The 123,072-nt window shown below is 41.7% G+C and overlaps 3 protein-coding genes and 2 long non-coding RNA genes across 5 annotated transcripts; 2 read left to right on the forward strand and 3 right to left on the reverse strand.

Moving 5' to 3' along the window:
* Positions 1 to 218: 218 nt before the first annotated feature.
* On the reverse strand, positions 219 to 7,750 carry LOC146689459 (uncharacterized). The gene is made up of 2 exons (XR_014916024.1): positions 7,014 to 7,750; positions 219 to 3,693 (listed from the first exon to the last, which is right to left on the reverse strand). It is a non-coding gene; the product is annotated as an uncharacterized LOC146689459 (long non-coding RNA).
* A 9,980-nt stretch (positions 7,751 to 17,730) lies between these two features.
* itfg2 (integrin alpha FG-GAP repeat containing 2) lies at positions 17,731 to 28,703 on the reverse strand. The gene is made up of 12 exons (XM_085436978.1): positions 27,507 to 28,703; positions 26,691 to 26,786; positions 26,575 to 26,616; positions 26,306 to 26,483; positions 26,090 to 26,229; positions 25,131 to 25,279; positions 24,951 to 25,045; positions 24,485 to 24,538; positions 24,169 to 24,260; positions 23,455 to 23,572; positions 21,740 to 21,913; positions 17,731 to 17,881 (listed from the first exon to the last, which is right to left on the reverse strand). Exons 1-12 carry the CDS (start codon positions 27,600 to 27,602, stop codon positions 17,814 to 17,816), a joined length of 1,302 nt encoding a protein of 433 aa, XP_085293104.1. The 5' UTR covers positions 27,603 to 28,703; the 3' UTR covers positions 17,731 to 17,813.
* A 432-nt stretch (positions 28,704 to 29,135) lies between these two features.
* ascl1a (achaete-scute family bHLH transcription factor 1a) lies at positions 29,136 to 31,684 on the forward strand. The gene is made up of 2 exons (XM_085436979.1): positions 29,136 to 30,763; positions 30,854 to 31,684. Exon 1 carries the CDS (start codon positions 29,746 to 29,748, stop codon positions 30,745 to 30,747), a length of 1,002 nt encoding a protein of 333 aa, XP_085293105.1. The 5' UTR covers positions 29,136 to 29,745; the 3' UTR covers positions 30,748 to 30,763; positions 30,854 to 31,684.
* Positions 31,685 to 33,438: 1,754 nt separating this feature from the next.
* On the reverse strand, positions 33,439 to 99,966 carry LOC146689462 (uncharacterized). The gene is made up of 15 exons (XM_085436175.1): positions 99,817 to 99,966; positions 94,924 to 94,989; positions 88,350 to 88,536; positions 84,244 to 84,678; positions 83,066 to 83,572; positions 77,852 to 77,998; positions 71,773 to 71,952; positions 68,239 to 68,315; positions 66,298 to 66,403; positions 59,722 to 59,946; positions 45,464 to 45,534; positions 44,148 to 44,258; positions 43,947 to 44,044; positions 39,028 to 39,097; positions 33,439 to 35,813 (listed from the first exon to the last, which is right to left on the reverse strand). The coding sequence occupies exons 1-15, from the start codon at positions 99,964 to 99,966 to the stop codon at positions 35,562 to 35,564; spliced, it is 2,682 nt and encodes an 893-aa protein (XP_085292301.1). The 3' UTR covers positions 33,439 to 35,561.
* LOC146689463 (uncharacterized) lies at positions 41,703 to 43,590 on the forward strand. Its single transcript, XR_014916001.1, has 2 exons — positions 41,703 to 42,299; positions 43,068 to 43,590. It is a non-coding gene; the product is annotated as an uncharacterized LOC146689463 (long non-coding RNA).
* Positions 99,967 to 123,072: the final 23,106 nt, after the last annotated feature.

Here is a 123,072-nt window from a genome sequence, read left to right on the forward strand (position 1 = left end):
TACCTGTCCTTGTTTAAATTATGAAAGAAGTTATTATGCCTGAGAATCTCTAGAATGTCGAATACTTTCCACTAAACAGTTGTCTTCTACTTTGGTTAGTTTTTTTAACAACCATTTAAAAAACATATTTTGCTTTTGTTTTATTTGTTGGGTCTGTGTTTCCACAAACCCCGCTAATTCTAGAGACTTATTCATCATGAAGAAAACAAGACAGTCGATCGATCCATTACTTGCACAAGGGAGGCCTCGTCTGTGTCCAGCACGACAAAGAACCCCAAAATGGTGGCCTCCTCTCGCTGCCTTTTATTTACAAACTTCAAACAATAGTTTACAAAGCACCTCCCCTTGCAACCCCCCTTTGGTTACAAAGACAAGGCACTGTATGTAAATGTATACACTGAGTGTGTGTGTGTGTGTGTGAGAATGTGTGTGTGTGTGTGTGTGTGTGTGTGTTATGTGAGAATGTGTGTGTGAGACCTCCTGCTGACCAAAGGGTCATAAACCCAGGAAGCTTACATCAAAAGAAACAGATCTTTCAGATAGGATGTATCTACAATAAAACCTCCCCCAGCACAGAGTGGCTGGAGAGGTGGTCAGAATCAAAGGAATGGCTTTGATCCTACTGCTTAAACTAAGACTGTACAAATTTAAGAAACCCAATGGCAACATTCAACAATTAGACTTAACATTTCCCTCCTTTTTGTCATTGTTCTTAAATTTCAACTTATGCACCCTTTGTTCAGACAGTGTCAGTGTAGATTTCATTCATGCACAGTAAACTACATCCTGTACATAAGCAAATCAATGTCAACAGTTCAAAAACAGGAATTAATATTTTCAAAAGAAGATGCCACCAAGGACCAGACGGTAACCAAGCTATCCAGCCTTGTGGCGGATCTACTCCTGTCGTGCAATACATTATGTATTTCTTCAAGTAAACAACTGAATGTCAAAGGTCAAACAAGAAGAATCATCATTCTCAAAAATCATGTGTCACTACAATCCAACTGTATATAGACATAGGTATTTAAATGCATCAGTTGACTTTATTGTTTGTCCATGTGGCTCTCAGCTAACTTCAAAGCTGCAGCAAGTCAACACCCTTCTTTATGACTCCTATCAACCCCCCAAATCTTCTCACTGTAGGCATCCTATGGGGGTTAGAGTCAACTTGTGAATTATCTGCATTTACAACTCTTCTCCTGTCCTGTTGTCACCGCAGAAAAAGCTTTGTAAAGGAAATTGGATCAAGGTGTTTTGATCTTCTTGGCTCAAAACCTCAAGTGTTCATGATGTAAATGTAGACAAAAGGCTTCTCTGTTTACATCCTTCTTGCAGAAGACAAAAGAATAGGTGATGTTGCCATGTTCCATGGTTAATCTCCAACTTGGGCTAATCCATTGTCCTTCATACACATAGGCATTTGGCCTGTTTCCAGTTCGTTTAACTGTATAATGTCCTGCAACAAGTCATATTCTTTGAGTCAGACGAGCAGGTCTGTCTCACCAGAGCAGTTCACCTTCCCAGCTACTGGTGAATCAACCTTCCATTCAGGTTCAGAGCAGTTGAAAAGTTGGCAGTGTTCCTGGATGTGTTGCTAAAGCAACCAAACAAACTGTCTCGCTCCAAGTGATGCTATAGGCCACAGTCCAGAAGAATGTGTAGCCAGTGGCATCACAAGCATAACCATTGGTCTCGTTCTTTATGTGAGCGGTTGTGTTCTTAAACTGCCACCAGTAGTTGTTGAAAACCCATGCTGGTACTGGGTGTGGTTTGCTCTGTTCCAGTGCGCTCCCTGTCATCCCACTCAGGGTCCACAGGCACAAGAAGATGCACAGCACATTCCCAGCCATTCTGATGAGTACCTGTGGCTCAGTTGGTTTCTTCACCGGATTGAGACGAGGGGCCCTGGAGGCTCCCCCCCCCCCTTTGTTCCCGGTCTTCCTGCCACTTACTCCGAGCTGGCCTGGATGTGTGTCACCTTCTTGCAGTGCGCTTGATATATCCAAGTGTTCCTTCCGGCAATCTTCACTGCTGTGGTCGTCGTCAGCAGCACCCGATATGGACCTTCCCACCATGGACTGGACCAGCACTTCCTCTCCATGGCCTTATCATCATCCAATCTCCAGACTTCAGGCTCTGCTCCTGCGAAGAAACAGAATCATCTGGCAGATCATTTGTTCTCATGACTACTTTACTTTTAAACATTTTCAAGCATCTAATCTGCTAATATGCTCTCTCTTCTGCTTTTCTATCATCACTACAGAAGACTGGAACTCTAACTCTAACTCTAAATCCTCTAACATGTGTAATCTCAAAGAGTCAGACCATTCTCTGTTGGAGTAATCCTCGTGTACTTATTCTATACAGTCTAACCATGTCCTGCCTGTCTTCCTAAATCCTAACTTTACTGTTCCATTAGTTCTCTCTGCAAAAAAGTTTTTTTTTTTAAAAGTATTTAATAATCCTAGAGTGAGTATAACGACTGCTCATCTCCCTCCTGTTTGAGACATGGTATAGCCAATGGCTCAAAATAGCAGCAGTCTTATACAAATTATTAGGCAGTACTGGTTTATCACACAGATAAAAAAAATCATCCTGCAAGCTTGCTCCCTCTGTAAGTCACAACTATTGTCCTGCAGTAGGTGAGTGGGCCTGCATGTCTGCTAATGCTGTATTGATAAAAGGTTAACACCATGTTTAACTAAAGCTGCCTCTTTTGCGATCTTATCTGCAAAAACTTTCCCTAATGCAACCGGATCTTTCCCTCACATGTGTGCTGCACATTTACAAACGGCAATTCCACTGGTTAATAACGCTGCCTCCAGCAGATTTTGCAAGAGTTTGGTGTGTTCTGCAGGTTTCCCTGTAGAGGTTGTCACACCTCATCTCACTCACTGCACTACAAAGAAATGTACAGTAGCAAATGTATACTACCTATCAGTGTATATTGTCTCTCTACAGCTTTACACGCTTCTGTTAAAGCTAGCATCTCTGCTGCTCAAGCAAATATGAAACATGCTAGTTGTCCTACATAGATAACTCTCTCTCACTGTCAGCTACAGTAAAACGTGTTCTAGTCTGTCCCTCTGCTGTTGTAAAACTCAAATCATCAACAAACCAAACCTTTCCCTCAACGAGTGGCACATCTATTAAGTCATCCCTCAGCTTACACTTCTTCTCCTCGCGCTCTCTACTCTCATGAGAAGTGCCCTCCTCCGTTGGCAAAAAGGGTTTGGCAGATTCAGAATTCTGCACCACTTTATGGTAATATGTGTGGTTGTGAGAGTAACAGTAACATTAAAGACAAGTGTCTTGTAGGTGACAGAAATGTAAGTTTAGTCTGCAATAGTAAACATCTACCTCGTGTGGAACTAACAGTGTCAAAGGGTGAAATAAACTATTGAAACATTGTACAGCTTAAGCTGCTGCACATACTGGTCTCACGCATGGAGGTAAAGCACGAGCAACTAGAGCTAATCTTTTAGGATAGTAAGTTACTGGCTTCACTTGTGGAAAAAGTGCTGTTAGTTATTTTACAGTCACCTGGCATTTGTGCTGTTCACAGAACCACAAGTCCATCGCTGGACCTCCTCTGCGCTATCACTTTTTGGAGCTTGGCACGCTCCCTCAGGTTCCATTTTGTGGGCGATCCTCTCAGTCACTCCTTCTCATCATGGCACCTCATGACATCTACAAATTGAAAAAATGACACTCCTCTCGCCACACGGCTTTCGCCATGTGTCAACTCCCCAATGAGACATGTACAAGAGTGTTGCACAGTCTCCCTAAAACAATCTCCAGGGTTTGTCCCTTGGAGCAGCTTCACTCCAAGCTGTAACCCTGTGTAAGAACATTAATCAGCACTTAAATATTCAGCTTGTTTAACTCCCAGCTCCTGTATCACAGAAGACAAAGTCTTAAATTTAAACAACTTCACATTTGCAACCAACTGTAGATCATAAGAGTAATAAAGTATTCAGCATCACAGAGACAAGTATCATTGCGGGTTTATTCTAAACTCATTAAACTTCTACTTTTTCCCATAATTTATTCCAAATTATTTAACATCTCAACGTCATTCCACATTATAATCAGTGAACTTCACTTATAGGCCATCAAAGCCTCATCTGAACATGGATGCACCACTTGCATAGGTTTAATACTTGTAAATAAACAGCTAATCACACAAATCACTGCAACAATAATAGTAAACATTGTTTAATATTAATTCTGGACCCCACCTCTTGACGCATGGACACTTCTCATGCGTCAACTCACCAAACCTGGATCCCTGTCTTAAAAACTGGCTCCACCAGGAGCCTGCATACACAAAATCTGGAATAAAATCAAACTTCACACGTATAAACAATTATATCAAAAAAGTAATACGCATTCAGCATCAGCAAGACAAGTGTCATGTGCAGGTTTTCTCAAATCATTAAATCCCTATTGTTACCATAATTCGCCTCAAACATGGATCATCCCATGTGCTCAGTTAACATTAATGTAATCGGTGACTTCTCTTAAGCAAAGTCACTCCACTCATATATTTATTATGGGTCCAAAAGTGGCCAGCAAATGAGCCCATAATAAACTATTCCATAAATATCGTAATCTCTTATTTGTTTTACTCATGTCACTTGTCCACTTCTGCTGAATGCTACATGCACTCTTAAAGAAAACAAAACCTGTAATAAAGAAACAAACATCCACCAGTTGTTCTGCTAAAAACCACATCATCAAATCACATGAAAAACTGCAATGCTGTAAGAAAAAATGCAAATGTTAGCGCTGCGCAGGTGTGTACACACTTTCTCACAGTAACTTCTGTGAGTACCACAAGCCCATGAATAACACACCTCTGATAGATTCACAAACATAAAAATGGCATTTAAAAGGTTAAACCATCACGCAACCTCAGATGTTACTATCATCTTTCTGCTCCTGTAACAGAGACACACACAGAGATACATCCACACCTTTGTCAAGTGGGGGTTGACTTCACACAATGGTGTTAAGTCAGTCAGTCAGTTCCCCATTTATTTTAAAATTCTTACTCATTCACTCAGTGATTCCTTCTTTTGCTAATTGTGGAAATTATCGTCGCATTCGTTTCCACGCTCAGCAAAACAACATCATTTCAAAAAGAAAAATAATTTAGACTGGATTTCCTCGTTGAATCCTTTTGGACAGGAACTTGTTTCCTGATTGTCCCAAATAAGAGCCCATTTTAATTTTGGAGAAGCTCACTTTGCAACAGTTTTCTCGACGACGCTTCGGTTCTAATCGTGCAGATCTGCTCAAACAGAGATCATCAAACAAAACTTTCAGTGCACCATGAAAGTAACAAAATAAAAGAAAGAAAATAAAAGAAATCAAAGAAAATAATGGAAAGAAAGGCCTTGTTTAAGTCATGACACGTGTTCTTCATGCCAGGGGGATAAATCGTAACAACCCAATTGGCAGGTTCAACTTTAGTAATAAAGACAATCAAACAGCCAGTTTAATCTCAAACATTCATCCAATCAGCCATACACACAACATACAGCATAACCCTGTTGTCTTAGCACATAATCAGTTTTAGTTCTCATGTAACTAAATGTGTGCCATGGTAAAACTTCTTCACACACCAGAAACTCACAATCAGCTCACTCAACTCACTCATTTAAGACCTCTCATCAGCATTCTGTTTCCTCCTCTATGATGCAACCATCTGTCCTCCTATAATATTCAGTCCACTAGTCTATGTATCACTTTCATCTTACTAGTGACTTGGACAAGATGACAAACAGAATCTCATGCTTAAGATGCTGTCTGGTCTCATGAGTATCATTGTATGTGTATATGCATGTGGGGTTAGTATGGTTAATGCATTTTCAGTATGTTTTTGTGTTCTTCTCTCATCACACTTCCATTATTCTCATCACTGCTTAAAACAACACACATCTCTCTCTGTTTTTTTTTCTTTAACTGTACTTTTCTCCAAAACAGAAAATAGCATTACAGCTGTTTCAGACTGAGAAACACCAAACACTCTTCGTGCTATCATTCATCCACACAACTATTTTATTTCTTTTTGTCCACTGGGCAGGTGACCTGCAGAATCACGTCTGCCCCAGCTGGATACCTTTCACACACACCATGACGTCAGACACTCTCACACTCGCGGAATTGATCAGGAGAAAAACTTTCTTCATCTTTTCTGTCTCCTCTCTTGCCTAGTCTGTCTTGGACTCAATGCTGCTCCTAATATGCCTCTAATCTCTCCTCCACTTCTGCTCTCTCACGCTCTTCTCTGACTCTACTTTCTGCTAACATTCTTGCTTCTCTCCTCTTCTGAACCTGCTCCAGCCACAACTTAGCAATTGCTAACTGCAATTCCTTCCTCTGCTTCGCTTTACCTGTTTTACCTGCTACACTTACAGATATTCTTTCTACCAGCATTTTACACTTAACTTCCACTAATGTCCCTTCAAATCCACATTTCTTACACCAACAACCTACATACTGCGTGCTGCCTGGTAAAACTTTCTGCATAAATTTTACATCTCCTTCTAAGGCAGACTTACACATTTTATTCTCCATTACAAGACAACAATCAGCCACACTCACGCAGACCACGTCTGGCCCGCACACACACACAACATAGGCCTATCGCTTGCGTCTGCACGCACAGCTAGCGCTCTCTGTTGAAAACTCTCCAACGCCCCAAATGGCGGAGATTCCGGACTCTGAACCTAGGTTCTCTCCACGCCCCAAATGGCGGAGAACTCTCTACGCCCCAAACGGCGGAGAAGCCTGCGTCTCTCTCACGCGGCTAGCGCGCTCCCGGACTCACGTTTAACGCACAGCCCGTAGCCGCTCTCTATTGTTTTGGGTCCACGTGCGCTCTCGTGACCAGCGCTCCCCGGGACTCAAACGTTTCACGCAGAATCACGGTGACGCGTTTCTAGGATCCCACATTCATTCACGCGGTTATAGAGACGCTCTCTAAGGCCTTCTGTACTCACTGTTTGTTTACGTTCATGGGAAGAGTCTCTGGATCCCGTCAATCGTCATCCATCCCGAGGGGAGGTCAGGCGCAAACTTCCCGGCCTGGTGGCAAGCCAAAAACACCAGGGCTTTACGTCAATCATCCCAGACGTTGCGGTGGCGTCCTCTCCCTCTCCTCGGTGGATGCAATGTGTTAGGCTCCGACTCCGAAGGACCAAATAAATGTTGGGTCTGTGTTTCCACAAACCCCGCTAATTCTAGAGACTTATTCATCATGAAGAAAACAAGACAGTCGATCGATCCATTACTTGCGCAAGGGAGGCCTCGTCTGTGTCCAGCACGACAAAGAACCCCAAAATGGTGGCCTCCTCTCGCTGCCTTTTATTGACAAACTTCAAACAATAGTTTACAAAGCACCTCCCCTTGCAACCCCCCTTTGGTTACAAAGACAAGGCACTGTATGTAAATGTATACACTGAGTGTGTGTGTGAGAATGTGTGTGTGTGTGTGTGTGTTATGTGAGAATGTGTGTGTGAGACCTCCTGCTGACCAAAGGGTCATAAACCCAGGAAGCTTACATCAAAAGAAACAGATCTTTCAGATAGGATGTATCTACAATAAAACCTCCCCCAGCACAGAGTGGCTGGAGAGGTGGTCAGAATCAAAGGAATGGCTTTGATCCTACTGCTTAAACTAAGACTGTACAAATTTAAGAAACCCAATGGCAACATTCAACAATTAGACTTAACATTATTTTTTACTGCAATTCCTGTAGAGTAGCTTTTATAGTGTTAATTCAGTATGTGCTACAAAATAAAAGCCTTTCCTTTACATTAGGTTTGTGGGCATTTTATTTTGAATTGTTCCAATCATGGCACTTCAAAGGAACAGCGCATCACAGGAACAGCCTGTGATGTCACAGTGCACATTCTACTGGAAAACCCTATAAATAGGGGAGACGTTCAACCGACTTTAGTGGATCTCAGATGGCAGAAACACAAAGCAACCTGGTTGTTAAAACAAAGACAAGGCGGACGCAGAGAAACGCACACGCACACGCTGACGCATCTACAATGGCAGAAGCAAAAATAGAAATGGTCATCACACCAAAACCTGAGGTTGATAAAGCCGCACAACCAAATACTAAAAAGTCTCCTGTGGCACAACCACCAAAGGAAACGGTTGTGAAACCAAAGAAACAAAAAATGCAAAAACAGAAAAGAGTGGCTGAAGAACCAAGAAGAGCAATTACTCGGGCATATGCCCGGGCTCTTCTTGAAGCTCAAAACAGCACGGCTGATGGAGCAAACCCAAAAAATGAAGAAATGCTCCCCATTTCAAATGCAAAGGAGGACATGGAGAGAGAGAGAAATGGGAAGAACCCCAGCAGGCCAAACCCTGTGCCTAATGGAGGGACTTGGGAATATCAACCCATTCCCACATTTAGACCCCCGTTTAATCCCTGGCACGAGATTGCTGCTCTCAGACACCAACTGGAAGCCTCCCAATACCATCAGAACGACCTTTACGGTAAAATGGTAGGTGCAAACAAGAGGGCCTCTTATCACCAGCTTCAGGTGAACAAACTTCGTGAAGAAATTCACGAGAACGAGCAAAATCACGAGGAAACGATCAAAGGCCTCATAGAGCAGCTGGAAGAGGCTTCTAGTAATAAGCCCTATGACATCAGTGAGACAGACACTCTCGTGAGTGACAATGAAGCTATGGTCATATTGGATGAGGTGATTGCTACCCTGCAGGACCAAATCAGCCACCCTACCACAGAGCAGTGTGTGGAGTCTGCCACTCCAACCACAGAGGCTTCACACACTGACTCTGTAGGACTGAAGTCCTCTAAGGAGGCTGAATTTGAGCTCAAATGTAGGATTCAGCAAGAGCAGATTGAGATGCTCCAGAAACAGCTCCTAGCAGCTCAAAATCAGCTTGAAGAGCAGGCCGTTAAACATAGGCAGGAGCAGGAGACACTCAACCTGGAAATCAGTGACCTGAAATCCCAGCTCTGCCCCAACAAGGCCCTTCATGATTTGAAGCTAGAGTCTCTGGAGCCAGAGCTGAAAGGGGCCAAAGCTTCCTCACTTAAAATCCCACAGCAGCACAAAGAACAAAATTCCACTGCTGCAAATGAAATGCACAAATTTGAGCTTCCGAAAGAAAACGAGACTGGAGAACAGGACAAGATGGAAAAAGAGGACTCACTGCCATCCACTGCAAGGTCTCTGCAGGAGCCTCAGAAAGAAAAAGACACCACAGAACAACAGAAGATAGAAAAAGAAGAGTCAGCTGCATTTTCTGTACAGGAATCTTTGCAAAGTGTACAAGACAAACAGAAAATGCTCAATGTCAAGGTGGCTGAACTCAAGACTGAAGTCAAGAGCCTGCCAGAGATTCCGCCAAGTAAGAAGAAGAACAAGAAGAAGCGGAACTGTGCGCGTCCCCAATTTCACATAATTGGTGTCAACATCAAGTCCTAAAAATCATATTTATATACAACTAAATTGTCAGTGAACATTTGAACCCCTCTTGGTCAAGACAGAAGGCCACCCCTTCCTGAGCCCGGTTCTGTCAGAGGTTTCTCCCTATTAAGAGGGAGTTTTTCCTCTCCACTGTCGCCAAGTGCTTGCTCATAGGGGATTTGGGGGCTTTTTTTTAACACCAACCACTGAAAAGTTCACTGACATCAAATTTAAGACTCAGCAAATATGGAAATGGATCATTCGTCATCAAGTGAGGAATCATCCATTTAAAACATGTTTGCTGAGTCATATTTAGTTGTATATAAATATGATTTCTGTCACACTAAGGCCAATCACAGACTAATTTGGACAATTGGTAAAAAATAAATAAATTGAAAAAATTGAAAAAAAGTAGTTGTGTCATTGTTTCGTGTAGATTTCAAATAACATGCCATTTTATGTCAACATATTTCTGTTACATTTGTAGTGCTCGTGGTTTTATATTCTTATGATCCTGTTTGTTTGATGAGTATATCCTTCTGCCTTACTTCACATATTTACTGCTGCTTGGCTAGCTTTAGTCATGCTAGCATCAGCACGGGTAGAAACAGATACACATCAGAGACATCACATGTAGCTTGTGTTTATGTTCAGAGTGACATCTGATTTAAAAGCAGGCAGCAAAGCACTGAGCAGCATATCAGTCAGCACAGAAAACAAATGCCATAAATGTCATCAATTAGGCTGGAATAATTTGTTTCTAGTGGCTTCTATTGTAAGTGCTTTACATTTCAGCATGGCATCCTGTATGTGTCCTACACTGAGGACACTTGAAACTGGTCATTTTCTTAGAATGGAGCTAAAGATAAAAACAAAACAAAACAAAACTTTCATAAGAAATCTTTATTCTGCAGTAAGGGACATTAAAAACCTAATAATGTTATCATTAAAAATATTAAAATGTGAAGTAAGAGCAAAATGTATGTTTGATACATTCAGTCATTTCATTTCAGTAGGTAAATAGTGTAAAACATATTTGCTTATATAGGAAATATCTGTTACACAGAGTGGTGATAGCATGACTCGTTCAAGGTAACAGTGAATGAGCAACAACTGGACTTAAATACATAAATAGCCCTTTTTGAACTAGAAGTCATAGTCATACATTTCATTCACACCCAAATGCATTGGGGACAATCGAAGGTTCAGTATCTTGCCCTTTGACGTGTGGACTGAAGCACTGATTAGTACACATAGCCACAGCTGCCCAACATAAATGATTCCATGTTGGTTAAAGACCAAATCAATCAGCTGCATATACACTGCAAAAACTCAAACTCTTATCAAGTATATTTGTCTTGTTTCTAGTCAAAATTTCTCATCACACTTAAAATACGAGAAATCAGCTACAGAGTAACATTTCAGTGAGATATAGGAACTTGTGAAAAAGTCTTGAAAACATATTGTTTTATTTTATTGTTTTATTTTTTGTACCTTTTAACATTTCACAAAGTAAACTTGTTTTGTATTATGAACACATGTTTTTGTTGGCTGGTTAGAGTTGCATGGATCGCAGATTTATCTGTTTTTTGTGAATATAAGCTGCTGACTGGTGAGCAGAATTTTCAGCTTGGTACGTTAGTGTTCATCAGTTAATCATAAAACATATTTAGTGCTTATAACAAATATATTATGCTAAATAAAGACAGATTTTTCCACAATGTATATGATAGTAAGAGTTAGTAAACCTCTATTAAAGTCTCCCTCTGCAGTCTGTTGTTTCTTAGATTCAGCATTGAAACTGAATTTAAAACCAAACATAGATGACACTCTGTCGCCTCATCAACCACCAAGATCTCACTGCCTACAGACATTCAGTAACTCTCATTGGATAATGTTAATAAATATCTTTCACTAAATATGAACGTTTTCTACCTGTCCTTGTTTAAATTATGAAAGAAATTATTATGCCTGAGAATCTCTAGAATGTCGAATACTTTCCACTAAACAGTTGTCTTCTACTTTGGTTAGTTTTTTTAACAACCATTTAAAAAACATATTTTGCTTTTGTTTTATTTTTTACTGCAATTCCTGTAGAGTAGCTTTTATAGTGTTAATTCAGTATGTGCTACAAAATAAAAGCCTTTCCTTTACATTAGGTTTGTGGGCATTTTATTTTGAATTGTTCCAATCATGGCACTTCAAAGGAACAGCGCATCACAGGAACAGCCTGTGATGTCACAGTGCACATTCTACTGGAAAACCCTATAAATAGGGGAGACGTTCAACCGACTTTAGTGGATCTCAGATGGCAGAAACACAAAGCAACCTGGTTGTTAAAACAAAGACAAGGCGGACGCAGAGAAACGCAGACGCACACGCTGACGCATCTACAATGGCAGAAGCAAAAATAGAAATGGTCATCACACCAAAACCTGAGGTTGATAAAGCCGCACAACCAAATACTAAAAAGTCTCCTGTGGCACAACCACCAAAGGAAACGGTTGTGAAACCAAAGAAACAAAAAATGCAAAAACAGAAAAGAGTGGCTGAAGAACCAAGAAGAGCAATTACTCGGGCATATGCCCGGGCTCTTCTTGAAGCTCAAAACAGCACGGCTGATGGAGCAAACCCAAAAAATGAAGAAATGCTCCCCATTTCAAATGCAAAGGAGGACATGGAGAGAGAGAGAAATGGGAAGAACCCCAGCAGGCCAAACCCTGTGCCTAATGGAGGGACTTGGGAATATCAACCCATTCCCACATTTAGACCCCCGTTTAATCCCTGGCACGAGATTGCTGCTCTCAGACACCAACTGGAAGCCTCCCAATACCATCAGAACGACCTTTACGGTAAAATGGTAGGTGCAAACAAGAGGGCCTCTTATCACCAGCTTCAGGTGAACAAACTTCGTGAAGAAATTCACGAGAACGAGCAAAATCACGAGGAAACGATCAAAGGCCTCATAGAGCAGCTGGAAGAGGCTTCTAGTAATAAGCCCTATGACATCAGTGAGACAGACACTCTCGTGAGTGACAATGAAGCTATGGTCATATTGGATGAGGTGATTGCTACCCTGCAGGACCAAATCAGCCACCCTACCACAGAGCAGTGTGTGGAGTCTGCCACTCCAACCACAGAGGCTTCACACACTGACTCTGTAGGACTGAAGTCCTCTAAGGAGGCTGAATTTGAGCTCAAATGTAGGATTCAGCAAGAGCAGATTGAGATGCTCCAGAAACAGCTCCTAGCAGCTCAAAATCAGCTTGAAGAGCAGGCCGTTAAACATAGGCAGGAGCAGGAGACACTCAACCTGGAAATCAGTGACCTGAAATCCCAGCTCTGCCCCAACAAGGCCCTTCATGATTTGAAGCTAGAGTCTCTGGAGCCAGAGCTGAAAGGGGCCAAAGCTTCCTCACTTAAAATCCCACAGCAGCACAAAGAACAAAATTCCACTGCTGCAAATGAAATGCACAAATTTGAGCTTCCGAAAGAAAACGAGACTGGAGAACAGGACAAGATGGAAAAAGAGGACTCACTGCCATCCACTGCAAGGTCTCTGCAGGAGCCTCAGAAAGAAAAAGACACCACAGAACAACAGAAGATAGAAAAAGAAGAGTCAGCTGCATTTTCTGTACAGGAATCTTTGCAAAGTGTACAAGACAAACAGAAAATGCTCAATGTCAAGGTGGCTGAACTCAAGACTGAAGTCAAGAGCCTGCCAGAGATTCCGCCAAGTAAGAAGAAGAACAAGAAGAAGCGGAACTGTGCGCGTCCCCAATTTCACATAATTGGTGTCAACATCAAGTCCTAAAAATCATATTTATATACAACTAAATTGTCAGTGAACATTTGAACCCCTCTTGGTCAAGACAGAAGGCCACCCCTTCCTGAGCCCGGTTCTGTCAGAGGTTTCTCCCTATTAAGAGGGAGTTTTTCCTCTCCACTGTCGCCAAGTGCTTGCTCATAGGGGATTTGGGGGCTTTTTTTTAACACCAACCACTGAAAAGTTCACTGACATCAAATTTAAGACTCAGCAAATATGGAAATGGATCATTCGTCATCAAGTGAGGAATCATCCATTTAAAACATGTTTGCTGAGTCATATTTAGTTGTATATAAATATGATTTCTGTCACACTAAGGCCAATCACAGACTAATTTGGACAATTGGTAAAAAATAAATAAATTGAAAAAATTGAAAAAAAGTAGTTGTGTCATTGTTTCGTGTAGATTTCAAATAACATGCCATTTTATGTCAACATATTTCTGTTACATTTGTAGTGCTCGTGGTTTTATATTCTTATGATCCTGTTTGTTTGATGAGTATATCCTTCTGCCTTGCTTCACATATTTACTGCTGCTTGGCTAGCTTTAGTCATGCTAGCATCAGCACGGGTAGAAACAGATACACATCAGAGACATCACATGTAGCTTGTGTTTATGTTCAGAGTGACACCTGATTTAAAAGCAGGCAGCAAAGCACTGAGCAGCATATCAGTCAGCACAGAAAACAAATGCCATAAATGTCATCAATTAGGCTGGAATAGTTTGTTTCTAGTGGCTTCTATCAGAGGTGTGGACTCGAGTCACATGACTTGGACTCGAGTCAGACTCGAGTCATTAATTTTATGACTTTAGACTTGACTTGAAAAAATGTTGTAAGACTTGTGACTTGACTTGGACTTTTACACCAATGACCTGGGACTTGAATTGGACTTGAACCGGTTTACTTGAAAAGACTTGATATTTCACCCCAAATATAAAATGTAACATGCATATAGAGATTGAAAATGTGATGTCATTCTGGGGTAGAACCACAAAGGATTCTGGGAACTCGTGGCAAGAGGTACTAGCGCACGCAGGCTTTTAATTGAAATCAGTTATACAGCGATAAAAAGAAACACAAAAAATGGCAAGAAGCTGTTGTATTATTAACTGCAATAGCCGGTCACATGACAGCCACGGGAAGCCGACGGGTAAAGAAATCGGTTGTTATCGGATTACGTCGTTGAAGAGAAATTGTTCGAGCCATGTTTCCGAAGTAACAAAGACGCGACGGATGGCCTGGATCGCAGCCATTCAAAGACCAAATATAACGTCCCAGAACACTCCAGCTCACATGTTAGTCTGCTCCAAGCATTTCCACAAAGGTCAGTCTGCTGTTGTAGTTAATGCGTCATTTTCATAACATAATTGGTGATATAGGTTACAAGCAAGTCTGACGCTGAACAGAAATGGTCGCGCTATGCTCCTTTGTTTATTGTGCATAAATAGTGAATTGTCCTGACACAATATTGTGTTTCGCTTCTGTTATTATGGTACATTGACAAAAACATACTTTTATTCACAGGATAAAACAGTTGTTTTGTATCACTAATTGCCCAGTACGATTACAGCATACAGTATTATTGTCACTGCTACATTTCTGTAACGCGTACCAGAAATTATTTCCACTACTAATTAATTACCGTTGAGCTCAAAGGTTATATTAATAAACGGTTAAGGAATGTGTATTTATGACGACGATTTGTGAGACTGGTAAACTTATGATACGTACGATGGTCTTTCGTTCTACACGGTGCATTTCAAGGTCCTGCACCCATCCGTCGGTAAACTGTACCTGGACTTGTTGCAGTGACCGGAAGTTACTAAACTTCATGAGTGTATGCACTCACTCCAAGAACCGTATGATTATAAATATGCATATAAATATGCTACGATGAGATAGCTGACTTCATCTAACTAGCAAATGTTGTCCAGGCTACGTTGGTGATGCAGTTTTTTTTAATATGTATGATATTTTTGTCATGCGATTTTAAAGCCGGTCCTACAAGCACATCCAAGAATAACATGCAGCTTATCTCAGAACTGTCGGTGAAAATTATTCTTGGAGCTAGGTTTAATTGAGCTGCATTTTAAAGAGGTGCAATTTCACAATTTGTGTATATTTTCCAAGTTCACTATTTTGTCATGTGTTGAGAAAAACACAGATTTAAAAATTACATGGTCTAATATTTACATTTAGCATAACTGCAACATTCTTTTTTCGTTTTTTTTTAAAGACTCGAAAGGACTTGAAATTCAAAATTTCAGACTTGTGACTTTACTTGGACTTTTACACCAGTGACTTGAGACTCAACTCTGACTTGCCTGACATTACTTGAGACTTGACTTGAGACTTGAGGATAAAGACTTGAGACTTACTTGAGACTTGCAAAACAATGACTTGGTCCCACCTCTGCCTTTAAGCTATCAAATAGAGATGCAGCACAAAAACAATTTGCTTGTCGTGCATCACTTTGTTGCTTGTGGATAGTCTTGGTTGTGATTTTTTAAGATAACCATCTGATATAAGTACCACACACTTCACATTGCTAATAGTTATTTTGCCTATAATCACTACAATTTTATGAAACTGATTGCTTTGTGGTCATTTTCAGGTTCACCAAAAACCCAGTGACACGTTTTGACTTCCTGAAACATTTCTCCTCTATTCAGCCTGGAATTCAGGAAATTTGTGCAAGAGTCTGCTGCTCTGCTTTCAAACTCACACACACAATGTGGAAATAGCAGTCCTTATCAGTAATTAGCTGGAAAAGATCTGGGAACCCATGCACTCAAGACTCTCATTCTAGTAGAGCCAATAGATATATACACAACTGGTCAACAGCAATCAAGCTACATTTAAGAGCTAGCATTGTTTGGTCCGTGTTGAAGTCCTTATTCTCATCATCTGTGAGCTAACAGCTCCTCTGGGGCAGGCGCTAAGTGAGGCTGCTGCATTAGTGGTTTTATCATTGATTTGTTGGTTCGCTGATGCAGAAGAGGTGTTTGTTTCCAGTAATCCAGATTAGAGCAAACAAACTCTCTGTAAACTGTCATATCCATGGTTTACCATCGTCAACCTCTTTGGGCTTAGTGCTTACCCAAAGAAATGATGGCAAAATTATCCATCTTCTTGATCACTCGTCTCATTTAGGGTTGCAGCTAAACGGGAGAGGTGGGATTCACCGAGGACTGGTCACTTGGCTGACAGAGAAGCAGACAACCACACTCTCATCTCCAGAGTTGTTATATCTCCAGACCACAGGAGGAAAACAACTAAAGTATAGAATATTAATTTTACTGCAGTGAGACTTGCTTCTGCAGACAATTTTTTTTAAATGTAAAAATAAATAAATAATAAGTTCAATTCCCTTCAGCATTTTTGGGATTGACTAAAATCTTAGTAAAGCCCACAAAGAATACATCATCCTACAAACAATTAGAGAACAGATTATGCATTTCTGTGTCCCACATTGCTATAATTGCCTCCAAACTTGCCACCAGAATGATCCACTGGGCTGTTTTGCACTTTCCTTTATATGCGTGATCATTTCTTTTCCTTTTTAAAAAAATAAAAAAAAATTCAAATTTTATTTCAAAATGTAAAATATCTTTCACCTCATCAACTTTTTCCACTGAAGGAGTTTTATCTTTAGCTGAAGCTAATGCAGACAATCACGTGATTAAGAGTGGATTAAGAAGAAATTATAACTGCTGGATTTTTCTTAGATGGGATGCAAACAAAACAAGACTAAGAAAAAGTTCATGGACTTGGTCCTCAAAGGAAAGCCTTCTTTTTGTAAGTCTCTAAAGGGCAGGAGAGATAAGAGGCTACCAGGACACCTGAGCCACATGCTCATCTTATTAATATTGCATGGGAAAGACAGAGGCAGTCGACACAGGTGGTAATAGGATCCTCCCATTGGGAACAGTGGGAGATTCCCCCAGTCCTTCCCATCATCACTTCAACACTACTAACTCACTGCTAGTCAAATGTAAGTAATCGTGTTATGCATAATCAGAAGCGCTTCATGTCTGAGATGATACACTGGATAGGAGAATTTTCTCAGACACTACAGGGAATGAATAATAGGAAGGCACTGCTGTTTGATTGGGGAGCTCTTTTCAGCCGCTTGTCACCGCTGACTGACGGCCACATAAAGCTTCTGCTAATCCCCCGCCCTCCCCTCGCTCCCAGATTCACATAGTCACCGGTGAAAACAGCAGGTTAAACAGTGCAGCATTTCCCCTGCATTATGTCTCATTGCTCTCATCCTCTGCCCACCTTGTTAAAAGCAACCTGGGCGGACAGAATACCAATGACAGAGGCAGCGTGCAGGTCTGAGATAACAGCCAGTGGCGAGCCGATCAGAAACCCAAACCCCAACATCTATCTGTTGGGGAGCGCGAGTAACAAGAGCAGCAGCACAGAAGACGGTCTGTCAGTGTTTATTTACAGAGTATTTACAGTCAGGGGGAAAACAGAGAAGGCAGCGTGGTGATGCATGTCACCGAGCTACGTTTGCGCATCCTTGTAGAGAACATCTGCCACCAGGGCTCGCACTGCGGCCGGATCATCAGCATCTGTGGAGGCGAAACACAATGTGACGGTTACCGCTGAAACCGGAGTACTGACATTAGGGCTGCCACAAACGATTATTTTGATAGTCGACTAGTCACCGATTATTTTTGATTAGTCGACTAATCAGATCATCATCCATTGGACGTACAGCGTACAGCTTATTGCACCAGCAGCATCTGGTCTTATATAACTATCATTAGCTTACAGCTTGAAGTGTTTGTGCTAACTAAAAATAAAGACAAGATGGTAGTTTATTAATTTTTAATGAAATTTGCAGATTGTTTCGGTGAAGTTTAATAAACTCCTTGCTTTCTAAAATATAACAGGACACCGGAGTATATTATCCAGCGTCTCAAACTTCTGATGATCAGCTGTCTGCTTGAAGTTTATTTAGCTGTGCAAAAACTATAACTTTAATCTTAGCCAAACCGATTTACTCAGGAACAAATAAAATACTAAAGAAAGCCAAACAATAACATTTTAAGTTATCTAAGTGACTTATATATCATGTTTAACCTGAGTAGCGAAAGACAGTGGTGGGTTTGAAAACGATTTGCCGGGAGTCCGGTGTTCTCACGGCTCTAGTTAGCCTTGCCCCCGCCTAGCTAACGAGCTAGTGGGTAACAGACGTCTCCGAAAACGTCGGAGAGCTTTTGAAAATATGTGGTGTCTTGATAAACTGAGCAGATATTTGAGGTTTACACAGCTACATTCTCGCCTGAAAATATGTTAAACGTTTATTTTGTGACCCAGAAAGAATAATAAGAGTAAAGTTAAAACTAACTAGCTGCCGCCATTGTTGACAACTGCGCTATGAATTCTGGGACACAGCTTCTTCTTCTTCGGGGTTTAACGGCAGCTGGCATCCTTGTACATGCAGTGCTGCCATCTTCTGTTTCAGTCCGTTATTACACCCTTAAATCCTACTACTCATTCCTGCGTCCTTTGTGATCTTACAAAGCTTCAAACGATGCGTCGACTATTAAATTAGTCGTCGACGATTTTAATAGTCGACATAATCGTGACTAGTCGACTAATCGTGGCAGCCCTAACTGACATGTGACCAGATTAACATGACTTCACAGGAAATGACTCCACAAACGTTCACGGTGCATTCGGGCACGGTCTGATAGGCACCGTGTCAGATTACACAATTAGGAAAGCCATACATTATGGCCGTGACTGATGACATGTTGGAGATCGACCAATCACAGCTCGCAGCCTTTCACAGCCTGTTGATGTCACCGGGATTAAACAGGAATTTACACAAACAAAGGCGCAGATCATATCGACTCATATCGACTGTTTCAAGCTCAAATGGAAAAGATGTTAGCTTGCATCTTCTATTGGGTAATCGTAAGAAGTCTTACATAGGGGAAAAAGGCTAACCCCCCCCCCCCCTAAATTTCAGCCTTTTTGTGGAAGTAATAATCAATCATCGTGCAATTTACATTCATAATGCAAATATTTTAGTTTATACTCAAGAATATTTGCTTTAAACCTTTAGTTTATTATTTGGCAGACTTTCAAATATAAACCTACTAATCAAACCAGCACATTATTATTTTTTGAGACATTAAGATGCTAAATTGCATTTGTTTTCCTAAACAGAAGAATTAGTTTTAAGTGGTTGATTATTATTTATTCCTGATTCATTTCTGACTTCTCCAAGAAGTATTACATTTGTTAAGTAGTTTTGCATTTGGCTAGAGTCAGTGTTACAGCACAGTCTCAAGAGTCTAAACAGTCTTTACAGGGCCGTAGAAGGCCTTAACACATCAGCAGGACAGGTAGCTGCTCCTTTGTGCAACAAAGAATAGGATGAGCACTGCCAGAGCTACAATATAACCTCCACGAGGCCACAAGTGTGAATGTCTGAGCAAACAATCAGTGGGCCCTGTGCTCGCTGCCCGGCACCATTGAGCCCGATTGGCATTTGCCATCGAATACCAGTATAGATGTAAATACTTGGGAGAACAAGGAGACGAGACTAAGATCTTCTGCACTTTTTAAAATGATCCTTAATATTTTCCAGTGTGTAATGCTTCCAGTATTTCTTTTACACATAGGATATGAAGGTGAAGTCATAGCATTGAATTTGAGTGCAGGATTTTAAGCTGCAGTGCTCTAAATTGGTACAAATCATTATTCCAATTGTCCTCTCACATACTTTCTGTGATCTCAATTCCCTCTCTCAGGTCTGTCCCAGTTTAGGATCACTAATCCCGCAACACCCACTGAAAATTTACACAGCATGCTTTTAAATGTCAGAGTACTCAACATTTTTAATACAGTTGTTTACATAGTCTGTTATCTGTCTCCAGAAGAAAAAATACCCTTCATATTGAATCCAGGCTGTTAACTGGGGTGAAAGTAGATGCTATTTCAGCTTTCCCTCCAATGCGTTGCACTGCCCTCCAGGCCTCGATTGCGAAAGAAATAGAAATCAGATTTGAAAGAGGTCTTAAGCATCCACTCATTGTATTTACTTCAGATCACTTATGTTGGTTCCCTGTAGGCCGACGACTTTGTTGTTGGTTGCGCATCATTGAAAAGGTCCTGGAAACGGTCACACCACATCGTAAAAGGGATTTTTTTAAAATCCCAGTGAATCTTTAAGAGACGGCACTGTGCTGAGGTATTCTGTGTGTGACTATCAGACACTATTGTTGGGAACATCTGCCCCTAAATTTCAGAACCTTCTGGGAAACAGCTGCAGATTAAGTGAGTTAATACATCAGTGAGCAGCTATATTTAGTCCTGAACTACACACTGGATAAATATGACTTTTTGTGGACATAAACGCCTAACTTCACAGTCAGCCTCCCACCTTCATCTCTACTTTGATGTCAGGTATGCGCCGCTTACCTTGCACCGCTCAGCAAACATCGCTGACACTTTACAAGCTGATGTTTGAACTCGTCCGTCACAAATTTGAAAATGCCCACGTAGGAGCAGCTGATTTAGAAACCTTCCCCTCTTTGTGATGGAGAACTGGCAAACTCATAATCAGCGCTTGGCTAAAGGGAGCTTATTATGGTGAAAAAGCAGCAGGGGAGCGCCTCAGAGCTGCTGCTGACATTTCAAGGAGGTCAGGGTGAGGCAGCTAAAACCATCGACACCTAGAGAACAGTTTACCTTCTTTTCCTTCAAACTACTGGAAATTGTAGATGGCAGATGGACAGCAACGATTAAACAACAGATAAGGAAGACGACTGGAAGCGTAAGCAGGACCACAGTCATTTACTTCTCCCCACATTTACAGTTGCACCGTGACTGTGTACTCTGCACCAACTTGAGGCCTCTAATGGAGAACACTGGGCAGAAAAAAACTCAGATGCATACATCGCAGCGACACGCAGTTCATTTTAACCACATACACTGTAGATGGTAACTGTTCTTTAATTTCAGCTATATTTGCATGTAAAGCGAGCAGTCAAAGGGAAAGGCTGGGTAATAAACAACCAGTTTTTATAATACAGCCAGAAGCAGCTAAAGTGTGTGCCTGCAGGAGGAGAGCATAAACTGACACTACAGCGACGTGTAGAAAAAGCCACAAGACTTGAATTAACACTCAATTAATACCCAACGTTACATCTAACCAGTTTACAATATCCTAGTTATATTTGTTTGGTGATCAATAGGAATTCTTGCAGAGACTGTGCTGCAAACTGTTTCTTTAAAGAAGAGTAAGAACTTGCTGGCAGGGCCTCGTTAGTTGTAAAGTCTGTCATGGTGGGGTCATTTTCTTCCTTCCTCCTCATCAGTATTCAGATCAGAGCCCCAGTTGGGCTCTTATTCGCCCTCAAACTGAGGAGGTGTGTGCTTGACTCCGAACGCTGAGCTGCCGACGTACTTACCGACTCCCAGCATCTTCAGGTGGCTTTTAAAGCCGGGCTTTTCCTCCAGCACTCGCAGCAGGTTGGTGGATTCCATGCGCTCCAGCTCCACCTTCCAGTAGATGTAGATTTTGTGGTTGAAGCTGACATAGACGAGGCAGGGCCCGTTTTTGCCCTCCTTACATGTGTACTGACCTGCAACCAGAGAAAACCTGAGAATCTTACACACAGTTTTTACTCAACAGGTGGTGGCAGTGATATGAGGGACCGTGCTTTGTGAATACAAATAAACAAATCAGCAATCCTCCGCTGCCGGGCTACTGTAGCCTCCACACAACACAACAAGTCTGATCTGTCTGAGGAGCTGAGAGCAGAGGGGAGTGAGGCCTGAACACCTCATTTAAACTCAGCAGGTGGAAAGCAGCAAAAATGGCTGGAATCAGAGATCTCAGGCGTCTTTTGTCTCTTTCTTTAATCCACTTAAAACCACACATGTCACACTAGGCGCCTCAGATTAACTGTCCAAACACTGCAGAGAGATCTGACAGCACAGATAAGAAAGACAGAGAGAGGAGAGGAGGAAAAGCTCAAAGCAAGGCGAGGCTAAAGTTCTATGCTGCCATCTGGTGGAGCAGGTTTGAAATTCCACCTTTGTTTGAGGTTACAAACACCTGGACTAAGGTAAGAAATCAGGTTGTAGAGAGCACGAAAACTGCAGTGAGGCCACGGGAGTGAAAATATATGAAAAGTCCAGAGGATTTTCACATCTTGTTTGAACTGTTAGTGTAATAAATATCCTCGTCACTTAGCTACAAAAATGATTTTCCACTAACCTGCAAAATGTAATGTAACATGTGGGAAAGCTGAGATATACTGATGACAATGCAGTCATTTTCTAAAGGGTTCAGTCATTTAATTTGAGAACCTTCAGTTTTCTGGTTATTATTAAGGGTGTGGGGTAAAGAGCTGTCCTTCACCTGAGCTCACAGTTTTAGCTTGTTATCTCTGGCCCAGTACGCACATGTTTGTGGCCCATGAACTAAAAGGAGTTTGAAGCTAGAGCCTGGGAGGAGTTGTAGCTGAGGTGTTGTCAAACATTTAGGTACCTTAACCTCAAATCCAGAAGTGTAAAGCAGATCATTTCCTGCTGAGAGAGGAAAACAGTGGAAAATATTCCAAACACCTTCTCCTCAAACAGTCAGAACCTCAAGTGAAAAATGGTTTCATCTGCATTAATCTGGAGCTGTGTGGACAGCCTGAGGGAAATATCTGTGTCTTCAGCTGCTGAAAGCTCCGCTGCGAGAGGCTCAGAGACACATTAAGCAGAATCAACAGATTTATGGATGTTCAGCAACTCCGCTAATCCAGAGGATTAGAAGACTCCAGGTGGATTTACCTGCAAAAATGTGTAAACGATTTACAGAGCACAGATCTGAGCATACACATGTCTGTTTATCATTTATTCTCTTTGCCTTAAGCTCACCATCAATACTGAGCTGAGTGAGTTAACGTGAAAGCCAAAAACGCCCCAGCGGCTTGTTTTTAAGTGTGTCACATTCAACAGTGAGCTGAAAGTCGCATTATAAGTTGGACAAAGCTGCAGATTTAGATCTACTGTTGGAAAGGTCCGAGTGGCGCGTCGTCGCATTAGCCGAAAATTTGACGAGTGTCTGTGACCGTCACAGAAAAACGACGGCGGAGCAAAAACAAGGAGGAGGTGGTGTGACGTCCCTCACCTGCACAGAAGGCGTTGACGTTCTCGTCGAACTGGAACCTCACCACGGTCCGATTGTGGTCGATGATGTAGGTTTGACCGTCCCAAGCACACGCCACCACCTCCTCTCTGCCGTCCCCCTGGAAGAAGACACAAACACAGACGCGCACAGGGTTGCTGCGTAGCTGAGCGCATACACAAAGGCAAACGCACATTTCTGAATTAATTCAGCATGTAATCGAGTAGAAACAGTTGTCTGGTAAAAGTTTTTAAGTGAGCAGGGTAAAGGGTAAAAATCTGAATTTGGTCGGATATTGTTCTTGCTGTGGTGGCTTAATGGAGATCAAACTGGTATAGTATAAACTAAAGTGACTAACTTGAAATACCCATGAGTGCCGAGAAGAACAGAGAGACTTTCTCGACAGCGGCTGCATGACTGCAATGTCACGTGTAGCCTACACGGGGGGTTTTATTTTGAAAACTAAATGGCTTCTCTGTGCTGTTGTTACGTCTGACTTCCTGCCGGCTTTATCTGCATTTTAAGTTAAATGTTAGTTAAATGAGTCCCATCAGCTCCAACAATTTCTAATAACACACGTAAGAACATTAAAAACAGACGAGTTAGCAAAACATCTGTTTTTCACTGGAAACTAAAAAAACAAAAACAAACAAAAGGTTTATATTTTTGTTAAAAGTTGAAAGCGTCCACGAGTGTCGGCCTGTCGCAGAGACTCACTGTGACGTCGAGCTTCTGCAGGGCAAACAGCTGATGATCCACCTGCACCGACCACAACAACTGCTCCGAACTGTTCATCAGCTTCAGCGTCCCTGTGACACGGGGAGGCAGAAAACAGGTCGGCCTTAAAAATGGTCAAAAATAAATCAACACGGCTAAAAACTGCTGTTGTGTACAGACTGTCACTGTCATATGCATTTTAGCCAACAAATTAAAAAACTCTTTCTCCTGCTTAACCAGCTTGTTCTAGTTGATAGAAAAGCACAGACTTCTCCACAGAGATGTGAATTTTAAGTGTTTAAAATTCCCATCCTACCATCTAAAGTACAGAGAGCAAACAGTCCACACGTTGACGACTCTTCCTTGGATCCTGTAAAAAAAAAACAAAAAAACACACACACACAAAAAAACTGAATTCTTCTATTAATATGCAATCAGCCATTTTTTTGTGAGTTTTTTTAAAACCATATCAAACGCACTTTTATATGTTTTTACTGTCACACCGATCGCAGTATGAAAGGAAATCATTTGCATCATCTGTGTTTCTGCATCTCAGCAGGATGATGAGAAGAGGAGACTTAAAGAAATTGTACAATTACAACACACCTAAAGAAACCCACTGAGACGAGACTCAGCTGCAGTTTAAAAGTGTCTCCAGGTGAGCGACAGGGCCCGGGTTTACCTGCAGACGCCCTCTGTCCCCACATTATTTACCTCATCAGCGACCCAGTAAACAAGCGTAGGTGCGAGTGTAAAACGAGCCGGCTGGTAAGAGCGTCTACCTTTGCTAATGCTGCCGATGAGGTGAGTGGAAACGTTCTTGTTGTGTATCCGCCCGGTGGTCAGATGGAGAACTACGTCTCTGGAGGGCCCCTCGCTGTGAGGAGGGAAATCACGCTAAATTAATCCAGTCCATCAATCAATTTAACCGACACTCACATTATAATGGAGGAGGCGTCTACCTCCCAGGCGTGGTGGGGGTGTCGTCGCCAGAGTCGGAGGAGTCCTGTTGCGTCCAGGAGCAGAGCAGGATGGCGTAGCCGCAGCCTGGCTGAGACACCATCAGCTCAGGTAACCCCTCTGGACCCGGGTTCACTGACAGACTGTCCACCTGCAGAACAGCCAATACCTGATTATTTATTCAGCTAGGTCTCATCTATGGAGGGCCTTGAGTGCCCAAACGCCCTTTTCCATCAGTACCTACTAAGGTCAGCTCGCCATGGTTTTATGGGTTTTCTGTCTAATGGAATAATAGTTTGTAATGATTGTGAAGGCACATGTTTGAAATGTTTGAAATAAAAATGAACTGAACTGAACTGAACGTTTTCACAGTGGTAATACGAAATAATGTCACGTCTACACAGGCGGAGGTACCGCTCATTGGGGTGGACTACGCTAAAATAATTTGGTAAAATGCTGCCACCTAGTGGTGAAAGTTTTCATTAAAGTTTGCTGAGAAAATATAAAGTAGTTTATTTATAAGGTGCACCTTACTGGCACTAGACTGCACCCTCTTTTGCGTTCAGAAGTGCTTTAATTCTTTGTGGAACAGATTTAAAAAGGTCCTGGAAACATTCCTCAGAGATTTTGGTCCATACTGACATGATAACATCACACAGTCGCTGCAGATTTGTTGGCTGCACATCCATGACGCAAATCTCCCTCTGCACCACATCCCAAAGGTGCTCTATTGTACTGAGATCTGATGACAGCCTGTGAAGTACAGAGTACATGAGGAGATGTGTGCACTGTGATCCAAGGGATAGATGTGGTCTGGAACAACACTCGGGTAGACCGTGGGGTTTAAATGATGCTCAGTTTGTACAAAGGGGTCCAGAGTGTGCCCAGAAAATACCCCCCCCCCGCATCAAATCAAGTTTAGTGATTTCACATGCTGGTAAGAAACAACACCTGAGCTCACCTGTCCCTCCAGAAGCCATTTCTTCAACAGAATCAGCTGACCAGGCCCTGCATCAGAGCTGTCAGACGGCTCCTCCCAGCGAAAGGCTCGCACCACTCGGTCTGTGTATCCCACCACCAGCTCGCAGCGCCCATCTCCATCTGCAGACACGCACACGCTGCACTCAAAAATCACAAAAATCCACATTTATCACAGAAGAATTTAGCGAGAATTTACCAATATCACTGATGAGGATGACTTTGGTGTTGGCGGGAATGTGCTGGGTGAGGAAGGGCTTCTGGTCATCAGGTGACTGAAACTCGTGCTGGCTGGATGAGTCTGCCTTGCTCGCGGCAGCAGCTGTGAGGTCAAAGAGGTGAAACCAGCCCTCTGCGCCCACGGCAACCACGAAGTTCTGACACAGAAAAAATAAAAATAAAAACACGCCGTCACATCAAATCCTAAACCTTCAGACAATATGCAGCTTCTGACTTCTCTGTTCTCACCTTTCCTTTGTTGCACACATCTCCAACAGCAACGCAGGTCAGCTGGGAAAGCACAACACACCACATGAGCCACAGATCACATGACACAAAAGGATTTTTCTAGCACCTGCACTGACCATGCCCACGCAGGACCTTGTGATCCAAGGTTTGGAGTCATCGTTCTTGTAAACAAGCAGCTTTCCGTTGGTGTCTCCTACGACCAGCTCGTTCAGCTGCAGAGAAGGGAGACAGCCGTGTTAGTGGAGCAGTTGAACAATCAGGTAACACAGGTCATAAATTTTTTTTTTTTACTCTTCTTGATCAAGACAAATTCTAAACTGAGAAGCTAAAAAGTCATTAATTGTGAGACAAAACATCATTATATTTTGCTAGGAAAATGGGGAATAGATGTGTTTGTGTTTGGAATCACTGTCATGCTGATAAACAGAGCCACTGCCAATCAGATGTTTTCCAGGTAATTTGGCACACATCAGCAATAGTGGATCAAAATGTGAGTTCTCTAACACGACACTGGCTGAAACCCTAAGTTGTCATGTGCAGACACAGCACTGATTCATCCCTTTAGTGTGGTGCCTTTTTAATTGTTTTTTCAGTCAGGTAAAAATGAAAAAGATCAGGAAGCAAACAGCACTCAACTGAAAATAAGTTAAAAAGCAGCCAGTGTCCGAACAACCAAGGAGAACTTGAAAAAAAGTACCAGAATTTCTTCCTCTTTGGAAGCAAGATGGAGAAAGAAATGAGCGGTGACTCAAGACTTATTATAATAAGAACAGACTGCAAAAAGTCTAGTTATCAAACCATAAATAAATACATTACTAAATATATTTAGAATTTAATTTAAACATTTAAAAGTCTGCATTCAAGAGGTCCGAGAAGACAAAACAAACATTAACGATAACAATAATAAACAAAAGTTAGCTTAGCTTCCGTACCGAATCGTTGTCTGCGTCTCCCAGACAGATGGCGTGAGGAAACAGAGTCCCTGTGAAGTCTAAGCTAACCCGGTGCACATAGTTCAGAGAGCGCATAGCTGATAGTCTTTGTATTCCCTTTACGGCCGCTGATTTACCGATACTGCTCTGGCTACCTCATTCACGCGCTCACCGCCTCCTCCTAGTAAACAAAACCACGTGACCTAATATCTACGGGATCGTAGCAGAGACATAAAAGGTGATCCGCAAACCAAAGCACTGATCTGCCTGGACGTGTTCCTGTTTCCATATATATATTTTATTAGTAGTAGTAAAAACATGTACGCACATGTGTATGTTTGAAGAAAGAGAGCTTTTAAAACTGAGCTAGTTTACGTACGCTGTGAAATACTGACACCTGGCGGTCAATGAGCGTAAGTGCATACTTTCAAATAGTTTGATTTTCGTTCTTGCCTCTGTTCTTTCTTTGCTGGACCCCCATAACAGCAAAGAAAATTACATTATGTACCCAGACCATGCACCTGGTGATCTATTGAATCTTCCCCAAGTTGGTGAAAAAGTAAATCTCATCGTTATCTTATTAATTTAAACATTTTGCAAACAAACACGATATTAAAACATATTAAAGCGTGAAAAGCACCAAAACGAACACTCAAAGTGAAGAAAACTAGCTATTAAACATAAACATAAGCTAAAATTAGAAAAAAAAAGTTATTTAAACTTGCAGATGTTATTAGATCATAGTCCACATATTATTTATTAATGCAATTTGCACTTCTCTCTTACACAGTGTCAGTCCTTTTAACTAAATTCGGGTTTGTTTGTTTTTTTTATTTTAACATTGTTGCTTATTTAACACAAGAATTTCTCTTGTGGAATCTATCTATCTATCAATCTGAAACAGGGCAGGATGGGAGGATTTACTTCTCGGTGATAACGTCCACTGCTGTCCTCTAGAGGGCGCCCGTTAATTACAACTTTACCTGTAAAGCAATAAACGACGCAGGCGTGAGGGAGTTAAATCAGTGTGAAGCCAAACATTCTAGAAGAGAAGAGAAGCTCCACTGCAGAAGAGTTATTTTTAACTTTGTCAGCCATAATTATAATTCAGTTTAAAAAAACAAACAAACAAAAAACAATAAATGATATGATACTATGATGAATTACATTTATTTTTGTAGAGATGAAGTGTTTATCGGTCTTTCTGGGTGACTGAGCCTGCCACAAAACAAACTGAGAGATAATCCCTCGCATCCCCCCCGCCCCGCACACACACCAACACCAAAGAAAAGAGGGAAAAATACAGAAAGTGGTTAAAGAGGGAACTCGGGTAGACAGATGTCATATTAATTATTACACCCAGCTTTGAGTGGAAGGCCCCTCGAGTAAAGTGAGTGCCCTCCCAGCCTCTGGACGACGAGCAGCAGCGGAGAGAGAGAGAGAGAGAGAGAGAGAGTCCTCACAAAACGATAATTGGACTGTGGAAGCCCGCTAACAGCGTGGATATATGTTTCAGAAAGATCAGGCAGGGCGGAGGGGCGCAGGGGGGACGCTAAATAGGACCCACGCCTCTTTTCTAAACTCTCCGGCTGGGCTTTGAAGGAGAAAGTGGAGGTGGTGTGTGTGTGTGTGTGTGTGTGTGTGTGTGTGTGTGTGTGTGTGTGTGTGTGTGTGTGTGCCTGAATGTGAATGCCACAGAAAATTTGAACTATTTATGGCAATCCCCTCTAAAGGCGCGCATGCACGGGTGCCCAGAATAAGGGGGAAGAGAAAAGAGTGCGCGCACACACACGCAAGAAGTTCACCCGCAAAAACTGAACCCCAAAACAATCCTAATTCTGTTTAGTGCGCAAAGTTGTGCGTGCATGCGCAAAGACGCGAGAGAGCGTGTTGGAGTTTGTGCGTGTTTTCTTGTTATGCACCTCTCAGTCCCGCATAGAGAGTCCAGTTACGCGCACAGACCGAGGATTTGCGCCTCCTCGTTCCGCTTGTGCGGCCGATGAGGCGCGCAAAGTGGAAAATTTTACAAAGTCCCGCAAACGAGCGGCTGTGTGTAAAGAAATGGCACAGACAGGGACCAGAATCAGGATCGGGCAGAGAGAACGTCGCACACTTCACTTTGTGAATAGATTTTATGCACAGTTTGTGTTTTCTCTCGCTCCTCTGTATTTTAGCTGACCTGTAAAAAACAAAAACAAAAAACAAACCCAAAACAAAACGCGTGACTGTCCACCTGGAAATGCATCAGACTGAGTTCGGTGTGGACTTCTATGAGTCTGTTTCACCTTCTCGTAAAAAACCCCTCTCCTCTCACTGTTTGTTTAGTGCTTCAAGTGGCACGCGTCAGGCGCGCGGCGCACCGGTACCGGGGCAGGAGCCCAAGGTGTATCCACGCGACCGGAGGGCGTGGCCAGCCCCTCAGCCACCCGTGTTGAAAAGCAGTGGCGTCTTTCTCCGAGAGCTCAGAGCAGCTTTGAGGAGCGCGAGGCAGCATCAGCGGAGCTGCGACTGCCCTCCAATAGTAGCACCCCCCCCCCCCTCCACATTGGAGCAAGTGCGCGACCAGCGGCCACAGCACGTGAACGGCACGAGCGGGACGCGCTCCCGGAATCTCTGCGATTCTTTAAAACTTCTGTTTTTTTCCCCACACGCGGGTAGGGACCTCACGACCAAAATGGAAATTAACGCGAGTCAGCAGCAGCAGCTGATGCCGCCCGCGTGCTTCTTCTCCACGCAGAGCGTCCAGCTGAGCGCGAGCGGCAGCGGGAAGTCCGCGAGCAAGCAACCGAAGCGCCCGCGCTCCTCCTCCCCGGAGCTGCTGCGCTGCAAGCGGCGGTTGAACTTCGCGGGTTTCGGCTACAGCCTGCCACAGCAGCAGCCGCACGCGGTGGCGCGCAGGAACGAGCGCGAGCGCAACCGCGTGAAGCTGGTCAACAACGGCTTCGCCACGCTGCGGGAGCACGTGCCAAACGGCGCCGCCAACAAGAAGATGAGCAAAGTGGAGACACTGCGCTCCGCCGTGGAGTACATCCGCGCGCTGCAGCAGCTGCTGGACGAGCACGACGCCGTGAGCGCGGCGTTCCAGGCGGGCGTGCTGTCGCCCGGCATGTCGCAGGGATACTCCGCGGACATGAACTCCATGGCAGGCTCCCCCGTGTCCTCCTACTCATCCGACGAGGGCTCCTATGACCCCCTAAGTCCGGAGGAGCAGGAGCTGCTGGACTTCACAAACTGGTTCTGAAGAGCATCCGTGCGAGGTAAGCGCACACGTCACCGCGCTCGTTCCAGGCACCATCGTCATTTAACTCCCGACAAACCTAACTTCCCGTTTCTCCTCCTCCTCGCAGAAATATGGATCAGCTCACTTTATTGCTCTCCTGGGCTTGGGATGGTCCCGAGGAGGAGAAGAACAAGATGGTCCTCCCCGGTCCACCTGACAGTCTCAGCAGGGTCCCGGAGCCTTAACTGAACATCAGGCCGGAGATCAGCGCCAAAGGATTAAAGGAAGACGGGTCTCCCACATGCAGCGTGGGAATCCAAACTTTCTGTGTGTCCCCTTGATAAAAAAAACAAAAACAAAAACAAAACAAAAACAAAAGAAAATGACCCTAAAGCGATTCACGCTCTCAGCACATTAAAAACTCTTCTATGCCAACCCCATCACAGTAGCACCAACTCTCTCTCAGACGCTGACTTCAGAAAAATGCTTCCAAGTCACGGATTTATTCTATAAAATTCTATATCAAACGCTCTTTTTTTTTAAGATATATTAAGATATTTTTGTATGTAAGAGATTTATAGATGTTTTGTACACATCCTTTTGTATATATTTTGTCTATATATTTGCGAAGTCGCTTCTATACCTCCTGCCTATGTAGACGTGTAGTCTATTATTCTCTGGCTGTTGTGTTCACGAGGTTCCAGAGGGAGTTTGATACTCCGATGTTTTATCCTATAGCACCGATGTGTCTTATTTAATAGCAGAACCACGTTATTGCATTATGTCATGTCACAATGATCAAAAACTTATGCAGCTATTGTCCAAACAGAGTGCAATAGCCACGCATTGTCTCTTTATACTGCCAGCTCTATATCCTCTCCACATAAGCGGAAGATAAGAAGTCTTATAACCATATTTTCTACACTCTAGTCTAAAAATAAAACGAGATGCTACTGAATTACTGTTCATGTCTTAATTTTAAAGTGTGTGTGTGTGGTGGTGTGTGTGTGTCGGGGGGGGGGGGGGGGGGGGACGACGACGACTGGGTACAGTTTTCCTTGTGTGGCCATTAAAACCAACATGAGTAGATGGAATACGTGGAGATAAAAGGGGAAGAACGCACGTTTTACGCACGATGCATTTTCTCTTTTCTTGTTTGAAGCTGAGCGCAGAGTGGCTCAACTAATTCTGTAGCCGCAGGTCTTTTACTAGAGAACTCTCACACCGCTATCTCTTTCTCCTTGGTAATACCAGCCAGCACCTTCAACCCAACAGACGCATTTTTTCACACTCGCAAAACATGCGTAAAACGCCACTTTGTCTCCATTTTAAAAACACACACATACACCTCCTCCACCACATTGATGTCGTGAAAAATAAAAATACTGCTGTGATATTTCTCTTAACAACATGACCTTAAAATGAACACACCTCTGCAGTTAATGAACCCTCGAGTGAGCTTTTCAAGCTAGTCTTCCTTAGCGTCTGTGCGCACGAAGCGGCTGGAAGGTGGATCGCCCAAGTTGTAGGATTACAATGACACTATTTCCCCCAATTCAACTCACACCGAGAAATATAATTCAAGTAAACAGGAGGCTTTAAAATTTGCAGATGGAGGGCATGACGTGAGATTGTGAACTAGAGCTCTGAGGTTTCTGCACAACTGAGTTTGACAGGTAGGGCGGAGGCTGCAGCCGGACGCGTGTCTGGTTTAATGAGTGAATGGGGTCTGAATGGTGGTCGAGTGGAGACACGGAGCTGAATTGGCTGATGGCGTGTGCCTCCTGACAGCAGCATGCCGCTGAACACACAACCACCACCTGGGAGGGGAAAAACATCCGTCAGAGTGTGGGGTTCAACATGTTGGTGTTAATGTGGGTGTTTATGCAGAAATGGCGTTAAATACATAAATAAGACACGTTTTAGTGAAATTCTTTGGAAAAACTCGTGTTTATTGTAAATATGAGCGCACAAAGGAGAGTTCGTGGACCACCAGAGGGCCTGAGAGAGAGGCAGAGGGTCCTCCTGGCTCATTCAAAAACACAAGTTATTAGAAAACTGTCTGAGTTTAGCATTAACTTGCAGACACTTCATTGTTTGTACAATAATTAATAAACAATTATAATATCTATTCACTTAATCTATTTATTAGAAGCACAGAAACAAACAGGTTTCCCCACCTCAAACACTGCCGGGCGAGGACCTGCAACACTTCAGATCAAACAGATGATACCTCTAAATTCTGTATATATTTTCTGATGTGAGTAAAATTTTCTGCCAGCTTGGAATAACTTTAAACCCGAATAAAACTTTTCCATCAGAATAGCACACGAGAAAGGTTTGATCCCACTCTTGTATGTGCAAATACATCTCTAATTTCCTCACCTCTTTCAATTTACTTCAAGACCTTTTATTTTGAAAGGCATCTTGAACTTCAATAAAAATGAGATGTGATTTTTTTTTTTAAGTTTTCAAATTTAACTTTAATTCAGTGTCTAAAAAAGTGAAGTAAGAGGCACGGCAGCCTCCAGCCAAGCACCATCACAGTTTAACAAGTAAACAATTATGATGACTGGATTAAAATAAAACATAAAACAAATAAATAAAAAAGACCTCCAACACACAACCAACAGTGAGAGGTCCCCAGACTTTGTCATGGGGCTCAGCAGTGGGGGGAAAGCCACACAGTGGTACTTTATGACTCAAGGAACCTATGGAGTGAGGAACTTTGTTTCTCTAAAGATAAAATCAATGTTTTGGATTGTTTTAAAAATATAAAACGACAACTTATGGCAAGTAGGGCAAGCCCAGAGAGTGTACACAAAATACATGTTTATTATTATAGACTGTAAATAAAAGATGCATTTAACCTTATAGATTCTATATAAAAGATGCATTTAGGCTTATGGACTTGTTGAGTGTTTTAAAACCAATCTATATGGATCTGAGCTCACTGACTAATGACCCAGTCACATGATGAACTATACTAACAACCTTCTGGAATCTGAGGAGGACCAAAATTACAAAATGAAAATCAAGTTGTTTTAAGTAAGACAAAACAAGTGACTGAGCCCAGGAAGTCCACAGGAAAGTGTTTATTAGAGTGAAGGGATGGATGCTGAAAGTTAATGTTTACTTTTTTATCATTTAGCTGTATTTATTTAGCAGGAACAATGGACAGTACATAATACAAAGCTACTTTCCTCCTGTAGTCTCTGGTAAGAAGACCCTAAGCTCACCTGCAGCCACATTTTCAAACTAGATGGAGTTCAAAACATGCATCTAAAGAGTCACAATAAAAGCAGTTTTGACTGTTTTCTCTGGTGACATAGAGCTTACAAAGGTTTGCTGCCTGTCACAGCTCATTATGTTTCCCTCAGCGGCAGTCTGTCAAGCGTGCACAAGCGGCAGGAGAGCGCGGCCATATCTAATTGGCAAAGCTTAGGCAAAACAAAGGCTCAAACCACATCAGTTGAGTATCTTAGCGAACATCATTCATCAGTGTTGATTAAGTTGGACTGAACTGGACGGTAGCCAATAGCTCTGCTGCGCTGCTGCATTTTTCTCAAATGTTTTTGTGTCTTTTTTTTTTTTTAATAAACTCCACAACAATGAACACTTGTTACATGAATCAGAGCGTCAGACTCTGAAACTACAGCAGCCACAGAAGATTTCAGGACCACAGACAGCACTTTACTGCTCTGTGACGTGATCCACATGCCTCAGAGAAACGACAGAGGCTGGAAACAGAACATACTCAGCACACGTGTGACGTAAAGGACATGCGCACAGGAAGAGACCAGCAGCAATGTGACCACCTGAGACTGTGCGATGCCAATAAAATTCAGCTACTCGTACAGATGAGAGATGGAGTGGGAAGTGCAGAGTAAATTCATTTCTATTTTCAGGGAATTGAAATGACTGCTAAAGGGAGCGCAGTGCAAACAAAGTGTAAAATGTAACGTGGATATAAACACACACACACACACATGCTGCAGAGCGTTTACATTATTAATGCAGAAAAAAATAAAGGAGACAATAAAAATCTGACTCCTTGACAGAAGATAACTGATGGTTTCACAACTGTATTTCCATGGTTTATTCATTAATTGAACTATAAAAGGTCAAAAACATTTTGGCTTCCAAAATCTTGACTCTTGTTTATATTCAAAGTATTCATATGGAAATATGTGTTTACACAGCTGTCGAGGAGAGAGATTGTTTGAACATTACCCCACAGAAGTCCCTAAGGGATCGTCAGTCTAATGATCGACTTATCTTTTATCAGTGTGTCATAAACATCCAGTGTAATTTCTGTTCTGGTGGCTTTTATCACCAAGGCTTCTGTTATTTTTTTAATGTCCAACAACAAACACTTGTCTCTGATAGTCTGTTAAATTATTAAAAATCCTGTATTCATAGTTTTTATCATTAGAATGTGAAAGCATTCTTTCAGCGAGTTCGTCTTTAAGATCTAAATATCTAATTGCATAAATATTAGTGCTTATTTATATATATACATTTTATGAAACCCAAACTAATGCTGAATGTCTAATTTAGAGCAATTTAAAATGAAAGAAATAAGTTTCAGGTGCAGCGGAGATAGCAAGGTATAATGGTTTCTTCCACTCTAAACTCAGTCTTGCTGGTTGTTACCAGCAAATTTAAAGGTTGAAGCTAGAAGTGAAATGTAACAAAGTTGCATAATTTAAAAGAAATACTTTGTATCTCCACTACAAATGTCCTTTTTAAAATCATTTTTCTGTTTGTCACATGTCGTCTTTTCATACAAGCAGACGTGGCTCAGCTGAGATGTCATCCACAGAGTGCTGAGGTCAAAGGTTGCTGGAGTCATCAAAAGGGTTGGAAATCACCGACTTGTGAATGAGCATGAAGAGGGGCAGGTAGGCCAAGAAGTCCAGCAGGTCCAGAGGAGGAATGTGCTGCAGCTCCAGTCTGACGGCCACCTCCTGATCCAGGTGGATGCCCCCGGCCTTCAGCTCCAGCAGCAGCTGCTCTGCGCTGATGAAGCCCTTCTGAGCACCCGCATCGCCCTGCTGGTCCTCCAGGAGGAACAGGAAAAGTTGCTGCAGGAGTTAATAACAATCATAGTTTTTGACATGACCTCAAACATGGAAAACTGGCTCTGGTCTTGCTCTTTGAACCACTTCAATTCAATTCAATTCAATTCAATTCAATTCAATTCAATTCAATTCAATTCAATTCAATTTTATTTATATGGGCAGCACGGTGGCACGGTGGTTAGCACTGTTGCCGCACAGCAAGAAGTTCCTGAGTTCAATTCCACCATCAGGCCGGGGTCTTTCTGTGTGGAGTTTGCATGTTCTCCCCGTGTTTGCGTGGGTTCTCTCCGGGTACTCCGGCTTCCTCCCACCGTCCAAAGACATGCAGCTTGTGGGGATAGGTTAATTGATTAATCCAAATTGTCACTAGGTGTGACTGTGCGAGTGAATGTGAGTGTGAATGGTTGTCTGTCCCTGTGTGTTAGCCCTGCGACAGACTGGCGACCTGTCCAGGGTGTACCCCGCCTTTCGCCCTATGACAGCTGGGATAGGCTCCAGCGCCCCCCGCGACCCTGAAAAGGATAAGCGGAAGCGAATGGATGGATGGATGGATAGATAGCGCCAAATCACAACAAAAGTCGCCTCAAGGCGCTTCATAGGTACAGAGAAAAACCCAACAATCATATGACCCCCTATAAGCAAGCACTTTGGCGACAGTGGGAAGGAAAAACTCCCTTTTAACAGGAAGAAACCTCCGGCAGAACCAGGCTCAGGGAGGGGCGGCCATCTGCTGCGACCGTTTGGGGTGAGAGAAGGAAGACAGGTTAAAAGACATGCTGTGGAAGAGAGACAGAGGTTAATAACAGATATGATTCAATGCAGAGAGGTCTGTTAATACATAGTGAGTGAGAAAGGTGACTGGAAAGGAAAAACTCAATGCATCATGGGAATCCCCCGGCAGCCTACGTCTATTGCAGCATAACTAAGGGAGGATTCAGGGTCACCTGGTCCAGCCCTAACTATATGCTTTAGCAAAAAGGAAAGTTTTAAGCTTAATCTTAAAAGTAGAGATAGTGTCTGTCTCCCGAATCCAAACTGGAAGCTGGTTCCACAGAAGAGGGGCCTGAAAACTGAAGGCTCTCCCTCCCATTCTACTTTTAAATACTCTAGGAACAACAAGTAGGCCTGCAGAACAAGAGCGAAGTACTCTAATAGGGTGATATGGTACTACAAGGTCATTGAGATAAGATGGGGCCTGATTATTTAAGACCTTGTATGTGAGGAGCAGGATTTTGAATTCAATTCTGGATTTAACAGGAAGCCAATGAAGGGAAGCCAAAACAGGAGAAATATGCTCTCTCTTTCTAGTCCCTGTCAGTACTCTTGCTGCAGCATTTTGGATTAGCTGAAGGCTTTTCAGTGAGTTTTTTGGACATCCTGATAATAATGAATTACAATAGTCCAGCCTGGAAGTAATAAATGCATGAACTAGTTTCTCAGCATCACTCTGAGACAGGATATTTCTAACTTTAGAGATGTTGCGCAAATGGAAGAAAGCAGTCTTACATATTTGTTTAATATGTGCGATGAAGGACATGTCCTGGTCAAAAATGACTCCAAGGTTCCTCACAGCGTTACTGGAGGCCAAGGTAATGCCATCCAGAGTAAGAATCTGGTTAGATACCATATTTCTAGGCTTTTCAGGGCCGAGTACAATAACCTCAGTTTTATCTGAATTAAGAAGCAGAAAGTTAGCGGCCATCCAGGTCTTTATGTCTTTAGGACATTCCTGCAGTTTAACTAATTGGTGTGTGTTATCTGGCTTCATGGACAGATAGAGCTGGGTGTCATCTGCATAGCAGTGAAAATGTATGCTATGTCTTCTAATGATGCTGCCTAAGGGAAGCATGTATAATGTAAACAGAATTGGTCCTAGCACTGAACCCTGTGGAACTCCATAATTAATCTCAGTGTGTGAAGAGGACTCTCCATTTACATGCACAAATTGGAGTCTATTAGATAGATATGATACAAACCACTGCAGCGTAGTACCTGTAATACCTACAGCATGTTCTAATCGTTCTAATAGGATATTATGGTCGACAGTATCGAATGCTACACTAAGGTCTAGCAGGACAAGCACAGAGATGAGTCCACTGTCCGAGGCCATAAGAAGATCATTTGTAACCTTCACTAAAGCTGTTTCTGTGCTGTGATGAACTCTGAAACCTGACTGAAACTCTTCAAATAAACCATTCCTCTGCAGATGATCTGTTAGCTGTTTGACAACTACTCTTTCAAGGATTTTTGATATGAAAGGAAGGTTGGAGATTGGCCTATAATTAGCTAAGACTGCTGGGTCTAGAGATGGCTTTTTGAGTAAAGGTTTAACTACAGCCAGTCTGGCTCAGTGGCTCTTCTCTCGCTGGCTATTTGGGTTCTGGCAGAGCTTCGCAGAATGCCCAAGTAAATTTCTGCTGTTTTACAGAGTACACTTGTGTGTTGTTATTGTGTGTGTGCTCTTTAGGGAAGCCTCAGATTACCACAGGCTGTTTCTAGTCTTTTTTGAGTGCACCTGTTTGCACAGTTAATGCAGTCAAGGTACTAATTGTCAGACGCGGAGGCGGAGTAGGGGTGGGAGGGTTATAATCCCTCTGGCAAACACCCATTGCTGCTGCCCCCCCCCCAACTTCTCCAGTTAACAACCCTATCCCTAACAGCTCTGTAATTACGAAGCCTCCCCTACCTGGCCAGGGGCTCAGTTTCCAAACCCATGGCTGCAGGCTTTCATGTTCCTCCTGCCTTTCTATTGCTCAGTACTTCCTTCTGTGACTGAGTACTGGGCCAGCTGGTAGATCCATCCTGGTCCATCTAAGATGAGCCGTGTGTCTCAGGCTGATTACAGGGCTGGGCGGAGTGGACGGCATGTTCACTGCTGGGCACTTTAATGAGATTAAGGCTGTGCTAATCTATGAAAAGGGAAAGGCACCCCTCTCTTTCTCTCCCTGACTTGCTTCCCTCATTTCTATGCATGAGGGGTGAGTGCCTCTCATAAAAAAAGCTTGCTGTATAAAGGATGCCTTGGAATTACTCTTCAAAGTGTTTGCCAGCATTTATTTCATTATAATTATACCAGCGAGGCCATGAAAAGAGGCGGGGACGGCTTGTGTGGAATAAATGTGACTAATGTGTGAGTTAATCTGATGTTGCATTGAGGGCACATCATGAAAACAAACTCCAGAGTGTAAACATGAGGCAAAGGAAGCTTTCACTGCACCTTAGCTTTGAAGAGTCTCACTTCCAAGGATCGGAAGTCCATGCTGCTGATTAGCGATCGCATAAACTCGCTGAAAGGAAAAAGCAAAAATAAGAACATGAGCTGAAAACTTTTCAAGGTTTAATTCTACCTGTAGAGAAGTCACATCCAGAATATCTTCACTTTTAAACTCATGTTTCCAAGTCCAAAGTGAGATTACCCCGATGATGTAATCAGGGTATTTTTCAGGCTTTGGGAAACTCCCGAAAGAGAGGAGCTACGTTTATATCTTTATAAAGCTATAAAGTGAAATCACAACGGATCTGAGAGCTGCTTTGAAATAAGGCTTTACTGCCAGTCAGATAAATTCACAATTAAAATGTGATTTCTTAAACGTTACTTGTCTTAAAAGTAGTGCAGTACGTTACTTAATTACTCACCGGAAAAAGTAATTGTTGCATTACTTTGGCATTATTCTATAACATGACCTGAAATACATTGCTACACAATTACCAGCTAACAACATAAACCTGAGGCTACAGTCCCACATACTGACATAAATCCCTATCCTAATGAGGACACACAAGATCCAATGCAAAGCTGGAAACGAGCCCAAAGAGCCACAGTGATTCTAGCCGGTTCCAGAGAACAGGAGCTGGCGAACACTCAGTGTTGAGTAAATGTAACACGAGTAACAACACAATTAACTGTAATGTAATTAATGAAGTTAGTACAATTTAGCTACATTACTACTGACAAATGTAATGTGATTACAGTAACATATTAGTTTGGAATGTGTTACACCCAGCACCGGTTACAACACTGCAGATCATTAAAACAAGATTTACACCCATGAGCGCAAAAGTAACAATCCCAGAAATGTTTGTAATGTTCAATGCCTAACGTGCGCTGTTTGTGTGTATAGAATTGTTTATTATTCTTTTTAAATAAGAGGGGAAAAAACACAAGTAGTTTACTGGCCTAAAGATTAAAAACATAAAAAAGACCCTAAATAATCCCATACACAATACAAGCTACCAAACTGTATGACACACACTTATACAACGTGTGGATGCACATCATTTAGTTCATAGAACATCTGCTTTTTTTTTTTAGAGCTATTTATAACCTTATTTTCATTTTTTAAATTTATTGTTTAAATGCATTTATTTATTTGTTTGTCAAGTCATTTGTATTTCTGCAGCCCAAACTCACATGTAAAGGTTTCATGGTTTTCAGAGACACATGTTTAACTGTTTAACATCGAGTGTATAATATCTGATACATGAGGTTTATTTTGGCATTATTTCAGCCCAGCGTCAGACTGGCGACCTGTCCAGAGTGTACCCCACCTCTCGCCCTGTGGTAGCTGGGATGGACTCCAAACCCCCCCCCCCCGATTCTGATAAGGTTTAGAGAATGGATGGATGGATGACAGTTATTTCATGGTTCAGGCTTTACAGAGTTAAAAAGAGACACATAAAAAAACTCCCTAATGTTTTGAAACAGATAAAAACAACATATTATTTTAAAATTTGGAAAATTCCTACATCTAACCAAACCGAATAGTGTCTGAAATATGTTTTTCCAACAGAGCTTATTTTTTGCAATAACTGAAAAAAAAAAGAAGAAATATGATCAACTTTTTGCAGAGGAAACCAGATTAGGGTTAAGTTTATTTACACATTTCCAGTTTGTATAGTTTTGCTATTTGATTGCAAACCTGTTCTGATTTCATAATACAGACACAAAGTGGCTCCATGAGCCTCCATAGCACGCTGCACTAATTCTTTTATTGACTAAGTCATGAAGTGTAAAAGAAGAGAGCAGCTGGCCTTTAAGGACAAACGGGATTGTTGTGAATACAAATAATTGTGGTCATGTAATTGCTCCAAAAATAGGAAAAACTTTGGCGGCATTTTTTGGCGGGTTTGTCCTGTGCGACGTCGTGTTTACAGGAGACGTGATGGTAAAATGTTCTGAGTCCATTGTGGTTGTTCACAGTAGCCAAACAATGCGTGGGCAAACGGGGACACCCCGCCACAGTAACGGATAAAACTGCTCTGGTTTTGAGTCCGTGTGGAGGTTTGGGGAGGGGTGTCAGCGACCGGACGCACACTCTGCAGCAATGTGACAAGTCGCAGACCGGCACAATCTAGGTCTGCTCGGATAATTAGAGGGAGACTGGTCCGATTATGTGGGCACAGGCCTCTCCTGTCCAGCGTGTGGCACAGCGACGGCCGTCCCTTCTCTAACGAGCGCCCAGTGTTAATGAGCCCCTCCTCGCCGAGCGCTCAATGGCCTGTTAGACCAAAGAATGGCTGAGCACCAGGCCATCGAGTGCAGTGCACGCCTGAGTGCTCCCAGCTCCATGATTGGCCCTTGTCCTCCAACCACGGTGCAGGCAGGGGCTTGATGGGGATGAAGAGAGACAGGGCAGCTAATGATTATTAATTGCACTTGGTTTGCAGTAAAAGAGTCCAAATGCTGGTGCGCTAAGGACACTGGCGTGATAATGGCTCGCGTAAATGAGGGGCGAGGGGACCGATGATGGACTGCAGGGAGGATAATAGCAGCCTAACCCATTTTCTTTTGTCGGACCTCCTCCGGCACCCCGCTGTGGCCAGCACAGCAGACTTCTCGCTTGCGTAATACTCCCCAAATTTTGGCGGTCCCCTCGCTGGGGAGCTGGCGAAGCAGGAGGTGAAGGGATGCAAACATATCCTGACCTAGTTCGACTTGACAGAGTTGAGGGTTGTTTTGGGATATTCTGAGCAGGCTGACGGGTGATGGGAAACTCTATCAGACAGTTTACGTAGTGGGGAGATCGTCAGCGTGAGCTTCCAGCGAAAGCACGAGGATGAGCCGGCTCCGCTCGATGCCGTTCGGGAATTCTGCATGGTAATGTGCTTCCCGTCAGACCACGTGATGCTGCCTGAGGGAATGTGGCGCTGTGTGAGGTGGACTTGTGAGGAAGCACAATGCCACACAGGGACAGATGGCCTGAGTCAAGGGCCAAAACAGGAGAGCACAGAGAGGGTGAGAGGGAGGCAAAAAGAGAGCCGGAGAGACGAGAGACACGAGAGGGGAGGACAGTTAAAGATGAAAAGAAAAGAGGAGAGCAAACGGGGGAGGAGGGTGTAATTACTGTGCCGTTAAACTGCAAGAAACATCTATGAACATGAGGGAGCCGCCTCCTCTAAGCCCTTCATGATCAGAAAGGCTGATTGTGTAACTACTGTTGCAGCTCATTTCGAAGCTAGGATTACAGACAACAGGATTAAGTGAAACAGGTAAGAGGATCAGCTGAGTTCAGTTGGGATGAGACGGCAGAAGGATGCTATTGTTTTCTCCTTGTTTAGGAGGTGGCGATAGGAGCGCTGATCTCCTCTCTTCTTATCATTTAAATTGCAGAAAGGAGTTCTGTGAAAAGAGGTTTAATATGGACATTCATTATCATTACTATAATTGCCTCTATAGAGCGCAGACACCCTGGGCTTTCTGTGCCAGCGAGGCAGCCAGTCTACAGGCCTCCTCTAATGCACCACACAAAGGGGCTGGCCGTAAATCAGAGGACCCGTGACCCTGGCCCCGTACTCGCTGAGAGGGAGCTCTCACTCTGGGGTGAAGGTTTTGGGTGCAGGCCTTGACCTTCGGGGACCTCTGGTGCTGGCTTGGCTCCACACTCTCCTGTGTGTAGGAAGCTATAGAGCCCGGGGCAGCGAGAGATCGCTGTGTGTGGGAATCTGCGACATATGGGGCACAATGCAGAGACACAAGGACGCGGAGGCCGAGCGCCGCCCGAGCAGGGTTCAGGGTTCGGTTATTTTCACGATCTGTTCGCCTGCTAATTCTTTTTTCTCCCGTTTACGCCGTGAAAAGTGAGAAAGGAGTGAAAACACCTGATATCTTTTTGGCTAAAAACACAGACACACAGCGAGCAGCCCCTGGATTGTAGAGCGTTTGATATGAGGAGAATTTTTTTGTTTTGTTTTGTTTCAGGGTTGTTTTAAATAAATTAATTAATAAATTGTTGAATTTTTTTCATGTATTAATTGCAGACCAGCTCCACAGTGGAGCTCTTTAGGAACGGGAGAAGCACGAAAAAACATCAGAGATCCAAAAAGCAGCATGAGAAGCCCAGAAAGTGTCTGAAGTGGACACCTTCAAGCACCAACAACAGCACACGTGAGAGTAACACACAGAACGGTCGTTTGTGACACAGTAGTCGACGGTCCATGTAGGCAACGACCCCAGAGTGAGTGTATGAAGACCCCTCTTACAAGAAAAGAGCCAAAGCTTGAGTTTCGAAAGCTAAAACCAGTTGAGCAGACTTGCTTCACGGCCACAGTGCAGTCAGTGTTTCCTGTGATGCACTCATTGGTCATCTTTGTAATAAAACCTAAAGACTAAAAGAAAGAGTAGCGTGTGCCTTCATTAGCACAGGGATTTGTGTCACGGTGTGGCTGTAATGTTAGTTTTATACTGTTTATTTGGTAATTATATAACTTTTACTCTCTTTAAGGAGGCAATGCATTACTTTTTTAAAGTAATACAACACAGCTCTTTAAATAAAGTTTTTAACTCTTTTACAGCTTTTGCATCATTTTTCTAGCTGTTTTCTTCCAAATTAATGGATATATATGATATCTAACTTTTTCATGGTAAGATAAGTTTGAATTAAGTCAAATTCTGGTGACTATTCAACATTGGTTTCAGCCCTTAAGGGCAAAGTGCACAGTTATCACATCCAGACTCGAAACCTTGACCTCTAAAGTCGTATAAAACATTTCTAAAAAGGTAAAGTGGATCAAAGAGAGTCCCACACACGATGGCAAAATCACTGGAACAAACTTGCATACACAGTCTTATTCTTATTTATGGGAGGTCAGCGACTCCTCCTCCGGCTTCTCTGAGGGGTGTGTTAGTTGGTCACTTACTCCATGGATGCAATTTTCTGTGCCAGGCTTGCAATTACAGCAAACAGCCTCAGGTCCACGAGCCCATCTGTCACTCTGAAGTCCACCATCTCCAGGATCTGAAAAATAAGAAAGAAAAGAAATCCAAAAAGCAAACCCATGCAACTGTTAAAGCGTCGTGAATGTGTGATGTGAGCGTGTGCAGGCAAAGCGAAGACCCACCCTGTAGACGTAGATCTCTTCCTCTTCGGAAAGCAGCTCAGGAGGGATGATGTTTTTAAGAGCGAGGAGGACCTGCAGACAGGAGATGTAGCCATCACCGTCACTGTCCTCCTGCAAAAGAAGACTGCCATTACCATCTTTAACTTAAAGGATTAAACAGGGAAAAATGCTGGGTACTATATAAAGAAACAACAGAAAGTTGTGATAGATGATTAAAATCTGTAGCTTGACCTTTACTTTCTTTATTATGTTTGGAAATAAATCCATCCAGTTTGAGGATGATTGGATTAACTGATTAATTAAAAGCCAACTAATTGTCAACCTTACTACCATCAGTGGGAAAAATTACATTATTACTAAAAGGAAGTTCAACAAATTACAGTGAAAGAAAGAGAATATACTAAAGAATAAAGGTGAATATAAAACCTGAATCACGCAGGACTAGAGGAAAACGTGTATTCCCCAACTAGTTGGAGAGTGGTTGCTCGAGGTTACACCACCAGATTTGTTGGTAGCAGATTGCCTCTAGTTTGCATGAATGATGCCAACTTGTCGTCTTTTCAGTAGTGAAACTTCAAAACGCAAACTGGAAACAGAAACATTTTGCCTTCAAACTAAAAACTGCGCTTTTTAAAACATGTTGGTTGTGGCGGTAAGGTAGAACTTTTAGTTTGAAGGGAAAAAGACTCCAGGTTGCCTCATACTTTTTCACATTTCACTACTGCTTGGCGAGTAGTTGTCAACTGTTTGCAGACAAGTCGCCGTTTTCCATGCTAACCACCAAAGCAATCACTAGCATAGAAGGCTTTTGGTGCTTTCACCTAGTAACAACCAGCAAAATCCAGCAACCACTCGGCAACCAGTTGCAGAGCATAGTGGTTAAAGTGGAAAAAACGATAAATATTTTACAAAAAAGCAAAACAAAAACTCAAAACTTGAGATTTAAAGTCTTTTCTTTTGACTTTTCGTTTCGACCCTTGGAAATATTGTAGGAATCCAACCAAGGTGTGAATTATCACATTAATTAACTAGCAGAATCTTTTCTTAAGGCTGAAATCTGTTTCAACCTTCTTTTAATACTCATTGGTTTTCTTTGTTGACTGTGATTGTGAACTGGAAAAAAGTGATTTTTCTTAAATTCTTAAATTCTGAGATAAACATTTTTACAGTTTTCCTAAATTTTGCAAGCCATTGCTACTGTTAGGAGAAAAAAAGTCTGTATTTCTGGGAGGGAGAGCAGCAAATTACAGTGAGTGAAACAGAATATCCTAAAAGAAAAAGGGGAATATAAAGGGTTTAAATCCCTTTTCACTTACTGCTTCAAAAGCCCTTTTGTACTCGGCCAGCTTCTCCTGACTGAAAATGCAGTACTTTGCCAAAAAGTCGACTGGAAAGAGAAGAAACCAAAGGCAAAAGTTGAGAGCTAGGGGAAGCCATGTTAACTGTACTCTTAGACATACTAAATTTCAGACGGTGAATTCATCATCTTTATGTGTGATAGTCAAAAGAAACATGCAGCTCGAGTAACAACGTCAGGCTTCTCACGGTGTGTGCATGTGTGTGTGTGCAGAGTGGATTAGGGCAATATTTCTCTCCTCTGGTCGCACCGGGGTCAGGGAGGGGGGACAATACGGGGCGAGAGGTTCACAGGACGTCCAGTTGACCAAGATCGGGGAGGAGGGAGCGAAGGAGGGGAGGAAGGGGGTCAGAGTGGCACTTGGCTGCTGGGTCTTTATATGAAGACAGAAAGTGAGATGAATAGATGCAGCGGTCAAGGCCTCGAAATGAACGGCACTGCTGTGGTTGAATAGGGAAAAGGTTTTTCCTGAGTTTGAGTATATTAGAGGGAAATATTAGCATTTGTATTAAATCATTTCTACTTAGGAAAAACACTAACCCTAGGGGTTCGGTGAGTCGGTCTCAGGGGTTCGGCAGAACCTCCGCCGTGACATGCACGGCTCATTTTGTACACCAGTAAAAAACATATCTATGTCTTGAATTTGAAAAAAATCACATTTTATTTTTCACTAAAGAGGGGTTCAGTGAATGCGCATATGAAACTGGTGGGCTTCAGTACCCCCAACAAGGTTAAGAACCACTGGCCTAGACTCACCACTTTTCTGAGGTTTCTGTGATAGCAAACTTTTCTGCTTTCTATTTTTAAATTTCTTCTATTTTAAGGACTTAAAAACAAAACAAAAAAAAAACACTGTTTCCAGATGTGTTCGAAGATCAAAGGCATAACATTTAACTCTGGTGATGTCAACTTGTGTTGTTTACAACTTCAGTTCTATTTCTTCATTTTAAAAAATGAATCGCTTTAACAAAATTCTCTGGCCTACATACTGAACTTAGACAGAAACAAAGTTTCGACCCTCGCTCTAGTGTCAACCCAATAACGATATGCTTCCCTGTACTGACGGCAGTTTGTCCACATGTGGGTCTACTGGGAGGCAGGTTTCCATGCAAACTCTACAGTGGAACTACACGGAGCTTTTCAGCTTTTCAGAGGCTCAGCTGTTTTTATATATTGACTTTAGTATATTTAATGAAGCCAGACAAAATGTTACCTTCAGGTTTTTTGAGTTATAGACCATCGGACTGCATTGTTGTGGCAACAAAGTCTTTTCTGATAACTTGCTGTGCATTTTTTTTGGCACATTTGGGGTAAATGTCCCAGCTGTTTGATCACCATATGGAATTGGTGGCTGGTCAAAACAACTTCTGGCATATGAACGGTCTTCTTTTTATTTTAAAACCAGGCTAATCTTCTAGGCATCACTTTTGGCCTTCTAGAAGAGTTTTTAAAAAAAACATGTATTTTTTTATGGGGCATTAATTAAACTGTCGATTTACAAGTTTCCCAAGATACCAAGTATATCAAGCTGGAGTTTATTTACAAGATGTACAAAAAAAATTCTTTTTAGGAGTTGATTTTGAAAAAAGAGAAAGTTGTAGCTTGTGAGTGAGAATCATTATTATAACAATGTAAAGCAAAGGAAAACAGAAGGGAGATAAGCATGCCAGCAGATTACAATACAGTACTTTTGCATGCAAAAAAGCAAAGTACAGAAACAGTATCTGCTAAATTCAATTCTATATTGTTTTAAATGATGTTTTTATGCCGCTTTCATGTAAACTCCTTTTAAACATACTCTATTAGGAGAAAAACATGAGCTTATTTCCCTGATTCAGTGCAAAAATCCCAAATGTAAAAGCGATGATTACACGAGGGGCACAAACTGAGACAAATCGCACCCATGAATATTTCAGCAGGCAAATTTGTTAGGGAGAGCGACTCCGTATAAAAAGCGAGAAGGGGGGTTAGAAAACGGGGCTTTTAAGCTGCTGCCACTTCAATTTAGGAGATGCGAATGAGTCTACTGAATAATGGATCTATTCATTGGTGTGAAGAAGAAAGAGAAGCAACAGAGTTGATATCAGTCTGGACTTAAACCTCTGGACCTCTGGGGTTTCTCTCCAATGGCAGGGGGGCCTGTTTGAATCTGCCATTTATCAGCTTAGGCCTAATCAAAACCAGGCCTCCTCTTTTCACATGCTAAATGTTACATTCGCATCCAGTCAACTTGACTTGTTAAAGCTTGATTAATCAAAAAAAGCAAGGCGGCCTGCCTTCTTCGCATCTGTTTGCAAATATCTGCGATGAGACGAGGGTGCGGGACGAGGATCTGGAGGGACACATGCGTGCAGCCGCAGCTCGGCCTGCAGCGGGCCCGGGCGGGGATTTAAAGGCTTTCCTCATCCTCCTCGGTGGCTGCATCAGTGCACCGGTCAATCTGCTGAAGTGAACTGGCACCTTGTGTGACACAGTGAATGGATCCTCCTCCTCTTTTTTCTGAGGAGGCTGAGGTTCACTGACCATCTGGAGGAGAGTGAGCAGCTGACCTGTGCTGACGTCTGTGAGTCCACAATGACAATATGAGGTTACACACACACACACGCACACACACACTGATACCGCTAATAATAAAAACCATCCAGGCGTATATAAGGTGCATTTTTAAAATAATTTTTCCGATCATTTACTCAGGCAGGATCTTTTTTCTTTTTTTTAATTTTTGCACTCCATTAGACTTTATATTTTGAGACTTCACCCCAGAAATATATGACAACACAGCTAATACAGGAAGCCACAATCTACATTAAAAAAAAAACTCCACTGAATACTTCCCCCCCCCCCCCCTCTTTTTAGCAAAGGAAATTACGGCTAAAGTACGTAAAACAAAACTCGCTACATCTATGCAGAAGAGCATCTCTGAAAGCACAACCCTGAAGCAGACGGGCTCCAGCAGCAGAAGACCACGCCAGGTGCTATTCCTCTACAGGCTACAATTCACACGCTCTCAGAAGATGGGAAACATTGCCTGGTCTAATGATACGCGTTAAGCTACAAACATGCTTGCATTCTTAAAACTTAAACTTAAAACAATATGGCACATTTGTGCACAAATATTCAAGCATGTTAACCGATACTCTAAATCTGAGACATTAAATTGATGAAGTTTTGCTACTGAAACTCTGCTATATCCCATGATGTTAATGCATCTGAAGTTTTATGTAACAAAGCAAGATTTTGGTCTTAGATCAAGACCTGTTGTTATTAACAACAGTATATTATATATACGTTTTGCCTCATAAACATATATTAATGTTACAATATAAAAGCTAAATAAATGAATAAATCACTTGATTCTGATGGTGTCAGGTAGGAACTTTTCTCAGCTTTCACCAGAGCCAATGGTTCACATGAATGAAATCTGGGGCCAAACTGTCCTCTAAGTACTGCTTCCGGATGAAAACTGCACTTTATTTTCCACTTGTTTCTGTGAAACACGCTGAATGAGGCTTGTTCTGAGAGTTAAAGCCGTTTGCTGGGGCTTCACCTTCAACATCAGCCTCGCCTTCTCTTTCAGCTGCTGTTTGCAGCGCTCAGGCTCACAGTGCAGTGGTGCTGGAGGAGGTTGGGGGGTCCCCGGCTGAGAAGAGCGTACTGTCAGGGAATCAGGCTGGACAAAAGGTGCAGTGGAGTGAGAGATTGAGGGAGGAAGCGAGGCTGGGTGGAGGAGCGGGACAAAGCCGAGGCAGTAAAGCCTCCTGCCTGATAGCCTTATCTGATTCTACTCCAGCGCTCGATGGCTTTTTTTTCACCCTGCCTTTAAAGCGCACAGGTTGTGCCTTTGGTGTGAAGCCTAGCAGAAAATGTTAATCAAGAGAGGGACTGTGTGGAGAAAGGCGAGAGAAAGGGGAGAGTCACTCTGTTGAGGCCATAATCTGTAATGAGACCGAGGCGATTCAGTTGCAATTGAAAGAGGAAGAATGGGGCCATGATGATGATGATGAGCAGGGAGGTTCACTCTTTTACCGGCGTTTGTTTTTCTGTTTTGTTTCTTTTCTCTCGTGGAGTCAGTGCTCTTGCACCGGCACAGAGCCGCAGGTCACAGCTCATTTAATACACACCCTCGGACATTGTTTCCAACGTCTGCAGCTGACAGATGAAAAATACTTCTGACTGCTCCACTGACCGTTATCAGTCTGTGTATGATTTATATTTCCCTCTATGGCAAATATTGATGCTGTTTCTAGTAATCACAGCTCTGAATAACGGCTGATGCAACCCTCATTAATTATTCGCTTGTTTCTTGCAGTCTGTAGTAAATACAGAGGTTGTCTTAGTGCTGTGGAAAACAAAGCAGGAAGTGGACAATGCGTGTGCCGCACTCGGTAGTGAAACGTTTCACTCGCACGTGCAACTAGAAGTAGATGGACTGTAATGAAGGAAACAAACATGTAATAAATAAAGTCACCATGACCAAGTCATGCCCAGCAGCATCTGTTTCATGGTGGATTTAAAGCCCTGCCTCTTTGCTGCGACCAAGAAAGTGAATCCAGGTGGAGTGAAAGAAGAGTTTACGACATCTTTTTAATCATGTTTGTTATCAAAAGCTTTGAGCTAAGCCAATAAAAGTTAATTATCTGACCTCCTCTTCAAAACGTTAAAACCACCGGAGGTTTGTTTTAAATAGGCACAAAGCACCTGAATCAACAACAACAACAAAAAAATAAATACGTGTTTGTATGCAGATAAACTGCTTCTCTAGTTCCCTTAGCTCTTTATATTTGGCAGGTTTCTGATAAATCCTACTGCAGGCTGGCAGCAGCAGGGCCATGAATGTTAACCTCCTAAGACCCAAACTCTTTCATGGCATGTATTTTTAATTTCTTTTTGCTATTTGGGCCAATTGGGACCTGATGAATGTAAAAACAAAGAATGACATGATTTTTTTTTTTTTTTTTACCTGATTTTTGTTTCTGATAAAAATAAGAGCCACACATAAGGACATTCTCTTTAAATTTTGATAGAAAAGTGGCAGTATAATGTCCTCTTTAGTGGATATCAGGCCCTTGTAGAGCAAAATTTAGTATTTTGGTCTAGACAACCCAAAATGTGATGTCCACACATGTGAACGCCAGGTCCTAAGATGTTAAAGATTTTAGTTACCAATTACTCTGCATATTAACACTGTTAATAAACCATTAATAAAGCTACTTTCAGCAGCTCCTATATTCATTTGATTTAGCTGTGTTTTGCCCTTCCTGAGTCTCAATATCTGCTATTAATAACTTCTGCTCTTAAGGTTACCAGTCCTTTATAATTTAACCACCAAAGTATTTTAAATTAACGCTTTGGTGGAATTTGTGCTCGATAATGGGTTTAATTCGTTTCCCCACAAATTCTAAGCTAGTTACCTTTTTCCCCTTAGCTTTCACTTGTTGAATAGAAACAGCAAAACGGTCCGGTCTTGTAACTGAACAGCATACTAGAGACACAAATGTAAAATCAGACAAATCTGCAAAACGTTACCACGTGACCCCTGGATTAAAAACATAGTTTTTCTATGGTAATTTGAGTATATTTAATGAAATAAATGAAAGAATGACAAGCCCTCAAAGTGCATGGGGGAGGGTTGAAATATCCCCCCCTCAACTCTGAGCATGTAACAGGATATATCATAGTTTCAGCAGGAAAACTACACTTGGTTAAAGTGTGTGCTGTATTTACAAAAAAAATTCCGGTAAGTTTTAGGGTTAAGCATAAAAATGTGCTTTTCTGGGAGTAAAAGTGAAATATGTGAAAACAGATCATCACACCCAGTTCTGACTGTTTTAATGCCTTAAGTTTAAAATACAGCCCACATTCAATTTGTGCATACCTACACAAAAACACCTCTGTAAAACAATGTAAGGCTGTGATGTATAACACACGGGCACACAGAGGGGTTCATTGTGTTTGTAACGTGTCCACTTGTTTGTTGCTCTCTTTCCCGCTTAATCCCAGACTTTTGTTTCTGCTCATCATCACACTGTATGCTGTGATCCATAATTCCTTCAACAAAGGTCACATTGAGCAGCAGAGAGGAGGTGACCTCGTTTTTAACAGCAGGAAGATGTCAGGGTGAAACATGCCCCACATATACGGGACTAAAATATGTGATTAAGAGCGCAGATTTAGAACAAAGTGCGTTCATACAGAAGCAGATAAACATGTTTTGACAGGATAAAATCTATGAGAAATGGGTCCTTAAAAATGAGATGATTCTGTAAAAGTGATGAGACCCTATGTGTTAAGCAGGTGAGAGGAGCTTTGAGCGTGTCATTACACAATAATATTGAATATATAGAATATAGATGAGGTGGCGATGTCAGCCTCCACATGATACACCAGCAGGAGGTGCAGTCTATACTGAACACATAGAGTCAAATGTATGAGTAAGTTGTGCAACAGCAATAACGTTCCCCCTGTACCTGTACATTTTTCATGAAACCTACCTGAGTTCAGAGTTACAACAGACAACTCATGCATATTTAACTCAGCCTGCAAAGGATTAATATTAAAGAATAAACAGCTAACCTGTTATCTTTGTACTCACAAATTCAATGCATGTCACATTACGCATTAAATTAATTACATTTATTAGTTGATATTAAATCCACAAAATACAAACTGCAGGTGTAGACACGAGGGAACAGCACAGGAGATCACATCGGGAGTAAAGGGGGAACATCGCAGGTACATTTTTGGTGGTTCAGAGTCTTTTTGAGGTGGTTCTGTGTCTCCTTATGTCAGTTCAAAGCCTACATCACATTTAGAAATGGCCTAATAGAATATATTGTTTAAGAGGAACTGTAGCCCACCATTCACTCACAGTCCAGAAAGACTAAATTACAACAAGAAACTAAGTTACAGGCAGGCAATTGTATCACTGGATACATGGAAAACATTTATGGAGCTTAAAAACACCTTCAGAATGCCGACTTGTTTTCTATACTAGCAGGTAAATAAGGAGCTTAGAAAACAGAAAACAAGAAGTGAGGTGTAATTTTGTCATATCAGTGACTGTGGTGAAAGACTACATTATAATCATAATTGTTGCAAACATGGGAAATGCAAGAACTTTAAATGCAACAGTTTTTTTTAAAGGTCACCAGTGTTCAAAACACAGTGTAGCAGAGTTAGGTACTACCGTGCTAAAACAGGTGACGGCACAGCAGCATTATCCTTAAGCCTCTGTTGTTTCTACATGGACTCATGACTCCACCCCTCACTTTCTCCAAAAAGACTGTGTTTGTGTGTGTGTTGAAGGGGGGGTTAAAGCTCTGGTAGGAAAACAAACAAAGACGCACGTAGCGGCCACACTCCTGATTCTGGCTGCACGCCATCGGCCTCACCACAAACCACAACTTACGCTTTCCACATGCACACACGCCTACGACCAATCAGCTCCTGCCGCAGATCCTCCTGATATGCTCCCAAGAGTCCAAATCATCTGCTTTGCTGCAATACCTGATCTCCAGAGATAACCTTACAAAGACAAATCATTTGCTATTATTGCCCTGCCGCTCCTTGACATTGTGCCATTAATAAGGCCATTGTCGAGGGCACTCTCTGTTTGGACACCATATAATAGACGCTTTGACAGATTTACTTTGCTCTCTCCCTTCTTTTTTTTCTCTCTTATGAATACAGCGGGCATATTCCACGCTCCTGCTCATCAATAGACAAGCTGTTTGTTTGCCTAGTCATTCTGGACTGATGGTAAATACATAGAGGTATGCCACACCAAAGGCTGAACAAACAGGGCTTACATAAAAGCACTGTACCTGAACGCACACTATGGACATCCCCCTGCAAACACGTAACTATTTCTATGACCTCTTGTTACCTGCTCTTTAAGCAACTGGTCTTTCTTGTTCACTTTCTCTTTAATTCACTGTTTGGAGCCAACAATTAGACATCAACCCACAGGTAGAAAGCAGTAATGTGGGCTGGTGGTGGTGGTGTTACTGGGTGGGGTCAAAGTGAGGCTGGTTTCAAGGCTGGCAGGTGTTCCATATCAACAATGGCATTCATCAGAGACCCACAGGGTCCCTTCCACCACAGCCAGCCGCTGGCTAACAGGCACGCTTTAGCAACACAAAGGAAACCACAACTACTTGACATCCGCTTGGGTTGTCCATTGGAGATAGAGGTGAATGGAGCCCAAAGTGGCTTTTAGAAGTCCAGAAACTCATTAGCACTACAACTTTGTCAGCTAGACTCTTTGACACAGTTCAAATCACAGCTGAAAACCTCAGTTTTCATCTGAATATCAGCTATAACCTTCCTGTCTTGTTGTTTTGTGTTGCAAGGTAATTCTGAGTGTAAATAGTTTTTTATTTTTGAGAAAGTAAATATTTCTCATTAATTTCAATCCATTTCTACATATGTTGTTTTATATTTGTTCATTTGAAACAGTTTTAGGAAATGGAGTTCAAGGCTTTCAGTACCCACGGTGAATTGGAATTGACATGAACCCTGAAGTGGAGGCCTTTAAAAGGTCTCTTAGGGTCCTTATCATTAGTGAGAAGAGAGTTACTGGTCCATCTACGTTCATACAAGCGGTGTTTAATGCCCAAAAGAATGACATCATAAATACAAGCAGTGAAAAGGAGGTTCTTCTCAGTCAGGAGTCCCTCTTTTTGACCCCCTTCCTCACCTCCTCCCTCTCATTCTCAGGTGTGACATGATGGAGTAAGTAATGGGAAAGGTTATCCTGTTCTTATTTAAGGGAGGTTGGAAACGAAGCCTGTCTCTTAGATCAGACAGCTGCTACATGCTAAGCTTGTATGTTTTGATAGACTTCTGAGTATATATCCTTTGTGTTTCCTGTTCTCATAGTTTTAATTAATTTTTAGTTTTTAACTGGTTTAGGGAGGAAATTTTTTTTGGCTTATTTGCATTACGTCATTTTGTTTCTTTTGCGCCTCTTGTAGCTTAGTTTATGTTTGCTTTCAAGTAAAAATAATATGAATCTGGGGTGTGGCATCCTCTTTCTGCATGCTGTGGTCACAGAGCTTAGATGAGTTTTTCTTTACCTGCTCGTGTCCATAACAATAAGGTCATTTACCCAGGCATGGCATGCCCAGAAAGTACACACAGTACTTTTCAAAAGCAGGAGGTCCTTTCCAAAGCTTTCGGGGAATCAGGAGCCATAATAGCTTATTTCAGGAAAAAAAAAAAGATTCTCTTTAGTAGAGTCCCAGCATAAAAAAGGGCACATGAAGCATATGAAGCACTATTTAGGTGCCACTTATTCTATAAAAAGGGGGCACAGAAGATCAAAGGTGAAAAAGGTTTTACTTTTTTTTTCTGTTGTGTAAGAAACCAACAGCTCATCACATAAAATCTTCTCTTTGTGCCTGTGTACATACTGTCTCTGCTTTGACTCATCTCTGCAGAATGACTCCAGACACGAGGCGCATGGCAGCGATTGCTGACTGATGACAACCTGGAGTGTCACGGGACTGAATGGACAAAAACATTACAGGTGTAGGGGTGGGGGTGGATTTTGGGAATCCTTTGGCAAGGGCTCGGTGCCGAACAAAACAACAACAATTATGTCCTTTTTAGAGACTAAAGTATTGTTTGTAAAAACATGTCACAAAAGGCCAGAGACCGGTAACTGGAACTGAACCCAAGCGCAGTACCCAGAGCAGAGGCAGAGAAAAGGTTTTAACAGAGTTTTATTGATCAACACAAGGATAATATGTAGTAGTGACAAACGGTACAGGATTTGGGTGGTGTGGCAATGTGGCTGGGGCAAAACAAAGGGGCAGGACTGAGAAGGAAACTGGAGCGGGAACAGTCACATTTGCAGGTGAGAGATGGATGTGTTGAAGGAGAGGCGGCGTAGGTCCGGGTGAGTTTGATGATGTGGATGTGGCTGAGCTGAGATCCTTGTGGTTCCAAGACTGAGGGACTGCAGGAGGGCAGGCAGGTGAGGCAAGGAGTGAATCCCAGGAAACGGAGAGGAAAATCCAAAGTCCAAAAGGCTGTGCGGTTTAAAGCCGTGGAGTGTCTGGGAGCAGCAGGGTAGTCGATGAACTGGTGGAGAAGAGATGTCAGCACAGCGCTTAAATCTCCCAGCCTAATTAGCTCAGTCAGCTCCAGGTGGTAGAGGGTGTGGTGGCCCTGCCCATGGGCGGAGACCAGGGAAGTTCAAGAACCTAGTGGAAGTTTCCAGCCACTCACCCAGACCATGATAAAACAGTTTCAAATCTTGCAGAATTAACTAAATACATCAATGCGATGTGTTTCCAAAACATTTGTGTGTTGTATCGAAGAGATATCAGCTCAACATAAAAAACTGCTGGGCAGTGCTTCTGTGTATTACCGGTTCATACCACAAGATGGTGCAGTGTTTAGTTTAACCCTTATTTAACCAGTCGAGTCATTAAAGCTTTGAAATTTTATACTACGGTTCGGAGCCGCGGACCTGTTTTATATATGCGTGAATATATACAAGATCGCTGCAAAAAGTGCAGCCTTACCTAATGTCCACCCTACTGTTACTCATTTTATATTAAGATTTAAAAATCTAGTTGGTATTGGTATGGCGAGTAACCTTCAGTAATAGTAATAAATTACAAAGTAATAGTACCTTCATGTAGTTGTAAAAAAGCATGATAATATAATAGGTAATCCAAAGTATTGAGAATACGTTACTGTCATTGAGTAACGTAACGGAATACGTTACAGAATAAATTTTGGGGCATGTATTCTGTCATCTGTAGTGGAATATATTTTAAAAGTAACCTTCCCAACACTGTCTGTATATTTATAAATCTATATATATCAGAAGTTAAACATTCAAAACTACCTCCTCATTGTCCCTGGTGATAACATTTTATATTAATACTGCAGAAGCTAATTACAAAACAGCACTTGAAATAACAGCCATAAATAGCTCTATTTCCCATCATGTAGATTGAACTTGACCTGAAATGAGCTGTTCATTGTTGTCCTAACATCTCATTGAGCACACATAAACTCATTTCTGTTTCTTCAGTGGCCACTTAAAGCTGCCTAACAGCTGTGTGTACAACCACTGCATTTGGATACCATTAAAGCTTGAAGTTATGAAGTGTGGCACCTAGACTGATGGGTGTGCAGGTGCAGGGAGCTGTAGCTACCTGCTAGCTGCCTCCCATTGGACCAAAAGGGTTAATGGGTGATGTCCTAGTGGTTACATCCATCTTTTATATACAGTTAAGTTGGAGGTGCAATAAAGCTGGTGTCTGGTATTTTGCTCGTTTGTGTTGTTGTGTTTGCACATCTCTGTTGCTTGTGGGGCTCGCACACAAGAATTTCACTCGCATGTGCTGTGCCAGTGTGCCTGCACATGTGATGTGACAATAAAAGTGATTTGATTTGATTTGGTAAGCATTTTGGCATTCCTCCGATCGTGTCATTTCACTGTTTGTTAACATGTTGAAGTTGTTTTTGCGGCCATTTGCATTGTAAATTCTATACACCTTGTAAAGCGTTTTCAGTCTGAACTGAAAAATAAACACAGACAGACATCAGCCTGGTTGAAAATGTTAAGTGTTATTCTTAACTGTTAGCAATTAGCAATATTTGAAGGCTTAATCTGTCTGTCTGCCAACCCTCTTCTTTGCCTCACTTCATAGACGATGCATAAAAAACACAAACGCATTTACCAACACTCCTCTCGACTCCAAAAATTTACCCTCAATTACAGCACTTGATTTTTACAATTGCCTTTTTTCTGCAAGCAGGAGTTTTAGCCAGGAGTTCTCGAGTTTCCCTCAAGTGCCTAATTTCTGGCATCCGAGCCTTTGTAAGAGCGCTGGGGACAGCAGCTCCGACAATAAGCATCTACACCTAAGGTCAAGACTGAAGGGGCTGGCCCTCTGCGGAGGTCAGTCAGGTCAGAGTTGGCATGTGAGTGTTGGCACCCATGAATAGGACTGATTGGACAGGTTTGTTCAGAGAGTAATCAAGCAGGATGGAGAACCCAGCAGCTGGCCTCGCTACTTTGCAGAAAGGTTATTACTAATGGAAAGCCTTTGTGTTGTTACAGGAGTGTGCACTGTGGTTACTGTGTGTGTGTGTGTGTGTGTGTGTGTGTGTGTGTGTGTGTGTGTGTGTGTGTGTGTGTGTGTGTGTGTGTGTGTGTGTCTACTGTCACTGTTTATTTTTGACCGGAGCATGACATCTGTTTTCAGAGAGATGCTCCTAAAACACACTGTGAACTGGATTTTCTCATTACCTCATTATCAAACAATAAACGGGTGTCAGGGCTTGGTGGATACAAAAATTGAGGGAAAAGAGAGTGACTATTGACTGATTGCTATGCCCTAACCACAGACTGCTTTCTCAGATTCTGCCTCAGACCATTTATTTCAAACCCTCTCCACTCTCTCACTATATTCCACTCTTGCAATCTAATAAGGCTAAATATAAATCTCAAAAACAAATGATAACATTCAAAATACCTTTGCTCAACTAAATACTAAACCCCAAATTTCACTCAGTCGATCCACCAATGTCTGTAGCATCAGATGCTTTATGAATGTGCCCTTGTGGTCAATTAGACTAGGAAAGAATGGTAAATGGTCTGTATTTGTATAGCGCTTTACTTGGTCCTAAGGACCCCAAAGCACTTTACACTATACACAATCATCCACCCATTCACACACACATTCACACACTGGTGATGGCAAGCTACATTGTAGCCACAGCCGCCCTAGGGCGCACTGACAGAGGCGAGGCTGCCGGACACTGGCACCACCGGGCCCTCTGACCACCACCAGTAGGCAACGGGTGAAGTGTCTCGCCCAAGGACACAACGACCGAGACTGTCGGAGCCGGGGCTCGAACCGGCAACCTTCCGATTACAAGACGAATGCCCAGGTTTTTAAAGCTAGATTTATCACATTTACTATATTTAAATATACTAACACTTATACACTTATTTGCTAACAATAGAAAGCACAAATGCTCTGGATTCTGTAACACTAGTGAGATAATCCCATTAAAAGTTCTCTAGAAAGCATCGCATGCACACCTGTCAATCAAATTAGCCCCACTCCAACATAACACCTCGATTACATCCAAACAGGTGATTAAAAAAAGTGAATGGTGTAACTGTGTGTATTGTGAATGTAAGCCCAACACGGGGCAATGGCTGGAAGTGAGCAATAGCTATAAACCTATGTGCAGTACATCATTTGATATTTTATATTTGGACTATGTTAAGCTTCACTGTCCCTTTTAAATAAATAAAGAATTATAAAATGCTAAAATTAAAGGACTTCCTGTCCACAGAGACCAAACCTGTTGTTGTACCAGGCTGTGAATGTGTTGTTTTAATACAGTTTTTAAAAGTAATTCTAATAAAAAAAATGTACGTACATTAATAAAGTAACAAGACTCTCAAGGGGTGAAAAAAAAAAACCCTTGAGATTTTTCTCTCCATATTATGAACGTCAAATAAATCCAGTTAGTTTTGAAATCTTTTGTCTTCTGTAAAAAAAATAGACTCCTTGTATTGATGCAACATGAAGGATTCTTTCATTATTTTTCAGGTTTAGAAAAACAGTTTTGGTTAGAATTAACACAAAATTATTAGCATTGAAATTTTAATTAACACTGAAATATGTTGAAATTATGAAGGCACTCAGTGACTGTGCTTGTGTGATTGGCTGCTGTGTTTTCTCTCCTGGCTCATTTTTGTATTTTTGTCTGCCAAGGGTCCTTTTGTTTTCTCGTGTTTGTCCTTGTGTGTGGCTTGTATCTGTATGTCTGTGAACTCCCTCTGGTTCATTCTTGTAACTGTGGCCCCTCATTAAGTACTGTTAAGGGAGTAGGTCCCCTCCTCCCTTAAAGTTAAGGGAGGGGACCTAATTTTCCAAACGATTATTTCAAGTGCTTATGGTGAGAAAAACGGTCTTCTTCAAGGTTTTATTTACATTTGATGATATCATAAACACCGCCCCCATTTTGGTCAAAGACAGAGCGTGACACCGTAGAGATTGCCGATGTTTTGAAATATTACAGAGGTCGTGGTGGGGAAAGAAGCTGTTCCCTGAGGGTGTTTTTTCATTAAGATGCCATCGCCACAGAGATTTATAAGACTCACATGGAAAAATCTCTGCCAGGACACAACCTAAAGATACTTTAACCATTCTGAGATTTTTTTTATAAACTCACAATCTTCGAAGTTTGAGTGGCCTTTGCTGCTTTTGCTTTGTCGAGGCGTTTCGTCCTGCAGTTTGGAAAGCACGTTCAGCACCTTTGCTTTCCTCTCCTCCATCTTGCTTTCCTTATCCTCGAGACTCCCAGGCCTTCTCCCTCCAGCCGGGGACTCAGCTTGGTCCCTCCATCCTGGATAATTGGATTCCTCCTCATCTGGGCCCCCTTCGCCTGTGTGGGAACCTGGAGTGAAGGCATACAACATGAAATATACATTTAAAAAGAAAGACCTGGCTCTACCATGCTTACTCTCTACATTTTAACCCTTTAAACATCACAGTGCTGCAAAAGAAACACATTTGTATTCATGATTCTCGAGGAAGGAGCCACTTAGAAGAAAGCACTAAAACCCATTTCCAGGCTGTTAATAGCTAACACTAATTCTCATCAAATTGTTTTTTCGAATGCTGCAGTCACATCTCCTTCAGTCCTTTCAGTGCCGCACTAAAGAGCCAGACTTAAACAGCCATCTATTTTGTCACTGACCAGCCAATTACGAGTCCCATTATCTCCAAATACAAAGTCCACAGAATACACTTCTTGGTGTAGAAGCGTAGAGACAAAGAGCGCCATCAATGCAGACTTGAGCTTAAAGGAGCCTCAAATTGTCTTTTGCGACAGTTTCCATTAGAGTTTCAGACTCTTTTCTTCGTGCTACTTTTGCAAACACGAGTGTTTCTTGTGTTAGCACATGAGCGAAAATTCAAAATGTGATACATCAGGAGACGGGTCCATTCATTAAGAGGAGAAAGCTCGACCGGTCGAGTAGATGATGGACATTGGATTCAATAAGCCTCACGAACGTGGTGGTGGCGAGCGTTCATTTATCCTGCGTGCAGAGGTCAGCAGCTCAGATTGATGTAGCCATGTCTCATTTGACAGGCTGTCTTCCACCACAGTGCACACAATCACACGCCTCCATGTCCTTCTGAAGCCCCAATGTCATCAAAACGGGTGAAAGACGGAGAAATGTATTCATCTTCAGAGCAAAAAATTTATCATTCTGTTTCATATGCAACAAAAAACTTCAACAGTGACACGATGACAAATGAGATGAGAAGCAACACGATTTCAAAAGGAAAACAAAAGCTTTGGTTAAAATTCATTTTATCAATCATCTTGATTCATTAATTAAGAAATGACAAATTTGACTCAAAACTTTATACAGCCCTCATAAGAACAAAAGAAACATCAAAACAGACATGATTAACCAGACTCATCTGTTTTCCTCTGCCTAAAATCAATAATTCATTTCTTATTTAGTGTTTATGGTCAACTCCAAACATCTTCCATCGCTCTCCTTTAAAGTCCAGGGCCCATATTCCCAGTTTCCCAGTCTTTCCTGTCTCTGGTCGCCATGCCACTGCAAATCACTTTCAGTGTGGATGGCGCCTTACTTAAGGGAGTCAAAGCATTAAATAAAACTTTATCTTTAATTTTACTAGCCATGAAATGGCTAATTACAAAGAAAATTACATTCCCCTTAGCAAATAGACTCTGGGCATCAAAACAGCTCAGCTGCATAGGCAGGAAAACTATGTAACATATGCTGCCTGGGAGAAGGCCTGTGTTTGAGCCCCAAATCATTCCCAGAGAGACCTCCAGTCTGCATAAATATGGAGTTGCAGCTGTCCCGAAACAATATGGTGGCTGCTAAGTGTTTAATTCTGATGACTGTAGAAAAAGTCGCAGACTTCAGTTAGTGAACAGTAGGTGGTGGACCAAACTACTGTGATGCATATGAACGGGGGTGTCCATTTGTCAAGACTTTAAAACTGATTGTTCTAAAATATAAAGACGACATTAAAATCACCTTCATCTTCATGTATCCCCTTCATACCGTGATTTATGAGGTGTTTATATATATAATTTCTTCTGACTGATTCCAAACCTGCACAATCTTTATATCAGGGTGAAAGGATTCAGTATTCAGTTTATTCGTTTTGAAGCCCTCCTATCCTAACCTGCAGTGGCCTAATCCATGAATGCACAGCTGTGATTGCTGGTTAGTTCAGGCTGAAAACAACAGCCCATCTAAAACACACAGAGCAGGTTACCATACCAACCGCAGCATCTGAGCACAGCAGATAGCTGGATTTGGCTGCGAGTGGCCAAGTCAAATCCCCTCGCTGATCTCGAAAAAAGGCCACACACCGCCCACAACACACACCGCCTGCCCTTTGCCATGCAGCGCACCAGCCAAAGGCAATAAGGTTGGACTTGTATCTCTTTCTTTGCATGTTTGAGAAAGGGATGAGCATCAACGAGACAATCAACGTGTCGAGGCCATTCACTGACACCACCCGGAGCCTTCACTCCTCTATGTCTTGAATGAATGGCAGAATAGGAGCAGGGTGGAATAAAAAAGAAAATCCTTCTCAAATTATTATTCATGGGGAGGGGATTTTCCTTTCAGGCCTCCTTTATCGATGCCTTTCCCAACACGTCACCCTCTCTATCTGCCCTGACAAGTGCCAATCAATGGGCTTGAGTCCAGGTTTTTGGGAAACGCCGGAGGATTTCAGAGACAATAGCCAATGAGTCCACAGTGATGGTGGCTCAGAGACAATAGTGACATGGCTACACTGTTAGTGTGTGGTCCACAGGGGGTGAAACGATCCTTGCTTAGTACATGACTAATCTCTGGCTGCATCACCTCTGTCTTTCTGCAGCCTAATCTGTCCCGTAGTTTCCTCAACTTCCCTGAAACAATCCACTGAGGTCAGTTCAGATTAGTGCTCTTTGTGGCCCTGTACATCGCCACATTCATTTGGACACTTACATCTTTAGTTGCAGCTGAATGCTAAACTCTGAGGGTGAACACAGAGTGACCGAGCAGCAGAGAAACAGCCATGAAACAATTACGAGGGAAGGGATTATTCTACCTATGAATTCCAAATGAGCAAAGATGGACAAAGGTCTTATCGCAGGCCTCACTGGGGAGCCAGGGCATCTTGTAGCAGCTGATTTCTGGGTCTGGCTTAATCTCTAAATCATTCAACCATTTTCAATCGATCCAAAGGGATGGGTGACTCATTGATGTGGGGATCTGGGGTGGAGCTTTCTAGAGATTACAAATTGGTTATTTTATTCAATTCTATTACAGGAAATTCATGATATCAGTACTCATGGAGCTTGGCCAGAACAAAGTAGAAGGTGCAGAAGATTTTTTTTATGTATTTAACTCTTTTTTTTTTCTTTTTACCAATTTATTGGTAACAACATTGGTATTGAGGTTATTGCCTCAATGCCTCACTTTTGATAATCACCACCTAAATCTCTATATAAGAACAAAATAACTTAAAAAGAATGTAAATTGTATAATTATGTAAATAGCTTATTTCAGCTCATATTTTTTGATTTTTGATTTTATTATGTTATATTATATTATGCATTTATTTCTACTGTATTTCTCATATGCTGCTCTTATAATTGTTTCTGTTGTTTTAAATGATCATTGGATTCTTTTCTGTTGTGAACTGCAGTGGAATTATTTAATTGTACAGGGAACTATGTTTTTTTTACTGTGTATATGACAATAACACTTGAACTTGAAATGAATTATGTGCTTTAAATTGAATTTCATTAGCATTAACACTATTAGGAATGAAGTAGCTAAAATTAGTCAGCTAGCTGTAATGTTTGGGTAACGAGCAATTTGTGCATTAAGCCCCGTCACATGTTAATAGTAATATCATTATTATCTTTATTATTATAAAGTTCTGTTTGATTCAGTTTTATTCATATAGTGATGATCTTATTATTCTTAAACTATGGTTTGCAGTATTTTGGCTGGGCCCTCAGTCATGGTACAATAACGTACCATATATACAACAATCATAATAATAATAAACATGATTAATAAATAAAAATAATAGGGCAGGACATATGTCTTTTCACTGCTATAGTCAATGTTAGCCTGCATATAGATGTGCTGCTTCGAAACACCAGCAACAATTTAACGATTGCAGTTCCATGGGTCCAATGAATAACAATGGATGGCTTTATGGTTTGGTTGTATGGTTTTATGGATGATACAATCCATAAAACCTTTGTTATTAATAAAAGTGATGGACATACTATAATTGTAGGGTTTGGATCTATGACTTCTACAAATGTAGGGAACTTCATTCAGGATGGAAATCTGACATAATCTTCACACTAAACCTACAAAAGGGATACCCATATTCTCATGGAGTCAAATTGGGGTCATTCCCTCCATTAGGGGCTTAAATGAAAGGTTGAACTGCTCGCACGTCCAGGGTAGCCAAATCTCACCTATCCACACAAAGACATGCCACACACTGGGCATCTTTTAGAGGCGCCGTAACCTCCAGAGCGACCTCTCCACGGCCTGCTAATGACCCCTTCCCTCTGAGGGTGACCGTGTCTTTGGCCTCTAAAAGGTCAAAGCACATAAGGCATCACCAGGATCCTCTACATAACATCTTTTTCATGTTTGCCCAAGTTTTACAGGGTAGTTAAACAAGCAAAGACTTATTCTAAAATCTGTCAGGAACCAAAAAAGGAGCATTTTACAGCTTAATGGAATTTAACTTATTGTGTAACTAGACAATGGATATACATTGTATACCTTCTACAAGCTAATAAATCAATCAGTCTTTGTAAAAATGCCTTTAAAGAGTCATAAAATGCTCTTTACTTGTGTGGCCACTTCTTACAGTCAGAAACAGAGGAGGTAAATAAACATGTTACACAGTAAAGTCAACCTTTAGGAAAGACCTGTAAAACACAGAGAAGAGGTTCTGGGTGTCCTCACAAACTCTTTTTTAGGAGACCCTCTCTAAGTTTCAATCACTTCCGTACCTCGTTGAAACTAAAATTTGTCTTCATAACAAGAGTTTTGAGTTTGTATGTTCATGTTTGCAGAAAAGGTCTTCATCCATAAAGAGACTGGATCTGAATGTACAAAGGTGTCCCAAAGGTTCTGACACCTGATCAGAAAATCTTGAGTGACTAAACTGAAGCAAACACGGATCTCTTCAAATACACAATTACACTATGATGCAAAACAGCAGAACTTGAGCTTGGACGTCCAGGTTGCATCCTTGGCTGCCTAGATGTTCAAGGGCATTTTAATTATTGTCTTTGATACAAAAAGAGAACTTTTGGTGACACCAGATGTTATCCACGTTTCAGTATTTGCCCATCTTAGTTATTGGCCGTTTTATTTATTTATATATTATTAACTTTATTAGGAATTCATATTGTTTTGCTTTGTTTTTACCCTCTCATCCTCTCTTCAGCTCTAAAATCAAAAGGTGGAGATTCACAGCGTTTTAATCCCAGTAGGGGGTTGTCCTGCAGGAGGGTAGGTGACGCACTATTAATCAAGTGTGTCATCACATGAGTCAAGGTGTGCAAATAGGCATGGGGTCAATACCACAAGAGGTTTGTCCCACCCTATCATGTGACCTATTGAGGTATGACATTTTTGGGACACCCCCACACCCAGTCCATATCACACACGCTGATGAATTTATATAAGAATGTAATGTGCTTGAAAGTCTGATTGTGTACTGTATATTTATTAAACCCTGAAGCACTTTGCCAACGTGTGCTTTGAAAAGTGACATATGCCAAATCCTTCACATGGAGACTTTCTGTAACTAAACAAGTGTTTCATCGTTTTTCATGACTCATACCTCATATCAAGATTTAGAAATACTTTTTATTTTAATGCCTCTGTAATTCTGACATGATCGTAAAAGGAAAAGCAGTGCATTATATTAGAAAACTATTTATCCAATTAACATAACCGAACACTTAAAAAAAAAAAAAATTATGTTAATTATGTCAATCAACCGACAGTGGCATCAGACATGTTGGATTTGGTAGACAACGCTGCGCCCTGCAGCTCAGCCTTCGGATGCATCAATCTCAGCTGTGATGGATGCATTTGTAACTTTCTCTAGCAATACAGCAGGCCATGGACCATTAGTGTTATAGCACAATGACGGATAATGGATAAGTAAGACATCAGCGAAAAAGAAAGAAAATGATCACAGTCTGACTGATGTGGTCAAATGAAGGTGGGAGGAAAAAGAGCGAGCTATTACTTCAAGGGTGGCTCTCCATTTCCACTGCGCTGACAACACTCCTGCCTGTTTTCTGGCCTTTTGCTGCCAGCTCTCTAGTGTTTGTGGTCCATACAGTAAAGCACTGCTCCTAAACCATCACTCATGAATGTGCACAAGCTGGCCCTACAGGTGAAGGTGATACTGCAGGCCAGCTGGCCCTAGCGAGGATTAACAGGCTTAAGTGTACCGGAGGCAAGGGAACGCCAAACACAGCGCTGACAGTGAGGAGACAATGGCCTCTAATAAAGCAGAGCCGACAGGGACTGAGTGGGCTTTTACTGGATCAAGCGCTAATGGTGAAGATGGGCTCTCGTATTGATTAAGTATTGTTGTAGTAGGCTCTTAGTTTTGAAACAGAGGTGGTATGTAATGACAGCGCAGACAGAGCCTGAAAAAAAATATGTGTTCTGAGTAAATCTAATGGATAACATACTGTGGCTGGACTGGGAGGGAGAATGGGAGGATCTGAACATGTCGAATGACGGACTTGGGTCTATGATCCATGACGATGGCGACCCTGAACCTCCTTCGGACTGATCCTGCATGGAAACAGAAAGGAAAAAAATCAGTTAGGCTGCTTTTCAGCAGAAACAGGAAGGAGCTATTTTAGGTTAAGGTTTCGGTGGAATTAGATTGACCTGCGTAATGTAATGTGCGGTTCTTTGAGTACAAGTCTGCGATAGCCACCATATCTGGAAATTTCCACATGCACATGGATCTTTCTTCTTGTTCTATTTGTTGCCATGTCTAACAAATTGAGGTGTAAACAGCAACTTTATATGTAAATGATTAAATAATGTACCTAGCTATAGATGGGGTGGAAATTAACCCTGTTCAGATGCACATAATGTTCCCCTTTTTCAAATTCCCTAACTGACTCTGGGAGATCTCAGCTATATGGACATCCTGAGGCTTTGCTTGTTTCTCTATTAGTTCCATGGTGATTTTTCCAGCATGGTTGGGCTCAGGTAGTGTAGCAGTGCTTCTAATAATGGGAAAGATGTTTGTTTGATCCTTCCTTGTAGTAAGAAAGCACTTTTAGTGCTCAAATTGAGGAGAAAGTATTTACCATTTATTGTGGGAAGCTGCTGCCACAGGGGAGTGTCTTTGCAAAGACTGCTTTAACAGTTTTTTGTTGGGCATTGAAGATTGGTGTTATTCACTTTAACTGTCGGTGGTTTTAATATTGTGGCTGATCTGTGTGTATCATTACAAAAACTGAGATTAAAATTCTGTTTCATTATTAAGTGTAGATTTTTGTTGGGGACGCAGATGGCTCGTTCCTGTGTAAGCTGCCACTCGCTGCCTAATTTTTGTGTTTCCATCTTTATAATTTTTTTTTTATCATACATTGATGCAGAAAAGGACCCCCCCCCTGCCCCCACCACCAATACTGAAAACCAACACCTAGTACATGCACTTCCTTTTTTTCTTCAAAGACACAGCAGAGTAATCAAAATGAGCAAGTAGGGAAGTTGGTTCAAAACTTTTAATAACGTCGGGTTTGCCTCTGAAGAAGCACGTGAGGAAGAACTTGCAGCTTCTATCTTGAAAAACCTACTAATGGTTTATGAGTTTCTCATCATTGTAAATAATCCTGTGGGTGGATACTTGGTTTCAGTGAGGTGAATTATGCAAATGTTTGTATGAATCCTGCTCTGAGCACTCCGGCTAGACCCCCATCGTGGTCAGGCATAATTGTGGGGGGCTTATGGCTCTCATTCATGCTTTTCAGGGGCTCCCTCTCATCTGTCATAAAGAGGAGATTAATCGTAGATCACGTGGAGCACCTGCATCCATTCCACTGCAGCCCAGCGTGCAAAAGCCCTGTTTACCCTCCCGACCCCTCACCCCATCAAACCCTGTCTGATCCCGGTGGTGGTGCATCCTCCAAAAGAATCCTATCGTGTCGAGCTCTAACCCCCCCCCCCCCCCCCCCCACCACCACCACCACCACCACCACAACGACACACCAATGAGGTGGTGTAAAAGCCTACCATACAGTCGGGCCTCCCCCTTCTCCTGCAGCGCGTGACTGATTAACCACACACCTGCTGCACGCCGCGTGCCCTCTGTTATATTGTGTCTCAATTATCATCAACAATTTGGCTTGTCTTACTGGCATGACAGTTATAAATGCATGCTGGTTCAAGTTTGTAAAAGGGTGTCTTTGTGTGGGATGTGTGCACTGCTTGGGGCTGTTGTGCGATAGTAGCTGATTCCTCAAGGTCTAGTGTTTGTTGACAACAAAGCACAGTCCTGCTTTTGAAGGAAATCTGATAGATGAATGAAGGAGGGGTGAGTGTGTGTGTGTGTGTTTGGGTATGTGTGTGAGAGAACCAAAACTGGTTTCACAAGGGGCAGCGGCACTCACCGATTTGTTTTCTTGGACTTTCCCTGCAGAGTTGAACCTTTCAGAGACGCTGCCAGCTGTGAGCGGCCTCGAAACACCTGACGAAACCAGCAAAGAACACAGCGTCAGGCAGGAGGGAGAGGAAGCGATTGTGTGTTAGCAGTTGTGTTCATGCATCTGTGTACATAAGTGCTGGCCTCTGGCACACACTTCTATGCGCTTGTCTTTTTGTACTTGAGTGTGTGTGCTCAGATATGAGTAATGTTGTGTAGTAGTTCCAATTATGGCTCCTAATCTCTGAGCAAATAATGGCATAAAATGGAGCAACAAAACCCCAGAGGAGCACCTGTCTGCAGAAGCGTGCCAGGTGTAAACATTGTTCTGCAGACACAGAGAGAGGAAAGACAGGCTTTCAGAAAACTCAGACAGATTTTGTCTTTTTGTAAACATCAGAGGCATGGATGCATGAATGCTAACAACACCGTGGTGATTATATTTCTTTTTATGCTGGGCATGAGCCAGATAAATATGGTTTTATTCAGCCCAGTTTGGAGATTTCCACTGATAAGACAATTTAAAGGAATTCCAGCGGAAATTCACCCAGAGAAATTTTGTTTCTGATTAAATAAATAAGCCACAAACCGTTACAGTTTAAAAAGTACGAGGTCAAAGGTATAATTACATGAAGACCAAATTGACTGACTAACTCTGACTGACCCCCAAATGAAGAGCAAAAACATTGCCATCATACAGATAATGATGATGCAAGTCTCCACAAGATCCATCGTTTTCAAGCTTCCCACTCACTGTCTTTTATTTACTTTTTGCAAATCAGGGGGTCTGCAACTGGGCACCTCAGGATGCTTGAGAAAACCTGCAAAACTAACTGTTTATTACCAAACTGAAGACAACATTCATTTAATTTAGCAGGTTAGAAACTCAGAGTTCTTCCTTCCCACCATCGCAGGTTCTTGCTCACAGGAGGTTGCCTGATTGTTGGGATTTTCACTCTGCTAAGTCTTTATCTAATGCCAGATTCAGGCGACTGTTGTTGTTATTTGCCATTGTACAGATAACTGAATTAAACTAAATGTCTTGAATGTTTTTAGAAGAATATTTTGGCAACAAAAGAAGAAGACAGATCATCATAAATTGTGACGCTGTCAAGTGGTTCACCCAGTAAACGCTTGGAAGTCATGTGACATCCTATCCTTGAGCTCCTGACCTTGAGGTTGGGGTCGCTGAGATTTGAACTTGTCTGAGAGTGTATTTTGTCTGAGAGTGTATTTTGTCTGAGAGTGTATTTTTAGAAAATACACCTACGGTACGAATTTCAAATCCCTATGTCAGCTCGTTCTCAAGTTGTCGCATTCACAAACTTGGGTGCACTCCCCGCTTGCCAAGCACTTTGGATGATAATACCCTTTCAGCGTTTTACGGCTGAGGGATAAAAAGACAGCAGGTCGAGCTGAAGATGCTGAGATTTTCACTGGGAGGGACCAGAATGGACAGGATTAAAAGTGAATACATCAGAGGGTCAGCTCAGGTCTAGTTTAGAAGTTTAGAAACAAGGTTAAAGAGGCAAGGCTGAGATGGTTTGGACAGAGCAGGGATTTGGGATATTATGGATAAAGGATGTTCAAGATGGAGCTGCCAGGGAGGAAGAAAAGAGGAAGACCACAGAGAAGCTTGTACTATAGTGAAGGAGAAGGTGTAGAGGGTTGGTGTGACAGAGGAGGATGTTAGGGAAGCAGACAATCTGTTTTTTGTACAGATAAAACACGATTCCCAGTCTCTTCTTCACAATAAAGTACACAGCTTATTAATTCATTAATACTATTAAGCCAAGGTCTGTTTAAACAGGTCTGTGTTTGAACAAAGAAAAAAACTGTCTGTCACGACCTAGTAGATAGACCTGTGGTATCAATTTGAAAATCCTACATCCCCTCATTCACCAAGTTGCGTGTCCATGCTGCCTGCCTGGTTGCTCAGCGGGCTGCCTTTGAAGCCTTTGAAGCTGAGGGGTAAAAAAGCCCAACTAGGGACAAAAGTTGGAAGCACATCAGTTTAATGCTTGCCATTATATTTATTCATTTCAGTTTTATTTATATGGTACCAAATCACAACAACACTTGCCTCGAGGTGCTTTATATTGTAAGAAAAAGATCCTCTAATCATAAAGAGAAAACCACAACAATCAGACAACCTGTTATGAGAAATCACTTGGTGTCAGTGGGAAGGAAAAACAGCAAGAGACGTTCTGGAGAATCAGACTCAGGCAGAGGCTGTGAGGGACAAAGACACGCTTCATTTATTATAAAAAGTGAACCATCTGAGGTCTAAGTCACCATCAGAGATTATCAGCTTAACAATAAAATATCAGAATATGTCACTTTTGTTAATCCACAACAGTGTTCGTGTCTAAAAGACATGAACAGAATTAACTCAAACATGAGGTTATGTGAAAAAATCTTCCAGTAGATACGTGATAGATGATGAAGCGACGAAGAGCGAGCTCTCTTGATCTTTAGTGCTTTTGAACAGATGCAAAAATCTCAGAGTCGAGTTAAAATGAGAGATGTTTCTTCATGAATGGGTTGAATTGACCTCTTAAACATCCACAGTGTTTATCTCCCTCTCTGGTGCCTTATCAGTCTATAATCAGCAGGGGTTTTCTGCACACACTCTTCTCAGTTTCTTATCCTGTGTTATGTGTCAGTGTTGTTTCGAAGTGTGTTTGGCTTTCTTAGTCGGACTTTCCCAGTTAATGATCTACTCTAGCGGTTTGATCTTTATTAATATGGCACATCCTGATATCCCTATAAACCTTTTTCTGCCTCACCGCACCTTGAGGGAAAAGCAGTTAAGAGCTCGCAGCGGCATGCCTGGGAGCAGATGAGAGTCGATATTACAGCTTGTTAAAGAAAGAAAAAAAAAAGGGGGGGGGGGGGGGGATTTACACCATAAATGCATTGCTTACTCTCAAGGCCAGTCGTAGATGGAGAAAACACACCTTCAGGGTCATATTTTCCCCCCATGTAAGGTCTTATGTGTTTTCTCCAGACACACACACACACACAGGCACACCTGTCCAGCTGCTGCCTGTTATTACAGTGACGGTTTTTGCTTATCAAACAATCTCACTCAAACCGTCAGAGCAGGAGGTTTACGCTCAGTCAACTCAGATTTGTCTTTAAGTTACAACAAACATGCAAAACCACAATTAAAATCAGAAGGAATTCACTTTCTCACTCTCACACCAACGATCCAGACTGTTCAGAAACATCTTAACTGAAATAACGGGTGTTAGTCAGAGTTTGTTCTTTGGCTCTGAACTTCCTCTTTTGGCTCAGTGTCCCCTGATCATTAACAAGCTACAAGCTACAGGTGTATCTGCATGTTTGTGCAGGGTTGTGTTAAATCCATGGTTTATGTTGCAATCTCCCAAACTACCCACCAACCCCTCTTCCCTCCATTCATAACATTTAAGGTCTTTGCATTTCCACACAGCTTGGTTTTTTAGCTTTATCATGCTTAATATTGCTGATGTTTTACCTGCTGAATCATACTGCATCGTCAGATCGGACCTCGGGGACACCTCCTCCTCCAGCTCAAAGGGACTCAAAAGAGTCTCAGGCGCCGGTCGGTCCAGGAGGAGCAGCTGAACCCGGGACAGGGAGCCCAGATTTCCAGAGTCGCAGCCCATTGTGAGTGCTGCGAGGCCGGGGGACAGCTCTGCTGGGGGAGGCAGCAGATGTTACACCAGAAAAACAAGATCTGAATCTTTCAGAGACCTCTGATATTCTGCAGTGAAGATTAGACAAACAGACCAGTTAGTCCAGGCAGTTATTATTTCAAATATTCATCAGAAAAATAAACTTTAAAGCTCCAGACATGTTGGAGCCGTTTAAAATTAATACATCTACATGTAAAATGTTAATTTAGATAGGATAGAAAAGATCCTATAACAGTATAATAACACATGCTATTATAAATATGAATAATGGTGGATACATGTATTAAACATGGCCAAAGTTCCAATAATGGAGGTCATCTTATATAAAAGTAACACCTGTGGAACAAAATCGAAACAAATGTCAGTAGGAGTGAATTTCCTTATATGGTTGTCATAGAAGCGAGCAGCACGGTGGTTAGCACTGTTGCCTCACTTCAAGTTAACCTGATAACAAAAATAGAATATCAGAAAATATCCAGTTGGTCCGACAAAACCACACACCACACCCCAATCTGAGCCTGTTATCAACCTATTCAACAGCATTTATGAGTTCTTTTTAAGTCATATAAATGTTGCCATTAGGTACTCTTAAATAATAAAAGTACTCATTTATTTACTTAATTAACCTATACTAAACTTTCTGGTATTGTATTGGTGCTTGAATCTAACCAAACAGTAAGGGAAACAAAGAGGTCAAAACAAACTTTAACCCCTATTGCTACCATTGAAGAAAACACTCCTGCCCATTACTTCCATTCAGCAGGGTGGACTAATAACCACCCAATGAAGTAAAACTACATACTACACTCCCACACATAGGGGTGCAGTATATGTGTGCTGTCAATTAGTAAAATATAAATATATGAACAAAGTTTTACTGTTTCATTTAAATAAAAAGCATTGCCATGTATATCAGCTGTGCAGGTCTGCTGAGTGGTCAGTAAGTAAAAAGAATAGATCAAAATACCAGCCAACGTCTAAGTGTACAAATGAATAAATTAGTAATAAAATGTCTAAGACAAATTAATAAATTAGTACAAAAGTTCATCTTTTAAAAAAAGTTACAAAATTCACTACCCATTAATTAAGGTGTTAATAGGTATATTTTAAAAGGTAGACAATAGCAACAAGTACCATTTCAAGGGCAGAACAACAGGGCTTTAGAACACATCAACCTGGGCTGGATTATCCAATGAACAGTCTGGGTACAGGCCCAGAGACCCACCCACAGCTGAGAGTCCACCCAAGAAACAAAACAAGAAAAAAACAAAAACATGACCACAATATTTCTTATTCTTATTCATAAATCTTCTCATACATCTTCCAATTTTTAAAGGTTCTGTACTGGCCTCCTGTCAGGTCAAAATCTGGGTTCTTACTTTTATGGCCCAACAAGGTGAGTGTCCCCCACCTATATTGTCGACCTACTCCACCTTTATTCTCCAAGTCGGGTCCCTAGGTCTGCAGATTTGGGTCTTCTTGTGCTCCTACTTACTCGTCTGAAAACTAAAAGGGACTTTGAATTTCATTCCTTAGTTATAAAACTTTGCAACTCTGTAATATCCTTAAAAAAAAGCTTAAACTGTTCTGGGTTGTTTTATCGGTTCAAGTATGTTTGTTATATTTTACTGACACCTCTGTAAAGCACTGTGTCACTGCTTTCTTGTCTTGACACATGCTATATTTTACTTACTTAAATAGACACAAGTTTCAACAGCTGACAGTCGATTGGCTGAAGAAATCAGGATGAAAACATTGCAGTGAATATTAGAATTGCTGAGAAAATATTCACCTCAGTCGTGCTAATGAGAAATTTCTGAATGCAGATATTTTAATGTTTTTGGGATAGCTTTTTTTAGTAAGATAAAGCACTCTATGAAATGATTTAGAACCAATATGTGAATATAAACTGGAAGGTCTAGTATAATAAGGTGTTTTATATTCTGGGAATGAGGTACGCAGGAAGCCATCTTATGACATCATCTTAATGAGCTGGTAAAAGTAAATTAGGTAAAACATAATATGCATTCAGAGACTTTTGTTAGTATACAACATATCATAGTCTTGAAAGAGTAGAACACAGTCTAATATTTGTATTCCAACCATAAAGATGTTGGAAAAATTAATAATCTGCTGAAATTTTTTTTGATTCAACTGAAATATTAAATTACTGTAAATTATACAGCACAGCACCTCAAGCAAACCACCCCAGATCTACCCCACCTTATGCACACACACACAATTCCCCCCTCAGACTCCAAAGTTCTCGCCGTCACACCCAATTAAAAGCGGATCAGTGACAGTGTGGCTCACTGCCCATGCAAATCCCCGGTGTGGAGCTACCATTCCTATCTGAGGGGATTTCACACATTACGCTCTGCTGCATGGACACAAACACGAACACACACACACACACACACACACACACACACACACACACACACACACACACACTAGCACTCCCAGCAGCATCCCAGCAGTGCTAGAAAAGAGAATCAGAGAAAGTTTTGCGCTTGCATCCACACAGAGCACATTCCTCTGTTAAGTGTTTTCAGTTGGGAACTGGTAAAGTAATCCCTCAGGTGAGAAAACTGGAACTGTTGCTTCTGCTGCTGATAAATTAAGAAGTCGTTGAGAGGAAATCCCTGGGATAACTGTGGCTGTAACATAATGTGGCGGGAAGCACTTTCAGTTAGGTCGGGTATTAATCTATCGTTAGCCACAAGCTGCCCAAAGACTGAGCAACACTCAGCAAACACAGTGGCAGATAACAAATGACTAATCCTGTGACTAAGGTGTTGGACACTGTGGTTGCCACCCACTCAGTGTCACAGTGACACGCTCCTGAATGAACTGCTGTACGGTTTCTTCAAAGCGCTGATCAGAAGTGATGTTGTGCAACATCAGCAAAGGTCATGAGTAATGACAGAGGTTTTTAAAAGAGGTTCATGTCAGATTTCAAGTTCTACAAAGTCATTAAAGAGGACAAATTAAACACATGCAGCAAAGTCTCTCATCTGAAGCTGCAATTTGCTCACCATTATTTTCTTTTGGGGTTTTCTTGGTCCAGGCCTGAGTTCCTTTGGTCTGTTTTGAAATAAAAGGCTGTTCTTGAGTCTGCTTTATGCAGTTTAGCCTGATTAAATATCTGTATTTTTTTTAAATCCTGTATATCCTATACAAATTTAAATTGTGCTTCACGTCAGCCTGATAACAATCAGTCTGGAGCATTAGCTCGCATTTGCCAGAGTTTCTGGACTGAGCCCTGTGTTGATTTTATCAAACTGGTTGCCGTGGTTGCGGCTGCGCTGATCCTTTCACATCCTCGGGGCAAAGGTCGTGGAGGTCAGACAGAGGTTCGGGTCAAGCAAGCAGGTTAAACACCTTGTCAGGGATTAGCAGGCTATGAGGGACGTGGAGGAAGTCTTCATTGGCTAATGTTTCTCTCCGCATCTCACTCAACCACCTCCAGGACACACACATGCTATCTAATACAGGCATGCACACTAACACAAATCACATTTACTCCGCCTTTGTTGGCCAGTGTGGGCCAATGCAAGGACCTGACAGAGTGAGTGGTCAGATAAGCTCATCTCTGCTGGTAACAAGGCAGATGTCAGAGAGAAAGGAGAGCATGTCTAATTGAGACATGAATGGGAGCCACACATAGATGGAAGCAACAATAAACAAACTTAACTTTCTTTGAATTGGAATCACAGAGAGAGAAAGAGGAGCCAAACTAAAGCCTGACCAAATTTCCAAATGCTGATAACCTGTGAACCGCAAAAACGCAACGTGTGTATGTATTATTGTAGGGTCTACCTTACAATATAAAGCACCTTGAGATGACTGTTGTTGCGATTTGATCTATATAAATTAAATTGAAATTAAATTGAAAAAAGCAAAAACAAAAACACACACAATAATAAGGGGATACTTTTGTTTTAAATTATGGTTTAATTACTAAATGAATCAGTAAGCTGAACGATCAAAAACACATCAGACAGACCCTCAAAGATGAGAATGAATTACCTTTCAATATTTGTACATTTGTTAGTTTTGTATTTATACCTGATGACCTGTTGCTTCTTAAAACTGTTCACTGTCCTCGCCGGGTGACCTGCAATGGTCGTGTATTGTGTGATGTCCCTCGTTTCCCCTTATATTTGTGTGTGTGTGGCTGTTTTTCCCACCGTGAGACCTGCCGCACCTAAAGCGTAATCGCATGCACCTGCTGCTGATCAGCCTCGTCGAGGGAGTTATTTAACAGAGTGGCTGAGCTGTGAGATTGTTTGAGTGTTTGAGTTTGCCGCCGATGTGGATGTTACTAACCGCTGCCTCTGTGACTTCCAGGAGTATTGCAGAAACAAGAGGAAAAACCGCATGCATTGTATACAGACGCAAAGGGAATGGAAACATGGACCATGGACACTGGGAGAAATGTTCAACGTAGAAAGTCCTGCCTTTGGGTCCTACTTTCCCCATTCTCTGAAAAAAACATACTTTTTGAAGACATCATATTAACCACTTGATTGGTAATTGGTCCTTTATTGTCAGACCTCTATATTAACCTTATGATGTCTGCACAAAAAATTAATGGCAAGCCATCAAAAAGCTGTCGAGAAAGTTGACTAAAACCATGAAATTTCAATGTCATGGTAATAAGACTGAGAATGTCAGTAGGTTATATCATCTGTGGATTACAAAAGTATCTACAAAATTTCAGGACAATCCAAGACCTAAGTAGGGGTGGGTTTAAAAAAATCGATTTTTCCAGTTCAAATCAATTTTAGTTTGAATATTCTGATATCGATTCATTAAATCCTGAATTGATTTTTAAATATAAATGTACTTTGCCAGAAATCTCAGGTTAAAGCTCACAAAACTATTTCAACAACCGCAAAACAGCTAAAACAGCAAACGATTAAAGAGCAGGTAAATGGAAAAAGATTCCCCCCCATTCACCCGATGGCACGTATGGACGCCATCGAGTGCTGAAAGCCGACATCTCACAGATTCTGAAGCTGCAGGTTTCGTCACTCTCCAACCAAAATTTACTAGCAGCGGCAAAAGAAGACCAAAACTACGCTTCACGTTTGAAAAACATTGTAATGAGCTCCCTCTTACTTCTGCTGTTCTGCTTCCACCACGATTAAATCACACTTCCTGCTCAGCTCTCTCTCAGTGTATTTCAAGAGTTTACCATCAAAAATCTCTCTTTTCTCCATTATTCGGTTACTTATTGCACACCAGTCTACCATTGTGCACAGTGCTGTCTACTGCTGTTATTTTTTTTAAATGACCTCCAATAAGAAAGCCAAATTTCTGCTGGTCAGCACCAAAGAAATTTAAACTTACAAATTATGTCAAACGACAAAACGCTTGGCTGTGTCTAATAAACCTCTGTAACTTTGGCTGCTTCACTTCAGCAGCATCAGGTAATGTTCATCTGCTGATTCATGGTTTTCTTCCGTTTTTGGTCTACTGCAGAATATTTTTAAGGGGGTTATTTGCTATAAAAGACCAAGCCAGAAAAATCTCCTTCATGTTTTTCTTTGTTTTATCCTCAGTTACTTTGACACAAAGGCAGCTGCTGTGATGCTTACACCTCTGATGAAGTCAAATATAATTGTCATTTTGTATTTTTGGGGGTTTTATATTTGTATAAAACCAAGTGTCAGTTTTGTTTTTATACATAGATATAAAAGTATGGATATGTACTGATAAATTGATTGTCTGAGTCAAATCAGTCAATCAAATCAAATCAATTATGGAAATCAAAATCGATACGCAGCCCTAGACCTAAGTGCTTGGACCAAAGTTGTGGAAAAAGCTGGAAACACTGTAATTATTAAGCTGTATCATTAGCTGAAGCTGTTTAAGTGCTGAACGTGTTACCTGTTTCAGGTGAAGGGCAGCCTGATGAGTCAGATGGCTGGTCCAAAGACAAACAGGAAGTTGACAGTGGCGCAATGGCCTCCAGTTCATCGAACACACGAGACTGACTGCAGCTGATCTCAGAGCAGCGAGATGCTGCTGAGCGCCCTGCAACAGCACAGAGCGGGTGTTTAATATTATGGCGATAATACAGATGATGATGAAGCTGAAGATAAGGATTAAATGTATTTTTAATGACATGTGTGGGCACAGTGGATTGTTACATTTGAAAAGTATTAGGACCCAGTACAGTGCATGAAAACAATAGAAAATGTAAGCGCCAAATAACATGACTGCATATTATTTTTATTTTAACATGTTTCAATTTACATTTTCTTACTCTGTGAAACAACTTTTTGAAGTAAAATGTTTTGATTTTTCCAAGGCAGGAGTTAAATCCATATTTATGTTCTGCTGCTAGAAGATTTTTCTTTAAATTACTTAAGCTATGTCCATTAGCTATATATAAAGCTACAGTTAGCTCAGCTTGCTAGTGTGGCACATAATAACCCATACAACTGTTTTTGTATGGGTATAACATTTTTTTTACACTTATATCATAGCTATATTGTATACATTAAACAAGGTGTAATGTGCAATTGAATGAACTCTAGAGCATTAGCAGGCACACTAGATAAGGCTAGGAAAAAAAAACTAGATAAGGCTAGGTTAGCTGTTTTATACTAGCTAACTTCTGATTATTAGAAAACAAGTGGTTGTTGGAAGTCGCAAGGTGAAATTGGTAGTAGTGGTATATGACCAGCTGTAGCCTGCCGACAACTCTTTAAGTAGTAGTGAAACTGAGACCATGTCCCCTCAAAGTAAAAGGTGAGTTGCAGTGTAATGCAAACTTTTCGTTTGTAGGTGAGCAGTGTCCGTTTACAGTCTGGTTTGTAATTTTTCGAGACAAACTATGGGCAAAGCAGTAATCTGCCAGCGACAAGAGCAATTGTTGGGCTCAACTTCACCTACCAAAAGCCAGCAACCACTTACTAAGCAGTTGAAGCAGATACATTTCAATGGGTCACTGGCTGGTCTCTAGGCCTTTGTGACTGGAACATTAAATGTACCTTAAATTTTTTTCATTAGTACTGACTGATTCCCACATAAACTATCACAAAATCCTTTAAATATCAATAAAAGATTGCTATATAATTTAATAATAATGAGAACACCAAAGAGAAAGGAAAACAAAAGTCAGACTACACAGCTTCTCTTGGCTGGATGTAGTCAGCTATATTGATGCTCACCCCTTCAAGGAGGGGGATTCTGACAAGTGGGCAAAACACAATACAGGACATCCACAAGTGAAGCCCCTCAGGTGAGGCTTCAGGGTAAAAGTACTCTCAACTTGCCTACACTAAACATAGCAGGAAAATCTTCCCTTAAGCGCACAGAGGGCACTTTGAGGAATGTTAAAAACGGTCAGGCTCGTCATCAAAACTGTTTCACTCTGCCTGGTTTAAAACTCAGAGGATTAGTGAGAGAAACTGTTTCACTGGGTGATGTGTTTTGTCATTGCCATGAAAGAAGCTTGTCGAGGCTTTTCTCACATTAGAACAGCTTGGCCTGGACAAAAGGATAATATATACAGAGGCTCTAAAAGGAAAAGGCAAACTCAGCTCCTTCACCCACACAGACGAGTATAAATGTACACATGAAGCCACCCTTGCGCAGTCAAGTAAGTGAACAACGCCACGCACACACCACTGCACTATTGTGCACTTGAGCGGCTTGGCGCTCTACTCAGAGAGACAATGGAAGGACTTGACTTGACACTTCAAAGCATATTGCTGCTGTCAACTCAGCTGTCATTCTCAGTCGACGAGGGCTCTACTGAGTCAGGGCGAGTTTTTCGGGGAGGTTAAGGGTGGCTGTGGGGGGTCAGTGGGTTTGATTTGACAGAGTTGGATAAAAACAACGACTCCTCTGTGTGCCTGTGGCCTTCTTTTCCTGGTCACAGCGCCATGCTGAAAGGCCCTAAGTGGAGAGGCCAGGCCAGGCCAGGACAGTGCCCTGCTTCATTGTCAGGGACAGTTAAACTCTGGAGATGTTGCTCAAAACAGGTCAGTCTGGGGTCACTGTATGGACTGATGGGATATGAGAAAGCCATGCTGGGGGGCACAAAGGGCTGAGTGAGACAAGGAGAGTGTCTGCTGCCAAACGCAGTACCACACTGGGGCTGTTGCTATAGATACAAACCATGCCATCCCTTCCAAAGCCATACCTCTCAGATTATAGCTTTTTAAGTGACAACTCCAGCTTATGACAAATTTAATTTGAGCATTTTTAAAAAACATGACTTTGCAGACACAGATTTAAGAAGGCAAATTTTTTTTGACCATCTGGTGTAAAGTTGGTGATACAAATCCGTCAGACCTTCAGACTTCAGCTGTCTAAGTGAGACATAAAAAAGTTACAGTCTGTTGTGTCTAAAGTCACTTGAGCTGGAATTTGATCTTCTGCTGAGTTAAAGTAAATGATGAACTTCTGACACGTGACCATAACGTGGTGGAAATCTGTCCATAAAACTTAATTTGCCTGATTTAAATTTGATTGATTTGCTGGTTTCAACAGAACTCCAAGGTGAAGTTTTTATAAGAGGAGAAGCATTTAGTAGCACAAAGTGCGGATCTTGTACAGAGAAAAGCTGTGACTTTCCAAGATAACTACAGGTTTACCTTTCTCAGACTACTTTATAAGTTTAAAAAGGAATCTGGGCACTACTGTAGCTCACCTGACTGAGTAGATGACCCGTATGGTATAGGGTACTGCAAGACCATGGGTTTGATGCCACTGGACCACATTTCCTGTGTGTCATTTCATAACAATGCTTCCTAGCAATAAATCTTATACCGTTGGCAAGTCCATTTGTTTCTTCTTAAATTTGTAGGTTGAGCAGTAGAGTTGAGTATGTAGGTACATCCATGAAAATTCTCTATGCTAATGCCAAACTGCGTACTCTGCTATTCACTCTTGTTTGGCATCATTAATGTATTGGATGATTGAAGTCTAAAGAAAGCAGACATACCGGCAAGTAGCATGTGGATGGACCATACACAACTACAGCAGCCTGGCACCTCCTCCTCATGCTGGTCACCAGCTTGGTCACACACTGCTATTTTTCAATCAGCAATTTCCACAAGTGAGCCAATCTGGTTGTGTTGGTCACTATGGCAGCACTCCCAAGCTGATCCCACGAGTGTTCATTGAGGTTGAGGTCAGGACTGCAGGCAGGCCATTCCTTCCCGTCTACTCCCAAATTCTGGAGTCAGTTTCTAAGCTGTGCTGTGTGGGGGCAATTTTAGGTGACAGAGTTTGGTACCAGACCAGTGAAGATATGGGAGAATCCAGTATGCTTTCTTTCTTCAGACTTCAATCATTCAATACATTAATGAAGGGCTGTTGGGCATTGGCAGAGAAGACTGGACATGCTTTTCAGGAACAAACAGGCTTTCCAACAGTGTAAGATTTATTGCCAAGAAGCATTGTTAATAAAAAGAAATAAACACAAATTTCCTTACTTTTTGTGTTTCCTTAGAGCAGCTCCTTGTACTTGCTCTGTACTGCTGAGAACATCAGACTTTGACGTGTTGATTTTTGCATTTTTCTGTTTATTTTGCTTTATTCTAGTAGTTATCTAGTGTTTTTTTTGTTTTACCTCCTTTTTAACTGCCTGGATCACATATTTAAGTTTTGGCCTCCTCTTCGTGTTTCACAGATTTTTTGTCATTCAGTTTCACCTCAAAGCCTGATAGCTTTGCCTCTCATGTCATCTTGTGTTTTGTGAGATCAGATTAAAATAAAAATCCCTTTTAGTTGTGCATCCAGTTTATGTTCTTGTATTGTTATAGGTTGTGTGTGAAGGACAGGAATATCCTTACCGGTACTTTTGAGATAAATAAAATAATTCTCACCGTATCTTATCTAGATGTAATAAACAGTTTAATAGCTGTACTGAATGTTGAGCAAGGTCTAGCTTATTCTAAAAACGATAAATTGAACTGTAGTGAAAAGCTGTAATTTCTTACGAAATGCTCCCGGTAAAGTCATTTTATTTGGGAAAGAACTGGAAGGGAACTGGCCTACTGAGGGCTGAATTACTGTTGCTGCCTTCACTTCCATTTAAATCAATAGGATGTAATTAAGTTGATCAAGCCCAACTGTGGACCTGTCCGTTGGTTTTTGTCTGTCTTTTATAAATGCTGCCATGCACCTTTGCGACTTTGGCAAGAACAGTAAACATAATAATTCATGTAAACCTGAACAAACAAGACTGAAGGTTGTAATAAACTGGAATTAGCTTGCAAGCGTCAAACTGAGCCGCACTGAGGCTGCATTGAACTTGAATTGCCTCCATCTGCGAGGAAATAAATGAACCAGTGACACGCTCTCTGTGTCTGCCGTGAAGAGAACAGCGTGCTCCGATACAGCATGGCCCCCCCCCCTGCAGCACAGCACCACACAGAGAACAGTAGATGTCTCTGATAGAAAGGAGAAAATCCCTACACAATTTCCACATTGTTTGCTTTCTTTCATAAAGTTCCTGGAGAAGTCAGATGTCAGTGGCATGTCCTTTATGCTCATTGGGAACGGTAAATTAGCGGGCCACAGGAAAGCCATAGAGGTATTCTATTGTGGCGTTCCTCCTCAGTGTTCTGCCGTCAGCGAGCGGTGGTCAGTGTGGATTTATGACCATCAGCTACACGTTTCCCTCTCAGAGCCCAGAGAAAAGTGAAGCCATGAGGGGGGGGGGGGGCGCTGAGACTGAGAGGCACGCCACACGAGGTAGGCACCCCGACTTCTATTGTTGGGGCCTCACGGCTTTGAGCAGCGACTCAAACGGTACCAGCTTTTCATCAAAAGCCCTCCTTTCTATTGCTGATTTAGAGGAAAAAGAAAAGCTTTATGTGTTATTTATTATGTGGTGGGAGGAGGTGAGAAAAAACAGGCTGACAGCAGAGCTTTCACAATGTGCTGATGGGGGCAGGAGCATCTGAAGGCCTCACTGTGGAAGTAGGCTTTGATTTCTCTGTCTGACCAGATCTCTTTGTCCCGGGGTGGATGTCCACCCTTGTTCAGGACAATCAGGGCCCTCAGAAAGTGGGTAGGAGTGTAGTGTTGGGCAGGGAGGAGGCTGTGAACGACACATATGTCGCCAAGCTCATTTCTCACCTCTGACAGGGGAGATTGGAGGCAGGACCGGCCAGCGATGAGACTCCATCCGAGACATTGGAGGAGAAGGGGTCAGCTTTGCCAGTGACCCTGAGTGGGGAGTGGTCCTCTGTGGACTTGGGCAGGAGGACCAAGTGGTGGAGGGAAAAGCCAGAGTGGCACCTTGATCGGAGTCCAAGGATGTGTTGAGATCGGCAGGAGCTACAAATACTTCTAAGTGGATATTTTGTGGTATTTTTGTGCTTCTCTTGCTGCTCTGAGGTTTATCTGAATTACAGTGGATGGCTGGTATTGGGCGAGGTGAGATGGGTTTGGTTTGGCCGAAGAGTGGCTCGTAGAACACAGGGGTGGCAGTGCTGTCGGCGGTGGTGTTTTTCTTGAAGGATTGATGAAGGTCTGATTCCTCTGGAGGGGAAGAAGCTAGGGGTAACTGCATGAGAGGGGAAGGATGGGATGGGGATAAAGAAACATAGCCTTCTGGATCTGCTGAGACCATCAAATCTGCTGCTGAAAGACAGAAGAAAAAAGAATTTGATCAGAAGTTTGAGTCTAAACTGCTGCTTGCAGTTTCCAGAATGACATCACTTTCTCTCCTGTTAATTCTGACACATTTCACTAATCAAAAAAGGAAAAAAAAGCCATATTTTTGGGACAGAAATAAACCCTTGCAGATATCCTTCTTCATCAGCTGAAACTCATCAGAAACACCAGATGGAAATTTAATCTTTAACATCAAAAGTTTTTAAAAGTTATGTTTCTGTTTTTTTGTGTTTTTGCTTTTTTAACCTTTTCTAAGATCTGGTTTACTTACATGTAGACTGTTTTATTCACACTAGATATTCTATGTTTCTGAATTCATGTATAAGGTATGATGATATTAATCCATCAAGGGAAACTGGAGTTCAATATATTGCCCAAGAACACCTTTGCAACCTGAGCTACAACTCCCTCAATGCTTAAATCTCTTCTTGAGAAATAAAATTTCTCACATTTTGGAGTATTGGCAGGTTTATTTCTACTATACTGTACCATTTATATTAGTTTGTAGTAAATATATTTGGGGTTTGGGTGTTTGAAAACATCATTTAAATCAGCCTGAAGTACTTGATTAGTAAATATAAGTTATAATTCATACAAGTCTTAAAGGTGCCATGAAAACGGCTAACTGAGATTTTTACCAGATGTTTTGTCACAGAGGACGCTGCTCCTGCCACTGCTGAGGTCGGCGCTCCGACTGAATAAACTGGAAGGTGGACGGCTTAAATCTGAAAAAGACCCCCGGGAGAGGGAGCTGGGTGGTGGTGAGAGGGTTGATCCAGCAGGTCTGAGGTCGGGCTCCAGCACTGTGGGTAGGGACACCTTTTCCCCCCCAAGCGGTTTCTCCTTCACAGGAGGAAGAGGATGAGGAGATGCTGGAGTGGGGTTTGAGTTGTTCTCCTGTCTTTCAGAGTCAGGGTGAGGCGTGTTGTTGTAGGGTGGTGTTGGATTAAGGCTGGGTGGAGCAGCGGGGAGCTGGGCACAGGGAATGACTATAGCAGAGCGACTTCCTGCAATCAGACCAACGTTCTGCACGAAGCCCGCTCTTCTGATGGGAATATGATGGAAGTGTCCTTCTATAAAAACACAAATAAATATCAGTAAAGATTCACATCAGCCACAGAGCTGACTTTAAATATGGATCTGAATCAAGGGAATAAATCCACTCTTCTATTCCTCAAAGGTCAACACATTGTGGTTCATTTTTAAAACTTCCAGAGTCTGCTCGTGACAGTTTTGTTCCCACTTTCCTCAGTCCTGGAGCAGACACTTGTTTCCCTGCTGAGTGGATCGGCCTGCTAACAAAGGCTGCAAGAAATCACCCCACTGGAGCAGCTGCCTGTTTCCCAACTCCATATTCACAACAAGCATCAGACCTGAGGGCAGGGGACCTTTTATCTAAACACTTACAACAGTATACACTGGAGGCGTCCTGCAAGCTGTTTGTGGCAACAAGTGTGTGGAAAACATCACAAGCTCTGTTTGTTTCTGTAAGAACTGAGAGATTCAGACGTCACTCTGCTTTTACAATAACATCAAAGATATATATAAAATGAAAGAGAGAAGGGTCGGTTCAAAAAGTGGCATATGAATCAGATATGAAAGATGAAAAGAAAAGAATAAAACGTAAATGTGCAGAAGATTGCTTAAAGATAAACAAAAATACCAACTTTCTGGAACCAATTAAAAGTTTGAATGTTTCTTTTTCAAAGTATGATGAAGAAAGACGCACAGAAAAAAGAAGACAAATGAATCAAACCTGCAACTGCATGTACAGCTGTGTGCAGTATATGTGTACGGTATATCAATAAGAAACACTAAGCAGCGCTTAAAGGTGACAGACTCAAATAAATGACACACAATTTAAATAAGTAAATTAAAAAAAACATATCTGTCAGGTGGAATTAGTGAGTACACCCCTACCGCTTTCACAGTTTAAAATCTCAGACCATCCTGTCGTGGTCCTTGGTGTATTCCAATTTACTATTATGTATTTTTCCCATCCATCGCCCTTCTTTTGCTTATTTGGGAACCAGATGCACAAACCACCCCAACTAGCTCCTTTTGATGTGGAAGAGTAGCGGCTTTAGACTGGTTTTTTTTTTTTTTTTTTTTTAATTTTGGTTGTAATCTTTGAATTTTGATGTTTGTGTGATAAGTTTATAGCTTTCAGAGTTTTCTTTACTTTCTTCTCAAGTATGAGTATAGAGTTTAACTTGAAACACAAACCCGGCCATACCTAATGATAATAGAGAATTACTAACACGTTACAAAATGCTACAAATGAAGAGATCGGCTCACAGCAAAACGGATGGTGAGCAACAGGATGAATCGTCCTGTTGCTGACTATTTTGTCTCAGCAGCACATTGGCTCAGACAAAACAGGAACATGTTGTCATGTCAGTTTGGCCAGCCGTAGCTTTAGGTTCAACCAAAGAGACATGAGCCCACTCCTGAAGAGCTTCTGTGACTCTGTGGTGGCGTCAGCGATCTTTTACGTTGTGGTCTGCTGGGACAGCAGCATCTCTGCTGGGGATGAACAGGCTGATCCGGAGGGCCAATATATTGGATTTTTATTTCTTTTTCTGATGCAACATGTGCAATTTTGACATACTATTTTATTTCGTTCTATTTTGTTTTATTCTATTGTATTTCTTAATTTTTGCTCCTTTCAACTTTGTACTGTCCACTTTCTGCTATGACCAACCAAATTTCCCACTTGTGGGACTAATAAAGGGTCATCTTATCTTATCTTATCTCATCTTATCTTATCTTATCTTATCTCATCTTATCTTATCTTATCTTATCTTATCTTATCTTATCACACAGAAACCCCTCTAAAAAACAACTGGCTTCATTTTCTACATATTTTCAATAATCATACAATACAATCAAACATATATTTACACATATACAAATATCTCAACAACACAAATGCTATAATCAATTGCACATATTTAGAAATACCTTGACTAAACTCCACTAACCTGTCAGCTCTCAAGCAGCTGCTAACAACAAAGAAAAAGCGAGAACCTAAATTCAGACACAGAATTTACAAGACAAATAATTATAAGTTTTGAAAAGTTCTGATTCTTTCGAACAGAGGTAGGTCCATCTTTAATCCTTCATCTTCCATAATCTGTCAACTAAACTCCATAAAGACACAATAAATGTGTCTGCCTTTTCATTTAGCTTAATAATTAATCTGGTTTACAAAAAAAAAAGGATTAAAAAGAAGTCTTAACAGTTGACCTTTAACTAAACCAAACTTTTCTTTAATTAATATCATAATAAAAAAAAATAAAGCTCTAGACAGTCAGTGAATTTCAGTGTTACTATCTTAGCTGAACAGCAGCTCTGAACAGAGTAACACTAATATCACAAAACGTCACCCAGTCCATTAAAATGCAAATGATGTGTAAAAATCTGTGACATATATGAGCTGAACTTTGATCTCTGATGTGAGGTTTGATCCCCGATCCCCCGCTAAGCCCGAATATGGATGTTATGTTTGAAATCTTCATTTTTAAGTACAGAGACGTAGTGAATACACAAGACTGGAAGTAAACATAAATTCTCTCTTGTATAAGGGCTAAAGTAGTAAAATGAACTTGTGTAAGTAAAACTGTTAATGGGGAATGAAAACGAACACAGCAAATCACAGAAAACACAAAAAACAAGATTCGCTTGTTTTAACCAACAAACAAGATGATTTAAAGACATTCGATATACAAAATAAACTAAATGAGGCGGTTTTGTGAACTTTGTGGCATCGGATAAATTACTATGTTTCACTGTGACACTTAATATCCACAAAATGTGTTTTAATGCCCACATTCAGTCCAAACCTGAACCCACTTCCTTTCTCTTCCTACCACAGCTATTATCCCCTCTCTCCGGCTCTTCTTTCCACATTTCCTTTCATAGCTCCAAGATTCTCTTCCACAAACTTCAAATCCATACAACACCGCCCATTTCCTCTCACTCCTCCTTTTTTTTTGTTGACTGCTGTGAGGGTGTGTGTGTAGTAGTAGTAGTGGTGGTGGTGGTGGCGCTGCAGGGGTGGAGGGTGTCAGACAATCTGCTCTTGTTTCCTGGGGGTCTGTCGCCAAGAGGAGTCAGCACAGGGGGATAAAGAGAACGCGCTGGAAAGCACATTTCTGCACTGCCTCCTCTTACAATGCCCTGCCATTCCCATCTGTTACACACACACACACACGTGCACATGAACTGGTGTGTACGTGCGTGTGTTGATGTGCATATGAATGACATGTGTCAGAGTGCAAAGCCATGGCATTGGGCGCAGCACGTTTCTTCAGAGAGGAGGGTTAAAGACGATTGTGAGGGAGCCGACCACCATATGGCAGAATAATTAGTATTAGACCCCGATCCTAAGAAATGCCCCCTCCTCTGCTGTACACACACATTCACACACATTCAGCTGAGCATTCTGGGAGTGGTGCCCTGCTGAGGTGTGTGGTGGGAGAAATGCCTTCACATCAGAGGCTGGGCTCTGAAAGGAGCGGTAGGTCTCCCAGCACCAGGCTTTTCACTCCAGGAGACCACCAGAAGGGCGGCGCTGTGGGTACGTCCTCGCTAGAGAGGATAGATTTGGAGTTAAGCAAACACAACTACACACACAGCTAACGACAAGCTTGATGGCTGCTAGCTTTTGCTACTGAGCAGGCCTGTGGAGATAAAGGAGTCAGCAGTGAAAGGTCCAGATGTTTCATTAATAACCCCTCACCCTGAAGCATTTGGCTCTTTGGGGCAGTGGAAGCGTGTGTGTTCTGGACCTTTCCGTGAGAAGAAGGACGCTGCTGTGTGAACTTGGAGCTCCGGTAATAGGGAGGGCAGAAGTCTTTAGGACGAGCCTTCATGTGAGACAGGAAGCGTGGACACAGAGAGGTGCAGAAAGCTGGACGACCGTGGGCCTGCAGGAGGAAACAAAACAAACAAACAAAAAAAACCATTTGAAATGCTCTTATTCTTAAAATAAATGTAAAAACAGAATAAATAAAGTGAAAAATCAACTCTATCTGTAAGTGAATTTTGAAGATTAGGTAAATGGAGAACCAACAAATAAAAAATAAAGCAAAAAGATGTAAAATAACTGTAATTTTTTAAAGTATATTGAATGATGTAAATACATCCTATTGAATAAAAATAATACAAGTAATAAAATATAATAAAAAATAAAAATAAACTAAAAAAATGACACATGTAAACAACATAAATACTAAAAAAGAGGGGAAAATGCTTACAACATTAAGCACTCAACACAATAAAAAGCACATTACAGATCATTAAAAAATGACTAAAACAAAAAATGTTATATTATTTGATCAAATTAAAATCAAATCAAATTAACTAAATAAAGGCGGCTATTTAAAAGCACATAGTAACTACATAACAAATTAAAAAACTACTTAAACTTATTTGGAAAATAAAAAAATATACTAATTCAAATAAAATGAACTAATATCTAAACATTGTGTAAAAGCATAAATAACATGATTAAAAAATAATTTTGAGGAAATAATAAATAAAATTAAAAGATTAAAAAAAGAAAAGAAAATAGACAAAAAATTGATTACATTTCAAAAATATTAAACATAACTTTAAAAGAAAATACCCATCATATTTAAATATATAACCTCATTGAAAAACATAAATGATTATATTTATTAAAAACATATATTTGTATATTAATAATCTAATAAGGTACCAATTTATAAAAAGGTTGAAAACATATGCACAAAAATTCTGATTTAATAAATAAAATAATATTTTCCTTCAACTTTATTTGGTACAACAACTGTTATTTGTCACTAAACTAGCAGCAAATGTATCAGTATACAAACTTTAAGCTGTTACAAAATAAAAGCCTGAAAGAGAAAACCTGCTGTAGGGTGTGCTGTATATGGAGATGGGGAGATTCAAATGATGCATGGTACCACCACTGCCCCCTTGTGTTGACAAAACAGATCAGCACACAAAGCAACTCCTGCTTCCTCCTCTTTACCCGGCTCCTTCATGACAAGAGGAGGCAGAAAATTATGGCGAGGGTGATAAAACTCTAGAGTAAACTGTTAGGGAAACACAGGAGATAAAAGCCGGTCAATATTGAAGGAGGGACGGCATGCCAACCACAGAAATCCAAGCCCAGCATACAGCCTTGGTGCCAGTGAGTCATTCAGTCGCTCTCCGGCCCCCAGAGAGCAAACAGTCGTAATAAATGGCCCGTGGACGCAGGGTTTTTATTTGACTTGGATTTCAGCTCCTTCTGCAACAAAGTGCAGCTCCTTACTCTTTTATTATAGAATAAAAATAGTAAATGTACAGATCCAACATCTGTCTGAAAACAATAGCTCACACAGAAAGAGAAAGAGGGTGAAAGGTGGGGGCACTGTCTGTGACTCACACAGGGAGGATCAGCTTTTTAAATCCCTTTCTCTCAGATGCACAGGCTTTAAAGATTTACATTCTTGTGATGTAAAGAAGGCGAAGTGAGGTAGAAATGGCAGGACAAGAGGTGGCGATGGGGGCTGCTCTCCTCCACACTGCTTTTCCACCCTTTTGGCCTCCTTAATACCTGAAACTCAGGCCCTCAAAAGGCTGCGGAGGGCTTTCTTTGTAGGGCTGGTGTCATCAGGCTTGTGGCCTTCTGTGGGACAGGTCGGGGCATGAATATCAATGTAAGTCTACACCACTGCAGTCCACTCAAAAACTATATTAATGCAGCCAAATCTTCAAAAACACTTCTATTTAAATCCTACCTCATCACACCAATGCAGGAAGTCTAAATACTCAGTCCTCTACTTCATTAGTCATCTATGGACTGAATTTATATGATGGACTAAGGTCTTTCTACAACTTCCTGATGTCTTATCCTTATAATGACACCCACTGGTTTGTTGACATTTTCACCAAGGTAAATGTGTTAATGGAGTGCTACGTTATGTGATAATGCTAACTATCATTACTGGTTAGTCACACAGCAGGTAGGTTTCACTGTGGGTCAGCTGAATGAACTTGAATGATGGGATGAGCATCTGTAAAACATGGTGGAGTCTCAGTCATGGTTTGGGGCAGCATTAACCCAGAATCACATCAAGGATCCATCCAACGCATCTGGAAAAAAACATCCTAATGGCAAAAGCTTCATTATTCAGCATGACAGTGAGCCAAAACACACGGTATGCAGTAAAGGCATACCTGGATAGAAGAATTGGAGCAGTATCAGGCATGGATTGGCCTCCCCAGAGCCTCAACCTCAATGTTATTGAAGCAGTGTGAGATCATCTAAAGCATAGGTGTCAAACTCTGGCCTAATTACATTTGGCCCGCGAAGCCATACCAAATTACTATTAGAGCTGGCCTACTGGTATTATACAGCTAATATATATATTGTTTAGTATTAAGCTTTGCTTGTTCCATATTCAGTTTTCCAGCAAAACTTATTTGAGTCCATAAGAAGAGATTCATTCTTAAATCTGGAGGAAGATTTTTTTTCAATAAATATTAATGTTAGCCCACCATCTTTCTCATTGTCCACAGCTCTGTTGGGGCTGTGGACAATGAGAAACAACATTGGAACAAATGTTAGCGACTTTGTTCCAGTTTTGAATTTTGGCCCACTGTGCATTTGAGTTTGACACCCCTGATCTAAAGGCACCCAACATCCAGAGCTCTGAGTGTCCTTTAAGAAGCTTGAGAACTATTCCTGAGGACTACCTAAAGAAATTCCAAGAAAACTGCCTAAGTTAGTTCAGGCTGTGTTGAAAAATAAAGGTGGTCATACCAAATATTGACTTTCAAGCTTGTTAGAATAGTTCAACTCTGCACCTGTTTCCCATTTTCCAAAATATAAAGAAATGAATAATGACTCAAGACTTGTGGACAGCATTATATGATTTATGGTATTTAATATTTGGCTTATAGGTTCCCTGTCCCATGTCACAGAGGAAGGCATTTCCAGCAGTGACAGTAGGTAGGACTGTAGTTTTTGCAGATGCCCATAACACTTGTGTGGGCTCCATCAGGGGCCCTACAGGCCCCCAGGAAACAGGCTAACCTCCTGGCGTCAGGCAACCCACACGCTGTCCTCACACAGCCAGAGCTGGCTAATGTCATTACGGGCCTGTTTGCGGTCAACAGCTACATGATTGAGATGTACAAGTAGCGCTTCTAGATGAATGTAGGAAGTCTATTAGTTAGTCAGAGTCCCAGATGGCCTGCAGAGGACAGCCTTGCGTGTGCTCCTTCACCCCCCCCACCACCACCACCTCTAAACACACACACGCACACACACATATGTACACAGCATACAAGCATACATAAGCAGTTGTGCAGACACACATCCATGCACACACTTAATTATGCTGCCTCTGAGTGAACCCTCTGACAGGCGGACGACTACGAGCAAAGACAGAAGTGTGTCTATGTCCCAGCGTCTGCAGGAACAGAGAATTCTTCACAGAGCTGAAGCACAAGAAAGCCAGGCTTAGGCCCTAACAAGGTTAAACCCCTGAAAAAGAGTGACTTTTTAAATCATGGAGATTTGTGTTTCTGCGGGGTGTAATTAGCTTTGCTGTGGGGGAGGAGGGGAGAGGGTCGGGACTCTGGCAAGGGGGCCGGCGAGAGGCAAAGTGAGGGACGACGACAGTGGGGCACATTGTGGAGTCCGGCGGATTCTGGGGAGTAAATCTGATTATCAGCTCGTGTCAGAAGCCAGACTCAGATGCAGCTTAGCATTCAGAGCAACTTTCTACTTTCGATGGTGAGACAATGACCCTGATTTACGGGCCCACGCAGCCCCAGAGGGTCCGGCAGCTTTTACCCCGAAAACGCACAGATCCCAAAACAACTCAGCACAGCAAGGATGTGACGATACTGCCGCACAGTTTGTGCTCAGAGTCCTCTAAGGCCCTTGAAGTTCACGTATAACTGAACAAAAGTTTTGGAACCATTTTTTACATCAGGGATTTATTAATTGGTTTTTCCTTCCTCTGATGTACAGTCACCAAAATGACTTAACACAGAGTAATTATTGATGAACGGTGATATGAACATTAATAGTAGTAGTATTTCCTCATAACCTTCTTTTATCTGTCTATGTTTACAACCTTTAATATTACAATAATGGACTTTACAGAGTTTGGGGAAAAATTTATTAACAGCATGTGCCTCAAAGTTTAGTAAATGACTCCATTAATACTTCCTTTATGGCCATGTGCTGACACAACTCCGACATTTTGGTGAAATTGTTTGGAAGCAGGTGTTGTTGAACTAATAAAGTTTCAGATGAACTAAATATGGTAAATTCTTTCTAACAATATTGCTCCTAAACTAAAAAACAAACAAACATACCACATTTTTATGTAAAAACCCTGTTATATATAAGTGCTCTGCCTCCATGTTTGGGCACCTGTGCAGCCCGACCTGCATCTCGTATCCTGGGTGAGAGTAGAGGAGCATCAATGTCTGGGTCAACAGCCTCTCTGTCTCTCTGCTTAGCTACCCTTGTTGTAAAAGTTGTCCCCCTGTATGACAGCGGGCAGTTGTTACCATCACAATGCCCTCATGATTTATTAGATATAACCAGAGCGGGCGCAGGAGATTGGAGAATGGCAGTGGGTGATGCCAGGCCTGATGAACTCTGTGAATGCAGAAGCGGTGAAAGCGGTTGAGGATGTAAATGAGGCTGTAAGGACCAGCGGGCCCCTTTGTCCGACGACTTTACTTGTTTGTTTAACCAGAGGCCGAGACAGGAAGCCAGCCCACACAACTGTGCTGTCCCCATGGCAACTCCACTGTTAATTGCGGCACATCCACTCCCGGACGCTTTTCAGCAGAGGGGAGAGGTGGGGAATCGTGAGTGTTGAAGAGAAAGAAGATGAAGAAGAATATGTGTGTGTGTGTGTGTGTTTTATGTTGCTTGTTAGAGGAAAAGCAAGGGTTCAAATTATAAAAAGCTTTCAGGAATTTGAAAAAAATTTAAATTGCCCTGTTCTCTGAGTGAAAACAGAGCTAAAACTTTAACATTTATTTGCTGATTTCATCCTTAAATGGATGATCCTCCATGCTCCATGTCGAATACCCCTTATGTCAGAGGCATACTCATTAACGGCCTTTGGTATCTGGACCAAAGTATAGATTCTGGATCCTGTACATTAACTTGCAATATATTTTTGTCGCTGAACAACACTTTTCATCTGATCTGTCTCAGATGTCACGATTCGTGTCTTTGTACAAACATTGAATACTGAACCATGACTTGGTTTGAGTGAGCCATCACTTTGGTGCTGACAGTTGGTTGCAAGCAGACATTGCTGACTCTGGTTGCCAAGAACCCTTCTAAATCTATTCACTACCTTTGCTTTGAAGTTAAGAAATCTTGAGTCCTAGCATCTATTTCACTGGAAGTTCCTGAATGTCACTGATTTTCTGAGGACTCTGGCTGCCACCTCACCACCGTCTGGACGCCCCATTAGGCAGAGAAAAGCCATGGTGCATCACGATGGTGCATCCCTGCGTTGCCTGAGCAAAATACGTGATGCAGACATGAAATATACTTCCTGTTATGCTATGACACATTAGATTCTGCTGTGAGCCATGGCAAAACCTACCCTTTTAACATTTTCTACGACTCCAACGACTTATCTTATATCTTTTAGGGCACCTGTAGTTAATTTGTTCTGGTCCGAATCAGTTGATGAGTTTGTAAACTTGCCGCTTTTCACCATGATTTGGATTCTTTTCACACAGAGAAAAATCCAAGTGAACCAAAATGTATCAGCACAAACCACGTCACAATGTTTAATCCGCTCAGATGTGTAATAACAGAGGATAAAAAACAGAAAGAAGATGCTGTGTTCTGAACTGTTGGAGAATGGAGACTTTATGTTCGTTTCATGGCTAGTTGCTAGCCTGTACAGACTTTTGTGCATCCATTGTTCCATACAAAGCATACAGGAAGTTTCTTAGCTCAAACTTGTAATGTACACCTGGTACTATGATCATATCGGCGTCAGATCATGTTGAAAACAAGTGCGATTACTGTGTTCACATCTGCATAAACGAACTGCTCCAAGGAGGGGAAATGAAGTTTGATTTAAATGGATTAAACAATTCAGGGGTTGAAACACCCTTAATCTAGTCTCACAAGAGCGCACTTATAAACAGGAGGTATTCATGATTTTATGGCAAGTTTGGAAAGCTAGAAGGATCACTTGTACAATCTCACAAAAACAACAGGTAAGAATACCAAAATCTGTTCAGGTTCTTTGTGGCTACGAAGTGTAAAATTGGGCACTCACAGTGTAGTGGCAGACTCCTCTGTCCCACAGGATAGCCTTGCTGACAAAAGAGACATAAATGGGTCTCTGCAAGAAAAAGAAAATAAGTCACATTTAACAGTATTGATTGCAGAAAGACGGCTTATTTAAGTACAGATCTATCAGATTGAGATTGATCAGTTGAAAGAGTTGAAATGCTTTTAACTCCACAGGCCTTGGGACTGAGAACAATGACTGAAGCATTTGAAAACACATAATGCCACACAGGGAGTGGGCTCTCTGGAGATATTTAAACCCCCTCTGTCTTGATTATTGAGCTGCTGTGAAACACCTCCAGGAGAAGCTGAGGACTCTGTGATGAAGTCTTCTCTCCCACACAACCAGCTTTCCAACATCTGCTCAGTGTACAGAACGTCTGCTCCTCATTTCTTCGAACATAAAGCTTCCTTGGGACAGTACGGTGGTCCTGTGGTCCCGATGTGTCGGTTTGACCCATGGAGCAAGAGGCACTGTGTTAACTCATCAATCACCCGGAGACACAACACCAGCCAATTCCCAGCAGCTCATCCATCTCTCTTTGCAGCTCCTGGCAGCTCCCAGAAGCACTGAGTCAGCTCCAGAGTTGATCCACTGCAGGGAGCAGGAGAGCAGACCCTCCCAGGATTCACCCTTCATTCATGGGCTGTAACCCCAGACCAGAGTAGGTGACATGGGGCAAGAGTGGCACACGGAGGAGGAAGACAATGGAGGTTGATGCGTGTTTCCATTTCCTCTGCTGCGGAGCTCTCAAACAGCTTCAGTGCCACCATGAGAGGCTAGAGGGCAGCGTCAGGTCTGGCCCATTTTACCTCCTTTGTCTACCTACCTGTTGTATGCAACAAAGCACATTATGTATGATTACACACATTATGCCAGAAATACCTCACGAGCTCTTCGTCCTTAATAGACGCCTTAATTGCTGCCAAATAATGAACGGACGGGGAAAAACAACCGTTTTTTTCAGTAAATCACGGCACTTGTGGCCCAGTGACCTCATTGTCGCTAATTACGTTGAATGTGAAATCAAGTACATCATTTTCAGACAGCAGAGGATGGAGTGGCTGGGGGCTGGGGTGGCCTGTGATTAAAATGTAGAGAAATCAAATGAGCCGAAAGAGAAAACTGGGCAAAACAAAAAAGAGGCTGCAGTCACATAGCAGAAAAAAACATCGTGTTCAGTTTTTATTATTCAATAAATGCAATTAGAAAAAGATTTTAATTTCGGAATTGTTAGTTTTTAAAAAAATATGCGTCTCATTATGGATTTAACATTTTTTGGCAACGCTATGTCTGGATATGAACAGTGCTTGGAGGGTTTGTGATATAAGCCTAACTACAAAGCTGTGGTTAGACTAATGAACACATGAGAATAGGGAAAATGCAGTAAGAGGGTTAATTTGTTGAGAGTCCCCAGCAGGAAGAGACAAATGCTATCAGATGACACCTCTGAGATGAAGCCATCCACAACATGGGGTTAGTCATTAATATGTTGCTGTGTGGTTTGGATTAACCACTGTGAAAAAGTCCTGATCCTAAGCTCGGCCTGAGAGTGTCATTTAAAGGGTATGTGAGAGGTGGAATAATTTGCAGACACAAATGATTATACGGAAGTAAAACTTGACACAGAGAGTAACACTCACCAAAACTAAACAGGAAGAGAGACACAACTGAACAGGAAGAAGAAAGACATAAAGACCTGCACAAAGACGAGGCTGAAGGAACAGAATGGGAATGCTAAAGGGAACCAATAAACCTAGAGTCACCTTTAACTAAACTAAGATCTAGAGAAAATAAGGAAACATTACAAAGCACCAGAAAATAACAAAACTCGCGAGCACAAGGAAATGCAAAATAACCCTATAACAGAAACTATGAAATGATAGAGAACATGAACTTCAGCACTTCTCAAAATCCAAAAGGAAACAATGAACTAACAGAGAACACAAAATGAAAGGTGATTCTTCTCTGAAGCCCATGTCCCTTGAAAGGCTCATTAAATCCTGCTATCCTGGTATATAAATGAGCTGTTAGTTAAATGTGCATTTGTCACATAAAGAAAACTTAATGTAAATTATAAATGTCAAAATAATGATCATACTAAAGTTGACTATTAGGCTTTTCCTCATGATCATATACTGTTTCAGTGTTCAGTCCAAATATTGGAAAACCAATCCTAGCAAGAGAGGAGCGGAGGCGCTGCACCAAACCCTCAGCAAGATAAAGAAGCTTCTTTTTTTTAACTGTGAGTCATGTAAAGCTGCTCTAGCCAACAATAAAAATATGGATATCTCATTTAAGGATAACCCCTCACTCTGATATCATAATTAATGTTTTCTGCTGCCAGGTAAAAAAATCAAGCCTGGCCAAGAAAGGCAAATGTCATCAGATTACTGTTGCAAGTCTGAGGTAAAGACTACTTTACAAATTTACAGATAAAAGTTATGAATTTACATTTACTCAGCATTTTATCTTATAGCTCCATAAATCACTTTTTTAACATCTCTGACGTGTGTTTTCCTGAAAGGTTTAAAAATTTCTGGAAATCACTTCCCAAACTCATCGATGAAAACATTTAGTCTTCATGTTATTCATTCCAAACAAAGAAGCAAACTCGTGACAAAAGAAAAAAAAGAAAGCCAGTGGTCTATTAGCTCAAACAGAATTTCATTACTCGCGGTCCTCGCTCTGCCTTTGATGTCACCGTTTGACCCATCATCACATAATCCCAACAGAGGGTTTGTCTAAAGTGATTGCTGCTCCTCTTTTCCTTGTTCAGTTCAGATGATGAGATTAGGGAGATTCCTGGCAGATGGGATTTCCACTGTGCGTGTGTCGACGCTCCACCTCACGGCACTTCCTGTCAGAACTGCTGAGCGTAGGGTGGCGTGGGCTGGCAAGTGGACAGGAAGTGTTGTGCTGTCGGTCTGAGCCAGCAGGGGGAAATATGGTCAAATATGGTTTGTCTTATCAATAATGAGTAGGTGGAAGCGGTTAGATCAAATTACCAATTTAGAACTAATCACCAAAGTGGTGGCTGGTATTTGCTTTATCCCCTCTCCCACTCTGCTTTGTCCTCTCTCTGGTGGTTCCTGTCGCCATCTGTCTGTCTTTCTCAGGGGAGCTCTTCCTTTTCTCCCCAGCACCACACTGGATGTTTTATTAACTCTGTTTTACCTGATTACACCCCGTCTGCGAGTCATTGTGCATTAATAGGCATTTAATCAGCATTTAATTAAGGGAGCAGGAATCGAACAGTGAGCTGGGCGCTCGTGAGGTCAGCACCAAGGACACAAATTACCCAGAACAATGCAGGTAGCTTACGGAAGTAAACAAGCTGCCATTAGGGTGGTGGTACATGTGCAAACCTTAGAATAAAAATCAGACTAAAGGTTTCTGGCACAATTTCTAGTAATATATTGGAAGTGTTGAAGGGTATTTTTCATGACAATCGTTTTTTTTACAAATGCAGAAATACTTTATGGTGTCAAGCTTTCAGTTTGGTATCAGTCTTTTCTTTTTCACACAGATTGCTAAAGCATGACTGGTCAATAACTTGAAGGCTACAAGTGGATGTCCAGATGAACAGAATCCACCTTTTGGCAGAAAGCTTCCAGTACAAAAAGTCTTGTCATATACAGATTCTGTATATTCATATTGAGTAATAGGAAAAAGAAAGTAGGCTTTAGGGATCAGGGCATGATAAAAAAAAAAATCTGGTCCTCAGCAGGCCTTATAATTAATTAAATACACCCTCAAATGAGTATAAATCTAAGTATACCCTAACTGCTTCCACTGGAATAATCTGATCTGAATAACTGATCATCAGCAAGTGTGAGCACCTCACATTTTGGCAGTTTTCCGGTGTGCGTTAACACAATATCAAGGAGACATCAGCAATGCTCTTAGGGAACTGTTGCTGCCCATTATGAATAATTGGGAAAGGTTATAAAGTCATTTAAAAACAATCTGAAGTCCATCATTCTTCAATGAAAAAGATTATTCACAAGTGGAAAACATGACAGTTTCCAATCTATTCAGGAAATTCACCCCAGGCTTAGAGCCTGAGTAACGCTGAGCACTGAGACAAAAGAGCTGCACAGTCCCTAAACTTAAAAAGCACACTCGAGGAACTCGACAAAGCAACACAACGGACGAGGCGATCCAGTCTAGAAGACAATCAAGTTAACGGCTGAGCTATCAATGCAAACAAAAGGCGAGAGTGACCACCTCAGCATGGCTTTGGCCAGGTTAGAGCCAGAGATAGAAAAGACGAGCAGCACACTGAAAGAGAAAGAGCCCGGGGTCAGCTATAATGAGCTGTGAATGTGAGCATCTGACCAATCCTGTTTAATGGACTTCATCCCTGGAAAGGTTTCTGTCCTGCCCTGCACCGGTGTTTTCGTGTGTTCACTTAGGGTCTGGGTCAGGAGGCTGAGAGGACTCTGTGACCCTGAAATGAGCTCTCGAAGTCAGCGGAGACCCCTGCTGATAGGACAGACCTCCTTTTATACTTTAATCTGCCAGCACGAGGGATCAATATGGTGACTATTGGTGTCAGGATTGTGTGCAGGAGTAAGTGGTCGAGCCATTTTAGACGTATCACGGGGGGTTGGCGCACCATGACAAAAGCACAGCCCGCTGCCACCACTGGCCACAATGACCGGTGGGACACTGGCACACCAGCAGCTAACCTACTTAACATTCATTAGTGTCAGAGAGGTGGACAGATGTGCCGGGTGTTACGGATCTTCCCTCTCATGTTCTCGCCATGGGGCTCATTCAGCAGCATTTGACGTGTCTTTCATTTGGGATTTCAGAGTTGTGGGCGGTGGCGGCAGTAGGCCACTACTGCTGGGTGGGCATGCATGGACTCACCCCATTGGAGCCATCAGCCGGCCAGGTGCTCGTGCAGACAGGATGCCTGGGCAGAACCAGTGGCCTCAGTGGATGCTTGAAATCCCGATTTCTGGAAGGTCTAATTTCCCAGCGAGCCTCCGAAACTTCTCTTCTCTCCACAGCAGACATGTCCAGGGAACTCTAGGCTTTCAGTTTACTCATTTTCTCTTTAAAAGGAGCCTGAAAACGTCTCCACTCGCCCAGAAGGTGTTTTATGCGTTTACACTTTGCAGTCAGAGCCTCTCTCTGTGGGAGGCTGAAAAAATGCAGCCTATTCAAATAGCTTATGGCTGTTAATAATTACCATCCAGCTAAACTAGTGCAACTCTCTCAGGCATGCTTCCTTGGTGAACACAATAACAGAGACACTGGGCACAAAGAGGCTATCTCCCTTCTCAGCTCACTACAAATTTTCAGGCAAATAATGTGACACAAAAACAGGCCTACAATAAACCAAAGCTTTCAATTAGGAAGTGAACAGCACTATAGCTGCACACACTGACAGAGGCCAGAGCAGAAACCAGGACCAGCTGGACAGAGAGGCAGCTTTTCAGTCCGACTCCAGACACAACACGGATCAGGTTCTGGGCTGCTACAAAGCAGCATAAATCTCCTGGCCTTAATTGCATTACAGGGCATATAGTGGAAAGCACTGTGGAAACAATGGACCCTATCAATTCCACAAATAAGAGTTCACCAGTGTGTGTGTGTGTGTGTGTTTGTAAGCCCGGAACAGCCTTCTATCTGTATTTGCAATCAAAGCTCATTATGTAGAGTGCGTCTTGTGCTTCGGGCTTTTCATCTTCAGGTTTGTTGTGCAGGAAAATCCTAGTAAACAATTTCTTGGTGTAATATTAACAAGGGGAGGTGGCCAAGGGAGAAGTAGTGAGTGTTTTCCATGGTGGCCGGACCAAACATTTACAATAGTGACACCATCAGCCACCTCTGCACAACCAGTTTCTGCTGAAATAAAATAAATAAGTACGTAAAAAGAACAGCTTTTGCACCTGTTTTAGTTCCTCATTTTGTGACATTTGTTCTTTCATTCAGGGACTAAAATGAGTGCTTTATTTAAATGCTTTCAGAATAAGGATTTTGCTGTAACATAGTCTGAGCACAACTTGTAACATGAGCTAAAGCTTCTTGAGACCGTCTGAGATCAAGACCTCTCCTTTACATTTCCCTTCATAAAGCAACGCCTCCCTGAGATCCCTCTCTGTTCAGCCCTGTGGGGAACCTGCAGTGCACTTTGGGTAATCCACATCCCACAATACCAGCTGCTAAGACACTGTAATAAAATTACTCGTGTCAGAGGAAGCTGTAAGTATTTTTGTGGAATGTGTGGCTTTTCTACTAAAAGAAACTGCACATAAAACTGGTATTCTCGTGATCTGCTGTTTCATCTCTTTTCTCTCCTACAGACTTTATACAAGATGTTTTTATGTATAATTCAATGGTGAATATGATAATCAGTTATGTAAAACTACTTGTCCACTACTGAAAATGTAAATATTCTTCCATTCATCATTCTGGCCCACTTGAAAATTCTTTGCAGTATTGTTTGAATTCAGCCACATTAGAGGGTTTTCAAACATGAACGGCCTGTTTGAGGTCATGCCAAAAGATCTTGATCTGACTTAAGTCCATTCCTTGACTAGGCCACTCCAAAACCTTTGGGTTTTTTGAGACATTCACCAGTGGACTTGCTGGTGTTTTTCAGATCGTTGTTCTGGTAGATAACCAAAGCTTAATGGCATGAACTCATGGTCGGCTGTTCACCTTAAGAATTTTCTTGTTGAGAGCAGAATTCATGGTTTCATCAATTACAGCAAGTCGTCCTAAAGCAGCAAAGCAAAAAGTTCAGCTTTTGTCTCATCAGTCCATAGACTATGTTTTTGGCAAAACTGGGACAAGCCTTTATGTTCCTTTTGCTTAGCAGTGGTTTTCGTCATGGATCGCATTTTGCAGAGTGTCTTTCTTATTGTTGAATCATGAACTCTGACCTTAGTTGAGGCAAGTGAGGCCTGAAGTTCTTTAGATGTTGTTCTGGGTTCTTTTGTGACCTCCTAGATGAGTTGTTGATGAGCTCTTGGAGTAATTTTGGTAGGCACTCCTACGAAAGTTTGCCACTGTTCCAATTTTTCTCCATTTGTGGATAAAGGCTCTCAGCGTGGTTCACTGGAGGCCCAAAGCCTTAGAAATGTCTTTATAAGCCTTTCAAGACTGATAGATGTCAATGACTTTGTTTTCCAGCTTTTGCTTGATCTGCCAATGATTTTCAGGATTCAGTAAGTGGTTTGTCTCTCTGGTGGCAACCATACAGTAGAAGGAAGCCTACTGACTTAATAAGTAAAGCATCTGACTGTCAAAAATGTATTCGTTTTCTGGTATCTGACAATTATACCAGATACCCCCCCCACCTCTCGGAGCTACTACAACCATATACACCTGCCCGTTCCCTTAGGTCCGCCAATCAGCAGCTCCTTAAGGTACCAAAAACTAAGTATAAATCTAAAGGTGATCGTGCTTTTGCTGTAGTTGCTCCAAAGTTGTGGAATGATCTACCCTTGCATGTTAGGCAGGCCTCTTCTCTCTCTGAATTTAAAAGTCTTCTTAAAACATATTTATTCGCTGAAGCCTTTGGCATTGATTAGAGGGGTTGACTCAATTTGTTTTGACATGTTTCAATTTATTTTAGTTTTTTAGTTATTTATTTTATCTTATCTCATTTTAATTTTCTTTACTTATGCTTTTAGCATGTACAGCACTTTGTGAACTCTGGTTTTATGTTAAAGTGCTTTATAAATAAAGGTGGTATGGTATGGTATGGTAATTAGGTGAAATATCTCACATTTTATCCAAATACTACTCTACTTCCCAGAGCTACATGGAGCTACTGTAGCTAATTATAAATGCCTGCCATGTGGTGTTTGTTAAGTATATCATACTGTAGGATTTTAGAGCTTTTGATTTGCTGAAACCAGCTGGTCCCGGTCCAAAATATATGCTCTGACAATGAAGCAAAACACTAAGCTGAAAAGAATAGTCATGTTTTCCACTAATAACATAAAAGTAATTTTTTTTCTAGTATGCTAAATAAAACTTAAAAGAAACGTGGGCCTCTTAGGCTTTTAGAAGTACACACTTGACTTAACTTGGATTTTGCAGGACTGCAAAGGCATACACACACTCACACAAATAAACACATACATCAGCACACAAAGGCTGACAAAGACTCTCACAAAACACATAAAAATACCATTACAAGGGGCTTTCATGCTGTTCTAAGGAAAGCAGCCCTGCCCACTGCGTGCTGCCCTTTGTGGGCTGTGGGACCCAGAATCAAAGAGCGGTGACCTGCACAGGCTGTGGCCCGCAGGCCTGCAGGGAGTCCTGCACTGACTCCAAACCCTGGTTGCCACACCATGCTGAGATCCTCCTCTCCTCTCCCTCCCCCCTGGTTGGCTCCGTTATTTCCTCATCTCATCAATCTGTCAGCTAAGCCCTTTGACACCACAAAACAATATGGTCCCAGTATTTTTTAGTGTGTGCCCTCTCTTTCAATATGGTCCCAGTATTTCAAGATTAGTCAGCTCACCCACGAGGTCTGCTCCCCAGTGCCTCAGGATCCAGGGTGAGTCAGCATGACGGCCTGAAAAGCAGTTTGAATTTTCCAATTTTTCCTGCAAAACCAACACATTTGCAAGTTCCAAACAGATCATGGGCTCTGTCCTAACATGGAATGCATACATTTTATAGCCTTGTTTAAGCTGGCTCATGTTTGCGTTCTGAACACGGGTGTGTTTGAGGCTTTGTGCAGATATGGCACCCCTGCAAACTGATTTATGCAAATATAATTCGATTCACATAAGAAAAACTGCAATTGCAGAAAGATAAACTAAAACATAACGAGACATGTAGTGATCAAGCAGCTGGCAACAGTGGGGAGGAAGAAACCTCCAGCAGCACCAGGGAGGGTGGGCATCTGCCTCAACCAGGCGAGGTTAAACCAAAAACAGTAATAAGAGTAACCAGAAATCAGGACGGGGGAGAGGACAGACAGGAAGAAGCACAGAACCACAGAAAAAAGGTTCACATTTTTTGCACGTAAAAGATTTTAGTTGCACTTTCTTAAAAAACTTAAACAACAGCTTAAGTTTTAAACGTTCATCGTACGGGTGGGTTTAGGGATTTGACTGCTAGAAAGTTCAACTGAGTTGGTCCCAGAAATGCTAATTAGTTAAACAAATTATTAACATTTTATTAATGTACAACAGCAGTTAAATGTTCCCTCTCATAGCACCAGCATTTCCAGCTCGAGTATGTTTCCCCAGATTTCAGTAAGATTCTAGTTTTAAGCTCCCTTTTCTGACTTTGTGTTTTTGCTTTTGGGATATCTGCCTTCAGCCAAATAAACAGCCTGTTTTCCATTACCTCTACCTGCCTTTGCATCCTAGATGTGGGTCCCCAGGCTCAGCTCATAACAATCAGAGCCTATAACTACAACAACAGTACAGCACAACAAATTATATTTGAAAATTATGAAAAAAAATAAGAAAAAGACAAGAGACAAGACAAAGTAAATTACATTAAGAGACAGTTAAGTAGATAAAACTAAGCAGTAATAAGCGAGACTTCTTTTCTGGCTACTCCCTTTAGGGGTCGCCACAGCAAATCAACTTCTTCCATCTCACTCTATTCCTGGCATCCTCCTCTGTCACACCAACCCTCTGCATCGCCTTCATCACTACATCCATTAACCTCCCCTGTGGTCTTCCGCTTTTCCTCCTGCCTGGCAGCTCGATTTTCATCCACCATCCCTGCTCTTTCACACATCCAAACCATCTCATCTTTCCTTTTCTAACTTTATCTTCAAATCAATAAGCCAAAACAATCAAAAAGAATAAAACTAAACATTAGTTTGCTCAGGAGGTAGCCTCTGATGCATCCATCAGGGTATGAATGTGTGCGAATGCGGGTTAGTAAGCACTTAAAAGCATTGAAGTATACAAGAATCAGTTAATTTACCAAATGAAAAATATGGTAAGTAATGGGCTCCAGTTCCAGGGCGCTCCTAAAATACATTCAGTGAAGAGAGGTTTCACATTTACATTTAAAACTTCTTGATCAGGGGAAGCTCAAACAAACTTCCCTGATCTCTGCTTTCTACAAACTTTATTTCTAAAAGTCTAAAGCATGAATCTGATGAGGAAAATATACAGTGGAAGACTTATTGGTCACCTGTGCATGTGGCTAACACTTCTATGAAATAAGAGAGCCCAGTTTTGAGATCACGCCTGCTGGACTATACTCACTCGAGAACAGACCATTCAGTTTATTTTCAAGTAAGGATGAAAGGACGACTCCAAACTATGCATGTCGCCTATTCACTGGTGATGCTTTTTAAAGGAAAAAGGAAAAAAAAGACAGCAGAAAGAGTTGGAAAAGGGTGGAGGGGTGGAGCGCTGCATACATTTTACATACACAAGGCAGCAGACAAAGTGATTGTTGCTTCCCTGAAACTTTTTTTTCGCCCCTTCAGAAAACACTTTCCCTGCTGAATAGGCACCTATTAGTGACTCCATTATGGGCACAGGGCTCTTGAATGGCTCCTCACTGTGTGTCTTTATCATAGTCAGGCTGTGAATACAGCTGGCCCCCTCCTCCTGCGGCCCAACCAAGCTCCTTACAGCCTGTATTGATAGGTGCTGCCGTGCTGGTGATGATGGGTGAGGCAGCCATTCTCGCCCCCGTTGTGAGCTCCAGGTGTGGTGGTTAAGCGTATTGTGCTGCAGACTTTTTTTCTTTACCACTTGCTCCAATAAAAAAAAGAGAGAAGAAAAAATGGATGCAATGTTTTACATGTATTAGCTGATCTCCATAATGCCATTCCACCGCCGGCCCCTCCCCTCCTACCGCTGCACCCCAAAACAAGTCAGGCCTCTGGCGAATCGCTGCACACCGCCTCAGAGCCCTGTATTGTTGCTGGATTATTGAGGAGTTAGCTGAAAGAAAGAGGCAGCAAGAGTGGGGTGTTTGTACTTTATCTCCAGGGGAGACAGGGGCTAAAGAAGGAGCTTCTTTAGAGGAGTGAGTTACTGCGGCAAAAAGCCCAAAAACACCTGCAGGAGACAAGCACAGGAAGGTCGAGGCAAGAAAAAATGCTTGCCTTCTTGCCTCCTCTCTGAGATACTGTAAACCAGCCCCCTCTGAATGGAGGCGCTTTCATTTATTGAGCCCTGTCACAACATTTTCACCTTGCTCGGTCTCTGCAAACGCCAACTTTGAAGTTATGTGTACGCATGTACTCGAAGGAGGGAGACGCCGAGAGTTAGCAGGACTTTATGATGAATATGGAAGCATTGTTCAGCCATGCTTACCTCCACAGGGAACCATCTGCTCCCTGTCAATGCATCACCTGCTCGTCTGAGCCGTCTCCAGGGCAACGAGGGGTGGGAGGGGGGATTAGGAGAGGTTATGGCTTTGATAGGAGGGGCCGTCGATGGGGACGAGGAGGAGGAGGTCACTGGTGAGGTGGGGGCCGATTGGAAAGAGGTTACTCGGCGAATGTCGTCCTCTGCTGGAGGTGAGTGTTAGAGCAGGGGGTTTACAGTACTGCACATGGACTGCAGAGACAAACCACGCTGAAACACTTGTTGAACGAATTATTTAAAAGACAAAAAAAAGTCCTGGAGCATTTATGAAGCTGACAGAAAAGCTCAGGTCCATTAAAATGAGGAAAAAAGCAAAAGTTTATGTTTCTCAGTTTGCAGGCTTTTGCTCAGAGCAGCTCTGCATGATTTACAGCTCAAAATAATCCTTATTTATCAGTTCATCTTATGCTGAGCTGTGCTACAGCCCTCTTAGTGCACCCTCTCTGACCTCTTTTAGTTCCTTTCTTTTTATGTCAGCTTTCTTCTCATCACAAACAGAAGGTTTGAAGAGCAGGTGGGTGGGGCTTCTGTCATTATAGTTATAGCTGTGTAACCTCAGACAAACTGACATGAATTTGTGCAACAGAAGCGAACCTGTATTTATGCAAGTTAAATGTATCGAATTTGGGAAAAAGTTTTTATACACATATCGTCAGGATTCGTCTGAAAATGAAAAACAAGCTAAGTGACGCTGTGTGAGAGCAGCTGGGGCTGTAGGGTTCAACTTCTCTTATATATAAAGATAAGGAGATGTAATTGCAAATGTAGGACTTCGGTTCTCTAAAATAATGTGCAAATTTTAGTATCGATCTGATAGTTAAATACAGGGCCAGTATTGCAGACACCTATACTGATACTAGTATCAATGTGTATCGATAACCGCATCGGTATCAATACTATCGATATCACTCATCGATTTCAAGCTTATGGCTGGTTGCTTGTGGGCGTTCCAACATCAAGTTACCTAGGTAACCAACTAATATATTCACCCAACACGTCACGTTCTCCCTCCCAAAGGGTAACATATTACGCTATGTGACGAATCGTCATTATGTTACGCTTTCGGCCACCCAACACGTTCCTATGTTACGCGTTCAGAAACAGGAGAACCATTTGGACTGAATCTACACATGTACATTTATTTTACTTTCTCATCACGAGCTTTGAAAAATACTATCTAACACGATTAATGTTATGGTTAGGGTTAAGGTTAAGGTTAGGGCTCGAATACATGGCTGGAACGTGTGTTGCCGCTGGGAGCGTCATTCTATTGGATTCCATCCACAATCGCACGCGTATCACAGTTATCTTTTGCATTCCAATGGGATGCCTCAGGATGTGACAAATCGTCGGTATGTTACACGTCGGGAATGAGAATGCTCTGCAACACTAGCTTTGCCAATAAATGGTATCCTGCACTCTCACTGGCAGTTACTTTAGTTGCAATCCTGGAAGGTAAGACAGTTTCATCTGCTCTCTGGTTGACACGTCGCTTCCACTGAGGATGCAGTGCAAGTTCTGAAAACATGTTACAGTAACTTGACTCAAGCTCTGGGTACTTCCCCTCCTCGTGCCATTGGCTGTTACTGCCAAGTATTCATATATTTCCAAAAAGACTGCCTTCAGGTATTTGATGTGAACGCACAGACTGAAAAGGGTTAAAAAGACTGAAACCGAGCATTTAGATCTAGATGAAGTCCGAGCATTTGGTTCACAGGGATTACTTGTACATATTCTGATGTCATTATTTGAAACTCAGTTAATCCGAGTACCTGTTCTACCAGTGCAACAATATAAATATATGATGAGAATTATGGAAAAGCTAAGTAGATACCATTTAATTCTTACTTTTATCGTACATTACGCTACATCACTTATTTTTTCTTTGAAAACAGAATAAATTTAGAGAAAAGTTAGTGAGATTTAGGTCAGTATGTTGGATGTCTTCAGAGCTCTTCAAGTCCCATAAAGTGAAGTTATCTCTAAAAGTCATAAATGGGCTACATAATGCATTAATTTCTGCAGCAGATAATTGCCGCTGATGACAGTTATTAATAATTTTTGTTAATTAAAAATGTCATTTTAGGATGTTTCAAGGTGAAACTGTAACTTGAATAGCTGAGCTCTTCATTGTAACGGTGACTGTGATATTCAGAGACAGCAAATAATATTTGGGTTTGCAAGTGCTTATCATTTTTATTCTTTCTTGGGGCACATGTAAAGTTGGTGGGCTGTCATGGTTTGGTTTATTTAGAGGACCGACGTGTTGATTGTTGGGGGGGAAAGCATAACTTTAAAAAGTACTGATTTGGTTAACAGAAAAACATTTCCTTTTATTTCATAAGTTTACATACATATTCTTAATATGAATAGCAAATTGTCAAATTAAAGTATCCTACATCTTGCATGATTCACATCCCACAACATCTTTTCACTTCCATCTCTTTAAAAAAATCATACCATACATCATACAGAGTGAGGAAATTACTTGTCATATGTGAGCCTGATTAGCAGCTGCAGAGTGACTTTCCCTTTGTGTGTGTTGATGCAGGTATTATGACAGGCTGCATGAATGCAGATCAATCACAGGTTTCTCATTTAAACCACTGTCACCCGCCAAGTACAGCACGCTGCTGGCTCTGCCCGTGACGGCTGGGTAAACACAGACCTGAGGGCACCTCGAAAGGCAAACACGTAAGAGCTGATGCCTGGCTGATGAACGCGTCAGCCAGCAGTACTTGGAAATGTTTGGGACGTCACATTTGGGACTGTAATATGAACCTTAGGTCAGATAGTGTTTTTATTACAGGAAACCTACGCCAAGGAAATCTAAAATCCCCTGACAGATATCTATTTACTCACTCCATTGTTCAGGATTCATTTAAACACTATGGATTTAGCGACATCTGATTACTCCAGGGGATTAAATTACATTATGAAAACATGCCTGTTGAGACTGAGAGAACATATGTACAGACCTGTTTGAACATGAAAAAATCCACTCTTACTGTAGCTCCTCACTGTTTCATTTAACTGTCTAGCAGCATGCACACATACATAAAAATATTTAAATATTACTCCTTTTCTAACTTAAATTTGAGGTTATGTCTGAGTACCTAGCATCATTTAGACTTACATCATTAATCAGGATTTTTAATGGCTATAAAGAGGGACTATGTATGTAAGTGTGATTGGTCTGTGAGTCTGATGAACCTTACTTAAAGTCTCTGTAGTTTGTCATTTTCAAGAATTTAAAGGAATTGTGAAAAACCTCTTATTTACTTCTCAGCTATATTGTTCAGCCTGCCTTTGCACAGGTGGAGACATAATATTATCATATTTTTACTAAAAGTCATCATAAAGCTTGTGCTTGCTTTGTTGATTTGTGATGGTCATATTAAACATTTTGATGCAAACTAAGCAGAAAGCACTGTAAGTGCTGTGATGAGATTGAGAGCTGTTATTCGTCTTCCCCCCTCCTATCGGTTATGATCTGCATGTTGACCTATGGCTTCTGGTGGTATCTTCTTTGGCTTAACAAACTGAGAACCAATAAAAAGAGGAGTACAGAGGTCCACATTTGAGTGGTTTTATTGTCTGGGTCAGTGACCCAGCGTTTTGTGTTATTTTGTATTGTTGATTTCTTACGTTTCTAACGTCAAGCTTGTCCCACTTCATGCCTCTCCATGCTTCCTGTTTTATTTTGAAAGTCTTGTTTATATGTTTCTAAGTTCATTGTGCTTGGTTCTACTTTTCCCTGTGGTGTCATGATTATTTGAGCCAGCTGTTTCCCCAAGTGCTTCCACTTCCCCTGATCACCTCCTGTGTGTACTTAGTCTGTGTGTTTTCATTCAGTCTTTGTCAGGTCGTCTGTGTTCCTTTCTACCTCGTCAAGTTTCCAGGTTTTTCATGATTTTGGGCATGTTCATGTTTCTAGTTTATGTTTCTCTATCTCATAGTTGCTCTCATACTCCTGCACAAAATCAGTCCTAGTTTTTCCAGTTTTGTTTTTGTTTCGTTTTTGCCACTGTTCATGTTTCTTTGCTTTTGCATTCATGCAATCAGGATAAAGGATCACCTTTTGTTTAAACCTCAGTTCATCTCTCCTGTCTCCGCCCTTGGGTCCATTTCATAAATGCACTGTCCCGCCATGACACTTTGACAGTTTAGACAAGTTTTCATTTGGTCCAGAGGCAACTATTTACAGATTATGTACTTGGAATGACAAGGCACGCAGATGTTTTTGATGTTTTGATGTTTTTTCTCAATCTTGTGATTGTTTGCAATGCTAAGGATTTTCCTTTGGCTTCGGCTGAATCCTCTTTGGAAGACAGCAGAAATCCATGTATGGAGAAAAAACCTTCATTAGTTTTGCTGCGTGCTAATCATAAATTAAAGAGCTTGAAAAATAACAACTGCCTCATGATGTGCTAAGAAAACTTCGAGGCTCTTCATACCTGTGTGGATTGATGCACAGAGAAGCTAAAGTCTGAAATCCAGAATTTAGCTCCAACTGATCAGGTTTTGATCCACTTAAGATAACATCAGGACTCTTTGTGCAACCAACTCTCTTAATAACCTAACTACATTCTTCCAACATCATTCCAACTGCTATCGTGGCACAAATGTATAACAATAAACCACTAAGAATCAGTTTTAAGTTGATAAACCTGGGTTTGTGCCTGGGACTCCCAGGTGACGTGAGGAGAGGACAGGAGCTATTATCCACGCTTGAATGCTCACCTGGAGCCGCCCTCCCTGGACGCTGGTTCACTCAGAGAGAGTCTGAGTGACAGGTGAAAGTGACCACAACTGACAGAAGGAAACCACCTTTTGTGTTTGGTCACAGAGCCAGGGGAAGGCGGTGACCCGGGTCCCCCTCCCAACTTGCTTATCAGCCTAAGGCTAAGGAGGAAGGGTCTGGATGGATCACTCTTCACAACATCAATATGTCGAAGCCATATCTCCTCTGTTAGGCACCTCAGGTCTGCTCCTTAAAACAAACTTAATCTAATCTCAATCTTTACTATATTTGTTAAACAAGATGGCTTAAAAAGCCATTACAACACAGCAGCCACCTGTAGGTAATATTATCCCTCTCTGTTTTCTGCTGCGTGTTCTGCAGAGGTGACAAAACAGTTGTCAAGCCCATTACAAGCTTTGTCAGCACAGATATTGGTAGACTCAAGAATAAAGTGATAAAGTTTTCAATATATCTTTTAGCCTCAATTTCTCTTGGCATACACAGATGAATTGCAAAGCAGAAGATGTCACTAAAGAGAAGCAGATGAGTCAGGTTGGCATTTTGCAGCTAACACGCATACATACATTATGCAACAATACTTTCTAGTCAATATCAAAAAGATGTTCCTATTTTTTGGTCATGAGAAGACAGCACACTCAACCTGAAAATGCTGCAATGCTAATGCCAAGCAAGGGCCTGTTTTAACAAACCGAGGTCTACTTTGACTTACCCCAACATCAGCAATCAGGCTAAGCAGTCACAAATGAGCATTAACGTGAAAGAAACAGTGGTGACTGTTGATGTTTTCTGATTGGTCAGAGGGCCAAACTGTAATATTATAAAAATACATACAACACTAGCTAAAAGCAGCAGAGTGTAATTGGTGAAGATCAGCACACATACACCAAGTATCAGCATCTATAGGTTTTTAAGAAGATAAAATTCTTTTGAGTTTCATATCCACTACGTTCATTTCATCATCCCCCAGCAAATGTAATGTTGTATTCATTGTTTGCGTTTGTTTGACGTGTCATGTTCATTGTGCATCGACCGCGCAAAAATGTGTATCCTCTATGGAATTTTGCTTTAATCGCCTGTAAAGTCAGGCAGTACAAACACGTGCTCTGGATTATATTTTCATGGTTGTTCTAAACTTGGTTGCTTAGTTCTCGACTGATGTTCATCAGGGAAAGACAAACCTATACGCACTCCTGCTACCTATGCACTAAGGTCAACAGGCTTTTCCCATGAGTTTTCAGAGAACTGATTGGTCAGTATGTGTTTATCTTTTATATCTGAAACATAACCTGCTGCAAAATGGGTTAGGTTTTCCAGTATAAGTTAATATGGTGATTGACCCAAGAACTTGATAATAATGACTTCCTAGAGATAAACCTTATCTTATGGGTTATGTTACAGAAGGCAGCAGTGTGAAGCCAAGGTACGCCAATGAAACTGGATGCTGTAGACTGACAGATGTTAATGTTGTTTCTTAAAGAAAGAAGAAGAAATATTAATCACTTTATTGCAATAAAGAAAGTAATTGAAAATGTCTTTGTTATTTTTTGTTTTGTTTTCTTGTTCAAATAATCTGGTCACTAAATGGTGATCAGACACCCACATAGGAACAGGCCGCACAAGTATTTAAATAAATATAATAGTTAAGGTTTTCTTATATATAAAATCACGTTTCTGTCACTTAGATTTCTTCTTGTGCAAATTTTGCATAATTCTTTTTTTGTTGCACTGTGAACTTTCTTCTCTGGACCAGCATGACCTTTGATGCATTATAACCCTGTAGTGTGGTTAGCCCAGTGTCTCGATCAGTTAGCTCCCACACATGTGCATGTGCATTATACACACCAAAAATATGCCGTCTCTGACATCTCCTTTCTTGCAGGTCAAAGTCCTCCACTTAACCTATTGTGTCACCACTGCTTCCTTACTACATGGTCTTTTTTGCTCTTTGTACTACTTCTCCTGCTCACCTCATGACTTAACCAGACCTGAGATTGGCCCCATCATGGTCTAGACTTTCTAAAACACTGTGAGGTGGTACTGGAGTGAGGCCTCTTCAAGTATAATATGCTGAAGAGTTACAATGGATTTGTTTGCCCAAGATGGCGAGAAACAGGTTTCCTACCCCAGTTTCAAATGGTCACCAAACTTACAAGTCAGTCTGTCAACCATGCAAGAAGTGTCCCAAATACACAGTGATATCAGCCATTTGTTTCTACCGACTGTAACACACAAGTCCCCTTCCAAAAGGTGACAAAATCTGCATTAGGAACTAAGCTGGGTTGGAGGGAATACAGAGACTGAGTCTCACCTGAGTCTATTTTTAAATTTAGTTCATTTTAGGTACCACGCCCACTTGTTCAGAGATAGTTTGCTGAGTCTTTTCCAACATAAAACACATTAGAAAGCTCATTTTCAAAGTTTTTAGTTCTGCCTCATCTAAAGGAACTTGTTCACACTGGCACCAAGGGTCTGAAACATACACTATTAACTGTTATAACCACTTATAGTTAAGGGGCTGTTAGAAATAAGCTAAAAGTACCACCACTCAATTGACCATTTGTTTCACTTAAAACTACCAAATTTCATGGCAATCCAGCCAATAGTATTTGGGATTTTTCAGCTGTCCACTGAATCACACTGCTAACTTGCCTCTCAGTATATTCATCAGACTTTCTCATTGGATAAAAAGTTGATCCTGGGAGAGTTCCTGTCAGGGCCACGTGTAACAGGGGACATGACCAGGGAAAGGGATGACTTTCTTGGGTGTAAAATTCAATTATCCAGCGGGTGAGCGTGGCTGAGCGTGTCTGTTGTGAGCGGCGGGCGGACGGCTGCCCGTTCCCAGCATGCGACAAGGGGGTTAAGAGCCACAGAAAGGCTCCCATTATTCCGAGTGAGAACTGCCCATGTGGCTGGCTGCACGGCCCCTGCTCTCATTCACTCTCCTTTACAACAGCGCTGCCGAAAGCCTCCAAGTTTCATTCTCTTTTCCCTGCTCCCACTCCTTTTTTCCCCTCCCCTCCCTCTCTAGCTCTCCTCCTCTCAGAAAAGAGTCTCCACAATGCTGCTGGAAGGCTGAAGTGGATTCTTCAGCACCCCTGTGGACTGTGCACATGTGGACAACATTCACAGGATGTCTGTCAACTAGTCCATTAATCAGCAACGTCTTATGAAAGCACAATTAGGAGCCTCACAACTCTATAACCGATTATCATCTCTAAGCACCCCTGCTACTCCTCCTGCACAGCAATGCTCTGTGCTGAAGTCGGCCTTCCTTGTTTAACTGCACTTTTCCACTTATAAAAAAACCTGGAGTTGTATAATCAGGAGAAAAACTCAAATTATTATTTTTTTAGAGTGTAGACAGCTGCAGCATGTTCAGAAGCTCATTCCTAACATGTTAAACCTATCAGACATTAACTCTGACTTGCATCTGTCTAATCATCAGTGTGAGAATGGATCTTCAGTGTGTGAATAAGGCTGAGGCCCTATGGAGAAGGCCATTGTAGACACACACTGCACCACTTCTTGTGATAAATGAGCAATTGTGTCCATCACCATTAATGACAGTAAATGACGCAGTAGGGAGCTCTCCATCTACTGTACAGTGTGAGGACAACACTGAGAAACCTTTTGGATTTCATGTGACATCACGTCCCAGATGGGTTCATGGGCAAATTGCTAACCAGAGGAGACAAGCACATACAGAGGTCCATTGTGGGTCCTAATTGGCAGAGAAACTGTATGTTGATGTGCATTTAAATGAGGCCAGTAGGGTGTGCAAAAAAAAAAAGCATATTCAAAGCCTTGTTTGGCCTTAACTGCTAAAATTGCTTGGTACATGAAGTTTAAACGTCTGCTGAAAGTTCATATTTAGTTCAATTCAATTTTATTTATATAACGCCAAATCACAACAACAGTTGCCTCAAGGCTCTTTATATTGTAAGGTAAAGACTCTACAATAATACATTTACAACATTAGCTTCTCTTAAACATTCTCTAGTGGTTTTAGCGTCTTCTGGAAATGTACTATTTACTAGGGCTGAGCCATATCATACGGTAATAGAATATGGGTAAAACGCGCATGCGCAGTGCCTTTGTTTTCATACACACATGGCGGAAAAAGCATGGCGGCAACGGAGAATGAGGAGGGCGAAAGCGGACTGTTAAATGAAACGGATGAACCCGAATTGGTTTGTAAAAATGCTGCAACTTCAGTGGTGTGCAACTGGTTTAGCTTTCGTCCGTCAGATACACAACAAAGCACTATTTTTGGTAGAGCATGCTAGCGGGCCGTCGTTATTACCGTGTTTTTTGGAAAATACGGCACACTTTGATTTTTCTGAAAATCGACAGTGTCCCTTATAATCCCGTGTGCCTTATGTATGAATTCTGGTTGTGTTTACTGACCTCGAAGCGATTTTATGTGGTACACGGTGCTCGAAAATCTGTCAAATGTTTTAGTACGACTTTGCTAAGCTACAAACCTGCACCGCTTGATGGATTGTCGGAGCATTACAGCTATCGTAGGCAGGAGCCTCGCGGAGTGATACATACTGTGCTTCAACATAATGGTCGTGTCCAAATTCATGGGCTGCATCCTCCTGAGGCCGCATTTGTAGACCGATTACGTCACAGCGACGCGCCGAAGGCTGTCCAAATTCGTAGACTCCTCCGAATGCAGCCGACAAATGCGTCCTCCTTTTCCCCGAATTTGAAGGATAGGTCGGGTGTGTCCTTCGTCGCCTACCATATCCCAGAATTCATAGCGCAGCCCAGCCAAACTCCAGTTTCCAACAATGGTAGCCGTTACTAAGTTTTAGAATTACTCTTACTAATCTTTCTGGGTCACAAAATAAACTTTTAACATATTTTCAGGCGAGAAAGTAGCTGTGTAAACATCAAATATCTGCTCGGTTTATCAAGATATCGCATATTTGCTAAAGTGCTTCGACGTTTTCGGAGACGTCTGCTACCCACCAGCTCAATAGCTAGCCGGAAGCTCGATGGTCACTGATGCCGCCGAGAACGGCACAACTCCCGGCACATCATTTTCAGATCACTGCGGAGTTTCGCTACTCAGGTTAAACGTAATATATAAGTCACTTAGACAACCTAAAAATGTTATTGTTGGGCTTTTTTCAGTGTTTTGTTTGTTCGTGAGTAAATCGGTTTGGCTGAGATTAAAGTTATTAGATTAGATTAGATAAAATAAAACTTTATTAATCCCCCTGGTGGGTTCCTCCTTGGTTTTTACACAGCTGACTAAACGTCAAACAGAAAACTGATTAAACAGAAGTATGAGACAGTCGAGAATTTACGCCAGTGTCCTGTTATGTTTTAGATAGCAAGGAGCAGACGGCTGAGTTTATTAAACTCCACCGAGATAGCAGTGACGCTAATCAGAAGGCTAGACCGTCCAATTTCCCCAGCCGTTTACTTCCGGCCTACCTGACCTTCTGAGGACCCGGCCCACGTAGACCGCGAAGGCCGGGTCCTCAGGAGGATGCAGCCTTGAATTTGGACAAAACCAATATTACCGTATAGACCCTGTGCACGAGAAAATGCTAACTTCATGGTTTGAGACCGGATGTAGGGTTGTACATTTCCAGTAGCTTTACTTTGCGGCCAATCACTACTGCGAAGATATACTCCAAAATCATGTCCAAAACTCGAAAATGAGAAAGATCGCGTTAAGTTACAAAGAGCAGAAGGTGGGAACACTCACCACTGTTGTGTCATAAAAAATCTAATGATCAATTTTGACGTTTAAAGAGTTTAGATCAATCAGTTGTTTACATCACTCAACACAAGCAGAACTGCATTACAAAATCAGAAGACACATTGTCCACATTCAGAAGCACATCTCTGTATACTGGTCTTATGATTTAAACAGGCAAATGTTCAGCATTCAAATTACAGGTGAACAATAGTCAAACCAGATGTTTCCCCGTTATGTCGATATCAGCTAGTCAAGTACACACTTACACAGCATGTTAACAAACCGTGAAAAAAAGCCACACAAAAAATGAATGATTGCTGGTAACGGTTTCTATACATTAGTATTTACGAAGGGTATGTTGTGACTTACCTTCAAAATTACAGTGGTCCCTCGCTATAACGCGAACACATCGGACTACAAACACGCACATTACCAACTCCGGAAGACGATCAAAGCAGTCAAACGTGAGTACAGGGACAGGGTGGAGCAACAGTTTGACAACCCTCGGAGTATGTGGCAGGGACTAAACACGATCACAGACTTTAGAGGGAAAACCAGCACACCGCAGACCACGGCCTCTCTGTGTGAGGATCTAAACGTATTCTACGCTAGATTCGACACAGCGAACACCATGAGACCGGACAGTGTGCGCACCGCGGATGACGTCAGTGCGCACACTGTGTCTGAGGAGGATGTGCGGAAGTGCTTCAGGAAGGTGAATGCACGCAAAGCTACTGGTCCGGACGGGATTCCCGGCCGCGTCCTCAGGTCATGCGCGGCTCAGCTGGCTGGAGTGTTCACGCACATCTTCAACCTTTCCCTCTCTCTGTCTGTAGTCCCAGCCTGCTTCAAAATGGCCACCATCGTCCCTGTACCCAAATCCTCCACCATCTCCTCATTGAACGACTGGCGACCTGTAGCCCTGACCCCCATCGTAAGCAAATGCTTCGAGAAGCTGGTCAGGGACTTCATCTGCTCTGCACTACCCGACTCACTGGACCCTCTACAGTTTGCATACCGCCACAACAGGTCCACTGATGATGCCATAGCCCTGACACTACACACTGCCCTGTCACACCTGGAGAAGAGAGACACGTATGTGAGGATGCTGTTTGTAGATTACAGCTCAGCATTCAATACCATCGTTCCCTCGAAGCTGGACAGGAAACTGCAGGATCTAGGACTGAGCAGCTCCCTCTGCAGCTGGATCCTTAGCTTCCTGTCTGACAGACGCCAGGTGGTCAGACTGGGCAGCATCACCTCATCCCCCGTCACACTGAACACTGGTGCTCCACAGGGGTGTGTACTGAGCCCTCTCCTGTACTCACTCTACACCTACGACTGCACAGCCACTAACAGCTCCAACATCATTGTGAAGTTTGCGGACGACACTACAGTGGTGGGTCTTATCACCAACGGTGATGAGACGGCTTACAGGGAGGAGGTCAGCGCCCTGACCCACTGGTGTCAAGACAACCATCTCACCCTCAACGTCGCAAAGACAAAGGAGTTGATAGTGGACTTCCGGAGGTGCAGAGAAGTACACACCCCCATCACCATCAACGGCGCTGCTGTGGAGAGAGTGAGCAGCTTCCGGTTCCTTGGAGTACATCTGGCTGAGGATCTTACGTGGTCAGTACACACAAACAAAACAGTGAAGGAGACTGAAAAGATTCGGCATGAGCCCCCGCATCCTCAGGACCTTCTATCACTGTGCCATTGAGAGCATCCTCACTGGATGCATCACCACCTGGTATGGCAACAGCACCGCCTACAACTGCAAAGCTCTCCAGCGAGTAGTGCGGTGCTCTGAACGGATAATTGGAGGTGAGCTTCCCTCCCTCCAAGACATCTACAGGAAGCGCTGCCTGAGGAAAGCGGGGAGGATCATCAAGGACTCCAGTCACCCCAGCCATAAACTGTTCAGACTGCTTCCATCAGGAAGGAGGTTCTGCAGCATCCGGTCCCGTACCAGCAGACTGAGAGACAGCTTTTTCCATCAGGCCATCAGACTGCTGAACACGTCATAGACACCTCAGCTTCACTACTGGAACTTCAACATTCATTCAGCACTCCACACTGTATATAAATGCCACTTGTTTTGCACATATTCAACTCTGTATATTTTATATATTTTATTATTATTATTATTATTATTATTTTTTTTTTTTTTTTACTATTTAATTTGTAAAAATGTGTATACACACACACACACACACACACACACACACACACACACACACACGTAGGAAAATATTTAGTATACACATCCAGAAATGCATACACTATTATATATTGTACATATATTTATTAGTTTCAGGTTGGCCATTCTTGTATTTTGCTCGTTTGTGTTGTTGTATTTGCACATCTCTGTTCTTGTGGGGCTCGCACACAAGAATTTCACTCGCATGTGCTGTGCCAGTGTGCCTGCACATGTGATGTGACAATAAAAGTGATTTGATTTGATTTGATTTTGATTTGACCTTTCACCTCGCTGTTTCGCGGATTTTTTAGTGCAAGTTTGCATGCTTATTTTTTTTACATCACATTGTGTCCTGCGCCCTGATCACTGCAGACGATCTCCTCCATGACGTCTCTCCTGTACAGTGCAGAATCGCTGCATTGATCGCTAGCAGTGTGACTCTGAAGTGCAGTACTGTATGTCCACGATGTCCACGAAACGTTTTGCACCGTCAAAAAATAAAATTGGCTACTTGGTTATTTTTAGAACATAACACCCGCAATAAACGAGGGACCTCTGTTTACAGATACTGAGAAATATAACATTTGAATCCCTTTTCTCTTTTCCTCTGAGGCGCGGGGGAAAAATATCGACAAGTTGATGAACATCATTTACAGATATATTGGGTAAATGCTCAAGACATCTATAGAAATGTAAATCGCTGCTTGATTTGCTTAACTTGTTTTGGACCGTAAACAAGGCGCGAATAGGAAACCGGAAACAAAGCTCCCCACAGGAGTTTTCGCACCAGAAGTGGCATATGCTAACATGCACATAGTCTATTGTGTGTGTGTATTACCTCTTTTTAAGTTTTGTGGATATTATACATGGTTATGCTGAGGATATGTCGGCCAATTTCCACTGGAAATGCCTTTTGGTTAAACTGTCAGCAAGGATTTGCATTTGCACTGTAAAATTTTTATATAACTTTAATGCACATAAAAAACAGCTGCTTGTTCAAGTGAAAATACATTGTTGGGGTTTTTTTGCACTAATAAAGTTATGGAGTTGTAAAGTGATCTAGTGTCAATTATATCGTCAGTTATATCGTTATCGCAAATTTTCAAATGTATATCGTGATAAATATTTTTGGTCATATCGCCCTGCTCTACTATTTACTTTTCTTAGATGTCACAGCAGAACTTCAGAAGAAAGGTTTAGGGAATATCATACAACGATCACAGCACCAGCAATGGCCCGCCGGACCATGTAAAGAACATCCAGGTCTATTTGAATCTACTGTTGAGGAGAAATCACTCAAAGGCTAAGATCTGACAGACTTGGGAAAAACCCTTCCAAGGGAAAAAAAAATGGCTTGGACTGGGAATACCTTTTTAGTCCCTACATATAAACCATATTGGTTGGACCAGGCTGGTTTCCTGCTCGCTTTCTCTGTAAGGAGTTACCGCATCAAAAAAAGAGAATATAACTATTATACAACAGAAAAAATCAGGTCTGCAGATGACCTGCAATATCTTTTGGGGGAGCGGTCACACTTACAACACCAAATCCAAGTCCTTGAGGAGGATCAATTTGAATACCATAATGATTCAATATTTTTTTAACTCCAAATTGAAATTTATTCAAAGAGGGTTTCAGAGGCAACATCAATGCTGAAAACAGAATGGAAAAAAAATTATCTGACCTTTGAGTTTTCCATATCGGTGGAGGTTGATTGCTCTTTTGTTACATTATACCGAAATTGTGGTGAAATCCCAGGCCAGCTAACGGCTCAGGATGAATATTTATCAGTTTAAACTACTTTTGGCTGTGAGATAAGACAGCCATTGAGTGGAAAAAGCTGCAGCTAACCCTCCAACAAAGGTCGACTAGATTGTAAAGGTCAATTAAATAAACTCAATGGAGAATCTGACCTTTACCTCAAGACTGCAATAAGATTAAGATATAATACTGGGCACTTTACATAGCACATGGAACTGCCAATCTCTTTTGTCCTTGAATTTAAGTGTTGCTCACGTCTCTTTTTGCTTTTATGTGTCAAAAAAAGGAAATTTCAGTTTGATTTTATGTGAACTGATGTTAGCATTTAGTTCAAAGCTCTTCTGCTGCAGTTTGGGCCTCTGATGGATAAGGAATATTTTACATAACAAATGGAGAAAGTACTGGACACGGACCAACTGTGCCCATAGTTTCCCTCCAAAGACGCAATTTAAGCCATAAAATCTCCTGAAATTTGCAATAAGTGACAATAAAATGACAGTAAAACACAATACATGCTGGCTGCAAAACATGAGAGAGCAGCTTTTTTAATTATAACTTAAACAACTGTAATCTCAGAGATCAAAGTCACATCTGCAGAATACGAGCTAACATATGGAAAGTTAGTCTGTCAATTTCTATTTACAGTAGAGGGAAGATCCACAAAGGTGCTTTAATTTATGAGATACCCATACTGGCCGTATGGTTTGGAGGTAAAACAAAGTTTAAGACTGCACCAACCTAGTTTGAAACTTCTGGCTCATTGGAATGGGTCAAATTATGACTTGGCTTAAAGTTAATCAAATTACCCTCTGCCAATCAGGCTCAGTCAGCTGATCTATTATAGCCTACAGAATGAAGAGACCTAGTTTTGTAAAAGTTGTTTTGCCAATATTATTTGAAGGTAACTGAGAACGTAAACATTATTTGACTAAAATATATTTTGCTCAAGAAACATTTAATTTAAATATCAGAGGGTAGTTAATTAGCACCCCTTTCACACCTCCTTATTTTACTTGGTTCATGTTCTAAAATTTTGTATGTAAAGCACTGAAACAGTCACAGATTACAGTGTTGTCCCAAAACCTTTAAAGACTCAGTCACAGTTTTGGGATAGATCAGAAATTTCATTTTGAAATTACATGGAATTAGTGCTAAAACAAACACAAGACACTTTAGATGAAGATTGTGTAGCTTAGAGACTGAACTTAAATGACAACATTTAAGAGCTTCAGTTTGAAATATTACACATAAAAACCATTACTCCTTGTGTTACTGGTGTCCTGCACACATTACCAAACCTATACTGCCCTCATGTGGTACCTGTGGATCACCTCAGCATCAGGTGTGATGGTGTGACCAGCTATTCATTACAGTTTGTAGATTAGAGCGTGCAATCTATAGTGGATTACATGTAGTATCTCAGTACTAATATGTACAATTGAAAGGCTATCTGCACCAGGGCATTGGAAGCACGGGCCTGCATGTTTTGAATAGCTTCATTTATTAAAAAAAAATAATAATAATAATACGTATAAAATTATTTTATCTTAAGGCATTGATTAATCTAGTCTTAAAAAGTGTATTATGATATTTACCTCTGTTCTTTAACCTGAAAGAGCATCCTTCCCTGTAAGACCTAGCTGAAGTCATTACTGTAGACAAAGCTTCTTAAGATCTGATGATGTTGTTTTTCAAGCTATCAACAGCAGCTAGCATTTGTCTTCTCCTGAGTGTTCTCCTCATGACGGAACAGAAGTAAAAGAGGCTTACTTTTAATTCAGATCTAACTTAAACTAATTGCTGTAAAATAGTGCAAATGTTTACAATTTAACATTATAAAATGCAAAAGTATCAGTTATAAAGGATCACTTTTATTAAGTATCAATTGAGAGATCTCCATCTTTGGAATACTTAGAATGTATAAGCAATTTGCAGTTTTGTGAAAAAGAATTTACCCCTTTCCTGATGTATTAGTTTTTCATATTTGTTATTCAAACCTACCTGGTCCTGTGTGAAAAAACAATTTCCTTCCTTGTTGAGTCAAGAATTAACTGTGATTAACCACATTGTTTTTACACTAGCCACAACCAGGTCTGATTACTGCCAGACACAGTGACTGTATGACTAATCCAGAGAGTTCCTGGATAAATCATTTTAACAATTACCTTAATTTCTTCACAATGTCCATTTATCTAAAAGCGCAGCCCCTGCATGGCAGTAGATCAGACCATCTGAGGGAGTTCTCCCCTTGCAAATGTTTGAGTTGTTTGGCCTCGAGGGTCACAAAGAGCAATATGGTAAATGGCCTGTATTTGTATAGTGCTTTTACTAGTCCCTAAGGACCCCAAAG

The sequence above is a fragment of the Copadichromis virginalis genome, linkage group LG17, assembly GCF_057382275.1.
Source record: "Copadichromis virginalis isolate Kocher_CV1m ecotype Utaka linkage group LG17, C_Virginalis_male_GT1.1, whole genome shotgun sequence".
NCBI lineage: Eukaryota > Metazoa > Chordata > Actinopteri > Cichliformes > Cichlidae > Copadichromis > Copadichromis virginalis.

Bases quoted from the DNA above. Each gene is read 5' to 3' on its own strand.
- ascl1a (XM_085436979.1), top strand. From the start codon at position 29,746: ATGCATCAGACTGAGTTCGGTGTGGACTTCTATGAGTCTGTTTCACCT.
- LOC146689462 (XM_085436175.1), bottom strand. From the start codon at position 99,966: ATGTCTGCTGTGGAGAGAAGAGAAGTTTCGGAGGCTCGCTGGGAAATT. The intron at 45,535-59,721 runs GTGAGTTTATAA...TTCTCTTTCCAG, and splicing joins CCACTCAAACTTCGAAGATT to TCGACTTTTTGGCAAAGTAC. The intron at 44,045-44,147 runs GTGGGTCTTCGC...CTTATTTTTCAG, and splicing joins AAGAGATCTACGTCTACAGG to ATCCTGGAGATGGTGGACTT.
- itfg2 (XM_085436978.1), bottom strand. From the start codon at position 27,602: ATGCGCTCTCTGAACTATGTGCACCGGGTTAGCTTAGACTTCACAGGG. The intron at 25,280-26,089 runs GTGAGCTCAGGT...GCTGTTCTGCAG, and splicing joins AATGGCTTCTGGAGGGACAG to GTGGACAGTCTGTCAGTGAA. The intron at 23,573-24,168 runs GTGAGTCTCTGC...GTCTTCTTCCAG, and splicing joins TGCAGAAGCTCGACGTCACA to GGGGACGGCAGAGAGGAGGT.